The 144,179-nt window shown below is 40.1% G+C and overlaps 1 protein-coding gene across 3 annotated transcripts; it reads right to left on the bottom strand.

Annotated features, from left to right (window-relative positions):
• Positions 1 to 52,594: 52,594 nt before the first annotated feature.
• TMEM161B (transmembrane protein 161B) lies at positions 52,595 to 105,117 on the bottom strand. 3 transcript variants are annotated; one of them, XM_049796521.1, is made up of 12 exons: positions 104,955 to 105,117; positions 93,439 to 93,542; positions 88,110 to 88,190; positions 82,780 to 82,877; positions 80,775 to 80,931; positions 74,087 to 74,238; positions 73,434 to 73,494; positions 71,764 to 71,904; positions 68,314 to 68,427; positions 67,017 to 67,191; positions 65,301 to 65,397; positions 52,595 to 64,415 (listed from the first exon to the last, which is right to left on the bottom strand). In XM_049796521.1, exons 1-12 carry the CDS (start codon positions 104,955 to 104,957, stop codon positions 64,138 to 64,140), a joined length of 1,461 nt encoding a protein of 486 aa, XP_049652478.1. In that variant the 5' UTR covers positions 104,958 to 105,117; the 3' UTR covers positions 52,595 to 64,137. The 3 variants fall into 3 exon arrangements, with proteins under 3 accessions (XP_049652478.1, XP_049652479.1, XP_049652480.1); XM_049796522.1 differs by lacking the exon at positions 68,314 to 68,427; XM_049796523.1 differs by lacking the exon at positions 71,764 to 71,904.
• Positions 105,118 to 144,179: the final 39,062 nt, after the last annotated feature.

Genomic DNA, 144,179 nt, shown 5'->3' with positions numbered 1-144,179 from the left:
GGAGGTGGTTGCCCTTATTAACTTCCCAGAGTGCCTTCTGTAAGGAAGTACAACATGCTCTCTCATGTCTGCACATTGCCACTGATCTCTACAAATGCAAGAAAAAAAATAATCTAAACCATGTAAGAAGGAATCATATGGAAATGTAGTTAAAAATCTCTCTGAACTAATTGCTCAAGAAAGCTTGAGGGGCTCAAGAACTTTACATCCAAGGAGCAACTTTCTTCTCTGCTTTTAGTAAAGACAATATTAGGGATTAGTATAGCCTGGCACCTGTCAGCTAGGTAACAAAACTACTTGCAATGTGGGCTTGCGACTGGAAGCTGCATAGTGAGGAAAAGCATTGAGCTTGCTTGAAAGAAAGAGAGTAAATATTAAGAGCTGTATGGCACAACGCAGAGTGATTAGCCAAAGCCTAAGCTCTGCTCATACCGGGTTAGCTGGAAAGTGTTCATACAGTTTTTGCTTGTGGACAAAGACAAAGTGACTTTGTGGCACAGCGTCATGCTAGGAAACACACTGAGGGAAGCATCAGGTAATGCAGAGCTCTCTAGGGGCTAATTTATGAGGAAAACCCATTCAAAGCTGACGTGGGTATGTCTGCTCTATATGATAGACGTACAACATATATAAATGTGAAGCCTGACAACAACTTAGTATTTTTAGATTACTCTTTTTGAGTAGAGAAGCTTAAGGAGTTGCACAACTAAACTCCACTGAATAATAGTAATGGTTCAGTATTAACTAGTAGATTCATTATCTTCATATTAATAACAGTGGTATTAGCAGTGTCTGTCCAGAACCACTGTCTATATGCATCCCAAAGGGAAGAAGCATCAAACCAGAAGCTGGCACTGGACAGGACTACTCAGCCCAACCCTTGCAAGTAAGCAGCCTCCTCTGCATTTGCAATAGGGCATCTGGGTTACACAGCACCTATCAGGTGCTCCTGCACTAAGTGCATGATGATATTCTACCCGGTCATTGCATCTCATATTATGTTTTAAATGAAGTACATGTCCAGTCCTACAGTCCTCAGTAAACACCAGTTTAGAGTTTCCTAACTGGTTTTCTTACATGCTGGCCATCTTATCATGACACTAGCTCATTATTTTCTGCTAGAGACATTTCTCCATTTATAAAAATTTTAGTTGTAATGGCATTAGCAAGATGTAGTTGTAGTTCAGTGACAGAAACGTATCAAGCCTATAGCAGCAGGACTGTGGATTGCCCATCATTCACAGAAATCTATCAACATTGTACAAATTTTGGTGTTTTGGTAGCCACAGAATTTCTTCTGAACAATAAGTGCTTACTCAGTTCTGATGCAAACAAGTCATTCTGCTCTGAATCTATTTGCACTTTTTCCAGTCCCCAAAAATGGAGATGTTCCCTCAAAAAGTCAGAATCAAACTTCTGGCACTTCTCAAAAATGGATGAACACAGAGTTAGAGTTCACTAAAGCTCATTTCAGAGAAATCCCCTATTGTAAACAAATGAGGAAACAAAAGATTTTGTATTCCCACCACATGTGACATTAGCTTTTCAATCAGTTGCTCCTCCATTGATTAGTTAAACAGACCAATGAATGTCAAGTAACCATCAACACTTGTGATATTTTTTCAGAGTAAATGACATACATGTGCAATCACTTTGCTTTGGCTACAATTTTAAAAATTCCTCATTAAATTTGAGGAATTTAATTTATCTCCCTTGAAAACATGGATACCTCTTTGATAAGAGGTGTCTCGTGTTCTTTACCAGCTCAAGCTTATTTTTCAAGTAGACCCACTTAACTTTATACCTGAGTTGTGGAGTCATTTCAGTTCAGTATTGCACACTCACCCCTGAACTGTGGTTCTTTTCCATCTCACAATACATTTGCCTTAAAAATCCCTCTACTTCCCTCTTTGTGGCTGCTTTTCAAAACCTTTCTACACTAAAACTGTAAAGAACTGTTAGAAACATTTATCCCCATCTTACTGCTTCTGGCCAGGGAAGTATTCAAATTACTTCCAACTCAACATGTAATGATCTTTGAGACTTTTTATCATTAATAAAAGCTGAATTTTTCTTGTCCTTTTTAAATTCTTTTGGTGAAGCAGCAAGTTTTGCTCTGAATAGATCTATAAAGTTTGCTGTCACAGTCTGCTTTTAAAAGGAGCATTCCCATAAGCACCTTGAGTCTGTAAAAGTCCAGCTTTAATTTCTCCTTAGAAATTCACCATACCTTCCTAGTGAGCAAGTCCCTATATAAGCTCTCTACCCCCTCTCAGATCAAAGGTAAGTAAGTACACTTGCAGGTTAATGCAAATGTAATTTTTCACATGCTGTAAGTCTACTTGTTTGTGCAAGCTGGAGAGGGGATTGTCCTCTGAAAATACTCGAACCTTCCTTTTTTTCAAACCAAAATGAGAAATATTACAAAGGCATGCAGTTTTCAACCCTGGCCACATAACTGCTTGGGGTGTATAAGACTTAACTCTTCTTTTTCCAGCTTCTTTTTAAAATACCAATTCCTTCTCATGGCTCTAGGGCCCCTAGATAAGAAGCATTACAGACTGGGGCCAGTGGTGAAACATAGTTTAATTTAAAAAAATTATTTGGTAGAGTACAATAATACTATGTAAAAGCTTCAAATGGATGTTTGTTTTAAATATCACAGAATACTTTTTATATGCTAATGAAAGAGCAAATGTCTGTGAGAGGGAAGAACATGTTTGAGGTTTAAAAAATAAATGAGAAAAATCTTCAGCCTGGGTAATACAAAGATCCACTTCAGTGTAAGCGTATTCATTGTTCATTTCCTAGCAAACCTGTGGCGGGGGAGAGAGGGAGGGCTGATTTCACAGTCTACTCAAATGTGCTGTAATTAGGGCAGAGTCCTGCTCACACTCTTTATATAGAAGGTCCTTTTTTTCCACCCTCGTAAAAGAACAATCACAGTTATTAAGCCACAGGCATGAGGGCAACCTGTTATTTTAACACTAGGACTTTGATTCACTGGCACTCAAGATCTGGAATTTAGGAGTGTGGTTGCTCTGTCACAGAGCTGTCACAGAGTTGTAATGTTTGCACTTTCCTGCTCCAAGAGAGCCGATGTGCAGTGCTGCACCCCTTTGAATTAGCACCACCGCCGGTCTCTTGCCTACTGAAAAGTGCTTGAGCATAAGAATCGCTCATGGACCTCCCCACGGTACACTATTGAGTCTGAAAAGATGTGAAACGTACTCCCTAATTAGGGTCTGATCCAAACCTACTGGTGTGAGACAACGTGTTCTCACACAGGTTTCAAAAGACCCCCAGATCAGGCTGCAAGTTTGTAGGTATTGCATTTTCTCGGAGAATTTAAAAATAGTATAGTTCTGCCTGGCTGTATCCCCGTTTGAGCTTTAAATTGTCTTTATAGAAGCTTCTCGCTTGACCAAGGAAATGGCTTAGGTAATCTACCCCATTAATACCTAAATGCTATATCAGATTGTCTTCCTCGCTACCCGTATCCCAAAGGCTGGACCTTGGAGGTAGGTCATTATGTTATCTAAAAATGATTGCTTGGACAATGAACTAGAAATTCACTACTGATGGGATAGCAGCTCCTTCTGGAAAGTAGATATCTCACCTCTTGAACTGAAAGGCTAGTTATCATCTACATTTTAGATAACGTATGGCAATTTCATCACATAACCTGCTGTTCATTCTTCCCGGGGTTAAGCTTCCTTTTAAATAAATGGTGTCCACTATTTTAGTAGGATATTTTCTCAATTCCAGAAATATAGATATATATATTACAATGTTTTATTTTAAAAAAATCATGTCCAGGGAAGTGGTACAGTCACCATCCCTGGAGGTATTCAAAAAGTGAGTAAACAGGGTACTCCATAACATGGTTTAGTGGGCATGGATGATGGTTGGACTCGATGATCTTGAAGGTCTTTTCCAACCTAAATGATTCTATGATTCTATGATTTGTCTACAATATGGTTACAAATATAAGGATAGAAATATTAAGCATTCCTATCTGAGAAGGAGGTAATTAGAGGTTACAGTGATTGCATCAGGATAGTTCCCACTCTTAAAAAATCATTGTATTAGACTGTTGTGAGGGACTGGACACAGATGTTTTATATAAATGATGATTAATTTGACTTTATATCTGTGGACTGTAAGAAAAAAATGGTTGACTTTTATTTGCCAGGAGGACTCATGGATTGATCCATACTTACTATTAGGATTGTGAAGGCTGTCTCTCCTCATAATATAAATCAAAGAATATCATTCTATGTTTTCTACATCTAGACCAGACATTTACAGCTGAAATGAAAGCTGACAGTTGGAAAGAATTCCAGTTTTCACCTCAAGACCTAAAGATAACTACTCCTCCTTGAGGCATCTCACTTGCTGTTTTCTTTTTAGCATCATTACAGTAGTTTCCTTTCTTATGACATTGAAGTTCTAAAAAAAACCCTGCAACCAGCTTTAGTGTTAAGGCTTGAGAATATGTAAACATAAAATACGTAATCTGTCTTTGATTTGAGCCAGAATATTGCATTGCTATGCTTTGAAATCATGACTGTAATACAAAACTGACAGTTTTAATGGAAAAATGGCTTTTGAAAGCTGCCTTTGAAAACACACTGAATAACTCCCCGAGTTGTGACTGTTTCACTACCTGAATATTCAGGATAGCAGCAAGAAACACCGCTTTACCTTATTCTCCATGGTATTCTCCTTATTCTTTGGAGTGACACTCAATGGTGATAAAATATACCTTGTTTTACAGTAAAACCTGTACAAGCACCTTGTGTTTTTCAAACCACTTCCCATCTGAAATGGCCACTCCAAAACATCTCATTATTTTGGTCCTGAAGAGGGTACTTGAAAGAGTCCTTGGACCTATACATTATTTCCTCCTAAATTATATATACAGAAGACCCTTGAGGCCATTTGATAGAAAGTGCTGCTTGTTTTCCCTTCTTGTCCCTGTCTCTCATCCTCAACTTAAATAAATATGTGAGAAACTCCAGATGCTGTTTCTCTGGTTTCTCCTGGAGGGCTCATTGGAGATTTCAAAGATGTAGTCTGTGAGCATGTCAACATGTAATTCAAAGCGCAGACAGTGATTAATCTTAACAAAGACTATCTTTACACCTAAGTGTTTGTAAGGCACTCACACGAAATAACCATTTTAAAAAAAAAAAGTTTCAAATGGAATAGTAAAGATAATTCTTTCTGTCAAATAATCAGGCACCACTTCTGCTCCTGATATTACAGTGCTATGAATTTTCCAGTCAGCAGAGGAGTCTTCTAACACAAGGATAGCTAAGACACAGATTTTGAATTTATAGCCTAAATAAAACCCCAAACAAACACTTTCTTTTAAAAGTCTTCCCATAGACACTTCTTATATTCCATGATGAAAAAAAAAAAAAAAAAAAAAAAAGAAAAATAAGAGATCAAGTATCTTTCTTTCCCTTTACAAGTCATCCTTAAGACAGACTTCTCTACAGCAGAACCTTACTAACAATCCAGGTTTATGCAGACATACATTTTACACTCAACAGAAAAGTATGGTCATGTCTCTCCAGCTCCTAGGAAGGTTTTAATAGTAGATGCTATGGCATAATACTATGTCAATTATTTTTACTGTATCATCTAAAGTCCTCTTCCAATCCTACTATATACTGGAAGAAAATAAATGTAAAATTCCATTAGAAAAAGTACATTTTGTGATTCTTTGTCTTTTCATTAATTGTATAAGCTCATTTACTGAGGCTTGAATGAGGGCAGTGGCCAAAAGGAGATGGCACCATAGACTATGATTTTGCATGGTGTTATATTCAACTACATATAGCTGGGATTGTCAGGTAAAATTGGATGAAAACAACACATTCTGATCAGCTCGACCAAAGGCTTCTAACTTTGGGGTTATACTGAACAGCACTAATATAAATATATACCAGTCACATACAAACAGGAACACTTTCCCACGGTCTTCATTTGGACATTAACTTCACTTTTCAACTTCAATTTAACATTTTATACTGTCAGAGGTTTGTTTACTTGTATTTCTTTTAATGTGGTTTTCTGGTAGCTGCTTTGTAACTACTAATTTAAACTGAAATAACAAAATCTCATTATTATCTGCATCAAATATACTTGAGTGTGATGGATTATTCTGTTCAGTATGACTACTTATACAATGCAGCACTGCTTTCCCCAGAATATTAGAACAGGTGCAGTAATAACTCATTATAATCCTTTATTTTGAGATTATTTTTATGAAGAAGCTTTTAAAAAACTTTGAAGTGTGGGTTTGTCAACAGTTGAAAGATTACTGATTTAATATTTGTTTATATGATGCAGGAAAAAGGGACCTCGGGCAGAAATAACCACCTCAGCAAACTGTTAATTTATGGCACATCTCTGCAATTCATGTATTTACAGTGTTGAAACTGACTGAAAAGGATTTCTTTGGCCAAGTGAGCAAATAGAAATTTTTTGTGAGTCCAGCCCTGAATTGCCCCATAAGTGAGCGGTAGACTTCTGCAAGTGAATTTGCATGGGTCACTACCACCATGGTGCATACAGTCTCTTAACTGAGACTGAAAATTGGCTCTGATGGGACAGTTTTGCACTTGTAGGACAAGCCCTGTCACTTCTTCTAGGAAGGGCTGGTTTCTTGTTAGGCATATCAAGGCAAAGCTAGAATGGGGAAGGAAGCACCCTGTCCCAACAAAAGCAGCCTGGATGTTTGGATGAAATGAAGAACACAACATTTAAGATATTATCTTTACATTTTCATTTGATTTCTTAATGCTAAGTCTTTGTCAGAATTGAAGCATCTAGGTTTCCTGCATCTTCTGAATCCACTATCTGGGAAAAACTGTGTAGCCTGCTCAAGAGGTCAGACCCCCATTACCACCATAAGTACCTTTTGTCTTCCAGCCTAGGCTCAGCCCAAGTAACTTTAAGCACTTCATGAGAACCCGGTGTCAGAAGCCCTGAACGTTTTCCATCGAAGGTAATAAGCACTTCTAGAGAGCAACTCACCTCACCTAAGAGCTGTTTTCCACTAGGATGTAGGTTATTAACTTAGCTGATTTACGAGGCTAAAAATAGTTGTTATTAAGCTAGGCCTTACAGTAAATGAATTAATGAAATAGGTTTTTCACATTAAAAAATTACTCTGGTAATCTGACTAATCCAATACATTTTCTCAAATTGCACACAGCAGGACAAGGAAAGAAAATCTGCTGTTGGGTGAATTTCTTCCTGTTTGTTAGTTTTGATGAGGAAGTTAAGGTGGACTAGTGAAGAAGCTAAAATGTTAGGCCAAAAAAATGAGGGCCTCCCTGCATCCCACCTCACATTAATGCAGAATATTCAACAGATATCTTAGTGATACACTCCTATATAATATTTAATTCAGTTTTTTACCAAGATATTTCCAAGGTACAAATTTATCCACTGATTCTGAATGGACTGGAATGGCATTTAGAGAATGGTACCTCAGATGTGACTCATCAAATTATACCATTTTAGTAAATGTAACAATTTTAACAATGTTCAGTATCTCTCTGGTTGATATGTTTAGCCACCTAAATAACTAAGGTTTTAAGGAAATGGGTTGACAAAGGTGAGGTAGAGCCAGTTTTGATGTCACTTTAGTGAAGAATGAGCAAAGATTTGCCAAGTCATCACAGATTCAAAATTAAGTTTTGTTTCAGTGATAAAGTCCCTAATTCAAAGCCATTCCTCCCCATGAGTCCAACCCATGCACAGACTTACTTACAGAGCACTCAGCCTTGGAGGATTCATGGCTAAAACCTTACAGAAATCTCGTGAAATATTAACAAGTTCTGCTCTCAAGAGCAGCCCCTTTCCAGGTAACTGTTAACCCTCTATGCTGTCTATCCATGCCAAACCATCATGTTGTATGTGAGGGATTTACCAAAACACTTTAAAAGGCTGTTGGGCTGCGTTTTCATAGGTGGACCAGTGTAGACTTTGACAGTTGTGTGATGCTCCCAGCAGCCCTGACAGAACCAGCAAACATGGTAGTCATGAAGACGTAACCTCATGGTCAGAACTGTAGGATGACCATGTGTCTTAGGCTGTTGGAGGCAACCAGAAACAAAATACTAATATTCCTGCTCCTCTGCTCTGTGCATCCTGATATCCTACTGCTTACCTATGAAGATTAGTCCTCAGAAAGCCAAACCAGTTAATCGCATAATCCTTAGTTTTTCCATAAAGCTTTCTCTGTCCCAATAGTATTGATTCGTAGCACAGCGTGAAAGGGGTTTTTTTCTGAGCAAAGTGGCAGGTGGTAGATTCAGTCTCAACACACCAGCTCCCTTCAGGGAAAGTGGTTCTTACAAACGACAGATGGATGGCACAATGGCTAAAGGCCTGAAACTCAGGTTGCATTATTATCTAAAAGGGATTTTGTTTTAATTTAATAGCAGTATGGTAGGTTAATCAAATCAGCAGGGAAAATCCTGTGGTGGCACTGGTAGAGAAAATACAGTATGTTATTCAATCTGGTAATCATCGTAAATGGCAGCTCTGGGGCAGTGAGGTATATTAATACAGAAAGAGACAGAAAAAAATGTACTCGGGCTTATTCAGCTACTCTCCACATAAGGCATATTTAGCAATAGTTAGACACAGAGATAAATGTATCACGTGAGCCTCCACACCAAGCTGTTGAATGAAAGGGTTCAGGAAAAGCAGAAACCGTTCAAACATACATGTAGACTCCAAACTAGTGGGAACTCATAGGAAGTCAGGCAAAGGTTGGGGTTTGTGATTTTCTTAAGAAACATTGGCCTGGCATTTGTCTGCCTGCATCATCATCTGTAGTTCCTCTTTCTGCTGCCACCCAGATTTCTATTCACTGGTTTGTTTAACCTCAAAATGGGAAGCTGACTAACACAAATGCACTCATTATCCATGGTGTAATAGAATTAGGAACCCCAATACACCTCCTGCATTTTAATGAGGTTTGTTATCCAGTGTTGTGCAGTTGTCCACTTCCCTCCTAGTAGTTCTTAAGACTGGTGAAAGTGCAAGATCAGATTATTTTATGCTCACAAATGCAATGCACACAGTGCTTAAATGCTACAGTTGTAGCACAACTAGAGAGGTGCTGGAAGAGTGACAGTTTAAATTTACACCCCACCCTCACTGATGCTTTTGTCAATAAGAGAAGGAAAGAAGATGTGGTATCACATCTCTAATTCTCCAGTCTATCCATTTGACTGGAGATGCTCAGGGTAGATAGCCAATGTAATATATTTTTTTAAAACACGTATCATCTGTCCTACAGGAAAAAGGAACTAGAGGCACTCCTTTATGTGGGTAGTTTCTTCTGTTTTGTTTTTCATGGATCTTTGTATACTTACCTCAGTTTGTAATAAATGTATTATCAATTTAGTGTGCCTCACAAGCATAAAGATTTGCAGATAGTTTGAATCTGCTTTCTGCCATAGATGGCCAGGATGTACTTCTAGGAAATATGTACGAGGAAGCCACAACACAACAGAGAAAATGCATTCTTCTGCCACCTTTTTCATCAACTTTTAAGTCCTGTTGCTCATGAAAAGGCACATACTGTTCTCCATACAAAGGTTAAAAGCTTAGTTTCACGCAAGTCAATGTATTAGCCTGGGAGATGCAAGACCAGGGGTTTAATTTCTTAAACCTTCACAGAATATCAGTGTCAACCAGCATGAGTCACCTTAGGGGTCCGGGTAAATAACACGAGTTTGGGGGTGATGCAGCACCCATAGCGTGTAGGTCATGCTGCCTGGCCCCATGCTGCCCTGTGCACCCCAGCCCAGAGGTGGGTACCTCAGCTTGGTACTCGTCCTGGGGTGACTTACTTCATTAGTACAGGCAACATTTCGTACCTCATGGACATAATCACAACATCCTGGCACATATTTCCAAATAATTCTCTTGAATATTAATTTTATGCAAGTACTTCAATGTTTACTAAATGTTAGAAATTGATTTAGCCTAAGTTTTTCCCTGGCTCATTGGCATTTCATATATTTGTTATTGCTGGCTGATAAAAATCTTATTTTTCTTGCTTATTCAGTTATGTTTATTTCAAAAGGACTACCCATATGAGCAAAGTAAGCAGTCCATAACATTAAAACAAAATAAAACAAAATTAGGTCTGTAAAACCATAGATGGTCTGAGCTAGAAGTAAACAGGAGCATCCTCCAGCCATTCATAAAATACCTTGAGCTCAATATTTTGATCTGTTACTGCAGTCCAGTCTGTATGTTGTTGTGTGCCGTGCCTGCAAGTTCAAACATTGCAGGAGTCCCTGTAGCTCTTATTCCATGACTCCATCTCTACTGGTTTCTGCAACAGCATCAAAAAAAGCAGAGAAAGGCAATGCAGAACAGACTTCAGGGCTTCCACACATGCTTTGGTAACAGTGAGAATCTAACAATTTTTCTCTCCCGCTGTCTCTCTCCCACGAGCTGGTATAGACACCTGCAGAAACAGGCAGTAATTAGACACAATTCATCACCAGGAACTGCACTTGCAGACTACGTCTGCAATTAACTGTGACTTCATTGTTTTCAAATGCAAAATAATAGAATCTGGAGCTCATTGGTAGACACATTTGTTCCTGAATTCAATATTGTGTATTTGCAACGGATTGTTACTTGCACATTTTTTGATTCAAACTTATATAGGTGCAAGATTCTGTGCTGAGTTTTAGAGTTTGTTTTAAATTTGTCAGGACTGCAACACAAACATGTCCATAAATGCTGCCAGCCTGAAACAATGCCTGGCACACCAGCATTAGCTAATTTGGAGATGCAGAGCCTCTGATACCAGATACTGCTGATCTAAAGCCCTCACAGTGTTTTTCATTCTCAGTGGGTATCAAGGTAATGGTGCTGAAGTCTGGTGCTCTTTTAGTTGGAGTTCAGGTACCTCAGCTGTGGGCAACTAAAAATTACAGGATGAGGATTTTGGTTATGCTCAAATATAATCATAATTTGCTTTCCAAACTCCTGGTTTAAGAAGTTGGCTGTACCTATTTGGGAAATAGCTTTAAACTTAGGCTTGGGCTTAAGTCAGCCTGGTGTGAGGGTTTTGTAAATGTTTGCTGAAACAGCAAAGGGAAGGTGAAACAAACGGCAAGACCATCAACAAAAAGACTGGCCAAAGCTTCTGATGAAGCTTGGTTTCACTGGATTTGTGTCTCATGTGAGAGTCTGGTATTTAGAAATGTATGTAGGATCACATGAAGAACTCTGAATTTATTAATAGTTCTTGTCTGAAAAAGAGAAGGTGACATTACCTTAGCTATAAAAACACTAGCAAAGCTGAGCTCAATAAATTTACTGTAGGTTTATGTATGCACTTGCCATTATCTGGAATTAAAAAATTATGACAACAAACCCAATCGTATGTGAAAGTATGACAATCCCACTTTTAAGTATTTTATTCACTTGCAGTTGGCACCCTGAACACTAACACATCTTCAGCTGTTTGGAGAAGGAAGTTTATGTTTTCTCATGTGGCTTTATGTCCCTTGGGATGGAAGGGTCTTGGCTCCTAGAAAATGTCCCATTTGTTTAGACTTTAGGTTCCTACTGAAGAATAAGATTTGGATCATGCAAGCATCAGCTGATACAAAGCCCTATCAGTAGATTGAGAAGTAGACTGAAATGTCATATTTCCAAGCACAGGAAATAATATTAGCTGCTGACATAAAAACATGTTGGTATATGAGCTGATTTTCTGTAATACTGAGGTCCTAGAGAGGTTGCTAGGAGCTGTATTAAGTTTTTCCTTAAATGGCAATCCATTACAAAACTTTTCCTGACTTTAACAAGACAAAAATCCCTCTCCAGTTCACTCTGTATGTTAGGCATTCATCTTTTGAAACATAATGTGGAAATAGATTATAATCATTTAGAAACATGAAGGTCTGACTTACAACTTTGAACTAAAACAGGGGTAGATCCTTCCAGTGTGTTGGGTAGACATGCCCTTAAGTGAAGGGTCATCTAGTTAACACCTCACATGGTCCTTGCTGAAAGTGTTTAGCTGGGAGAAAAAAATATTAAAATGTGACACTGGTTCATAAGCGTGCAAATTTTGTTAAGGCTTCTGAAATTTTTAATTTTCATGAGATGTTATCCTGCCTGACTTTGTCTTTGGAAGATAATCTTGATTGCTATGAAGTGGGGGAGGGGAGAATAAAATTGATGTGCCTAGGTTTGCTGTTCACCAGCCATACACTGAAGACTTGCTGTGGAAGTTATTAGGTATATAGTACATATATATAGTATAGACATTACATTCCCAAGTTATGACTTCAGGTAGGGTTGGTCTACCTGTTTGATTAGGACTGAACTGGAAAACAGGGCACAGACAACCTTGAATTATGGCCCAGTCCAGTACTAAATGTCCCAGTCCATTCCTAGAAATTTCTTATTTCCAGCATCAGCTCCACAGCAAGGTAGGGAGTCCCCTTAAATCTATGGCATTTAAGAGCCATGCTAGGGTAGAAAATGAACTATATCCTCTCCAGAGTCTGTTATATGTCTGGTTGCAAGTTCCTGAGCATTCCAGTCATTTCCTTTGACTGGGTTAGATCTAAAATTGTTTTAAAAAGGAAAGCTAATTTAAGGTAATCAGCAACTGGGACTGAGAAAAATTAAGATGAAGGCATAAGGGAAGGGCATCTAAAACTATAACTTCCCTTCACTGAGGCAAATGGCATATTTGAATGAGAATCCTGGAAAGTGACTTTTTCAGAGCAAGAAGAGCTACAAGTAAGCAGCTCCCCCACCTCTAAAGGTTTCAGCCATTCCTGAATGGTACAGAGGTTTTAGAGAATCTGAAACAGAAAAGCACTCTATCTGTAGCACAACATTGCACATGACACTAGTGTGAATGGCAAAGTCTGGGATTATTGGCTTTGTCTCTGTTTCTCATGCCTGTTCTATTTGTATAAACTGTATCAATCTAAGGGTCTGGAGCTTGGAGAATGCAAAACCTGTAGCATTAATACATGTATGCTGAGGGGGGAAAGGTCACCTGAAAATGAAGGACATCCCAAAATAAAACAAGTTACTTTCTTAAGTGAGAGAATTTGCCTACGGGGAAAAAAATAACATAAAAAGTAAAAAAAAAAAAAAAAAAATTGAATAGCAGCTGAATATCAGCAACAGAAATGTTTGCGTGCTCATGGAAGGAGGACCACACACTTCTTTGACATACGTCTGAAAACACACTTCAAGCAAGAAGTAGTAGTTATCTTTCTTAAATCCAGTAAACATGGAGATGACCACCTAATCTTGGTCAGGTAGGCCATATATATGTGAAACTGCCTTACTGACATCAGCAACAGTGAGCAATTGGCTTTCAAAGATGGCAAAATTGTGTTGTCTTCCTAAGAACATCGTCAGTGAGTGACATTCAAAAATGTTTCTAACTTGTGAAATATTCCACTAAAAAATCCAAAATTCAAAAATATTAAGACAAAAAGTAATTAAAAGTTTCAAAAGCAACTTTTATAGTCTTTGGGTTTGATACTGCTTTTTTGAAGAGCTGTAGCATCAGTTGACACCTTCCAACTATTGAAACCATTGAGCTTTCTGTTATCTTTTGGATTTTCATATACTATTGGCAATATCTTTTTAAAATCAAGTCTGTTTAGAGGTCAGGTTACTACAGAGGAGGGTAAGCAAGCAGGGGATTCAACTGGCAACCTAACACTAAACCGTGAAGTAAAATTTCAGATAAAGTGGCAACATTTGCAGCACCCCCTCACTGTTCCAGAGATAAGCAGACAGAAAATTTATCACCAGTACCTGGAGCGTGCTCATCCTGTGAACTGACCCAGACAACACTCAGTAAATTACTCTCTGCAAGCAAACAGGAAATGAGGATGTCAAGAGTAATTTTCCTAACTCATTGCTAAAATTTCCACTGCCAGGATCAGTTTTGATGGTGCAATGAATATGTGTAAGGAACTTTAAAATATTTTGTAAATATGAGTTTTTATTTTGACCAGCCCCAATCACTGACCAATACCTGAGCATAAAAGCCCAGATGGCTGCATCCGTTCATGACATTTCTTCTTAAAGACAAATATTTCAGATTCAACATTCGTTACTTCCACATTACACTGTTTCTGATAGTATATTCCAATATTGAAATGACTGGAAAACTATTTTAAAATCTGATAACTACAATATATATTATACTAATACATATTTCTGTGTATATCTGTACCTCTGGAGTAAACTTTTCTTATAATGTAAAAATTGCATATTGTTTGTTTAAGTATGAGAAGTAAAAAGCTTTAAACAAATTGGCAGTTTCTTCAATGGCAAGACTTGGATTAGTGCAATTTACTATTTTATGTCACTGATATTTATGTGAATCCCGTGTGATGGAGAGGCATACGACATTCCCCAATATGAACAATAAACTGGTCAATAAGAACAGAGCTCTGCAGCCACCTGTTTTATCTCCCCAGATCCCGAGTGGATAAAATGACTAGGTGAAGCTGAGCAGTGAAGAGGTTGGGCTTGGACAATAGGAGAGAGGCACAGGATCACAGCATTATTGCCTTGGAAAGCCACCTCTAAGCACACGTAAGTTGGCCCAGGTTGCAAAAGCCTACCTGGGGAACAGAGAGACCTGCACGGCGTGTTTGAGGCTGGGGTCACCTTTCTTTTTAGAAAGAAGAAATGGGATAGGGCTAGGAGGGGAAGGCTTGCTCTTAACTCTTTTCCCCTTCTGTATCACTGAAGACAGAACTGCATAGCAGCGTACCAGGAGTTGGCTCAGACATGAGGACCTGAAGTGTTCCTGTCCCATGCAAAACACAGGAGTAATTGCTCAGTAACACAATAAAATAAAGCAAAAGTACCTTAAATATATGAATACGTTAGTGAGCTATTATTTGGAAGGTGAGCTGTTTAAAGTTAGCCACTGTACCAAGATAAGTTCAGATGTCTAAAGATCACCCTCGAGCAGTGGGGTACAAGGACTTCCATCGGGCAGCAGATTTCACGTATCTTAGGCAGCGGTCCTGGGATATGGGCCTGGAGCGAAGTTACTTCTCTTCATTGGCCAAAAAGGCCCTTACCAGCAGTTTAGTTTTAACCTAGGTTGTATGTAGAGGGAACCTGAGCCTGTGTGCCTGTCTGTACCTGTCTTACTCTGTACGTAAGGAGAACCCATGGGTGAAGTCTCCCTGCCTCACCATCCTACAGAAATACTTATATGTGGATACTGGCATACCATCCCATACACTTGGTAGCTGTAAAAGCAGGTAAGGTTGATGCAAGCTATGTATTCTTCTTTTAGGGTTTTTTTTGCTTTGTTCTGAATTGCAAGAGAGACAGCAGTCTGTTGGCAGTTCAGATGAAACATCATGAAACGGCGCAGAGAGCGATGGATGTTCAGGATGGCTAGGGAAGGACCAGTAGGACTTGAAGCAGAAAAGCAAAGGATCTATTGAAGAGATATATAATACAGGACAGGAGAAAAAATCATGCAGAATAATAATTCTGAGCTGGGTTCTGTTCTCCTTTGCAGCCAAAGCAGCCTTATTGAAGCACAGTGCTGCATTCAATAGGGCTGCACAGCTGTACTCAAAAAAAAATTCTCACTAAGAAGAAGGAAAAAAGTCAGAATCAGGAGAATAATATTGAATGACTGGATAATCCAGTGCTGTATTTATTATATATGTTGGAAGTAAAAAGATAAAAGTTTAATATTTATGCTGGGGGGAAAGAAAAAAAAAAGAGGTACTGCACTAATTCTCCCAGTCCTGCTAAACTTGTTGAGATTACTAGTTTGTACAGCAATACATATGTGAAAACTTGGTTGTCAGTACATAAAAGTCTGCAGAGATGAAACAGCCAATATGAGCAAAGAGGAAAGATGATATTCAAACAACTACCACTTATGGCTACTTACAAAACATAGATCTTTAGTAACCCTGCAGGGGGGGAGGGGAGGAGGAAGACAATTATATGAGAAACTGAGCTTCATTTGTGCGGTGAAAATGGAGATTTTGTACAACACACCTGCAGTTAGTACTGGTTATTAGTGTGAAGAGTACACCGCTATAGATCTCCCTGAGAAACTAGCCTTCACAAAGTTGAATAAAATGTTGTTTGCAGATGTTCTCAGATATCTTCAATTCTCAGCTACAGCTTTGTCTCAATGGGGGGAATGTGTAAGAAGAATGAAAGGAATGTGAAAAACTTAGAAATCAGAAAGTTGTAGAGGTGAGGAAGAAAAAGAAACAGATTTAAAGAGGCATGAAAAAGAGATAGGAGTAAAGTAAAGGGATTGTAGATGAGGAGAAGGAGGAGATGCTTTAAAAAGCAGAAAGAAAAAAAAAATCAAAAAATTGAGAAGGTGGCACAAGTATCCCTCTGAGAGAGTGAAAACCACTGAGAACAAAAAAGTCAGAAAGAACTTGAGATGAACTAGGTGACATAGGAGTAAATACAGGCGCACATGGGAAAATACCAGACCATGAGGAAACATTGAAAGAAAAGGAAACAGAAGGATGAGGTCATTCAGGAAAAAAAAAAAATGTATGAAAGAAAAGAAGATGTGCTTAAAGCAGAAAGGCAGACTAAATTATTTAAATTATGTACATTTTTAGGAATTGAAGAAACACGTAGAGACAGGTGAGTAGGAAGGAAAAGAAATTGAAGAAAGTGAAAAAAAGTTATTTTGGGATTACTTTCTAGAAAATTGGGTGCTAAAGCTTCATATAAAAAGCCCATGTAAATATGCATGATTTTGAAGTGAATCTGTCACATCTCAGCACTTGCAGGCTCGTATCCTGCGTCCTCACTATGAAATCTTAAGTGTATTACTGGGGAAGGCTGCTGTTCTGCAGCATTGTGTATCCTATGTCTTATTTAAGTGTTTCCAAGTAATACACAGGAATCCCATACGGCACTGTTTGGGTTGCACAGAGGTTAACTACATATGAAATAGACGTTGTCCAGAGACATGGGTGACATGATGCTACATTGGTGTTCTACCCACTAAACTTTGCCATGCTCCACTTTAATTTAGGGAACAGGTGGCTTCATTGTTAGTAGGTACCATAGCTGAATAGGAGATGATCTAAAGAGATAAAAAAAGGAAAATACAAAGGGAAGGAATTTTAAATGGTATGAAACAATCCGGAAACTTCAATAAGAAGTTTATATTCATCTTTCTTATCTATTGCAGAGAGATAATTCAGAAGATATATGCTGGCAGGCAAAGAAATGCTTTGTATTTCTTAGGGAAAGGTGTACAGAATAACTATGCATCATGTTCTATAAAGGTTTTACAGATAGTAATATAATTAACAGGAATTGTGTTGCAACTGTGATTGTATAATTCCTCACTAACTGTACAGTTTTTGAGATCTTCATTGCACAAACATTTTCCGTTAGATGTCTTTCTAAAATTACACAGAAAGTATGGGAGGCTTACATGTGTTTTAGAGTGACAGCATTAATCGTTCAGGGATTGATACAAACAGCTATATCACTATTTCTTTTTTTTCTTATGTTTTCTTCTTTAAGAGAAGAATTATTCCATTCTTGTTAAGCCACAGTTTTAAAAATTATGCTTTTTCTTAGTGTTCACTTAGACCTGTATGCCAAGATGAGCTATGACAAATAGCAATATTCTGGTGTGAGCTTGTTGTAAAGTCTGACACCCAGCCAATTCTGCTTCACATTGTGAAATGGCATGAAAGTTAAGAAAAATACAGCTGTGAGTTACGAAATAATAGACTCATTATTTTAATACCCATGATTCAGGTGTCAGAAGCTGATCTAGCACATCCACCTGCAAAACTTCTTAGATATCAAATTCACAGTAAACATGTGGATATTTGTCTTTATAATTTGCCCTAGTTTCAAATGAAGAGAAAAGATATTCATGCAGTTTTGCAGGCATAGTGAAGGGCTTGGGAATTTTTCAAGACATCTGTTTCTGGTGAGCAGAATGTTTTAAATTGCAAAGGGAACTGCATCATATGTTATCTCCCACATAACATACCTCCTAGTGCTTGTGTAGGCAACAAAATATTGGATTTGTTAAAAATCCAAGCATATTCCTTCTTTCCAGGTGAAAGGAGCCAGTGTCTCCCACCTCCCACAACCATTTTATGCGGTCACGTTGGGTATGCATTCAAAAATTGCAAAACATACACATAGAGATTGTATTTACCTCTCCTTTCTTGAAGATGGGGCTTGTGCCTGTGCTGTCCCAGCAGAGCAAAGCTGCAACGGTGGGGTGATGGCAGGGCGGTGGGCACTGCTCAACAAGGGAACAAGGGGAAACCTTGGGTTTGGCCTGGGAATGAGGACGTGGCGATGGGTAATGGGATCACCACTGCTGCTGCTGCTGAGCAGCCTGCTGCTGAGCTGGCCCCGGCTTTCTTAAGGGTAGAGGTTTCATGCCCAGGTGCAGTGAACTACAGTAATTGAGACTGGAGGTTACGTTATCCAAAGCTAGCAGGAGGAAAAGCAGTCCTTTTGGACGAGAAAGTCCTTATATGTCTCCTTGCTTTTTACTGTAAAAATTGTGGTGTGTAGTGTAACCAGCATCAGCCCTGCAATGGCTCATTACCCAGCATCAGGGAGCTCACTCTCCAAATTTGGGGGCACAGAAGCATGGAACAGGTTACCGTCCTCATCTCAAACACTTTAATAGTTTGAAAAAAGGTATGCCTACCTGTCATGCACTCAGCAGCCTTTTCCTACCACAGGTTTTGAAAATAGGTCCTAACCGCTTCTCTCCTTAAGATTGTTTTTATTGTATTTTGCTGAGCAGTCAAAAAAAAAAATGAAAAGAAACATCAGACCCTGCTTTGAAATTTGCTCTTTCAAGGAATGGTTTCCTCTCTTCCTAAAGTAATGTTTGATGAGAAATAAAGTGCTGGAGAGTTACTTACAAAGCCTTTTACAAACCACAGGGAAATAGATACTCAGTGGTAATGAGAGGAAAGAAATTGAATGTTTTGTGCAAGCATTCGAAGTGATTTGTTTCTAACAATGGAAATCCTCTCCCAGATAAGGAGCTTATTCGGAGATGGAGGGCTGTGCAGCAAGGTGTTTGTGGGTCTCCTTGCAGAGGCATCACTGCCCCATCCAACACAGCGGTCAGAATTTTTCCTGCACTCTGGCACATCAGCCAGCAATGCTTAGGCACTGCCAGCTGCCCAGGTGCAAACCCAGTGCGCTGCAGCTAACTTTCTTTAAGTCATAACTCATTCACGTGCCTGCCCTGAATGCCTGCTTTAGCAGTAGCGTTTTTTTCTTAGCTGTCAGAGTTCACTTGCCTTGAAATCCATAGTGCTATTTGCTGCAGTAAAGTTGCTTAATCCACATGCAGCTGTCCTCCACCATATCCCTTCCGCACATCCCTTCTGGGCATCTCTCCACATAATTTTCTGATCTAGAGTAGGATAGAAAAAAGTAAAAAAAACCTAAACCAAAAAAACAAATTAATTGTGGATTCACTGATAAGTGGAACGGCAGATTGCAAATGGCTGTAGCCAGGATGTGACAAAAGAGTACACAAATTCCATAAAAGCATTTAATTTCTATAATTCAAAGATAAAACTTTTCACCCTCCACTTAGAAATGACAATTTTCATTAATGAACTCTCATGAATAGCATAGCACAACACAAAGGGAAACTAGCGTTCACATTGAATTACATACGGGTGCTGCCCAAAGCAGGTTTTCCTGCCTTTGCTGTGTTGCTAAATATCTGAAAAAAATACCTCCTTCTGTTCCAGCTCCACAGTTTTTCACCCTCCCTGACCATATTTCAGTGTGCCAGTGAGCCAAAACCACCACATTTTGCCCCACTCTGCTGCAGACCCCTCTCCATGCATACCAAGGTGCTGGCAGCCCCGTCCCCCCCTGCCAACCCACTGTGCTTCTTTGTAGCTAAAGTTGATTATGAAATCTGTGGTTTCACTGGTTCCTCCTGTGAGCCGTTCCTCAGCTGGGATCCCTTATTCGACGTTGTAGGGTCACTGTGACCTGGACTATCAAGGGGGCTCTGAATGTATTTTGCAGTGTGAAGGGCAAAGGGGAAACAAGGCTGGCTCCAGAAGTCCTACAAACGCGTCTGAAAACCTGGGACTCTTTGTTTCCAAGGAACATAAAGCTGGCAGGCGTTATTGGTCTGAGAGTTTCTCTCTACAGGCTTCCCTGTCTCATCTGGAATTGTGCTTCTAACAAAATGCTCAACTGGGACAGAATGCTTTGTTTTGGATCAAATGGAGCCCGGTGCCTTTTTATCGTTGCTGTTTTCTTTGGCTTGCTTTTATTTCATACAGGTGGGGGTTTTCCCCCTTTCACAAAGATGTCAAGTACATCCATACCCCAGGAGCCACACTGGGGGAGGGAGCCCAGGCTGCAGCCCCCCCCTAAAAAATTTGCATCCCAGTCCTGGGCTTGCCCTGTGCATCCCCTGGTGGCAGGGCAGCAGAGGCACCCGGGGGCATTTCAGCAGCAGAAGGAAGGCCCTCTGAACGCAGGGATCGGGCAAGTCTGATCTTGGGCTGTTTGTTAACTGCCACAAAGCCTTCTGAATAGCCAGCTGGACCAGGGTCAGGCCAGTCTCGGCAGCTACAGGGCTGGTAATGTGCACGGCCTCACCAGGTACTGATGTACCGATGGCAGCACCTAAAGCGCCACCGATTACATGCCACTCGCAGGATGTCTGATTTGCCGCACTTGTGACCATAACCAAAACTGCTGACATTTTGCCTGACTGCCAATTTGCAATCTCAGATAAAGCTTAGTTTTTATGTTTTAGGCACGCTTATCAGATGATTTCATGTTCCTCCAGCAGGTTTTTGCCATTGCTGTCCTCTCAAAGAGATATTGCAACGTTAGGAAATTGAAATAGTAGGCGCTTGATAGAACAACATCTTAAAGTAAGTCTATGCTGGCCAAGCTCTGTATCCAACCTCATTCCCCCTCTGTTGCTTCCTTTGTATCACTGTCAGATCAAATATCATGTCATAAAAAGAATTCGATTAAGTTTTTCCTTTTGTGCTGGTTTTGGCTGGGATAGGGTTAATTTCCTTCCCAGTAGCCAGTATGGGGCTATGTTTTAGATTTGTGCTAGAAACACAGGGATGTTTTCCTTATTGCTGAGCAGTGCTTGCACAGAGCGAAGGTCTCTTCTGCTGCTCCCCCCACCCCACCAGGGAGCAGGCTGGGGGGAGCACAAGGAGCCGGGAGGGGACCCAGCCGGGACAGCTGACCCCAACTGACCCAAGGGATGTCCCAAGCCATAGGACGTCATGCTCAGCATAGAAAGCTGGGGAAGAAGAAGAAGAAGGAAGGGGGGACATGCGGAGTGATGGAGTTTGTCTTCCCAAGTCACGGTTCGGCGTGCTGGAGCCCTGCTGTCCTGGAGATGGCTGAACTCCTGCCTGCCCGTGGGGAGTGCTGCGTGAATTCCTTGGTTTGTCTTGCTTGTGCATGCACAGCTTTTGCTTTCCCTATTAAATTGTCTTTCTCTCAACCCACGAGATTTCTCACTTTTACTCTCCTGATTCTCTCCCCGCTCCCGCCAGAGGGGAGTGAGTGAGGAGCTGCATGGGGCTGAGCTGCCGGCTGGGGTTAAACCACAACAGCTTTCCAGAAGAGATGCGAAAGCAAGAAAGCAAGCGAGAAAGTAAAAGGAAAGAAAAAGAAATTCATGTTTTATGAACTCGTACCCTGAAGGGTTCTTGAGAACAGGGAACATGGTTGCCCAGCTCAGCCCTCATCCCATCGCCTCAGCAACAGCCAGCCTCTGGTGTACAGGTCAGTTGGCAGCCGCTCTAACGAGGACCTTCTCCCCATGGGTGGTCTCAGCTTTACTCCCATTTGTACTTCTGTGGTACTTTGATACAGAAACACAAATGCTTCTTTTCTTATTATGTGCTACTTTAGATTTCAAACTTGTCTGAAAGGATCGGCATGGGGACCCCCGCCTCCTAAAATACCCAGGATCTTGCAAAGCCAAACGTATTCTTCTTTTTCTTTCCTTCTTTTTTTTCAAATGCAGTTGATTTCAGGAGTAAGATTACCCCTTGGCCATTTACAAGACAGACTGTACATTGTATTCATGCTTTTCAGTAGTGTTCCCCTCCTAGTATCACCATGGTATGCTGCATTAACAATAATATTTACCATCTTGTCAGTCGGTCACTGCCAACAGGCTTAATGAAATGGGCTATTTGTTATTCAGCACAAATCACAGTCATGGAGAAATCAAGCTGGGACATGCTTATTTACTGAATTTTTATTATCAAAATGCGCATGGGCTTTTAGAAAAAAAATGTGTAAAACTTGTGATTTTGAATAGGGAGCATGGGATGGGGAAAAAAGAGCTATTTATACTGTTTCTTTCAAATGAAGTCTTGCCCAATTTTGCCTGCATAAAAAGGATGCAAATGTAATTTGTTTATTCACAATTTAAGGTCCTTTTCATGCTGTTAGAACAAAGTAAACAAGGAATCTGGGTCAGCTGTGTTTTACCTCCACAGTAGTAAACTTAGATTAATTCTGAATGGCTAAGACAGTGAATATAATATCACAATACTCCTGTGAACCTGAAAAGAGAGATTTGTGGCAATGGCATTGGCAACAAATGCTGCCACAGAGGAAAAGGTTTTCTTTTCTTGTAGAATACTAACATCTAGAAAGACATATCAGCAATGAAATACTCTTTTCTCAAACCACATCCACTTTCTTTTTTTAGTACAAATAAACACAGCATGGGTATTCAAAGGATTGTTTCCAGCTCTGAAAGTGCTGGAGGAATTCACTGAAACTTCTGATGTTTCACCAAACAACGACCTGAGTGTGGTGGCCTTTTTATTTGGGATTTTTTTTTTTCTGTGGTTTGTTTTTCTCTCTCTTCCCTGTGGGGGTAGGGTAAAGCAAAGCAATGTTAAAAAAACTTGGGGAAAACATATATTTTTACTTTCCAATTAATGAAATTAGTCCAAATGCAGTTAAAACAACAACAACAACAAAAACGTTCAATGTCACTGAATTAAAAAAAGTAAGAAAGAAAAAGGCACATGTATCACTTGCTAAATACAAAAACAGAATAAAATCTTTTAGCCATCCCTTCTGACAGGATCACTTTACTATGCTTGATAAATTTGTTTTGGCTGATACCCCTCTGTAAGACTCCTCAGATAACATGGATCTACCAGATCTTCCCCAGTACTCCGGGCTTCAGCTAACATAACCTCGCCAGTAACATTCACAGCATCACAATGCCAAGGTTTGTCAGCTCTTCTAATTTAAAGCATCTGTGAGGCTTCTTTCAGCCCTGCTTGGACAGCCAGAGAGTTAGAGAAATGCCACAACATCTTGTGCCGCTGGAAGAGCCCTAGGACGTACATGGCAAAGCGCTCCTTGCCCCCTTCCCAGAGATTTATGCTCACACCAGCCCTCCCAGGGTTCAAGCCACCAAAATGACACACGTACAGTATTGGGCAAGGCAGGGGACTTTTGGGACATCTCGCACCCCGGGAGAAAGGAAGGCTCTCAGAAATGGAAGACTGAAAAACACCCTGATTCATGATGAGTCATGGAAGACGAATGGTAGAGCTGATCCCTGGTGGGGTTTCACGTCTCGCCTCCAGCCCCCTTCCCCCCAGTCCTCACCGGGCTCACCCCTGCCCTCCCCAAGCTGCTGCTGGTCCCCCCCTGCCCCTGGCATTACGTGCCCTGCACACCTGCAGCAGGCGGGGGGTGACCTGGTGTATTGGGTTTGTCTGGCAAGGTTTTGGTAGCGGGGGGGTTACAGGGGTGGCTTCTGTGAGAAGCTGCTGGAAGCTTCCCCTGTGCTCGAGAGAGCCCATACCAGCCGGCTCTGAGATGGACCCACCGCCAGCCAAGGCCAAACCCATCAGTGATGGTGGTAACGCCTCTGGGAGAACATTTGTAAGAAGGGAAAAAAAGTTGAGACGGGGAGAAACAGCCGCCAGAGAGAGGAGTGAGAACACATGAGAGCCCCAGCCCTGCAGCCCCCCAGGTCAGTGCAGCAGGAGGGGAGGAGATGCTCCAGGCACCGGAGCAGAGATTCCCCTGCAGCCCGTGGGGATGAAGACCCTGGTGAGGCAGGCTGTCCCCCTGCAGCCCAGGGAGCTCCACGGGGGAGCAGATCTCCACCTGCAGTCCAGGGAGGACCCCATGCTGGAGTAGGGGGATGCCTGAAGGAGGCTGTGGCTTCATGAGAACGCCGTGCTGGAGCAGGCTCCTGGCAGGACCTGCAGCCCACAGAGCAGGTTTTCTGGCAGGACTTGTGACCCCGTGGGGGACCCATGCTGGAGCAGTGTGCTCCTGAAGGACTGCACACCGTGGAATGGACCCATGCTGGAGCAGTTCGTGAAGAACTGCAGCCCGTGGGAATGGCCCATGTTGGAGAAGTTCATGGAGAACTGTCTCCCGTGGGTGGGACCCCACACTGGAGCAGGGGAGGAGTGTGATGAGCCCTCGCCCTGAGGAGGTGAAGCGGCAGAAAATAACGTGTGATGACCGTAAACCCCATCATTGTCCCCCTTGTGCCGCTGGAGGGGCTTGGTGAAGGAATCCGGGAGTGAAGTTGTGCCCAGGAAGAAGGGAGGGGTGGAGGGAAGGTGTTCTGAGATTTGGTTTTATTTCTCATTACCTTCCTCTGGCTGATTTGTAATAAACTGAGCTAATTTTCCGCAAGCTGAGTCTGTTTTGCCCGTGACAGTAATTAGTGAATGATCTCTCCTGTCCTTATCTCGACCCACAAGCTTTTTGTTATATTTTTTCTCTCCCCTGTCCAGCTGAGGATGGGGGAGTGATAGAACGGCTTTGGTGGGCACCTGGCGTCCAGCCAGGGTCAACCCATCACACCTGGGCTTGCACCGCTGTGATTCTACCACCCAACCCTTGAGAGCAATCCCTGTATTAAAGGCTTTTTCCAAAAGGCTGTTTCCACAGGTACATTCTGAACTGGCAAATTTTGCATGACGTGAAAATGTGCTTCTGCATATATTCTCATGTTTCCAGTGATTATCAGTTTGCAGGGTGCTGTAGGCTACAAATCCCATACAAATAGCTTCAGCTATTCGGCACCGGTGAGCACTGAGAGCCCTTGGACAATTAGGGCTGCCCAAAAGAAAGAGAATAAAACCAGTAGCGACCACATTTCTTTTTTCTTTTTCTCGTGGTTATGTTGAAGATGGGGATATGGCATGGGTGTGGGGAGCGGCGGGGAGCTTTACCATTGCCGAAGTGGAAGGGAGACGAGAAACATGAGTTTAGCTAAATCATCTGCAAGTGAAATGCTGCACCACTCTCTTGTTCGGATGAACGTGCAGCAGGCTAGCACACTGCTGTATGCTGCACAGCACCGGGAGTTGCTAGGTTACCCCCAGCATCAGGAATTCAGGGAACAGTGTACTTATATCTTTTTCAATTTTGAAAAATAAAATAGGTATTGACATAAAATACAGTGTGGCACTGAAGTAATTTCGTAGTGGAGAGATCAGAGGAAAGGAGCCTTTCATCTCGGTGACAGCAGTTTACTTCTGGTTGTGACTTAGAGAGGGCAGCGGCGGGGCGGCTCGCCGGGGCACCCGTCCGCAGGAGGATGCTCCATCCCCAGCAACTCCTTCCCCAGCCCTGCATCCCAAAGCCACCGGGCAGCTGCTGCTCTCAGCCACATCAGCTGGTCCTACAGAAACTCCTGACAGCCCCAGTGATGTATGGGCCTCGGACTGGGCAGGAAATAAACCACCCTTTCAGGATGGAGACAAATCTGACAGGTCTAGCAGAGGCTCTCCGCTTACCGGTGTTGTGCCTTGAGCTTTGTTATCGTTGTTGTTATTATCATCGTTCTCCTCTTCATAGATAATGTCATAATTTACAGTCGGGCATTGTGCACACTGCATGATTGATGTTGCTTGGGCATGAATAACCCTTTCTATAGGATTAATAATGGATCTTCAGTGAGAAACAGGGGTGGGGAGGGGGAAGAGTGGGGGAACTCCCTCATAAAGGCAGCCTTTCCTCGGATGCTCTGCTCAAGACGATAAGATGAACTTCCTCGAGCCTGTGCACCGTGCTCCTGTTGTCCTAAAACAAACACTTGGTGCAGGAGAAAATATGATGTCTGCACAGTGGCAGGACAGAGGTACCTGCCAGCCTTTCCCCCTCAGACAGCGAAAGGGCTTTGGGCTGGCTGTGAAGGAGAGCTGTCTTGCACCAACAGGTCAGGTTGTGGCATAGGCTCCACCACCGTGCAAAACGGACTGCGCTTTTCATGTTCCAGATGCACCACTTCTCAGAAAAAAATACGGACAGTGCCACTGGATGCTCACTTGGCTGTCATTCTTTAAGGGTCAGAGAGGGGGACACACCATGTCCCCCTTCCCCAACCTTACTTAAAAAAAGCCTCAACCATGTTTCTATGATAGGAGCACGTTTGTTTCAGTCAACTGCAAAGTCTCCCAGAATAAACGCTACCATAGAAAGCACATGTTCTTTTCAAGTTTCTGTCTCAAGCTGCGCGCATGTCCCCCAGCAGCCCCACCAGCACTTTTGTGCTGGGCAATGAGGGAGGAAAAAGCAGTCCACTTGCAGTAATGCTATGCTACAGTTAACCACAGCCCCAACACCTTATTATCAATTTAACAGGGCAGCTCAGACCACAATGGCTGAGCTACAGGAAGGGCTCATTTTCTTGTTGGTGCTTTTCAACATCTACTTTTTCTAATTGTCAGCAGATTTTATATTCTGTAAAAATGAATATGAATAAAGGTTGCATTTTTGTGGGTGGACTCTGATGACACCATAAATTACAAGGGTAAGCCCTGAAAGGTTTGCAAAACCCCACCATGATCCAAGGGTAAAATTACATTTTATAATTTCTAAAGGATTAATTTCAAAGTGATCGGGATGTTAGCTTCATTTACTGAATCAGTATATCTTCACTTTCTGTAAAACTACACGTATATTACCTGAACTGTCAAAAGCTTGTTGGATTCCTAAAACAGACCTGAATTTACTTACAGAAGGGATTCTTTGTAGGTATAAGCTTTAAAAATGAGTCCTACAAGGATACCCCCTGATCCATAGTGCTGGCTAAAGGCAGAGCTGACTCATCTATATCTTTCCTGATACCAGTTTTCCTACCTTGCTCTTAGAAATGACTCATGGTGGTATTTCAGCACTTCCCAAGACAAAACTCAGATTCTAGTGCTTAACTTTCCCCAGTCTCCATTAGGTTTTTCTGATGTTTAACCTCAGTTGTGCTTTTTGTAATGAAAACTTATAACTTCCTTCTAATTTAGAGCAGACAAAAAAAGAAAGTTTATTCCTGTCTTTTTTCGAAGCTTTTTTGCATATTTAAAAATATTATCAGCTTCCTTTTAGGCACCTTTTCATTAAAATAAGCTAATTCTTGTTTCCTTCTGCCTTCACTCCTAGCTTTTGTTTTGCAGAGCTGATCAGTCTCACTACTATCCTCTGTATTTACATCCCCTCCCATCATCTCTCTTTTTCTCCCATGAAACTTTGCAAATTATGGTTTCCAGCCAACCTTTAAATAACTAATGGCAGGTCTTCAGCTGAAGAAAACCGATGTTGCTACACAAACGGAATCAAGCGGACTTGAGCCAACAGTCACAACTCTTTACTATTATCATCTGTAAAGAGGGTGCAAAAATATATACGTGCTCGACAAGTTCTCTGAATTATATAGATAAGAAAGCACTGCAAAGTAGGCATTACTGGGTTTTTTTCTGCTGTCACTAATCATCACTACATACTCCACCTCTGGAAGAATTAACCCAAATAGGCGTCATTAGACAATGGTGAAAATAGATTGAAAAACAAAACCAAAAATAAATCCTCATACATGGACTTCATTTGGGTTAAGTTTACTTTGCATTTTATTTCTCAGCTCACACGATGCCGTGTTTTGCAATATTGGCTGTACCCATTCAGACAACACCTCATGCCCCTTTTGTCTTGTTCATGTCGGGTGCCCACCAACTGTAGTACTGAGAGAGAAAAGCCTGCTTAGATAATTAGGTATGGGCAGTAAGACTTGAAGAATCAGCTCCAAATCTCACCTCAAAGTAGTGGTGATACTGATGCAGGGTCCTTAAACCACTGCTTGCTCACTGGGGCCAGAAGGCAGCCAGGTATGGGACTGTGACTCCCCTGCAGTGGAGGGAGTTCTCCTCTTCTTAATCACCCCAAGACAAAACAGAAATGCACTGGTTTTTTTATAGTAAAGATGAAGTAGAGTTGCATTCCTCTGCCAGATCTTTCCTTGGAATAGCACTGTTATAAACCTTCCCTAACCTCAAGGAAGAATACACTGGTATTGGCAGTTAAGGTGGTCATTTTATGTCACATAATTCTGGGACACCACCCAAAAACAGACAGACAATGAAAACATCTGTTTTCAATCCCTTGATGTATGACTTTTTACTGTATTTTCTCTAGCATTGGCTTTATCTTTCTATTCATCAGATAAAAGGTAATTTGAAAACATTTTCAAACATGGAACACCAAATTATAGCCTGGAGTACAGAAAATCAAATTATTTTTTAATTTTAAAATACTTTTATTAAGAACTCAAATTACCTTGCAACATTAAATTTTTAATAAGATAGTAGAATTACAACCCCAAGTTTTAAGAGAAAATGGAATTTGTGTTGCTTGATTTCTGGGAATTTTTTTTTAATGGTTTAAAAGTGCCTTTCTAGTTTGAGAAAAGGATTTGTAAAAATGGTACTATGGGATGCACATTTTTCAACTTTCTACGACTTCCAGATCCAATGATAACTTTAAAAGTAAAAGGATTTCTTTTTAACTCCTGTTTTACTCATCTGTTATGTTCCTTGTCTGCAAAGTGCTTGACTTGTACTTTGCACGAAAGATGTTATTCAAAGCAGCTGAAGTAAAGGGATTTAACTTTCCTGCAGTACGTTGACTATTCATTTTTTTGCCTTTTATTTCCTTAAATATCCATAGTCTGTGAAGCAACTGTATGAGTCAGTTTAATCTTTGGCATCTGCAAAGCATTTACCATGTTTGTAATCAAGCTGCAGTACTTCATGTTCTTCTCAAAGAAGTCTTAGGTGTAAGGTGAAGGAATTTTATGATCTGAAAATTAATCAAAGCCTGTGTGGTACTTGGGGAAAAGTTTCTGACGTGCACTCCACAGGACAGATCCTCGACGCTTTTGTTTTGCTGTTGTCAGAGGCCATGGATCACGATTTTCTTCTGGTACAACCAAGAACAAAACACTTACACTAACTACACCAGGAAGTCATCCCCTTCGTGCTATACACTTAATTCACCTGCCCTCTCATCCTCCTTTACATCACAAATAAACATGCTGGTGGCATTTTACCACTGGTAGTTTATGGGGGAAGTGCTTTTCTCTTGTGATTGCAGGAACATGCAAGAGCGAGCCAACAACCTGCCCCATGCCTCTCCTCACTCACACCCATGACCTGTGCTCGCCTTCCTTGTACAAAAGTCCAAGCAAGGACATGCCCGAATGCAGTGTTTAATGGGGGGGGGGGGGAGTGGGGTACCAAATGAAGTCCAGCTACCTTATCACAGTAGTGAATGACTCATTAACTCCAAAGCCAATTAACACTAAGCTCAAATTCGGACATGTCACACTATGGATGTGCAGCAAAAGAATTGTAGGACAACTTTTTCTTCTCCTGCCTTAATCTGCAGGTGGTCCTATCATAATTGTGAATGTGACATTAACACAGCTAGCCCCAGAGCCGATCATACCAAGCTAAGAAAGCTAAGCTTTCCTTTCCAGACAACTCTCCATCACACTCTTAGGAGAAGTTGCACAAGACCTGATCCCTGCCTGGTGTGCTGTGCAAACATATGTGCCGCAGACAAAATGGACCTACGGCAACACCACTGCTGAAGGGGCCTCTGAGCACCATCGGAGAGCAGAGGCTAGAGGGAACAGACGGATCTGTGTACCAAGAGATGCTCCATCCTCCCCTCCCACCTTATCCAGTCACATCCCACCTGCTGCCCACCTCCATGTGACACCAGTGGTCCCCTTCCAGCCAAAGCAGAACCGCACTTGTCCTCCTGCCAGAAGATAACGATCGCCACGAGAGCAGTGACCAGGTAAGGCTTTTCAACGTGGAAATCTACAACAGTGGCCAGTAGTGCATGAACAAGAATGTGCTTCGTCTTTTGGCTGCAGGTCCACAGGTAAACAAAAACAGCGTCTCACTCAGACCACAAGGAGGTTTAAAATGGAGATTTCCAGTTTAGAAATGTGATCAAGTTTGCCTTGCAGTTCTAAACTCCCAGCTTTCTGCCTGCAAAAGTCAACTATGAGTTTACCTAGCAACAACATACAAGCTGTGCCTGCTCATAAACCACCCAAATGCAGCCTTTCTGGAGCAAACAATTATAGCATTTCAATGATTGGAATGTGTCACACTCACTCAGCATGAGTGCCCTACAGAGAAGAGCCTAAATACTTGTCCGCATCCATCTGACTACACAAAGTGTGCATGCAAAATGTGCTCTTTCCTTTCAGCTGGAAAGATGGTTTCATAACACTATTCATCAGATCCTGAAGATTTCCAATCCCTTTACTGTCGGGATTGTGCACATTGTTCCTCCACTTAAGAGGCATATGTTAGCATCACAACTGTGCCAGCATTGCAGTAATACCAGATCCTGTGAAACAGGCTTAAAAAAAACCCCAAAACCTAGAAAATGTAGGGGGAAATATACATAAAGATACACAGTGTGGCTCCCCTGTGGTGAGTTTATTAAGTTTTTCAAAAGCAATAGAAGATACTGGATAATAGATGGCCCAACAGTGACTACAAAGCAGTAGTCTATGTGAAGGGCTCCACTCATGTCATGAGCAGTGAAAACACATCTCCAGCAGTTTAAGCTGAGAATAAATTCAGCTGTACTGGTCAAAACCAAGGATTAGGTTCCTATTCTAATTATACATAGTGAGGCCTCCCCCTGCCCAGGAAAAAATAATTGAGAAAATATAAACACAGCATCACAACATAAAAAAGCCACAAGCAGGAAAGAGGCTGTTCTGCCATCCTCTCCAGTTTTATTATTTTCAAGTCTTAGCTCTGGACCTCTTTTTAGTTACTGTGGGTAAAGGAAAACATCTTCAGGATATGTTGGAGCGAGACAGAAAGCCTGAGTCACTCGACTGACCTCATGGTGGTCTTCAGCTTCAGAGTTGGATCTGCAGTAGGAATAGCAGTTAGCATATAGTAACAGTAGCGGGCTGAAGGGTCTCCAGGTTGGCTTATCTACCCAAATCCTCTGTTCAGTCTTGCGGCTTGTGGTGCTGAAGCTCGACAGGTAACAGCACCCAAAGCAGCTGGCAAAAATCCAGGTCTCCACATCCGTAAGCACTCTCTTTGCTGCTAGGCATTGCAGGGCTTGATATAAGACAGTATGATTTACTAATGTGGAATGATGTATTTAAAAGTGGGGGGGGGGGGGGGAAGCTGCTGTAACACTGCCCCATCACAAAACAGAGGAAGGGCAGTGATTGACTGCTGGTGGAGAAGACTCTCAGGCTGACTGAGGACTTGTTGGAGGAGCAGGCCAGAGCTCTTTCAGAGGTGTACTACATCCCAGGCAGAATTCACGGCAACCTGAATCTCTGTAGGACAATAATGGTCACATTTTTCTTAAAAATGAGGCATGGATTGTACCCTCAAAAGTATGTATCTTATTGAGACCCAGGGTTCATGCACATAGGTAGGGATACAACCATGCTCTCCTTAGAACGGAACAAGGTTCACATAACACACCCTTCAGATATATGCATCCAGCTTTCATAAAGATTAAACATGAAAACTGAAATAAAACAGACAACGATTTCCCAAAAGCCCATCATTTTGGTGTAACAGGCTGGTTGTATTTTGGCTTTGAACTCTAGAAGTCACTTTTTCTGAGCTAGCAACCTACTCTGAGGTGCAAGAGTGGCAAAAGCAGAATTATAAACCAGCATTACCCTTTGGCTTCTAAACTCTCCTGCCCCACTTCTGCAACAGAAAATCTCAGAGGTTCAGAGTTTTGAAAGTACTTTAAACAAATTTCATTCAAAGCAGGAGAAAACATGTACCGGCCACAAAGACTGTGTTTAAAACCTCAACCTAGTGCCATACCTTTGTGTGCACTTGAACAAAACTGGAAGGTGATTATGAGTTACCTGTGAAGAGCACTTTCAAATGCAGAAAAGCAGGGTTTGTAGGAAAAGCTAAAATCTCTTACTTGACCAACAAATACTGTGGGGAAAGACAGAGAAATGTTGGGCTTAGAGTACTTTCCTTAGTTACAATAAAAAGCAAACTACCCACTCTTATACAACTTTCTGCAGGCAAGTTCAAGGTAGAAATGATGAGAGAAAGTCAAATTATAGTGGTGGAAATCTCCTGAAAAGTTGCATTAACAAAGACAGGTTTAGTGGGCAGAAATACAACCTACAGTGGCCAAGTCAGTGCCACCTTCCCACACTTCACATTTTGCTTCAAACCTACAAAACTAAACAAAATAGAATCCATTCTTCATAAGAGCAAAAAAACCACCCAAACAACATAAGACAGTATTCGTAGGGAGGAAATATTTAAAATTCAGACCAGCAGGTACTAAAGAAGTGGTCAGGAGAGAAGGAAGAATTTGGGGTGTTGAGATTAAGCAATGGGATCAAGGATGCTGGAGACACAACAAGGGAGGGTGACAGTGTGAGGGGGGGAGAAATGAGCTCTGTTCATCGGTTAGGAGAGGTAGGACAGCAGCCTGCCTGAATGCCAAGGGCAGGGCAGAGAGGGATCAATAGGGACCCCAGAAGAGGGATCAGTATGAGATGGAGGAGGTTTTAAGAGGAAACAGGGGAAGATGAAACACGACAGGAGTGAGTGGGCCACGTGGATGAGTCAAGGAACTTGAACAACAGAGGACTTTGGAAATCTCCAAGTACAGCAGGGGTTGAATCAGAAAGAGAAAGGGCAGTAAAACAAATAGAAAGAGATGAGAGGCAGAGAGCTCCTTTCAGATGGTGCCAATCCTTCTTCCAGGGAGTTAATAAGACCCCAAGCAAAATAAGAGACACAGGGGTGGAGATGAGATTTTAAGCAAGAAGTCAGACGTGGCAAAGAGCTTTTACGGATTAGAAATCTCTGAGCAGATAAGAGAGGAGGAATAGAAGGGCCTGGCCAGGGAGAAGATAGGGCTGGAAGGAGAAAAGGTCAGCCTCACAGTAGAAAGAGAGCAATGTCAGAAAGGAAGACATCTCCCTGATGTCCTTTGCACAGCAAGAGCAAGGGCCAGGAGTACTCAAAGCTGAGAAAAAACACCACAGTTGTTGGCACCACGGTAGCACTGGTCCCTGCTCTTCTTCCTCACCATTTTGATATTCCTCAGGGCCTCATAAGGGTTTGTCTTAATCGATTTTTCTTTCCAGCCCTAATCCCTTCTCCTCTCAATCTGGCAGTGGCAGCAGTGACAAAGGCATATTGAGTATTGCCCCCCACCAGCTATGCAGTGGGTGGCTCGAAAAGAGAAAGAGCCAACGGAGCTCACACGGCGGGGGCAAAACACTTCTGACTGTGAGGATATATCTCTCTGCCTCTTCTGAGCCACCCAGGGATGGCAAATATCACTGCCCACTAATCTGAAGCAATTGGCACCATCCGCACTGCAGGGGCAGAGATCTTGGCAAGCATCCCTCATGGGAGAGAGCACACAAAGGAGAAGAAAGTGGGCAATCATGGGGACATGGAGCCAGGGCTGCTGCAGGAAGGGGGGATTTTCGGAAAGACTCCCGTTGAGGCGAGGGATGGGGTTCTGCTTCTGAAGGTGGGGATGGCAAGCAAACTGCAGCTGTTTCCCGTAGGCACTCACTTCAATCGTAACAGAATAAAGATGACTGCAGAAAGTAGCCACATGCATGCAAAAATCCCTCTGTGAATCTCGCCGTTGTTTGTTCTGTACTTGGAGAAATACTCTGTTTAGATATTGGAACTGGAACAGCCTGCAAAATAACAGGACCTGAGTATCACTTCCACATTGATCCTGTTGGATCGGTACGCAATAAAGATGTTGTGCATTTAGAAGATAACATAAAGTGACATATTTTTAATAACTGATTAAATTGTTTTAATGCTAGAAAGATGAACGTGTAGGCATTGATATCCTCATTCTTGAGTTGGTATCAGAGTAAATAGAGGAATTTTATTGTTTTTAAATGTTATTCACTTGGGATGCCTGTTCACATTTAACAAAGCAAACCAGAGATGTACTTAAACAGATGAGTAAAACATTAAAATTAAAAACCAGCCTGCTTTTTCTCCAAGTACCTTTTCAAATGGCACAGAGAACTTTACACAGGCTAAAGGAGCCTCTACATTTAATTCCTGAAGGCATTGATATTTCCGCAGCTCATCCAGCAGTCTGGTCAGGTACTGCTGAGTCAACCTAGTTCTGGGACTTTCCTTGCTTGTTAAGGCTGCGCACAGGCCTTGAGATGTCATTATTTTACCGCTGTTGCACTGCAAAAAAAAAATCATCTTGCTGGTTTACTACGGCTTAGAAGTAAAGGTTTAAAATTCCTTAGCATTCATGTTTACTGTCTTTAAATCCAAACCTGAAATCCCAATTTATTTGCAGAAGTGGGTTCTTTTTCATGCTGTGATATTATTTCTCTCTGGTTCAGGTACCCTCACAGTTATCTGAGGACTGTAAGACACTGAATTTCATAAAACATTGAAATCTAATTCTATTTTCTGCAGAGCCAACATGGAGTGTCAAGCCTGTCATACTGAGGCTTATACCACCCCAGAATTTAAAAACTGCGACTTCGAGAAGATCTGCTATGCATGTATTATACAGAAATGCTTTACGTGTTTCACAGTTCCTGCTGGTTTATCTTACATATCTCACATTCTGCTTCCAGGGCAGATGAGTGTATTAACATCCTAAAGGAATATCTTCAAAGGGACCTTTTGGCCCACCAAAGCCATCGCTCTGGACCATACGATTACCCTCTGGATATACGTGGGCAAGGTGGGGAAGAAAGCGTGAGGCAAGCCGCATGAGAGAAAGAAAACGTTCTGCACAAAAGACAGTGAATACAAATCAAGCATGAATAAACTTAGACCAGAAATTTGAACATTATACCAGAAATCATCTTCTGGAAGGGCTGTATCATAGGAATCATGGAAGAAACAAAAAAAAAAAAAAGCCCAACTGACCTGAGGCTTGATAGATGTATTCATGGAAGTACATCAACATAAACGTGGTTCAGTATCCAGGTGATGGCCTTAATAATTCCTGTCTCGTAAAAGGATCCACTCCCATCCTTCTACGTTTCCTTGAGGATAATTGTGCGCTGCTGAAAATGTGAAAATATAATGTCTACTGTCAAATATTGCCAAATCCTTGTCATAAAACTGCTAGAATCAGTGGGATGATTGCGATGATCGTATACCAAAAATGTGTTCCCATCTACCCAAGTAAGTGACTTCATTCATGTGATGACTTCCATGTGAGACTAAGGCAATGTATCCCTGAGCATCATCCAAGTAATAAAGCATACATTGGTAAGGGGTGCTTTGAGACATCTAATCCATCTCAGTGTTTTTTTGTAGAGCCAAATTCTGACAGGTGTTGATCTCATTATTTTTTTTAAAAGAGCCAGTGACAGCAAGTTCACAACTCAAACAGTAACTCTGCATTATGTCAATACTGCATTATAGTTAAAAAGCCCTCCTAACCCATAGCATGGCCATTTAAAAGTAGTAATTCATTGTGGAGATGGAAGATAATTTCCTTCCTCACTCACAATTTTTCTTCCCTTGATTTCTCTTAATTTTGCATCTCTCCTTGAGTAAAAGTTTATGGGTCTCTGAAGAATATGCTGAAAAAGCCTCAGGGTAAGCACACTCATCAAAAGCACTAAAAGCTAGCTCGAGTCTTACTTTGTCCTTCCAGGAGCTCAAGATATATTTTCAAACAAAGCTCAATACAATTTCAGTAAGATATGGGCATCTCTGTACATACATGTGGCCTCTGAAAATGGATCCTAACTCAAACAGGCATTTTTCAACAGTTTGTCTTACCACTATAAAATAAGCTTGAATTTTCTAACCTGTGAAATCATATTCATGAAGACGAAGGATGACCAAGTTTCATGAAATCATGGTGGAGGAACGCTATCATTGTTCTCTGCATGCTTTAGGAATAAAACTTGACAATAAAACTATCAGACAAAGCAAATCCTCATTTAACTCCAGTAAGAGAAAGCAGAATTTGTTTGGGTGTGACCTGCTACATCACTGAAACTTAGGCTCATTTTTTAAGAATTTCAGAGATGTGGGGAGAAGTCTAGTGAAAGACCCCTTTCTGCTCTTCCCGTTTGATAACGAGATCTGGCTCACGTACACTTCAGTGCAGGAATCATAGGGTTGACAGGGACACGTGTCTCCCTCAGTACGATCGCACCTCACCAAATCTGACCCTTCCTAGGCAAGGAGGTAAGTTCAAGTGGGCCTCACCAGAGAGGGGACACTAGGTCCTTCAGACCCTCCATCTGATGTAATGCACCATTCTGACCATGATTCCCTCCCGGGAGGGAGGTTAAGTGGGGGAAAAAGGAGGGCACACAAATCTGTGCATCTGTCAGTGGCCGCCTGTTGAGGCTTTTTTTGCTAACATTGGGTAAGAAAAGGCTGGCTGTCTTTTAGAAGATTCACAGAGCGAGTGAGTGAATGGAAAGCCAGGATGGGGGATACCAAACTGGGAGGAGGACAAGCTGAAAAGAAGACAAGTTATCAGATGCCTTGAGGAGTTTGGTCCAAGTTTGTTGCCTGCTCCTAGAGCCCTTTACCCTGCACTGCAGCACTGTGGACCCCAGGTGTCCCCAGCACCACTGGTGGTGAGGGCACATGGGCAGGACACACGTGGGGGACCTTCTCTGGGCCGTATTGCAAAAAAAAAGAATAATTAAAAGCACCACACTTTTATGGCTTTCCTGCATCTTTGCCATTCTGCTCAAATATTTGAACCTTGAAATCACTAAACATATTTGAGGATGAAGGGATGTGGAGCAGAGCCTGAGGATTTCGTGGAGCAGGTGGAGAGAAGAGTGATGCCTCAGTTACCTGTTCTTTCTTCTTTTGAGTAAGGTTTCATTTCTTTTGCCACAGTTAATGTAAAATATCATTACTATTTATTATCACTATGACTAGATCTTACAACCGTATGGAGGAAAATCTTTTACGGTCAGTTTTATATTTACTACTCAAAAAAAAAAAAAATCCAAATGCCAGGAGATATCATTATTTTGATATCTCCCGTTTCTTTTATTTTTTTCTGAACACTCATTATTCATATTTTGTATTAAACTCGTTTTCTTCCATTATTTCATCAGCTGTGTCTGTAGATGAAATTTAGAGTACTAGTAAAACATCAGTTACATTTGCCATTAAAAGATGTTAATATGAGTATTATTTAATTGCAAAAATATCCTAGAATGGAAATGAATACTTTTATTGAAGAGACCATTTTGAAAAATTTTTATTCAAAAAAAAAAAAAAGCTCCACATCACATGTGTGTTAGAGTGCAAAGTGCTTTTACAGCCCAACATAAAATGCATTTTGTAGAAAAGCATTTGTAACGTAGAAGAATTATTTTCAGGCTGTGATCATTATTACAAAAAATAAGTAAGCAATTGTCAGGATGATGTGTGAAAAAGCCAGGTGATGACAAACAGCTTAGTAATTATTGCCAGATTGGTCCTGCAACACTTCCCAAATAAAAAGCGCAAAATGCCGCAACTTCTACCACGCCACGGGGAAAAAGTGTCGGGGGGGGGGGGGGGGTTAACCATTCCTTTCAGCTAATCCTGCGACCCGCTCCCAAGACAGGTCCGCACGCTGACCCACAGTCTGAAAATAGGAAAAAAAAAAAAAAAAAAAAAAATCAAGGCTGCTTACGGCCAGGATCTTCCCAGTCCTTCCTCCTCAGGGCACCGGGATGTCTCCTTTCCTCTTCCCACCCCCGACCATTTTTCGGGACGACCGGGGGGTCCCAGGGCACCCACTCCCCTTGCCCGCTTGTTTCTTCTGTCCGGCGGCTCCCTCCGGGGAAAAATAAAGGGGAAGGAGCGTTCCAGCCTAGAAACCTTCCTCTTTTTCTTTTTTTTTTTTTCTTTTTTTTTTTCTTTTTCTTTTTTTTTTTTTTTTTTAACGCTCAAAGGGATGAGAACTGCGCGTCCGCGCGTTGCAGCCCCTGCGCCCACAGACTTACCCCCCCACACACACACACACACTTCAAGCTTCGCTGATCCCCAAAATTCAGGGAAGGGCCCAAAAATTCTGCGGACGGGAGAGGCATTTTGGGATGCCCTCGGGAGGGGACAGTGTCCCCACCGCGGCTGCGTTCCGAGGGTCTCCGCCGGGGGTCTGTCCCGGACGCTTATTCAGCCGCCAAGAGAGGTCTTTGAAAACAAAATAAAAATTAAAAAACCACACACACCAAAAAAAAAACCAAACCAAAACCCAAAAAAAAACCACAAAAAAAACCCCATAAAAAAAAAAAAATTAAAAAAAAAAAACAAACAAACAAAAAAAAACCAAAAACAAACAAAAAAAAAAACCACAAAAACAAGCAAACAACAACCCCAAAACAAAAACAAACAAAACCCTAACACATAAACAAAACAACAACAACAAAACGAGGGAAAGCAGGAGGCGAGGAGGAGGGAGGATACGGTGAAGGCACTGACGCGTTTTCCTACAACATCCCAAGGTTCAGGAGCATCCTTCCCCGCCCGACCCCCCCTGCCCCGGGGAGGGGAGGGCCGGGGGGGCCGTGTCGGTGTCGACCTGACAGCGAGAGCACAGAAACGCTGGTTTTATTCATTTTAAAGCAGATGTTGTCGCTCACCTCGCTTCAATTCACTTGGAGCTGAAGAAGCTGCAAACGAAAGTTATTTTAATGTGAGGTATCACATTAATGGTTGTAAATATGATAAAAATTGTTGCTGTTTTGCTTTACAGAAGGCTTTTTTACACAAGAGGGTTAAAACAGTTTGGAGTATAAAAAGCCACACCACACTGCCTGAATAATTTAATAGTAATAACTACGACCCTTACCCAGCACAGAGCTCTGCTTTGTTGCCTGTATTGCACGTCCATACTAAATGACATTTGAGTTACTTACTTGTTTTTCATAACTCTTGCTGTTTAATAATCCAGAATGGTTTATAGATCACAGCTATTCCACTATTTGCTCTGTTGTTGTTAAAAAGGGGACTTGCGACTAAATGGATGCCTTATAAAAATATGTTACTTCAATGAGAAAAATAATGACATAAACATAAAACCCTGTATTATTTTCCTACAACTGTAGATTTTGTATTAAATTCAATATGAAATACAGCTGTAAAACACAGCTTATCTTTTTTCTTCCCCCCCCCCCCCCCTAAAGAATAAGCTCTCACATAAACTGATCTGTTCCTTTCTTTCCATAATCCCCTTCAATTCTGGGAGATAAATACAATTAAAATAATATTTTTTCACAGATTTTTCTTATTTGCTTTCACTTTAAATCCAAGTGCAACATTTTGCAGTATTTTGGAACGGAGAGCTCTGAAGCTGTTTTGCAAAGATGCCAGAAAGATGCTTAACTTTTTTAAACACAGAATTAACACGATTTTTTTGCAATATACTTTGTGTTAGTATAACAAATACAGTTACCTATATGTTTAGATTCATAGCAGAAGTGCAGATTTTTTTTAATCAGTCTCCTAAAAATAAATAGCACAGACTATAGGATTACAAAGGTATCTGCAAAAATTAGAACACTGCTTAAAAAAATCACCAACTTTGCTGTTTCAGTCACAAAGTACCAATAACCTTAATACAGTTTTCAGAAAACTACCACTATGGTTACTGATTAAATTAATAAGGGGGGTGGGGTGTATAAGTTTTTCCTACCCCCCTCCCCCCAAGAGATGTGTTTGCAAAATAACCCAGAGTACTGCGTCATTTGATTTTATGAAAATTGTAATTGTTAATCCAAAATACACTGAATTTAAATTAATACATTTCTGCAGGGATTTTTCAACTGTTGCTTTATTCTTGTGCATCAGTCCAAGTACCTGGGGCTTCCAAATCAGCCCTCATCTGCTGCGTTTGTCAAGACGATATAACAAGCTTGCATGGGAAAAACCCTGCACTTTTGCAGGTATGGCAACTCCTTTCCAGAGAGAGGAGAGAGTTCATGGAAAGCTGCGTTGCAGAGCACCAAAGGCTGCGTGAGCTAAAAGGAGCTGTGCTGGCATCTCCAGGCCATAGGAGACTTTTTGTTTCAGTAAAAGTGCAGCTTGGGGAAGTTCGCGGGAAAGGTCTGTCATGTCAGAATCACCCGCTCCTGGCAATGGCTTGAAAGTATTCAGTCAGGGGATAGGTAGCTGCTGGAGTCAAGTGCATTAATACCTTCCATTATTTTGTAATTTCCTCTAGAGAACGAAGCCTTCATTTCATCAATTAGGCAATCAAGGACTGTGTGAGATGCATCCTTGTGGGCATAAGATGTCTGCACAACGGTTAGAAACTTTCCTTCCTTCGGCTGGAGCAATACTTTTAGGAAGCAATTGTTTAAAAAGAAAAATAAAAAAAGTTTCATTGCAGCCTGACTGTGCTAAAATACACAGTAGTTTATGTTAGTTGCTGTAACTATAATCCTTTAAGATTTGAGAGGAAAAGTTTGCAGTGTGAAAGCCTTCCCCCCCCCCCCCCCCCCCAAAAAAAAAAAAAATTCAAATAGAGCCAGGGAAGATTTTAATTTTTCTTCAGTTCTGAACAAATCACACATATTCTTACAAAATGTCTGTTCACAATGTTTTAATTAAAATAAATAAATAAATAAAGACCCAAAAACATTAATACAAAGGAGGACCCCTTCTTCAGTAATATTCTGATGTGGGTCAGTAGGATCTTCTTTAATCTGAAATAGCATGGGCAGCAAGGGTAGCCAACACACAGATGAAACACCAAAATGACTGCTGAAACTGCTATAGCAATTCTGTATGATTTCAGGAAAACTCTGCAGCAAGAAGAGGTTCATTCAACCCATGACCCGCCTTCCACATCAGCTAGTGGAGCCTGGGGTACTGTGGCTCACATGATGTCCTCAGCAGCCCGTGGGATGGACCCACTTCAGTGGCAGGGGAGTGGCGATCGCCCTCTTCCTCCCAAAAAATAATTTGCTAAGAAATTGGTTTTATTAGAACGAAAAGCTTCGTAGAAATATTGAAGACCAGATCCATTTTATTTTCTTTCCAGATGCTTTGCCCTCCTTATAAATAACCTAACAGCTGTAAAATTTACCTGCAGAAGTTCTACGCTGGGAACATCTCTGTGTGGTGATGGTCCAGAAAGGCTGCTGTGGATGGTCCCTCTGCATACCCTTCCTTCAGCAATAAAACAACTTCACATCCACCACTGGGAAACAGCAATTATGGTCTGCGGACCAAAATGAATAAAGCCTGGCAGGGTTTGGGTTGAGGGGGCTTGCACGGATGAATTTACACCCTCGAGCCTTACCCACCATGTCCTCTTCTGAGCTGGTGCGAGCACTGTGCTTCAAAACGTCTTCCCTGCCTGCGAGCAGTTTGCAAAGCCAAGTTTTCACTGCAGCCTTCTAAGAAACACTGATGCCACAAGCAAGAGCCTATGAGCCAAAAAGAGAAAGGACGAGAGGAACCCTCCACGTCTCTGCTTCAGTTAATGGCCACAGCCCCACGCGATGTGCAACTGACAGCCTAGAAAAGAATCAAAGCCACTTATTTATCAATAATGCCAAACATTCAAGTCAGCTAAGGAATGCCACAGCCTGCTGCTGGGGTTAGCCGTGCGGCCAGCAGTTAAAGTACACCTACAGCCAGAGGAAACACAAGGCTCACTTCCTCCTCTTCTCTTTTCATTTATCTTTCTAACGGTTGCTATTTAGTTCACTCATTGCAGACCTCACTTGGAGTCTATAGGAAGTGTTTCTTAAACTTGTAAAATTTGTGCAATGGTTCTGAAATGATGCAATTCAAAATATCCAAAAAACCTTTTTGATTTGATAAGTCAGACCTTGTTCAAAACTATTTGTTTAAACCAGCTGATTAAAACTACAGAAATAGAAGGATCTTAATTATTTGATTCTCCCAAAATACCTTTGATTACTCTGATGAAAAGGCATTTTCAGTTTATTAATTAAGCTTACTTAATTATGCTTAATTAAACATATTTCAATTAAGCATACTTAATGTAAAGCATACAAGTAATCCTGTTGCCTTCATCAACGCATACATTTAAGTCACTCGCAGGGAAACAGGGAGACGTTGCCATTGCATTTCCCAGCAAACTCCAAAAGAAACTGGCAGCACAAACGGACTGCCTTCAGCTGGAGGCCTCGTGGTATATACTTACCCTGGTGGCCAAAGGCCCTCCTTCTTTCAAAATAAAAACTTGAATGTGGAGCAGTTGGCAGTGTAAAGCATATATAATATAGTGGATAAAAAAGATCTCGGCAACTTTAGCTAGTTGAGAATTTGATTCCAGACACTGGCATTTTCAGTTCCTTCTTGGGGTGACAGAGCAATAATTTAAGAAAGAAACAACAACAACAACAACAACAAAAACCCAACAAACAAGAACACTATTCAGAGCCAGCTAATTATTCTACATTTCAGTGATCAACAAAAGCCCCCTGCTTTGGACCACCTAAGTTTGCTGTGTAGGTCTGCTCACCCAGAGGTCTCACGTTTAATTCACACATCATTACGCAATAGTCTTTAAAATCAGGCTGTAGGTAGAAGTTATTCTTGCTTACACCTCTGAGACTCTTTGTCCTAAAAAGGATGTTGCCTACACTGAAAGTGTCTTATCAAAGTCTTTTCCCTGAGCAGTAGACCCCACACCCACTCACAAGAAACTGGCTGTTAAAATCAATGCAATTTTTTGTTCTAGGTTTCCAGAAGACTTTCCTGTTAGCACTGACACATAGCAACAAATACCCCAAAGCTACAGTTCTCACCTTATTTCCCTGTTATCTGTATTTACTTCTCTTCGTTCTTTGTTAACAAAACAACTTAGAGCCCCATGGCAATAGACCCAAGCCAGAGCTCAAGCTGCAAAGACAACCTAAAATGAGAAGTGAGGTAGCAGTCTGCTACATCACCATCCCCAGCTGTGCATTTAGGATCTCTGAAAACGAGGTGCAGGGAGTTAAATTATCTCATCTCAGAAGGTGATGGCTTGATCCTCATGCAGGGAGGCACGTATACATCATCTGAGCATCACCACCACCAAGTGCGTAAGCATTGCCAGATAACTCAGTGGCGGAATGAACCAGCTATCAATCAAATCCTGCTGCTGAGGCTACAGCTCGGCAAATTCCAGAAGAGATTTCTTTTGCGGAGAGAAATCTGGCAGCAAACTTGCTTGGACAACGTTGTAAGGAGATACGTGAGGTGGCAGCAGGTCTCACGACATCAAGAGGTGAGTCATTTTTCTGACTGTGCTTTCCTCCCTGAAGTTCTTTCTCCTTTTTATACACAACCCTACACCTATATATATAGGAAGGGATCAAGATCCAAGAGCAGGTGCAATCGTAAGTGATAACCTGCAGAAGAGCGACTTGCTGTAGTGCCAGAAGACACTAGCAGCTGCAGCAAAGGGAGGAACAAGGTTCGATGGAAGCATCACTGGAGCCGCCAGATGTATCCCAAATGACAACAATGCTGCTAAATTCTGAAAAAGGAGTATATGATGAAAAGTTACAGCTATGAAAGGGTAAGGGATACCCTTTGTGATGTGGAGCGACCCAGACAACCTACAGAAGACAAACAGTGGAAAATCATTTTGACAGAAGAGTGGAAAAGCGATGGAAGAAGGTGCTGCGAGGTTGTAATTTGTACAAGCTGTAAAATCGTGTTGTTGGAGGCTCTGAAGTGGCTCTAAAGAAAAGGAATTGGTCTCACTTGTTGGAGGAAGGATGAAGCTGTGAGACAGAGCCTGACACAGCCGGAGCAGGACATTGCATCTTCCCACCATCCTCCACAGAGACATGGCATGGATTTGGGGGAAAAAAAAACCCTGCAGTGCGCTTGATACTGTAGTATTTTGCTCTGCCACCACTTCTAACGCAGCCCTATTCCTTTCTTCTTGTTGCCATACTGCATGAATTCTCACCGGGCCTCACATCGCTTCTTTCTTTTCTCACCAGGACTTGTACCCTTGTTACGGCATGTGGCACTTCGTGGGTGGGAAAGCAAATTCCCAGCGCTAAGGGTGCAGGCAGAGTGCAGGGTGGGCACCTGTGGACTGAATGGCTGGTATACTTTGCAAACTAAAATAAAGGAAACCAAGCCTTTGTTCCCTTCCAGCTGCCAAACCTCTCACCCCTTCCCGTGGGCGTCTGAGTGCGCTTTGAGCGGGGCTTTTAGCAGGCACTCTGCTTTCACCAAGCTGATAGTTAATCAGCTGCAATGTCTCAAACCTCTCGGGATTTGCAACTTCATGACTGAGACTTTTTTTTTTTTTTTTTTTTTCTTTTTTTTTTTTTTGCATAAGACTGTGTATAACTGTGTTTGGCTTACTGCCACATTTATCTTTGAACACTGCTGTCCTAGTTAGCCCTAAAAAGGTCAGATGTCTCAGAGGCTACAAATAAAAAACAGACTGCTAGTGCCTTACTGCCAGTATTTCAAAATTATAACTGTACAGAGAATGGTGTATCTGTAATCATATGTTAATTCATAAATGTGTTCTTAATAAAGGTGCTCCAAAGAGGAAACTCTTTAGACTCATTTTTATGGGTAGAGATGGGTGAATACTGCTACAAATTTTATGTGAATACTGGTGATTTCCCCCCTCCCCCCTTGGGTGAAAGGTCCCGTCAACTTTGAGGGAAGCAAATTGCTGACACTTGCTTCCAGCCACTCCCCAAGAAAACAAGCAGGCATCTCCAAACAGACAAACGTAAATCTTGCTCACCATGAGGATTCAGACCAGGAGGTTTACCATCTTGGGTTTATATTCGTTCAGAAGACAAAATGCAATGTGTATCACAGCTAAGATGATGTTGGATTTCAGAAGTCAAAAGCAACCCACGAAAGGGAAGACACAGGTCATTCCAAATGTGTAATGCTGGAAAAAAAATCAAGTTTTTGCAGAAAACTTAGTGTAAATTAGTTAGGGAATTTTACTTTGCTTTGTGTAATATTGAGTAGGAAATGCACTATTGATAGGATATGTGAATGTTCCTCATTGTTTCAAGGCAGAACATTTGTATTATAAAATCAGAACTTTCAGGCGTACCTGCCTGACTAGGATGGCCAATTGAGATTGCTAGGCAAATTGAACTATTCTCACGCTGCTTTGCAGAATGAGGAGAAAAATTGAGGGAAAGCATGCACAAAAGCTGTGATTTACACCCAAAATAACCAAATCATGTCATCACATAAGATGACAGTTTCCCTGCAATACCTAAGACCCCTCTGAATAAGAAAGTAATTCCATGTCCATAAGAGTTAGAAAGAAGTGACAACTTAGTACTTCTTTTTTAAAGTGAGCTAGGATATATATATATATATATATATATATATTTTAAACAGAAAGCCTTTTCTGATCTCAGTGTCTCAAAGTGTCTAGTCTTTAAAAATAAGAGTGAAATGCATCCTCTTTTTCCACAGCAAGCGTGTGATGCGCCTTTAACATGGCTAACGTCACCACCACCATCAGGATATTTTTACTATGGTAGCGTTGCAACGATCCCTCTCCCTTTCACCTGGGCCAGGCTGAGACTGTGTGCAGGATGCTGCTGCTGAACAGAAATGCTGATATTAGCAGAGGGAGCCTTATGAGCAACAGCACCAATATACAGAGAGGGGGAAAAAAAGCTAGGGAAGATTACAAGAACATTTATAGGTTATGCATATGACCATACTAAAAGCCCTACAAAACTCACTACAATGCCACTTGAGTCACTAACAAATTGAAGCACTTCACAAAATTTGTAGCTTTTCAATAATTTTGAATCACTCTAAAATGCTCATCCTCCAAACCATAAAGTCTTTTTTAACCACTGCAGACATATAAAAGGTACATCATCAAAATGACAGTAATCAAATCCTTCAATCTCAGGTGTGAAATTGTTCTGTATTTTTCCCTTGTCATTTTTGTTATTTGCCAAGTGCAAAAAAAAAAAAGAGGTCATAAGGAAGCAAGAAAAAAAATCCCTTTCCTGTATAGAATCAAATTCAAAAAACTTTGGGGATGAAAAAAATTCACAGTTATCTTATGCAACATTGGCTAAGCTATCATAAACTTTTCTTTTTTTTTAACATCCACTCCGTGAACAAAAAAAATAAACCATGGAGGGGCTGAACAATCTCCAGAGATTTTCCTTCAGTAGTGAAAATGTTTTATAATTGGGAGAAGATGCACACTTGAAGTATGTTGTGCTGGGTACTGAAAATATGTTAACAAATATGTTAAGCTTAAAATTTTTTTTCCTATAACTCACACCACACAGCAGAGAGCAGTATTGAATTGTCTAGGTCAGACGTTCTTAACTAGGAAGTTGTATGAATAGTGGATACCTCCATTTAGCCACTAAACTAAAATAATATTGATGCGTGGGAGGGGAAATTTCAGAATAAGTCAGAAGAACATGAAAATATATTCAACCTCAATTAAAAAAATCAACTACAAAAATCGGAAACTCTTACTTAAAGAAGGATGGGAACAGGATAGTTCGATTTCTGCTCTGAGAAAAGAAAATCAAAGTAAGAAAACATGGGGTTTGCCACAGTTACTCATTTGATTCACAAACATTTTAGTCCCTTAAATAGAATGGTCTTTTGGCTTTTGGTTTTTTATTCAAACACCACTTGCTCTCATGCTGCTCACTGCCGAAGTATAAATGTATGTTGCCAAGTATATGCGTTTCTGCATACACTGTTATTGCAAAAATCCTCCTCTGTCTCTGACCCGGACAACAGGCCTGAAGAGAGACATCCTGTTGAAGCTTATTATAATGCAGCTACACAGTGTGGTGTATAAGCAATCTCACACTTAAAAGATGTGAAACAACAGAGGTGCCTGCAGGGGAGAAAAATGAGTGCCTCGCCAGAACTGGAAGCAGCAACTTTTTTTTTTTTTTTTTTTTTTTTTTGTTGCCCCCCCCTTCCTCTTTCCTTCTTCACCATGGCCAACTAAAGTAATCAGATAAACTAGGTCAGCACAAATGAACAAGGTGAGCCAGCTGCAAAATAGCAGGGCAAAATAGCAATGACTAAGATAGCTGGGAGGGCATATGTACCAGAGTTCAAATCTCTAGGGAACAGCTTCATGCAGCTCTAATCAATTTTTAAATGTGCTTACTCTTGGTTTTTACAAGTGAGTTTAAAACCAGTATTTCACACTAATTTTGGAATTATGTTTTGCATCAAAAGACACAATAAACTAGTCACTAAATTGCAAAAACTTCAATTAAAGTTTCTTCCCTTTTTCAAGTTAATCAAAATCCATCCCTTTTGATTCAGCGGGGACTAAGTAAGGATCAGTGCCCAGATTCCCTTACTAACCTTCCACATACACAGTGCGTAAAACGTATACGTACATTTATCAGTGAAATACAGGTTAAAAGGAAACTGCAGTCGGAACATGCTAATTCACTCAAAGTACAAGAAAAAGCACGGGAAGAAGCAGGACGAAAACGGGAATCCTGCAGAAGACTGCATAAAAAAGAAAACAGAGGCAGAAGTAAGCAAATAACACAGGTATCTCAAGAGTTTAAAAGGGAACCACACGTGCTGCAGGAATTAAGAGAACTGAAATAACTCTCGCAAGAATGTGGTGGATCTTGTGCCATCACCCCATCTTTGCCTGGGATATAGGAGGGGACCCTGCTGTATCCCGGATTGTTCCTCATCCTCGGGACAACGTCCAGCCTTCACCTAAGGGGTGACTTTTTATGGGGAAAAATAAAGGAGAATTCAGTTTTAAGTTGCACTGGGCCCAACGCTGCTACATCTGAATCCAGTATCAATTTGCTTCTGCTTAGCCAGTTAGATATATGCCCAAGTTTAAAAGTCACCAGTTAGCAAACAAGACCAGGGCCTCCGTACAGATTTAAGAGCTCAGTTTGAGGTAGACAGGCTTGAACACTTTGCCCTGTAAAACTCCCTCTCCATGTTTCTAACCACACAGTGGTCTAATATTTACTCACTAAACAACTATTTACCTTACTAATTCAGATTCATTGCAATTTTGTTTGTTCAGCAGCGGAAACTTAATTTTAAGACCCTTTTAATTGAATGACCTGCTACAAGTATATTAAAGTGATTTCATTATTTTAAAATTTCCTAAAGGAAAGGTCATTTGCATAGTGATCATTTTTCAATGCACCAGCTGTAGCCATTTTTCAGCATTCAGCTTCTACCCCTGCCTTCCTCACTTCCATTTAATTTTACACCAGGTAGCAGACAGGCTAAAGAGACACTGCAACCACGAAATCTAGTCAAGTAACTTCAAAATAGAGTTTAAAACAGAGTTTAAAAGTTAAGACTAGATAACTCCACAGTTTTGCCTTATTTTTTCCTGCCTTCACTGCATGAAACCATGTAAAACCATGTAAGGCCCTCAAAACCGAGTATGCCACAGAAAGACAGGGCTAACTTTTGGGGAGAAAGCCTATGAAAAGCCTCATGGAGGATGGGGTCAAGTGTCTGGGCAAGATTTGCTCGTATCCTAAGGACTTTTCTGGTGCCAAAATCCAGGACACTAAGTTTATGGACACAGACACTTCAGCAGGTGAGTTTAAGCCCACCCTCCTCATCCTCTTCACTTCACCAGTAACTTACCCTCAATGCACTTGTATTCTTCAGTCTCTGATTTTCTTATAACCAAAATAGGTCTCGTCAATGGTGCTTCTAAAGTCCAGTATTTTCACACTGATGCTCACACCTGGCATTTTTATTTGAGTATGGAACAATGGAACCATCAGTAAATAAATATGTTCAGTCTCTACCAGTGGCACTTTCATCTGCAACAGAACATGCTTTGAAACACATAAGCACCGGCAGACAAAATTTCTTTCAATGTTTTGACAATTTTATTTTTTATTAAGTATATGAAACATTTGTACGTGAAACTCTTAGCATAGCGTTTTTCTCAGATATCATATCCCTCTCCCAGGAAAGAGCTTGCAAAAAATAAACCCCTTACACTTTTATGCAGTTGAATCAAATGAAACAGAAGACAGAAGTGAAAACAGGATTGTAGAGACTAAATAAAATTTGAAGAAAGATATTTTACACAAGCAGCACATGCCCTGACCACTTCAAAATTTACTTCTCGGTATTTCAGAGTGATGTTAACATAACCTAATTTGTTTGTTAAAAAGCAGAAATACTACTAAATCCACTTAAGCAAATAAGCCAACTTTCAGGGCACTTCTTCCTGCCCTGCTGAAGAGCTGCTCTGTTTAACATAGGTCTGCATCAGAGACATCAACAGCTGACTTTGGGCATATTTATTCCTATTTAATGCCTTCCACAGAAGGCTACTTCCTTCTTTGCTACTGCTCTGCAATGGAGAGATAATACCTACAAGTTTTTTGCATTGATTGGGAAATTAAGAGAACACAGATGGAAAGCATCGTATTAATCAAAATCTAGTAAAAAAGAAAAGATCTTCCCACTGAAAGCAATTATTAATTCTGTAATAAAAATCCTTTTTTTTGTGAGTTTAGAGTAACTTTGTTTTGTATAGATGCAAACCTCAGAACTTGTGGAGCTAACAGAGATCGGAGGTTTTTACGAAAAGCAGCAAAAGTTGGACTTGACACCCTTTCTTGAAAGGATAAATTTATGCTGCGGGTGACTTCAGTATGTTTCAACTCTTGCAACAGCTTGTTCTCTAAATGTATAAGAAAAGTGACTTCTCTAGTGGGAGTAAAGAGAGATGATAAATAATGGTACCATGGAAGGAGAAAAGAAACCAGAGCAAGAAGAAAGCTGGATTTCTTTCATAAGCAAACTCAGAACAAAAACAGCTGAACAACACCACAAATAAAAGGAAGCATAAAAAAATCTCCAACAGGCAGACAGGGACAAAATGAAGAAAGCTAATAATATCTAAGGGACAACGGAAATAAGAAGGAAAATTAATAGCTGTCTATAACTTAATAGGGAAATTAAGAAAATAAGCTGCTGGAATGCTCCTTAACTTTTTTATTTATTTTTCACAATGGCAGGCCAGGGTACAGAAATGAAAGACTACAGAATATTACGAAAAGTTAGATGCATTTAATCAGAAGTGCTTGAGGAAGGTCACTGGAGTACTTACTGCACTGGCCAAAAGCATCACCATACAATTATTGACCAGCCTGTAAAGCTCACAGAAGACAAAAAGTTTCATGGGGATGAAGACAGGGAAATATGACATCCACCTATAGAAAGTGTGGGGTAATTGGGGTTATTAAACCACCCAAACTTAACTTAAATTCCCAGACAAAAACCCCAAACAGATTCCTAATCAATCTGTAAACTCCAAGAGGGTGATGCAATAATGAAAGCCAACACAGATCTGCCAAGGATGGATCACGTCAAACTAATCGAATTTCCTTCTCTTGCACAAATGGCCTGATGGGGCAGGGGAAAGTAAAAGATGATGCCTTGCCTTTATTAAGGTCTTTGAGGCAATCCAGCAGGAAATTTTCATTAAAAGACTAGAACATATGTAGTAAGAGTATGAAGCATGTACATGCCAGTTAGGACACGACACAGAAGAACTAGTATGAGCATTTCACTGTTAGGCAGGGATTATTTAATGGGGGTGGTGGTTATATATCAAAACACATACATGTGAACATATATATAATGCATGTGTCTCCGCACTCCTATGAGGACAATACCCTTCAGTATTTTCCTTAGCATCTTGGCGGTTGGACTAGATGACTAATGGTCCCTTCCAATCCAAGCTACTCTATGATTCTATGATTGCATTATCTTAGTATGTCTGCATAGAAACACATATAAGTCTAATGGACACAAGTTACAATTACTTGGAATTTAAAGTAACTTTGATACATTGGAGAAATTGTCTAAAATTAATATTTTTGGGAAAAAAGTAACAAAGTGCTGAGTACTACAATTAATAAAGAAGAAAAAAGCATATATACAAAAATAGGAAATATTTTTCTCTTGCACCAGTACGGCATAAAAGGATCAGGGAATTATCAAATATCCAAATAAGAACCAGTGTCACAAAGCTGTTGCAAAGCAAGAGGCAGAGTTAATTGTGAGATACATTAATAGGGCTGTCTTATTAACACTTGGGAGGTGATCGCCTTGGAGGTTTGAAAGAACTGGGCTTGCAGTCAAGGGCAGGAGGAAAAAAGACCAGGAACAGAGTAGTAGTCTGAACAAGCATATAAAGTGTGAGTAAATGGCTAAATCTGAGACTACAGATACGTGGGGGAGCGCATGGAGGAGACACAAGCACGGGGCAGGGAGATGGTAAGCGTGTGCCTGGGCTGGCCAAGGGTGAAACCCCCAGGTGGGGAGGCTGCTCCACTGAAAACAACACCCTCAGCTAAAAACTGTGCTCTGGGGAGCAGACCCCACCATGAAAACTAACATGTGAAAGAAAAACAATATACACAATTAAAAAAAAATTAACAGAATATAGATGCTACTAAGGGAGGAAGTCTCCAATTCAGCTGAGAGATTTTGATAACAGACAAGGAACCTCTGAATTCCTACTGAAATGTCCTAAACCAACCGCAACAGGTTGCTTGAACTACCATCATTGCCCATCTGTTTCTCAAGCAAGGTTCTGATGAAAAGATAAGAGTTGCAGGGGGAGAAGGGAGGATATGTCTCCAAAATAGAGTTTCTTGACAGTAGCACAAGTCTCAATATAGCCACCAAAAGGTTAATAATAGTAATAATCCATAGAGGAAAAGAACAAAATTATTTTTACCTCCAGGCATTTAAGAGAAGTGGAACTTTAAATTGCCAGCTCAGACACGAAGCCAGTGAGTGCAACAGCAAGTCTCGTCCTGCTAACAATTTCTGCTGCTTGGAAAGCCCAAACTTGAACTAAAATCTAAATGCCAGTTCTTGATCTCTCATCTAGCTGCTTACCTAAGGAACTCATCTCCTCTATTTTTAGCTGAGAAGTAAGAATCATAAAATTGTAGCTTCACAACTAAAAGTTCAAGTGCTGAAGACTTACACTTCTAACTTTGTAAGACTAATGTTCTGACTCTACTCTCAACACACGAGTTCAATTCCGCATCTTTCAGAAAAAGAATTCCAAGAAAAAGTTTTCTTTTCTAAGATATCATTATGCCTCTAGACAGACAGAATGTAACATTTATATTTCCTTACTTTACATTTCTTTATTTTCAAATTTACATTACCTTTTTGCCAGATATCAGCAAAACTGTATTTTAAAATCTTTCACCACTTAGAACTTTTTAAAGGCATTAAAACCTATGCCATATAAAAAATGGCTACATATAGTCTGGGTTAAAGAAATTAAGGTTGTGTGTTTCCTCCTAGTCATGTGGCAATCCAGCCGCAGCAGTGCCAATCCAAAAGTTCCAAAATTCCAATCTTTAGAATAAAAATGAATTAAACAGTAGTTTATTTGTTTGTCCCCTGGCTCCTTTGCTATTTGTTGATTATCCTTTTATAGAGAGCAGTAACTTGTTCACCCACAGCAGCTTACAGAGAGAATGTCTGAAGACAACCCAGTGGACAATTCACCACTTCAGGCTGCAATGCAATTAGTGACGCTCTCTGTTAAAACTGCATTTTCTACTATTGTGATTTATCTAGTGTCAGGTTCCAGTCTCTGGTTCCTGTTCTGTCTTCCTGTAAGCTCAGAGTCCTTCTCTATGCAGTTTTTATTCCACATAAAGGTACTTTAACCTCTGAATCTTCCCTTGATGCTCTGCAGAGTTCTTTTCACATTTCTCACTAGAAGTCATTTTTCTAGTCCTTAAATCCTCCACTGCTTTCCCAGGTTTTCACCTGAAAAACAACAATGCACAACACCTCGCCCTGCAGTTTTATGGCATTGGTCCTGCTTATCCTGCGCTACACAAGATAATCTCCTGCTCACCCCTTTTGTTTTTCAGTCTGCATCACATTCACTCCCCACCTCCCAGGTGGTTTTTAGCAGCGTGTTATCAAACTGCCAAAATCACCATGTTGTGCTTTCCTGTGGTCAGCAAATCCCTGTCCAGATCAATTGCTTTCTGTATCTTTCATTCTGTAAATTGCAGCCCAAATTCCTTGATATATGACTCTGCTGTGCCCACCCTTTTCCCCCACTTCTGTGAGTTCATGCTCCTTGGGAGATGATACGAACAGCTTGATCCGACTCCATGAACAAGAAGACAGGGGAATTGGCAATCTGGACAAGGTACAGATGTTTGGCCTGAAGATTTTGATATTTTACTCTTCTGATGATGATGATACCAAAACCAGAGTAGGAGTGGATTAGCATGTGCTCACGCAAAGAAGAAAACTGGATTTCAGGACTAAGCCTTGCGGGCATGTCCTATTCCCAATATAACCCAAATGAACGGGAAGCAACTGGACATCTGTGATCTTAAAAGATCAGATCTATCTAACTCCAACTAAGAGCCTATACTCTTTTAGTTTCTGACATATGCACAACTGCTTCACACTATAGTCCATACAACTACAAAAATGAGCATTTCAGGAAATCACAAACATTCCACACTCATTGAAAAACTGCTTTCCAATGTGACAGGTGGAAAGAATACGGCCATGGGTTGGTTACTCAGAATCACTGAAAGTAGGCTGTGAATCTCATAACTCAGAGAGAAGGTTCCTTTATTTTCCTTTCAGCTTTCAAGAGAGACATAATTATGAAGCGGCTCCACATTTCATGCACTGAGAAAGCTGCATTTCCCCCAGACCCATTAGGGCTGCACCCCTGGGAAAGCAAAATGCTAACAACCCTCAAAAAAGTGTTTCAGGGAGGTCTTTTAAAGAGATATTATGAGAAGCAGAAAACATTGCAGGATCCACTCCAGAACAAGTATAACAAATTACGTCCTATTTTCTTAATGTAGATTTAGAGGGAAACTGAATATTCCTCCAAAAGAGCGATCTCCCAGTCTCTGCTGCATGCCTTTTGCAGTCTACCAGTTAATAGCCTGCCTATTCAGCAGGCAAGCAATAATAATTGTGTAATATCTTCTTTGAAAATTCTTCATAAAATCTGAATCAAAACAGCAACGTCTTCACTATTTTCTCAGCCCCGTCTGGACCAGTACCAGATGCTTGCCCTCTTGGCTGCAGTACACTCCCACGCCTTCCTCTACCACAGAACATACTCTGCTAAAATTAACATTTCAAAAAGTTGGATAGTCCCTAGGCTATTACACTGAATCCTGTGTGCTTGCACTTGACAGCAGAGGCCAGCTTTCCTAGTTTTCCTCACTGAAGACCTTTTAAATCAGTGGGGCTTTAGAGTGTGAACCTGATGGGTTCAAAAGCAAGACTTCATATAACCCTTGAAATCTAAGGCTCACTTTCATTCCAGGAGCACGCTGTCAAGGCTCTCACAGCAGCAGAGCAGATGAATGTGAAGAGCTGGAAGAGCAGAGCACACACCTTCGTGGCAACCAGAGCTGTGGCTAGCAGAGGGATGGATGGTTTTTCAGGCAACTGCTTGATTGTCCAAGCTCTCCAGCACTTGGAACACTTCACAGGTAGAAAAGATGCTGTAGCCAACAGCCCAAGTAACCTGATTGTGTTCCGTATGGTTCCAGCCGAAGTCCTTTTGAAGGTTAAACACAACAAACTGTAGGGCACAGACACCTAGCCTAGAAAAAAAAATCTTGAGAAGCACCTACACTGTGTCATCATCCACTGATTAACTGGAAGTATTGAACTAGCATCAACACATTATGGAAAGTAGAAGCATGGACTATAAAAACTATTGAGAAGAACATGCCGGGCTAAACACCTATTCTACTGCAAAGCCTTGGGGATTGTACAGTCTCAAGGCAGTCTCACGCTTCAGGTTGCATGGAGAAAGCAGAAGGCTGAGATAGCTTCTGAGAGACAAACAAATCTCCCACCGTAGCTCATTACCTTCCTCCTAACCATGATTTTAAACTCACTCTATTATCTGAGACAGGTTGATCACTTTCAGGAGGGGGTCCCACAGCCCAGATGCCTTCTGCACTTTCAAATCCCCACCCCAGAAATCAAGACTGGCTCTTCCTAGGGACTATGGGGCATTTTTCCTCTCTGCAACAGGACTGTCCTTTGTAATTGAAGGTGTCTTTGGCACCCCTTTGGTTGTAGGTTAAGAGAGGCTGTTTTCTCAAGGATTTTTTTACTGCTGTAGAACTACCTGAGCAGTTTTGGCATCTTCATCTGTTCATGTTGCACACATGGAAAGAAAACCCATGCATAGCTAAATATATCCCAAAAATCAAATTAAAAAACCCAAAGGTTACAAGACATAATTACTTTAAGTATATTCCTTGTCAGTGCTGCTAGGATGAAACAAATAGAAGACACCATGTAATGTGTTTTTAAACACATTACTTGTCTTTTTTTAAGACAGCAAATACAACCCCTTTTTAAGTGGTTTCCTATCATGAAGGGCAACAGTCAAGAAGACAGGTGATAAATCCTGTGAGTGTACACAGAAACTCAGAATTTCCTCCACTCACCATGGTGTGCAGCCAATCTTTTCCCCTTAAATTGTTCCCAAATTTTAATTCTGAAACACTCAGAAATGAAAACATTTATATTAAACCTGTACGTCTTTGTGGGTAAACTGCTATTCATGTGAATAAGACATTATCTACATTTATACTAAAAAATTGTTTATTCTGCTGCACCCCAAACTAGGAGGGGATAAATACTCAATTATTTTTAAGAAAGATAAACATTTTAGGCTAGCACAGAAACTGAGAAAAAGTCTGGTTACCACACATTCTTTGGCAAACCTGGAGATTTTGCACAAGCTGATAACAAGTGGGATGTACATTATAGAATAGGGGGGAAAAAAAAAAATCACACTGATAGACAATAAACATTTATTGATCTTTGGCTTTAGAAATTGTCCTATTTTAGATATGGGAAATACTATATAAAATAATGGATTTATTTTTTTTTTTTTAAACCTAGAGTAAATACTGTAAAACAGTCTATCCTTTTACAGTGCAGAAATGCAAGGCATGCAGAGTACATGTAGGGATACTAAAATACTGTATGAGCATTACTGCAGTAGACCTTAAATGTCTAACATGGATCAACGCTTTACAAAGGCAGGCAAGTTGATGGGGCAGTTAATATACAGCAGATATCACAGTTTCTCTTAGATTTGCTGTGGTATTACCATTAGTAACTAATAGATATAAATTTAATTTTAATAATGTGTGCATTACAAAAACAAAGTTAAATTATAACATTTCAACAGAATGAATGGGGAATAAGAAAGTATAATCTTGCTTCACTTTGGAAAATTCACTGATATTGAAGTAATTTAAGCGTTTAGATGACAAACCAATTCTCACTATTTTCACATAAATAAAATGCTGCCTGATACATGGTAACATTAAGCAGGACAAAACCAGCTACTTAAATGCTCTACAGTAAAAAAAAGTAATATAATTTCTTACACATAGTGTAAGAAAATGTTTAGTAAGCTTACTGGAGCAAGTTTTCCGAAACAGCGTACTATATACAGTACAGATTGCTACAGCCACTTCTTAGAGCTAAAAGCTCAAAATGCTTTTATAAGCCTTCCTCAGAGGAAGGCTTCCTTTGGTAGATTTGAATCAACACCATCTCAGCTTACAAGCACTTCACATTTAGAATGCATAATTAACTCAAGAGTAGGCACCTGCTGTTTCCTCACTGTTTTAATTTCCCTGCCGAACCAGACCAGGCAGGTTTCACCTTCAGCTCTTGCCATTCTCAGAGGCAGGGGAAGCAGCTGAAAGATAAGGGTGGTTTTGCTATTCAATACCCTAACAGCATTCTACAGAATCGGTACAAGGCGTAACTTGTGCCCTTTCTTTTGGAGCCGCTTTGCTCGGTGCCAGCCAGCGTGTTACAAGCCGGCTCTTTTGTACTCTTTCTGCCCCAAATCTAAATGTAGGTGGTCAGCTTCAGCCTTTCTTAGCTCAAGCAGAACTAGTTACCTGGCTGAAGTCACCCATGTGCCTGCACAACTGGGGCATAAGTAACACCCAGGGTGTCACTACAAAACTTTATTAAAAGTCAACACTTTCAGGATTGTGTAAGTCCTTTCCCTCAGTCATCAAAAAAGAAAACCGAATGCATAGGTGGCAGTGGGGTGTTATATTACCAGTCAGGTAGTGGGTGAAGCTGTAGATTATCATTAAAGTAACAGGAAGGGAAAAGATTTCTTCAAAATCTTATTTGCCTCCAATGTGTAGTAACCCATAAACACACATGGACATTCTATATGCCAAAAACTGTAAGGAAACAATGGTTTTATAGAAAATTCCATTTTAAGGGCTAGCAGTTCTTGCATTTTCTTTCCAAAAGTTAACCATCTATTATGTAGCAAAATAACTACAAAGGTACATGCAAGAAATTTAAAGCATGTCTTCTAGAGACCGCCCACATTTAGGCACTTGTCTACAGTTTACATAAAGAATGCAATGTTACTGTAGGTTGTTTATTATTTGTAGTAACTGTACCTAAGTATTATCCACAACAACTAAAAAAAAACACCACAGCAACAAATGCCCACAAACCCCCAACCCAAAATAAAGCAACTCCCCCACTTTTCCAACACGTGCTGCACTCTCCTGTTCACAGATCCCAATAAACCTCTAAAGCATAAAGCAAACGAGACAATTTGTTTTGAAACAGCAAGTAATACAACACCAGTCAGGACAGGTCAATATAACACAACAACCATTTGCCACCATCTTCACTGTGAAACATAACGGTCTTAATACTTGTAAAGCTGCAACTATAAAAATTGTATTTTAACAGTAATTTAGCAGTAAGAGGAAGCTAGAATTTACATAAATAACATCAGAGTCTTTCCCATTTAGCAAATACTGAAATGAAGGGAGAGGAGTCTTCTGTTCTTAGGTTTGTTTTAGAATAGGAAGTATTATGTGCTTTTCACTTAAAAAGAAAAAAAACCCTCAACTATTAACAGAATAACAACACTGAATTTATGTGTGTTCCCAGCAACAAAGAGATGTATTTAAAGTAAAATATTTACAAGATGTTCCCTGCACAATTTGTAACAAGTCTACCTTATGAGAAATTTTAGACTTAAATTATTTAATAGCATGTTTACATTAATATTTGCTCACATAAATGGGAAGACTGAAACATTTGACAAAGTTTCCTGTGACTGCTATTACAGAGTATTTCTCCACATGTATTCTTCCTAGAAAACCTTACGTAACTGAAAACATGCAAGAATGTTAACAACAGGACAAAGGAATGATTGAAGACAGGAAAAATAAAAACTGTTTGTTGGCACATCATGACATGGGTATGAACTGTACTTACAAAATAAAATTTTTGGTGCATTTTTCTTTGTCCTAAGTTTTTATCAAAAATACTATAAATATGCATTCTTGAAGCTTAGAACATATATGGAAAGCAGAATTACAATGAACAGAGGAAAAAAGAACAAGGTTGACTTTAAGCACAAGGTATTTTAAGCCAGGTTTAAAAAAATATTTAGCAGCATCATGAAATAAATACAAATGGCCTACAACTAAGGTGTTTGTAAAAAGCTACTCCCAAAACTCTACTGAGGTGATTGTTTGTTTTATAAATAGCAGAGTCACACAGATAGCATGTTGTTGAGAGAAATGCTGCATATCTGAATAAGGATTCTTGACTGATGTGTGATCACATGGAAAAAGTTTGGTATTTACAGGTGGATTTCACATTTCAATATAAAACTGCATACTTGTTAATACTTCAATCTGGACATCAAGTTTAAAAAAAATTAGTGTAGAAGTATTTGACTTCTAGTTGCAGGCACTGATATTAATTCAAAAAATGAAAAGATGATCCATGGTACCAGGATTAAAAATAATTTCCATTAAAAATGCCATTGAAATCAAAGTTATAAAAATACATATACACTGGCATGCAAAACAATGTCCAGTGCAGCATTACTCTCTTGGCAGTCCACAGTGAGAGACTTGAAAAAGTTAAGTGCAGCATATACATATGTCAGTAAAAGCAGCCTTGAAATAACATCTTGGCCTCACGATCTCTCCCACAGAGGAGTACCACCATTCAGTCTAGCATTAGGAGATTAGACCTGCCACCCATTTCAGTGCATGCACTGCCAGAGCCACAAAGCATGGCAGACCTTCCTAAAGAAGTTGCAAAAAAAAAAATCACTCTGAAGAACAAACTGACTACTCCACATCAGCTTGCTTAACTAGATCAGACATTTGGCTTCAATACTTGTTGCCCAGATGCTCTTTAGAGTAAGTATCAGTGAGGTCAAAATATTGCTCTTCATTTACCATTTGGGATTTAGGACTTAGGCTGCAGATGCTGAAATTAACAGTCTTATTTACTCGTAATGGTAAACATTCATATTTAATATTTGATTTAGGATACAAGTGACCTGCTGTTGCCTTCCTCTATTAAGATTTTGCTCAGCCACAATAGAAAGGTTCCTCCAAGAGAACACACAATTTTCTTTGGCCTCATTTTCATTCAGTACTTCCATTTTCACCGTGCACTTAATTCTTCAGTCTTAACTAAAACATTCTAGTAACTTTCTAGTGACAAAATGAACTGTGGGGTTAAGTCTAGAACCTTTGTAGCTGACAAATAAATGCACAACTAGTGTCATATGACACAACATGAAGCATAGCATTTAAAAACTGTTTTAAGTCTCTGCAGAAACAAGCTAACATTCTAAAGGAAAACAGGGGCCTTTGAAAATAAGGAGGCATAACGCCTTTTACCTTGTAGAGCCTTCCAACAGCTTTAAGATTAGATACTATAAATTTTCTACGTGGTAAATCCAAGACCTCTATTACCATTTAGCTGTAGTTACTGTGAAAAAATGCAAAACTTTTAATTGTTCCTTTGATGTTAGTTGAAATTTCTGTACTTACTAACCATTTTATACACTTGAGTTATGCTACCTAATTGCATGTCCATGCATCTTGGTGGCATTTTTGTTCGTAGGCGAGTTTGACTTTAAAACCCAGGTAAGCATGCATCTTTATTCACACATCCTCCAGTACCTATAACTCAAAGAAGGTGAAGAACAACTGCCATAGAAATTAATTTTCTAAAGCATGTCCTTCTGTACAAGGATGTTCTCTTATACAGCTACTACCTGGTTTTCCCCCCATTACTTTATCTGTTGATTCTTATGCAAGAGAAGTCTGGAAGAGGGAAAACATGCAGCTAAAAATACCTCAAAACCTGGCAAATCCTATAGCTTGAGAAGGTATCAAAGAGGACAAGTGCTGTTGCAGAACATCACCTGAAAAGTGGAAGAATAGACTTGTTGTAATCTATTCTCCTTTTCCTAATCAACTTCTCTAAGCTCAGAAATAGCCCAAGTGTCATGTTTGGACTTCCCTGAACGTGCTGGAAGACTTGGATTTATCACTACCTTAATACTTTGCCTAAAGGGACCTCCATGATAAAAGTGCAGTGCTTAAATAATCGTTAACAAGTTTGTTTATATGTCAGGTGGAATTCAAAGTTATTTAAACTACTTAAAGGAATTAGTCCTTCAAAAATAGATTAATTTATACCAAAACAATACAAATCAAAATACAGTCCTGAACTCGTTTAGACCAGTCAGTCCTGTGCAGGGAATATAGGGAAAAAGCTGTGGATAGGAAAACGGACTCAAGCTAACAAGTCACATTACTGGAGTGAGAGAGGAAGATCTGAAATGAGGAAGGAAGAAAGAAAGAAAGAAACATTCTTTGTCAAAGGCACCTTTCCTTCCAAAATCTCTCAGAAATTAAGTAGGTAGGAGACAAAAAGCAAGACAAAATGTTTAAGAATCCTGAATAACAACTAACCTTTCAGTCATGCTTTACCTGCTTTTCCACTTCTGCAAGATGCTTTCCTCCCCCCTCGCCCCCCAGGTGCTGATAAAGGTGTCCATGAAAAAAGAGTATTTGCCAGCTCCTGTTTTAAAGAAACTTACTAAAGAAGTGAGCAGATACTCCTTTGAAGTTTACATAATCTACATGGAAGTCAGGACTATCAGGGTTGCTATTTTACTTTAAAAGTCACTTTTGAGCATATCGAGTAGCTGTAGGAAGCATTGCTCACAACCATAGCAATATGCTCCCCCTAGTTTCACTGTCACCTCACATTTCAAAGGCATTTATTGCTATATTTTAGTTTTTAATAAGCCTTCTAGACTCATGTAAGGATTAAATGGATCCAAAGAAAGACCATCCCCACTCAGATCAGATTGCTGACCAGAAGGTCAACCATTCAGTTCTGTGGAACAATGAAACAGCAATGGCCAGAAGCGTTGATCTTAATGTTAGCAATATCCAGGTGCCTATTTTTCACTGTGATCAGTGTGATGTCTGAAGAAAAGACAGCATGAGCTCTTACCAAAAGCTCTGTGAAGCTCAGCTACACACACGATCAATTACCTTTCCTGAATGCAAAATTATATAACTACAGTTCACTTATGAGCTTTCAGAATAAATACCTACACCAACAGAAACTATCACTTAACATTATTTTGAAGTCTTCTCCAGCATCCAAAGTTTATTCCTATGCTTCAGATTGCAGCAATAGGTTATATCTCCTATATAGTGAGCTTCCTGAGCCAAGTTCACTATCAAACTGCACTATATTGTTTTATTTTCCTGAATTAAACATTAACATTGGATACCTAACTGTAACTTCAAAACTGGTCTTATTAATTTTATTAGTAGTGATACATCTTGATCTAATAGAAAGTGGGTCCAGTATTGTTGGACCTGACATATTTTGTAAGATACTTCCTATGAATATTTTGAGATCTGTATATTTTTCTTTAGGCCAATTCGCACAGTTAAGTCTTTGTCCCCATTAGTTACGAAAACTTAGCATGAAAAAACAAAGCTTGCAGAACCAGTAGCACTGAAATACTATACTGCAATGAAACCTGTAGAATCATGCAAGGCGTTCTCAGACATCCCAACCACATGCGGTAGGTACTAGCTGGTGTACACAAATGTTTCCCTAGTATCAGTAAACGCTATTTAATAAACAAATAAATAATTTAAAAGGCATTCAACTTAGTAAGACTGTTTATCACCAGCTTAAATTCTTGATTTTCTGCATTGTTGACAGTTTGTTTCCCCATATGGTAGGTTTGCTACATGTTAAATATTTAGTTAAGCTTTTCCATTTATAAATGCTTATTATATGCCAAAGCTGTACACAAATTCAAGAGAAAAAGAACAGTAACATAAAACCAGCTAGTATTAGTTAAAAAACCCACTGACCTCTGTAAAGTGTAGTATTAACTTTTTAAAAAAGCTGCTGCATATAAATTCCCATTCTTATTTTGCAATTACACAAAACATCTGAAAAATTGTCATTCTACTTTGTTTTGCAATAGTTTTATACTTGGAATCTATCCCTCCATTTAAGCAAAACTTGTAAAGTTAATGCTTTGCTACTCCTTACTATAGCTGTTTTATTATACAGAAAATCTATTTCTGAAGCTAAGAGATATTAGTTATAACTATATGGCCAGGTTAACACAGATTAGAGTGGCAAAAGATGACAATCTGACAGAGCAGAAATTTCAAGATTAACAGTTTAAGTAGATCTTTTCTTCCAAAAGAGCCTAAGTTCTTTAGTATAGCTAAGTACCTTTGAAGAGGCACCAAAAACAAATAGCCCTTTCAACTGAACTTTTAAAAAAAAAATTAATTTTCATTTCAAAAGGGATCTTAAAATGACTAGATTCACATACATCCCTCTTCCATGGCCCTGTAAGATACATTCAGTAATTTAAAATAAAGATTCCATATTTTATAACTTCATATATATTATATATTTAATATATAATATATATTTATATGTACATTACACAGATACATACACTCTCAGTCAGCAGGATTAAACTGTTTTGTTTTGAAATGTTTGATTGGTGTCACTAATCTTCTTTTATTATTCCATGAATTCAATGGAACTTATCTATTACCTGAAAAGAAGAAATTTAAAAGATCCAAATGGAATCTGTGGATCAATATTAGCACCAATACAGATGGCCATTACTTCAAAATGACTGCAGGGACTGAAATAATATATTTGTAATTTTCCTCTTACTGCACAAGCATTCCTGCAAAATATTTAGGCAGCAATACCTGTCAGGTCCATATATCTATTCCTGTTAAATTTAAATTTTATACAACTTTCCTTACTGTAATATACAGTATCTCTTTTGTCCTGTTGGATTATTTCATTTTTCATAAAGAAAAGTGATCGATAGCTATCCAACAGAATTTTTTTTAAATCCCCTCTCTCCTTCCATTGTATGGCTCAGTTTCAAGATTTAATTGATAGGCAGCCACTATCACTATAACCAGTACCCTTCTCACACAGTTCAGTCACTGACTGTTGATGCTTAAAACACAAAGTTTTGAGGTTGGCTTGCTGTTTATGGAACCAAGATATTCAGAGATTGTATCTTTTCAGCACACTCACCACCACCTACCACACAATAATATCAGTCAGACCCGATACTATAATTCAATTAGTTACCTACCATTTGGGTAACAAAAATAGCAAACCCAGTCACGATTCTAAACATTATAAGAATATTCACCCTGAGAACACAGAGGAAGTGTTTAAAAAAAATTGATATGTTTTCTCTTCATATATAGTTTTCTTCTCTTCTCTTCATCTCCTCTTGGGTAGCTGGGTTTGTATCTAGTATTTGACCTCACACTTGCTTTGTCAGTTGACCTGTTCATGCCACAGTCAGGTACTGGTGATAGAAAAGCCCAAAAAGGCTTGTAGAAAAGAGGCAAGCAGCAATCCACCAGGTGAGGAAAGACAGGAGTCCCCGGAACAGGAGAGGAGTGAAAATATTCTTTAGGCTTCCCAAAGCCATTGTTATTTGTACTACAGTTACTTTCATCTTTCCATCAGCAGGTGGAGACTCAGAATAAACTGAACTGGGAAGCAGACTGTTTTCTACTGGAGTGTCAGAATTCAATTCCGGGTAGATGCCCCAAGAGTAATTACCTGTTAAAAAGAAATGAGCAACAGATTTTTGTATAATTAAATTCAATTTTTGTTATTTCTATCACTCTATAGATCATCCTATATATATTTTTCACACACACACACACACAAAAAAAAATTGAAGTTCTTATAACTTAGGAAACACTAACTGTATTCATCTGCATGGCTTCCTGATCATACTATTAAGCTATTAGGGTAGGATTCCTCTTACCTTTTGACACCCTAACATCTATGGGTGATACAGTTGCCTTGGGACCCCTGTCAGTGCTGGGTACGATTCATCTCACCAGATGTAGATGTCTACTCCAGAACGGGATGAATCACAGCCTAATAAAGCCTATCTCTTTCCGCTGACATTTTGCAAAAAGAATGCCATGACTGCATGGCAGGCTATGAAAGACAGCCCTCACACGAAAGAAAGAAAAAAAAAACCCAAAACCAAAACCAGAGTGACAGCAGATCTCCCAGTAATGAAATGAACCCCATACCTCACAATTTCCATTCAAAAATCCTACTTAAGATTTAAAAGCTGAAAAAAATTCCTTTAACAGATGCTCATAAGGTTAAATCAACAATGCTTTACATGGATCACTTAAAGTACTGTTAAAAAGACAAATATTTCAATAGAAGTAAATAGCTTAATTGGTTGTATTACACAATTTCTCAGAAATAAATAAAAAAATTAGCATATCATTGAAAGATGTCAAAAGTAGCAACACAAGAGGACTGCTTAAAAGCAGCACATCAGTATGTTTTAAGTTGCAGGAAACTACAATGTATTTTTGTATTGCAAGTACCTGTACGTTCTAATTCTCTTTAGTAAGCTGAAAATATAAAAGCTCTGTGTAGAACAGAACACATTTTTGTTGATCCAATTTTGCCTACCTAGTGTTTTCAAGAGCAGAGTTGTGTGAAGGAGCATTACCAATGGTGCAACATACTGCAGTGCAATTACACAAAGATAATAGAATACCCGGGCCACCTGGGAAAACAGAAGAGAGTAATTCATTGAGTTATGGCTGATCAAAGAAAACCTTTATGAACATGTCTAGGAAAAACAAGCAATTTATTAAAAAAGCAGTACTTATGCATTAACGCTGTTTTAAAAGTTTTCTAGCACATCTTGGCATGTGACATATTATCTTCAAAAGACCTAATGAAGAAATCCCTATAATGAACTCTACTTTCAGGACATTTACAAATCTGAGAGGAAGTGCTGAAAGGAAATAACTAAAAGCATCAGTTCTGTTAAAACAAACAGAATCAATTTGCTTCTGCAAACTACATGTCATCATTCAAAGATTCCTATTTCAATACACCAGAATCAAAGCTAAATATATATTTAATTTTTAAAGTCCACAGTGATTTACAAACTAAATCCCACTTCAAAAATGAAGTAGTAGTCACAGTCCAAAGCCTCATAAAAAGTAAATGCAGGTTTGGTTAATATTGCAGTCCTTTTTCAAAGGCAAGATATTTTTAAGATTTCCAACTATGAAACACCAGTATTTTAAAAACAGTGACAAGATGATTTTTCATTAACAGTTGATCTACAACAGCATTTAAATGGTCTTTATTTCAGGTATACATTATGGTTCAGTGAAATCCACTCAGATTTATCCCTCCCCCTGCTCCCAATCTGTTCCATCTTTCTCAAGATTGTCACATTATGTGTTTTATATAAGCTATTGACCTAAAAGACTAGACCAAATAAAGAAGGAAAAAAGTCATAAAATCAATAGCAAGCAAGCAAGCAATGAAATAAAACTAACTGGATTTTAGAAAAAAAACCAACAGAATACAGAGTGGCAAAAAAGATCAAGGCAGACAAGACATTTTTGGAAATACCTCTAAAACCTCAAAGGGCTTCGTGATGACCAAGCATCAAAAAACTAACACAAGAAGAAAAAGTAATAAGACACTGACAGAAGAAAAAGCATGAGACAAAAAAATATTGTAAGGTAATTGATGGAATATGATAAAAAGAACAAATTAAGAAGTAATGATCACTGTAGGATGATGACAGATAGGGAAGACTTTACTGGCAGAAGTTCCAGAAGAAGATAAAGCAGACATGGCTAGTAAAACCAGACAGGACTTCATTTAATGGCTATGGCCTTCTCAAAGAGAAGATACGGAGATACTGGATAAATGGATTTAGGAAACACCACATGAAATGTTATTGTTGTTTTATAGATAAGATGAATGCTCCCGGAACTAAAATTATGTGTTCACAGCAACCAGCACAGTTCTATACTAACCAGTTGCTTCTACCTGTATTTCCTAATCTTTTTTCTGAAGCAAACCGCTAGCCACTTTGTTTAGAAATAACTATCTGTAAAGAACAATTCATGAAGGGAACTTTTATAATGACTTCTGAATAACTTAAGACAAGCCATCTGCATAATATAGATGATACATCTCTGCATATTTTGGTTTGCAGAATTTCTCTGCAATGGTGCTACTTTTATAGGAGAGAGAGTTTAGGAAGCTTCATTCAGATTTCAGGTCTAGTGGCACAGAAGACATAACAAACTGGAAAAAAAACATTTGTACAGACAGAGCGCTCCAAATATGTAACCTCAGTGCTACCGTACTTACCATTTTCTGTAAATCAACCATACTTATTCTGCCAGCTTCTTTTTTCATCTGATCCACACTTTTCTGGGCTAAATTCAGATAGGCCTGTAAATGATGACGCATCATAGCCAACCGTAAAGCACACAACAGGATTATAATCCACAACCTCACGGTGTCAAATGTATCTTCTGATATTCTGTGGATTAAGAAGAAAAAAAAAAAGGGTAATGCTGTTTTCCAAAGGTCACTCTACTGCTACAGAGTTGTTTGTATCATCTGTAAAGAAATACTGAAGCATATTTTCAAAAATACTTAACGCACAATCTACAGTTAGGAAGTTCACATGCAAGTAATATTCACTTTTGCCCTCTGCTTCTCTCTCTACTGCTACTTCTTAGTAGCCCTATTACAGCATTAGATCCAAATTAGTATTCATTTGTCTGTAAAAAAGAACAGCTCTTAAATGCTGAGTAATGAAGAGAGGACACTGAAAAACAAGCTTGCTCAGATAATTACAGGTTTTGAGACACCCAGTTCTAGATAACAAATGTGTACTTCAGTTACCTTACTCTGCTAGAGCACTACCCTCACTTTAAGATAAAGTGAGAAACAAAATGGAAGTACAACATATGTATATTTGCAATGTTTTATGTAATAGTTCAGTGGTCATAGAATTACCTTAGAAGTATAACTTTGACCTAGAAAGCAATAAAAGTCTCAGCCAATTCTATCTGTTTCAAGTCTATTTGAGTACTACTATTTTGAATTATCTAGACTAATAGTGACATTGACAATCACCTATGCTACTTACACAATATTTATTTCAGATACCACTCTTCCTGAAAATTTTTTCCCTTTTTATGTTTTAAACATTTTAGCTATCAATTCCACACACAATTCATCCACACATGGATCTTAAGACAAATTGCTGAGGTCAGTTCTCATACTAATGAATCTCAACTGTCCTCAGTGAAACCATTCCTCTCCTACACCAATATGTAAGATACAGGATTCCAGAAGGTAGCAGTGTGGTGGTATTCCACCCCTAGGAAGAACAACCCATCACTGCCAAGGAGATGCCAGAAGATAGCAGCTTTTTGGGAACGACCACCTTAACATTCAACACTCTGCAACTAATTCTCATTCTTCTGAAATAACAGAAGCTCTTTACAGCTCAGCTGCAACTTCCACAATACCTTTGACAGCAGATGCTATTAAATTTTAAGTCTTTCACGTTTCTGCAACTTTCACAGGGCACTGCTTAGACTTATGGTTTTGTTCTCCATACCCCAGAAAGAATTTTTAAAGGGAATCTTACAAAGGGACGCTCTCTTTGCCCAAAGGTGGGTTCATAATGTAGTCCTTAGTGATTGGTTTTACCCACAGTAGAACCATAAATAAAGGTGCCAAGAAGTTTATATGTAGCAATGTTCTGAAAGAAGAAAAAAAAAGGGGGGGGGGGGGGGGAGTTATTAAATACAAAGAATTACCATACTGTTGAAACAGGGGGTACAGATTCAAAAGGAGAAATCCAGATTTTAAAATAGTCAGGAGAAAGGTAAATAGGAAAATTACTTCCCTGTTTTATAGGCATGACTTATGTTTCAACAAAACAGTAAAATTACATATTGTGAAATCATACAGGTTGTGGCTTAAAAAAAAGTGCTCTCAGAATACCTGAAAACTTGATTTAATCCAAAAAATCTAACCAAAGGAGCTACCTGCATTATGTCACACTATAGTAAAAGACAGTTGTTGAAAATTTCCATATGACAGCCTAATACCAAACTGCACTAGCTATTACAGTTTTACTCCAGAGAGTCAGCACCTCAAATAATTATGGGAAATAGGCTGCTATATTACTATTTCTTGGTCTATTAAAAATGTACCCAGATCATTTCCATTATCTATACAGACCAGGGAAAACAGTTTTGAGAGGTCAGATTTCCCAGTTTAATGAAGATTTTTACTTAGGAACCTTGACTAAATGAAACTTGGTACTTACATTCAATTAAAGATACTCAGACAATAAAAAAAAATATTTTAAAAGCCAGCACAGATACTCCACTTTAAAAGCATTGTATGAAACTGCACAGTTAATGTAAAAGTAGTACTCTTTTGTAATCTTTGGGTACAAAACAGACAACAGAATTTAAAAAGAGGAGATAGTTTTCTGGAGTTTTTCCTGAAATTAATATCCTTCTTCATTTCTAAACCCCATATTCCAATCATTTTTCATTACTAAAATGAAATGAAAACAGTTGAAGACTTCAGTGCTGCACAACTGGTGGTTTTGCTAGTGCAATGCATCCTCACTAACAGAATCAGCTTGCCTGTACTTCCATCTCCAACCGGAGTGCTTCTACACTACAGAAAAAATGAGGTAATCTAAAGTCATTCTGAAGAACACAAGACCTTACTTATTTCAAACTACCAAGCTTCCTAAAACCATTAAAATGTTTGCACATTTCAAATGTCATCACACACACATTTAAATCATTGGTTTCTGATGAAGAAATAAGCATTGCTAGTTATTCAGTGTTGCTAGGGAACATGACAGCATCAAAGAACAGTCCATAGCATTCCAGTAACTTGTGAAAGCATTTTACCTGAGCTTCTACTTATTTAAGATATCCTACTGAGTTAATGGACTTGAGTATGCCAAAGGGTGGCAAGAATCCCTTTCTGTTTATTTGAGTAGAGGGAGAAAGACTGAAAGACGCTTAAAGCAGGCTCTGGAAAATGAGGGAACGTATATGAAAATGGTACAAATTGATTAAGAAGAGTCCAAAATATATGCAGGGAAGGATATTGCTGCTAAAGAAAAAAAATCAAACCAGGTATCAAAACCAAAAGAGACACCAGATTATTTTTATTCTGTTTACCAAAAAAAAAACCAAAAAACAAACCCCAAAAAACTTACTCCCTATATACATAAAAGAACCACATTAATAATTTTGAACATATTAATGAAGTGGTAGTTAATAATTAACTTTTCTTTTTTTTTTTGTTTCTGTCAGCATTCCCTGCTATGGAATGAGAAAGGGAGCTGTTCCCTCTGTTTTCTTCTTCTGTGAGTTTTGGGGCTTTTTTTATTTTTCTTTTGTTGGATTTTTTTGAGGGAGCTTGGGGGCTGATGGGTTTTTTGGGCAGCTTTGGGGATTCAGGGGATTTTGGGTTAGTTTGGGATTTTTTTTGTTTATTTGGTTGGTTTTGCTTTTTGGTTTTATTTCCCAAAAGTAGACAATGTATCTTGCTGCAGAGAAAGGCATTGTTTTCCTGCAGCCAAATTAGAGAGCTTTGTATCAGTGACACATCATCCTCATTTACTACTCTCCCTTAGTCACTGTCAAACAACTGCAAACAGTCAATAATGATCTACTCATCGATAAACACACATCACTAAGGGCAAATACTGATGTCTTCAATTAGAACCTATCATTTGACAATGATTCTTTGTCTATAATGGCATTACCTAATTACAGTGATATCTGACGAAGTTGTAATCCATTTAACATAATATTGTTCCAGCTGAATAGTCAAAGTATCAGTAGACTTTTGAAAATAATTCTTGGTGTTGGTGTTGAGTTATCCTCAACAACCAGTTCCAACATCCTCTAAACTTTATAACTCCATTCTAGTGGATATTAATTACCCTTTTAGTTCTTAATTAACGTTTCAGAGATGTTAAGTTTCTGCCTAGGATCTCATGTCCACAGATCAGAAAAGGTGTTGGAAAATTAGAGGATATTTACAGAAAAGGCACAAGAAATTTTAAAATATTGAGAACCATAAAAATGAAAAACTAAGCAGTTTACTTAGCCTGAAAAGAACAGATTAGGAAGTGACCCAGTCACAGTCTACATAGACAGAAACTTAACAGCAGATACAGCAAGCCAACAGCTTGCAGCTGTACCTGGATGCGTTCAACTACAAAGAGTGCAAGTATAACACAAAGTACTTGGTTATAAATTTATCAAGAGTGAAGGACCCACTTTAAACACAGATTAATTTTTAAGATGGGCATTTTTGGGGGAAGAGAAAAAAAGAACGCAGTTTGAACATAAATAATTTTTGTATCAGAAAATATAACTGTTCTCTCAGGAAAGTGACCAGACTAAATGTTAACAATGGCTGGTGCTGCAGAATCTGTCATTAACATGTATTAAACATCAAAGGTCAAGATCTATGAAAGACATTTGGAGTTTCCCCCTCAATCAGAGAATGCTGAAGAGAAATAGTTAAATCAGAGAAAACATTTTACTACCAAACTCAAGGATGGCTGAAAAAGAAAATATTCCTTTAAATTGGTATAAACATCTGACCCTTATTAAATATTCTGGGTCATTTTTTCTTTGTATCTTACCCTGAACTTATTAAAGGCATGATGCCCACCTGGAGATGCAGGTGGAAAAAAAAGCCTGCAGCTGCACCTCTACTTCCTGAAAGTTTTCTTAACTTCCAAAAAGATATGATGGGAGAAAGGAAGCAGTAAGCAGAAACATCCATGGTGAAGCTCTTGAAGGAGGAAAGGAAAGCTCCTTTAATTGGGACTCTAATTACAAGGCAAACAGTCTAACAGACTGGCAGAGCACAGGTTGAGCAGAAACAGGCAGGTGGCAAGTCTGCTCAAGATACAAAAAGCTGGTAGCAACAGAAGTCTTAGTCACTACTACCCTCTTGTTGGAATAGTTTGCTTTGTTTATTTTCAGACATTAAAGATTTAAGACTGAGTAGCATATACCTATGTGCATATATTTTCTCTTACTGTGTTATTTTTTCTGTTGCTAAATTCAGAGCATCCAGATGCATTTGAGCCAGTCGCAAGCCAGGGAATGTCAAAAAAGCACCAATAAGTGAACACAGAACAGCCAGGAACAATTTGAAGGTTAGTTTAGACACAGGACCCCTAAAAGAAAAGAAAGGAAATAAGCATTTTCTTGGGGAGGAAGTTGGGGGTGGGGGGGTGGGGGTGGTATCAGAGAATACTTTCAACTCAACGGTATCTAACATTTAATACAAAAACCAAACAGTATTCTATAGTCTTCCTCTGGAATCCCAGCGTTATTACAAACCCATCAGGAGTTAAAAATTAAAAAAAAGTCACCTATTTATTTCCTAGAAAAACAGAAAACCTAAGCTACTGCCTATAAGATGTTAAGTTTGTTAGTAGAGAAGAACAAAAAAAAGAATAATTTTATATTGCAATTAACAACAGATTATATAACAGAAATAGCTAGTAGAATTAATTTAATGATTATGTTTTTAAGAGAGGAACAGATGCATCATAAGTTTAACTGGTCAAAGACAAAGTGGATATTTAAGTTATACTACTTACATTCTATCTTTATCCATTAAAAAGCTCTATCAAACTGTTATTACTGCAGTTTTTCACAGATTTATCTAAAACATACATGTGGCCAATTAATGTGTCTCTTCCGAGTGATGAATATAGTTGGTTTTAATGAACTATGGAGTATATAAAAACATTACCAAAAAAATATCCAGTAGAAACTAAATTACGGAATTAACGAACACTGGATTACACAAAAAAACAAGTGACATGTAACTAACACAGATTAGAGAGGAACAAAAACAAATCTAGTGATCCATATGATTTTTAGATTCTTTCTTAATCTACGTTGTATAAACTACCAAGAGACACCATCATCAACTCAATTGCTGCTATAAACAGCCAAAGCACTGCAAAAGTTCAAAAATAAATACATACTTAACAGGAAAATTAATACAGTAGTAAACTTGCAATAGCTTAGGAAAAACAGGGTGAAGAAAGGCTAAAAACCACATGGGATTCATGTGTATAAGCCTGTGTATAAGGAAAGAATTGCAACAGAAATCCATTTTACAATATACAAAGGCTGTCTACGACAGCAATTGTGTATTTATGTAACATCACAAGCTATGGCATGTTCCTTTGACAGCCTATACAAAAGTTGGGTGTCCTGTAGCAAGCAGATGTTATTGCATAATAGGAAAATACTATCACAACCTGAAAACAGGATTTACTCCTAATGCCAACTTTATCACAAGCTCCACCTGTAGCTTTTGCACACTCATCCTCTTGCATACCACAGGAATGGCAAAAAATACCTATCACCTGTTTTAAGCAATCCTTGCAAAACTGAAGGGAATTACCATGAAAAAAGTGTTTATAGTTTTGAGCTCTACTTTATACACTACAACCAAAATGTCAGGGTAGAAACTATCTCCAAATTAAAAAGAGAAAACACAAATGCAACTTAAGCTACTTGTGAGTACTGATGAATTATTTTCATTAATCCACCTCTTCACATTATTATAGAGATTTTAAGCACGTACAAGAGCAAAACATGCAAGACAAATGCTTGCTAAGAAAATCCAAGTGGTTCAGTTATAAATACACACATAAAACAGACAAATATATTTCCAGAAACTTACTGGGATTCCAAACCCTGCTTTTCAAGAAACTGCATAGCACTTTCTGAGAAATTCGAGAATCCTGCAGAGACACATATATTGTATGTATTTTATTGCAGTACGAATGCAGAATCCTATTTTTCAAATAAAATGCTAGGTAACAGGTCATCTTTTACACAAATTTTCATAGGTCTAGCATAGCTCTTTCATGTGCTAATTAGTAAGCCATAAGGCAATAAAACTTGATTATTAACATCTCTGTTATTTGTACACTTCAGGAACATGAATAAAATTAACAGTATTTTTTACAAACATAGGTATTTCCCTTCCCCCCTCCCCCCCCCCACTAAAGGAGCTTCACTTTACTATGAAAGGCAAAATAGGTTAAATGTAAAACTGGAAGGCAAATATAATTAACATAACAAACAACATAGGCAAAGATTACACTATTTAAGAGAAAACAGGGAAATACACAGGATATCCCTCAGAATCTGCATTCCAAAGCAAAATTTCTTACGACATATATGACATATAGAATTTACTTTAACACAGATATTTAAAAAAAAACCAAACAAAAACAAACAAACAAAAAAAACAAAACTAAAAGACTGGAAATACATTTTTCAGGTCTTGCAATCAGGAGAGCTGTTGCAAACACTAAAGAAAGGAGTTACCTGATTCCAGTCCAAACTCTAGATAGTTTTCTGTCACAATGAGAATTGCCATTGCTTTCACAAAGAAGAAAAAACCAAAGGTGACACAGACTGATCTTTCACCTCCATCCTCTACTTTGAAATAATGGGTAGTCAACGAAAATAGTACCTTACTACACAAGAAAAAGGTCAAGGAAAATTAAGTCTGTAAAATAACTATATTTAAGAATTATGAAGCTGTATTTTGGTCACCTATACTAGGGCTGTTCTGTAATGTGCAGGTTTTTTAAAGAAGTAATATGTGTTCAACCAATTTCAGGTTAAAATTACAGAATACTGTAAAGCATAGTAATCACATAATGGGTACCCAGGAATACACTACTTTGGAGTATAGTTTTGATTTAGGCTTACTAATAGTCAACTGCAGCAACATTTACCATCAATCTAGGAGTTTAAACCACAGTTTAAATGTAAATGACTACATAATCATAAGTTACATCAAATAAAAAATAAGACAATTGTATCTGCAATGCAAAATATCGAGCTAAATGAAAAAATATTTCATCAAACTACACTAGTCAAGATTTAATATATCTTAATTTCAAAATCCAAAACACTACTTTTGAATGGAACAACTGTGATGGCAGGGAAGTGAATAAACACTTTTTTAACCACAGAGGAGCTAGCTATATGTGTTCCTCCTAGACGCACAACCCTAAGGTATAAATACCAACAGCAAGAACACAATGCTCCAACAAGCACTTCTATCAATAATAGGACAAAATTTCTCAACTATGAAAACTTCAGCTCTCAGGGAGCGTAGACCCGCCCTACAAGAAACTTGACAAATGGCATGGGATTGTTGCTTATTGTTGCTTATATTTCTCTACTTTCATGTGCATGTGTTTGAGATTTCTCATCTATCAAAGACAGTAAAACAACAGCACATTTGGTACTATCTCGGAAAGAAAATCTACCCAATGCTCATCTTGGGGGGAAAAACAACAACAACAACACCACCCTTAAAAAACCCTATACAGTCTGGTATAATATATTAAGTCTCTTCATGTAACCCCAGTACCACAAATACGAACATCTAAGACATCGCCTGCTCTGTTATCAAGCTGTTTTTAAAATGTTTATGGAGTATTTTCCTTTTTAACACATTTCTAAACATAATTAGCTCCAAAGTTAAACAGTAGATTCAGGTAAGTTTTTCATAATACATTGTCAACTTTTATTACGATGAACTACAGCCCATTATAATTGATATTATTTTTTTCCAAATGGCAGGCAATATCCAGTCCATATTTAAAAAAAGTACTTGGAGATCACTCCAGACATTACCTGTTTGGAAAAACAAAAGAGAAAAAGAAAAAAGATTTTTAGTGTAAACTGTACTCTTTTTCCACTATGCACAAACCAGGACGCATACTCATTCATATTTGCACTTCTTCTAATAGTGGAAGTATTTTCATATGTAGATTACATGAAAACATGTTTTAGAGTATCTATTCAGTAAAAGATTTGAACAGTCATCAGTTAATCTCTCAAGAAACTATATGATTATGCAATATCTCACTTCATTAAGCAGCACATATTTAACATACACATTGCTGTATTTCATGTATATGCAGAGGTACTCATAAGGACACAGTAATGTGGCCTAAGCACAGCATCTAATGACTCTTAAGTTCACAGTAATCAACTTAAGCTCCCTTCAGACTTCATGGAAAGAACTGATTTATCTAAAGGAAGACTTAAATAATCCTAAAAAGAAGTACCTAATGGATCATATAGAACATGTTCCAGAAAGCTCTGTTTCTCTAATAATACATTCTTAAACCAAGTGTCTTCTTACAGCTAGGGGCATCGATCACAAATTGAAAACACATTAATTTCAAATCTCAAAGTTATACAAAGGACTTCATAACAGTTTGTGATCAATAGTCCTAACCTATAAATAGATTTATAATCCCCTAGTCACTTCACGTTTTCAACTATTGATTGTGCCTAAAGGAAGTGGAAAACGCAGCCAGGAAAAAGAAAGCATACTGACAGTAAACTCCAATTACAGTGCAGATTCAGAACCTTATCTATAAATTAATGATTATGCAAACTATATGTGACTGAAACCCTGTTACTTGAATAATCACCACTGCTACCTATTTTAGGGATGGAGAAAATCGAAGCATTATGGCTTGCTTCATCAATTCCTTTCACTGCTTGACCTACGTTTTAGGACCTACTGAAGAAATAATTCAGGAATATACAGTGCTAAGTTAATAGATTCCTCACCCTCCCCACCCCACTTTTTGTAATCTTTTTTTTGGTCATAAAAGGTGATATGCCTGTAGAATTCACGGTATACACTTTTACAAAAATAATTTTATGTTTTAAAATGCTGCAATTATGGAAATTTTTTATGATACAGTCCACTGATATTTATGCACATGGTTGAAGAGAAAAACATCCATCTTCTGTATCTATTAAAATACACAAAACTTTTGGATTCACAATTGAAAACCAGATAAACTCCTCTATATTATTTCTAATTGCATGTATGTAGAAAATATTACAGTTCAAGGCTTAGAGGTTATTTTAAGGTATTTCATGACTGATTTTCCCTAGATGAACCTTCAGTCAAGTTAAGACTGTAGTTTTCCTTTGCTATGCCATCAATATGTTTTCCAAAAGTAGCCAGTGACATTTACTAATCTACCAATGAAATCAGGCTACTTAAATCTTTTCAGATAAAACAGCTTCCCAGCTGAGAAATACCTTACTTTTGCTATACCACATTAATTTGCCTAAATACCTTGCCTTTGCAACAGAAATGATTGCATACAACACTGTTTAAAAGTTTACACACAAAAAGTTAAGTAACCTGACTTACTCAGCTGTTCTCAGTGATGAATTTTAAACAGCTGTATAAGTACAGTAATTTAAATTAGGTAGACGCTACTATTAAGATGGATCATCTCTGTATTGTCCATCTTACTCTATCCTCATGCACATTCTTCCTCCTGCCAATTAAGTATTTTGTTATTTTACAATCCTTTGCAAGTAAGCTGGTTGCAACTGCTATATTTAAAATTGTGATAATTCAGTTTGCTAATTTTGAATATTTTTTCTGACAGAAGGCACCTTTCCAAGTTTCCAAATAATAGAAATCATCAATCTGTGACTAGTTACTATTGTGAATAGTTACTAGTTGAACTTCTGGAATTTTTCTGAATATCTACACTATGAACATTAAAAAATGCTAATAGTGGGTTACTGCACTGAATCAAAACATCCATTTCTGGAAGACACAGCTGAAAAAAATTCCAATCATCACTTCCAACTTCTCTAAGCTTTTCTTGGTCATTCTGTCAGCCAAATCCTTAGTACAACCTATCACCTCTTAACACGCAGACATGAGACAGAAAAAACACCTGCCATCAAAACACAAAATTGTTCTAGAATTAGTTCTTGATGTATCACGTTGATGGCTTTCAACTGAAAATATGGAAGCAACCAAATTTTCCTAGCACTTAAATTACAGTGAATCATTTCTGGTCTTGACACACTGAATTAGTAAATAGTTGTATAAGTTTTGAAGTATTCTCAGCATCCCAGAGGCCTAATGTCACAACACATGAATGAACCAGCTTTCTTCTGAAATGTCTTTTCACCAGCCTAGTTTCCAGTGATCACAAGGACAGTTATCAATACTCTGTGTATCACTCTTTGCACCATCCCCCTTCACCCAAAACCCCATAATGCCCAGAATAACTTATGTTAACATATTTATGGAAATGTTAACTCTAATATAAAGTTTAGAGTGTGCTTCCTGGTACTGCAGCCTTCTGCATTGCCACTAACCCCTCAGACTGTACAGGATCACACTACTTCATCCCCTCGGTCCAGGAACCATACAGGCAATTAAGGAAAGTCCTAGTCAATATTAGGAAGCAGTGACTTCACAAGGATTTCTACAAAACCGCTTACTCTGTGCAGAAGCCTCAAATAAAAACAAGGTCTCTTTAATGCCACAGAAGAAAAAAAAAAGTAAATAAAAGCTGTACGAAGTGGCAGAAAACTAGTTCTGACTATTTGTTTCCTTTGTATAATCAATGACTGTTAACTACCTAGCACTGGATAAGTAATTATACAAGGTGACACTTGTATACAGGTTTCTTATTTCCCAGAATTAATTTATTTCTGAAGGCTTGGTCCTACATATCAGGTCATTCTGCTCTAGGCTTTCCCACACCTGCATGTTTTTAGAAGTGTCACATGAATTTTAAACTTTAACTTCTCTAACCTTTCTTGCACCCCAAAAAACTGATAGAAGTCCTTAAGAATTTTCTCTCTGAAGTATACTGCCTTTTACCAAAAACTCAAAACAATATAAGTTCCTTAGACAATAGATGCCTAGGTACAAAAATGCTAAAGCATGCAACAGACTGTTTACAGCTTGTTAAATAAAATCTAGGTTTTAACACATAATCTTTTGCTTTTAATACTATTCTATCTGATCTTACTTCTCTTTCAGTCATGTAGGAAGGCTAGCGAGAAAATATAGCTAATGTGCTTCTAACATGCAGGGAATACTAGATCTGTTTCAATCTCCTCCAGGGCCAAATGTGCAATTAGATCTCAAGTGCTTCAGCCAGATTAGGATAAAACTGGAAATGCTGGTTTAGGCTCAATTCATATAAAAATGGAAGGTGAGAAAGAAACAATCAAAAAAAAGACCCCAATAGCTACTTGCATGCTCACAAAAGAGACAAAAAGCTTGCACTGCCAGGCAACTTAATCTTTTTTAATTTCTGCATTTGGTTTTGCCCTGAATTTATAACCAAATGAAAGCAGTGGTTAGGATTGTATTCAAATACTACTGTAAGAAAGTTATTGCAGAGGATTTTCCTACAATATATAATTCACAACTCTACTTCACCTGGAGTTGCAATCACTGTAGTATTATTTAAGTTGGCTACACCCGAGATTTGAAAGATGAAGCAAATGGGGTGTTGCCACCAATAAATTTAAGAGCACACTGTGGCTTTACTATTTGAAGCTTGTTTTTCCATTAGTTCTATTAACCTCCCCCTCATCCTCAAAATGGGAGTCAAAGGTGTTGCCTTTCATTTCTGATTTCTTAAGCAGGAGTTGCCTCTCTCCTTCCCTCTGCCAAGATTAAACTAGAATTCCTGACTTCACCCAAACAAATATAATAAAGGCTGTGCAATATCAGCTCTATATTAGCTATAATATAGCTCTAATATAATTATAAGGTGCACAAAAGCCAGACCCCGAATTTCCTGTCACTACCTAGTAGACTAGAAAAACCACCTTTTGGACTGTGGATCTGTCCACTGACAACTCAAAGGAGAAATGCCTGGTCCGGAAGCAAGCTAGTGACAGTCTTTTTCATAATGTGAAACAACTCCCTCTTCGAGTAAGTTTTTACTCTTTATAAGGAAAATTCTGGATATCATTTATACTTCAGGTGACTTAGGAAAAGAATTCCCATCCTTATCGTAAAGGTAGCACACATTTTAATAATTAGCAAGAACAGACAAGCATTAAGCATATCCAGAACTGTTAGCCAAATATAACCAAACATTAGAGTTCAAGGGTTTTACATAACACCATCAGCTATTGCTAACACAAAAAAAACCCAAAAAAAACCACACAACCCACAACACAGTAAGAATCTCTACTGAAGAACAGGCATTTATACAGAAGAATCAATTTTGAATATTCAAGTGCTATATCGACCCTAACTTAGCACTTGATCTGGTTGTCAGCTGTTGAGGGAGCAGAGGAGTTGCAGAAATTCCTTTTCTAACTCACCTTTCCACAACCTGCACTCTTGCAGGCCCTTATTCAATTCCACTGCTTTATCACCTATCACATCTTTAAAAGACAACTTTCCTCCCTAAAGTGTACATCCGGATTGGTATGTGGAAAGCAGTTAATTACAGTGCAAGCATCCATGTCTGATACTGCCTTCTCTAGTAAAAACAAACATAACAGCTGCTTCTTTTTATGGTTTGATATTGCCTGTTTCCTAAATACCTCGGGGGGGGGGGGGGGGGGGGGGTGGGGTTTCCCTCAGTTTCAGAGGGGAGTTCAGCTTTTCACAGAGCTTTGAAAATGTACCTCCTCAGCTCCTACAACTGTCCACACATTTTTTCTTCTGCGGACTTTTTAAGTGTCTTGAATGTATTTTAAAATCATGAATCCATACATGTATCTTTGCAATAAATTAGTATACACATTACTGTCCCATTTTGTTCAGGAACTATCAGATTAAACATACTGAAAACTTAAAGTGTGGAGTAAATTGCACACTTCTCCAAAAGCTGTAAATACTTTCTGTAGAAAAATTTATTTCTGACTGCCAAACTGGGCAAAACCAAATTAGTTTAGAACCACTACATACAATAGATGAGCACTGACTCTATGTTCACATACATGTATTTTTTTCCATAAATGGTTTGGTATTAATGTTAACAAGCTAGTGATATCAGCATGTACAAAGAGCACCTACAGCATATACATTCCCCAACAGTGGCACTAGCTTACACGATCCTTTTTCCAAATGCTAAATATGTACGTGTCTTGCCAATCAACAATGCAGAGCTTTATATGAATTGCAGAAAGATGTAAACTATTTGGAACAGATAGCGCCATTTAAGAAAACAGAAAAGGATACACTGCAAAAGCCAAGACAAGCAGACACCACACTACGCTTATATTCATTTCTTGTGAGGGCTTCACAATACTGTAATAGGCTTCCGTCACCACATACACAACTGTAGCTGCAACAGTGAAATCCACCAACCACTGATATTCTGGAAAATAATGCAATGCTGAAAAATACAAGATTGCAAATGTTAAAGGTGTGGTATTTTAAGGCAGTTACTGGTATATATAGAATGGAGTGACAATTTTAAAATGTCTTCAATTAACTGAGGTCTAGGTAGGCCCAGATCACCCAAGTAAAGACCAACAACAGCGAAAAAGCCACATTTTTTCCACTCAGCAACCTGAACCTCACTCTTCACTTCTGTTAATCGATACTTGATGACTACTCAAATTTATAAGGCTACAAGATTTTACTATTTTGTCATCTCAGCTTTTATACATTAACATCCTAAATTCAAAATGCATACATAATTTAGATCTCAACATCATGACAGAAAATGGTTCTCCAGTTAAGCCTAGCTGCAATTCTAGGTAAGAGGTTTTCTGACTCTCTGTTAAAGATTAAAAGCTCATTGGCAATCATTTAAAATACTACATATAATCACTTCCTCTTTTTCTTTACAAAAAACAGTAAAATACTTATGGTTTGTCCTTCTAGGTTTTGTTAGTATCTCCTGTACAGCAATAAATCATTGTGTAAATTCCACTCTAAAAATTCTGGGGATCATACTGTGTTGCATGCAGGCTGGGTGACTTACAAAGAGAGAACATGCATATAAAAACGTAGATAGGAAGAAAATATGTATCACACATACATATCCATATATGAGTTTTCTGTAACAGAATGACTGGATATGATTAAGGAATCAAAAATGACCGTGTAAAAAAACTGCAACTTCCAAAACACTTAATGCTGCTTATTTCTGTACTATCACTTTGAGTTTCTAGGCATTTTACCTCTATGTTTCAGATGTGTATTTGGAAAGGTCTAGGTTTCAACGCTACAGCACATTTCCTATTTCAGATGAGCAAAAAGTATGTTTCAACATCTGCCAATTGTCATTTTCTTGTACAAAGCTATGATCTCTATTTCAAATTGACTATGATGTGATCCTTTCAGTGTTGTCTCATATTGCTATGGATGCCAGATACAACAATAGATGTGCTATATGCTGGATTTCACCTACTCATCCTTTTCCATAACACTGCTATTAAGATGTCACCCATGGAACTAGCAAGGAGAATGTGCTGGTGTTGGCTGGGGTAGAGTTAATTTTCTTCATAGTAGCTGGTATGGGACTATGTTTTGGATTTGCACTGGAAACAGCATTGATAACACAGGGATGTGTTAGTTATTGCTGAGCAGTGCTTGCACAGAGCCAAGGGCTTTTCTGTTTCTCATCCTACCAGGGAGCAGGCTGGGGGGCACAAGGAGCCGGGAGGGGACCCAGCAGGGACAGCTGACCCCGACTGACCCAAGGGATGTCCCAGGCCATAGGACGTCATGCTCAGCATAGAAAGCTGGGGAAGAAGGAGGAAGAAGGGGGGACATGCGGAGTGATGGAGTTTGTCTTCCCACATCACGGTTAGGCGTGATGGAGCCCTGCTGTCCTGGAGATGGCTGAACTCCTGCCTGCCCGTGGGGAGTGCTGCGTGAATTCCTTGGTTTGCCTTGCTTGTGCATGCATGGCTTTTGTTTCACCTATTAAACTGTCTTATCTGAACCCAGGAGTTTTCTCGCTTTTACCCTTCCGATTGTCTCCCCCTCCCACCAGGGAGGAGTGAGCAAGCAGCTGTGTGGGGATTACCTGCCAGCTGGGGTTATACCACAACAGAGACTTAGCCCTAATTCTTGCCTTCTCATTTAACATTATTATCAGTTGTTCTTCTATTTATTCATTGCCTATTAAAAAAAAAAGATATTCCAACATTCACTGCAAACAAGCATTTGATAGGAAGAATCAGGATATATTTGAAATAAAGTATTATCATCTTCATCCGCTTGTTCTTACCAATAGTGTCCCTTTCAGTAACAGATTTTGTTTCCAGATGAAGATCGATGTCTTTCGGAATGGTTAATGGTTTGTTTTCAATATGACCATTATATTTTCTGTAAAAATAAATAAATAGATAATACACACATGGATACAACAAAATAAATTTTTTCAATATATAACAGCATTCCAAATTTAAGAAAAGTGCAGACCACTTTTTTGCCAAATGCAAACACTTTAATCTATCTACCTAAAAGCATTAGCTCCAGTTCAAATTTTGAGAAACAACCAGGTATGTCGATGATTCCTAGCTTTATCTCGCAAGGCTCTGACATACTACTGTGGTATGGGTTTAAATAGCTTCTATATGCTGCATCCTGAGCATGTATTAGGGCAAGATCCAGTGGCCAGTATTTACTTCAGCCCACTGATTTTCTCTGTTCAGGGAGCTACAGGGTGTTCTAGTGAGTTCTCACAGTCTCAAAAGGTTAGTGATACAAGCACAGCTACAGAACAGAATATATCCACCCCACCATACAGATACTCTAAAGAAACTCAAACTAAACTCAGACTTTTTAATAGAAGTTTATACCAGAATGCTGAAAGACAGGAGTATTAAAGTCTTTGGATTGAAAGTAAGGAAGGAACAAGACAGACTTGGCAGCGTTAATTGCTTGAACGTTCACTGGAAATAACAAGCAGTAATCTATCTTGGAAAATAGCTGATAAGAAACAAAAGATAAAAAACTTATTTCCCAAAAAAAGCATTAGGCTTTTTTGTCACAACAGGGTGCTCAGCAAGTACATCATGTGAGCTAGACTAACCTAGATCCGTGAAAAATCCATCCTGCTAGCCATCAATCAAAGACAATTTTAAGACAGTTTTCTAATCTAAAAGGGTATGTGTAGAAATACTATAGACTTGTTTCAATTCATACCCTGCTTATGAAAATAAGCAAAAAAAAAACATTACCGCAGTATTACTAGCAATGCCAGTAATCCAGTAAATCCATCGTGCTCTCTTTGGGGAGACAGACAAGGCTAAGTACATCACGATACATACAGCACCAGGGATCAAAGCTATGTTCCAGGTCCATAAGAGTAACACACAGATACATTTGTTCCTATCATAGAGGTGGCTACCTGCTTACACAAACGGAAAGAATAAGGCAACTGGTGGCTGATCCTCACACTGCTAAACCCTTCCTGGCTTCCAGTATTAAGCAACTTGAGGATAATCTGAGCCAGGGATTGCATCATCTTCCGAAACCATCACTTTTCAAAACTTACATGAATTTGCCTAATCCCTTTCTGAACCAGTGTCCTGGTTTCAGCTGGGATAGAGTTAATTGTCTTCCTAGTAGTTGGTACAGTGCTGGTTTTGAGTTCAGTATGAGAAGAATGTTGGTAACACACTGATGTTTTCAGTTGTTGCTAAGTAACATTTAGTCTAAAATCAAGGATTATTCAGCTTCTCATGCCCAGCCAGAGAGAGCGCTGGAGGAGCACAAGTTGGAATGGGACACAGCCAGCGCAGCCGACCCAAACTGGCCAACAGGGTATTCCATACTGCGTGACGTTACGTCTAATATATAAACTGGGGGGAGGAGGGGGCAGAGGAAATCACCACTCAGGGACTAACAGGGCATCGATCGATGGGTGGTGAGCAACTGCCCTGTGCATCATTTGTATATTCCAATCCTTTTATTATTACTGCTGTCATTTTATTAATGTTATCATTATCATTATTAGTTTCTTCTTTTCTGTTCTATTAAACCATTCTTATCTCAACCCACGAGTTTTACTTCTTTTGCCGATTTTCTCCCCCATCCCACTGGGGGGGAGGGGGGGGGGGGCATGAGTGAGCAGCTATGTGGTGCTTAGTTGCTGGCTGGGGTTAAACCACGACAACCAGTATGAAACTTGCTGAGCTGCGCAGTGTCTTGTGACACCAAGTTCCACAATGTGTGTCCAAAATTGATAAATCCTTAAATCTACTCTACTAACATCATTCAGTGTCTCCTTCTACAACACAGTAGTAGAGCAAAAGGCTCATTTTTGTCTGGAGCTCTGAAACTACACCAATATCATGATATTCACTTTCCTGAAAATAAGCCACTCTACTAGACTTTAAATTGAAGAAAACCAAATGCTCTTAAAAGAACCTGAATAAAGTCAAAGATATGTGAAATTGGGCTGAGAGATTGCCATCACTAACTAAGGTAAAACTTACCTCATCACTATTAAAAAAAAAAGTCATTAAAGCAGATCAGAAAATGTTTTATTAGGTTTAAAAAAAAAAATTCAAACCCAAAACTTAAAAACTCTAAATGGCTAGAAGGAAACAGTAAACTCTACCACATTTTAGAATAGCACCTCATGAAATTAGAAAAGGAAAGGCGGTTTTCCATAGAAAGATGAGTTACTGAGACATAAGCATTAAAAAGAAATTTGGTCACTCAATTGTGAGCTTATTTGTAAGGAATGATGTCGTCTCAGCTAATAAGTGAGATGAGAATACAAGCAGAAAGCACTAATAATTTTTTTCCAGTTGATATTAATTCCTAGTATGACCCGAAGCACAAGAATTTTAATGGACAAACTAAAACTGAGGATAGGAATCTAAAGCATTACTCAGAAAATTCAGGGCCTCAAGTCTAAACAAGAAGTCCCAAACGCTGCCCAGCCACTTGAGTACAAGTTTCTGTGTGCTTCCCTGCCCCTAGCTGTACTCTGATGTTTTCCTACTACATGTACCCAGCAGTATCATCACCTTGAGTGAGATGAGCATTTTGATAACTGAAGCTCATTTTGATTTCAGCTCAACAAAATTTGGTGTTCCTACACTTTAATTATCCCAGGGGACAAATAATCCAAGAGACACAGTCAGAACATACCCAGGATCATTGACAGCTTTAATTCAAGTAATTCATAGTAGCTATGGACCTTTTCATTAGCCTAACAATTTAATGTAACACAAATTATTCTGAAATAGAAAATCTGCCTAATACTCAAGTGCTATTACAACCTACAGCATAATATACTGAAGTGTAACATGCACTGAATAAAATGGAGTAGAATTTCACACTACAGCTATTTCTAAGGCTAATGTTCAAGCAAGTTCCTTGGACCTCCTTTTGTTATTTCTCTTTTAATTAGTTCATATTGGGAAAGTATTTAGGTAAGGAGCAGGTACTACATTTTGCAAGACTATGGGTTTGACAAAGGAAATTCTTTATCTTGGAAAGACACGGGGAAAATCACGTAGATGCATCCTTATTTGTCCTACACCATCTGTTTCACATCTCCTTGGCTCAAGGGCGCACTGCATTCCATTTTGTGCAACCTAAAACAGTACACCAAACCAATTCAACAGAAACAATTCCTACTTTAAACTACAGTTCTCCTCCAACACCAGCCACTTCTTTAGAGGACACAGAGGTATATTTATTGACTAAGAAGTAAGTGCATTATTCATTCTGTAGTTTAAACAGCAAAGCAAAGAAAGCATCATTTAAGCCTCCACACTACCATCTTGATTCTTTGAAGTTTCACAACCCTCTCTGATTAACAGTTACCCTCATACAAACAACTACCTACAACTATAACAACTGTATTCTCTTGGTTACATGTTAATATAGTAAGATAATTGTATCAATCTTACAATAACGAAATCACACCAACAAAACTTTAACTGCACATGAAAACATAGCATTGCATCTGAAACATTAAATGTGGAAGTTAGTAACTGAAAAAGGACTTAATGCATATATAGGTGACTTGTGATACAGATCCCACTAAATTTCACAGTAAGTTTTCCAAAGATTACACAATTAAACTTCTATGTCAGCACACATTAACATGCCATGCTTCCACTCAGCTGAGAGCATGTAATTGCTCTGGTGAAAGTGAGAACACACATGTTTTGGATGGCAGAAGACTGGCAAGGCTGAGGAAAGGCAGTAAGAGCAATGTACAATTATTATTCAGCAGTGCAATTGCATTTTTCTGTTTAAGGCTCCTATGGGAGGACTTACAAGTTATAGTTATGTAATTAAAGTTACTTTACATATAAGTATCACTGGTTAAATGGACAGTTAAAAATTCTAAAGCTATTCACAATTATTTTGCCTCACCTTGTTACAGAAAACTGTTAAATAAAATAAGTTTCTGAATTTGAAAGACTATTGCAACAAACATGTAAAATTAGTTATTTGATATTAAAGGAACAACTTAATTCTTTACTCCAAAGTGTGACAAATAAGGTTGCTAACCATATAGCTTAAGAACTATGAAACAGAAAAGGAAAAAAAAAAAAAATCACATTACAATGAACAGATTATATATGCAGTTTGTGGATTAACACAAGTGTAAAAAATTATAAAAGAGTTCATGCTGGAATAAAAGAAAAAGGACTAAACGAAACCTCTTATGTCACAAAAAAAAAAAAAAAGTGCAGGCAGAGGGGTTGGTTGGTTTGTTTTAAACATAGCCAATTCAGAAATCTTGCATCAACATAGGCAGCTTCACCATTTCAAGATGTCTTGGTTCTTGCTGCAGTTGTACTTCTGGTAAGGCTGTTCCAGAACTTCATGCCTGAATGTCAGAAATCTATTTCCAGCTTAAGCTGATAGACAGCTATCCCATCCCTCTCAGTCATCTTTTTGCTAGGTTAAACAAGCCAAGCTTTTTTAGCCTTCTCTTACAAGATGGACTTTCTGTTTCTTGGATGATCTTAGCCCTCTGTTCACCTGTTCATGTACAAATTCATTTTTCTTGAACACAAGTGATCATAACTGTACACAGTAATCCAGATAAAGTTCTACACTGGTGCCTTGTCCAAAAGGATTAATATTTCCCTATTTCTTCTACTAGAAATACCTCACCTAATACATCCTAGAAGCACATTTACCTTTTTCACAGCTGTGTAAGAGGGGTGGCTCACAGTAATCCTATGTTGAACTAATATACTCAAATCTTTCTTCTCTTGCTTCAAGATGAAGAGCTTCAATCCTACAGAAGATTTGCTTTCCTCAGTTTTCATCCAAATGAATACATTCACTAAAAAAAAAATCCTTTCCACCAAATTCACAATTTCACAGACCAATTTTGTGGACTGGAAATCATCCCATTCTGCACAATTTGGGCATGTTCAACCCTCTTAAACTGAAAGAACACAGTTTGGTGCAGAGCTGTGACAATTAATGCAAGCAGGACAGTCATATGCAACTAGCAGTTTTTAACTCACACAAAGACAAATGTTGGCCAGCAGAGTTGTTATATGGATCATGCCGAGAAAAAAGAGGAGAAAAAAAAAAGAAAGAAAAAAGCTTAAAACAAGTATTTACCTATCTTTTTTGTTCTTCCCTCTTTGTTTCCCTGCAAGAATCCGTAGTTCTTCTTCAGTGGGATGCTGATACCACCGTAAACTAAAGAAAAAGAAAATCTCAAGTAAAACAACATTAGTATTACCAATTTAGAGTGGTTTTCTAAAAAACCTATATAACAGAGCTCTATATGCATATTAAAGACAATGGTCATTTGCAACACCTAAGCAAAACACCCTTATGTGCAAGTACCAACTCTGCCTGAACAGAACAACCACAGATAAACTTCAGTTCTCTTCAGCGTATGAGATGCTTATTGATAATAGAAAGCTTTGCCACTTTACCATTCACTTCTCAAGACACCAAATTTTCAAGTTATCAGCAAATACAGCAAACAAGGTTGTACCAATATTGGAAAAAGTTCACTAGAATAATTATACCATTATAATTACCCATCAGAACCATATTCTAAATGATTTTATGAATATAATTATGCCTCACAAAAACCCAGCAATTTTCCAGAATCCAAAATAGCTATTATCAAATAACCATTACCAGCCTTTTTTCTGAGGCAGAGCACATCATATCATCAATATTCCTTTCCTAAACACCTCCTCAGTGATATCTTCAACTCCTACTTGAAAAAGTGCTATTAAAAAAAAAAAAATCACTAATTTACACATAGCTGAATGGCAAGTTTTTCCACTTTTACAAGTCAATGCACCATCCATTGCTCATTTACTTAAAAGCCAAGTAGTGGCAAGGAAATTGTGAAGAGGAAAAACAGAGATGGTTAAGTGTCTAACATTTTACCTTAATCTCTAAGCACGTCAAGAACTCTAGTAGCTGAAACAAGGCCTTTTCCACATTCAGAAAGGGAGGGTTGCTGTCCAGATGCAGGAAGGGTGTCACTCTGACCTCCATTCTGAAATGCTGAGGCACAGAGCCCAAGTATTAACAGGAACACACTTGGGAAATTTATCTGTATTTATGTGGAAGTACTTTTCTGGAGCAGGAGGCCACTAATTGGTGACAGGGATTAACATGGCATAATAGTTAGAGATGATAATGGAATCCACAACCGTCAGTACTTCTCACGTTGAGAAAATCTCATCAGGTAGGACCATTCAAATCTACACTGGCAAATTAGAGATTATGTTACATCCAATTTCAAAAAGGCAAAGCAAATCTGGAAAATAAACATCAAACCTAAACAATCTCAAGCCACTTGATAACACTTGATTCCCATCTCTGTTCTGGAAAGGCCTCCTGTCCCAAGTGGAAGTCTGGTCCATCTTTGTATTTGCAGAATATGTCCTTTCATGTAAATATAAAAAATTTTGTCATTCTTCAGGGAACATCATCTACACAACAAATACTGAAGGAGGTCCTCATGCTAAAAGCAGAAACAGTCCTAAATGCAAACAGCCACAACAAGCAATATTATACATCTTCTACCTTCCTTACGACAGCATAGACACTTCCATGTGTGCACACGTGCCACAAGAGACATTGGATAAGACTATGAGAAAGAATAGGTACAATTTTAAAGAGATGTACGTATCACTGAGCATATGCCTGCCTGGTAGGTCTTAAACAGGAGACATGGCCCATCTGTCCTGATGCTGTCCTCGACACTACACTGAACTTGGCTGAGGACAGGGAAATGGGAATAAAGAAAAATGGTGTGACAAAAATACAACACATTTTACAAGGAGCTTCCAGTTTCAGCAGTTTAATTGCTGGTATAACGAAGCATTAAACAGGCAGTTGCAAAATGCTCATGGACACCATCTTAAAACAACTTAAAAACTGGCGTAACGGATAAGTACCAGTTCAAGCCAGCAATATTACAAGGAATACAGTCTGGTTAATAGGGGATTCCATGAGCCTGTGTCAGTAGGTACTGCTGTGGTACAGAATCAGCTAAAGCTGGGATTTCTTCAACAGAAAACAACTTCAGTACCAGTCAATAATACATCACAGAGATCCAAACCATCACTGCAAGTTTCCCTTGAAGGAGTGTGAACACTGCCTGTTCAAAAACTGAAAATGCCAAATACTACAGACTTTGCATTAACAAGGAGTTGGGGGGGTGCGGGGAAATAAGAATTTTGTTGGGGGGGGGGGGGGGGGGCCATCAGTAGGAGTGAAAGTTATTTCATTCATTTATTTTTATCATGTGTGGTCCCAGCTGAAAAATTTGCTGTTTGCAAACTCTACTGCAAAAGAGACTTTGTTACGACTGAGAATCACACAGAAACCTGAGCATCTACGTTTTCATCCGAGAAGATAAAACTACACTGAAGATAAGAACTTCTTCCTATTTTTCACATGACCTAGAGAAAGTGGGGGAAAGGAGAGGGATTGTCTTCTGCTCTGTCATTCATCATCTCCCAGATCTGAACTTGGCATGCTGAGAGTACCGCAAGTAGTTCTGTAACGATGAAAATCACTGCTGGAAAGCTAATTTTTCAAAATCTTACCTGCACAGATATAGAAATAGTATATAATACAGCAGAACAGACAAAATTCTTGTTCTGTGTAACATCCTAACGCAAATCAAACACTTAAACCACAATTTGCTCTTAATTACACTACAGAATTATACTGCAAGTGATTCATAATTACAACTAATATGATATAAGAGTTTGGGGATTTTTTTAGTTAATAAACCCTACATACTTTGCATTTAAAATCTCAAAACCAAGAGATCTGAACATTCTCATAAAGGTAGAGCTAAAAAAAGTAGTTTGTATCTGTTTTAGCTTATATATGCTTAAAACTGACATGCCACAACTAATTACTCTGTAGCTTTGACATATCCAAGTTAGTCTGAGTAACAACAGCAGCACAGATATGCCCTAGTTAATTTGAATGAAGGTCATTAACGAATGTACAACAAAACATCCATTTTCCCCTATCTTCTTGAAGTGGCCTGAAAATAGAACATAGCTGAGCAACTTAAAAGCAACATTTTGGTAGAGAATGCTTTATTAGTTAAAAATGCAAAGGCCTATGCAGATACTTAGGCTGCCACTTCACTGACTTCAATAAGTAAGAATATTCAAATTCTGTTAAAGCTCTAAAAATAGCACTGATTGAAAAAGTTTGCGTTTCTTTACAAATCTAAGTAAATAGTTTTTTAACAGTCAATGACAGTTGTTCATTCTGTAAACAAATAATTATCTTATGTCTATCTTTCAAATTTTGAAATGTCTGTTTCCTTTTAATGGACTTTGAATGTAGACATACAGGCATCTTGAAACCAACTGGCCACTTAGGAGTCTCTGGCTTGTCTGGTAACATGTTTATCCTCCCTCCCATTCGGCAAGGGTTATGTGTAGAGATTTCAGACTATCTTGCTTAGAAAAGCCTCCCAACCCTTTGGAGGAAAGACACTTAAGCCCAATAACTTAAAAAACAGGTTTGGGAACCAAAGATTATTTGAAGTATATTGACAAAGGAAAGGAGGAGCAGGTGGTAACTTTTCCTAGGAAAGCTGGACTGCTTAATAGTGTGTCTGTCTGTCTCTGTATACTTACCTGTGTACAAAACCCTCCACCACCCCAACCACACAAGTCTGTCAAAGAAAACACTGTTGCAAAAAGACAGCACTAAGGAAAATGGATTAACGTAAAAGACAGTTTATCAGCTAAACTAAGAAGATAACTGGTTTTCTTTCTGCCACTAAAAGTCAGATTCTTGTTGCAGTGAAGCTCTGACTTGTTTTTATTTCTGGAAGACAGAATTATTTTGTCTCTTTACATAATTCTTGTATTCAGGAGGTTATTCACAATGACTGAAATTACAATGCACTAAAATAGTTACCAAATAGAAAAACACTGTAAAGCAACAATGAGATTTTCAAGGCTACTAACTTGAAAGGCAATAATAAGGGTCCCATTGACTTCAGTGGGAGCAGAATTCCATAAGCACAAGTGCAGAAATCCTGCTTTATGTATTTATCAATCTGTAAGTGTGCAAAGATAAAAGGAGAAAGGAATTATGAAAAATATTTGAACAGCAAACCTCTCCCTACCATTGGTACAAGGCATGCCTTAGAACAAGGATATAGTAAGTGAAAACTTCACAAGAATTAAGAACATGGGCATAATATTGAGCAATTCTTTTAAAAGAGCAATTAAATATTTAAATTTTGAAATAAAAATTTAAATAAATCTTTTAAACAGGACATAAAAAGTAGAAAATGTCATTTGAATAATTGCTGATAAAATTGCTATGGTAGTAACACACCTTAAAAATAAATGGTATGCAATTTCATATTCCTTAATATAAAGTTCTTTTTAGAGCACAAAAAAGGTGATTAACATCCTGCAGATGTGGTCAACAATGAACTTCACACAACTAAGAGTATGACTCCTGTTCATATTCACCTGACAATTACTGTTTTCCATTACACCTAACCAGTGATACCTAACACGCATCTAAACAACAATTACAGTAACCTTTCATTAGCAACTATTTGGGTGATGAAATGGGAAAAAGAAAAAAGTTGGTAATTCTGAGATGCAGAGGAAAAAAAGGCAATGGAAAATTATACAAGACTGGTTAAGACTCCTATGGAGCACATTATTATTCAAGGATACTCCTTCAGAAATCAGGGAGTAGAGATTTGGTATTCTCAAAATCTTAACAATTACAAAAGACAGTGCACTACCCTCTAATCATAAAAAGTGTTTTTCTTTCCAAATGAAAAAAACACAGTGCCTATGATTCTTTTAATATTTAAGATACTGATTTATATTCAAAACAGCTGCTGGGTTTCATTTTTATTATGGATACAGCCACACAGGGAATGCTCCCCTTGCAACTCATTATGTCTGTTTGATCTATTGTTATGAGGAAGTAGTGTACTGAAATTTATACTAATCCTGTCCTATGAAGTATTAAAAAAAATTGAATTTTTAATAAATACCTAAGCACTCTTTATATGCAAGGCTAATCAGCAGGTGGATTATCAAGAACACTGAGGCAGTGTAGAGAAAAAAAATCCATCCATTCTTCAGTGTCTAGTATTCAGTTTAGCTTTTTAATATTAAAGTATGTAGCTTGCACCTTTAATAATATAAGAGCTGGACAACAGCTAACTTTATGACTGATACAATTAATAACAACAAACAAGTCTGTTCTTTTACAGCAACACTGTCTTTATACCTTGAGCCTGTAAGTCAGGTGTCACAATGCTATGGTAATGAATTTAAGAACAGCAGATTAATTATTTTTCAAGAAAACAACCTAAATTAGCATGGTTTACTGTTATTACGCTAATGTATAATTGCATTACCATACTCACACACCATATAGCAACTGTTTCTTATCTTCTTACCTGCCACTACAGAGAAGCCAACGAGCAAGAGAATAGTGAGGTATGATCTTCTGTATGACACTAGCCATTACCATGGTAACCACCAACTGTACACCTATCACACCCTGTAGAGGAATAAGTTAATAACAAGTCAATATGCATTTTAGAAAAGTGCTAAGTACCTTTAAAAACAGATAAAAAAATTAAAAATACCTTGTATGGTAGAGATAACATTTTTTGGTTCTTTTTAAACTAGAGGGGGAAAAAAACATACTGTGTCAGTTTTCAAGAAATCCCCTGGAATTGGCTATAATCAGTTACATACTTCATCAAAGGGAAAAAGCATTCCCAGGTCACAAGGCTAGTAGCATATGTCCCTCTTTCACAGACTGTAAGGCCACATGTGGATGTGGCATTTCACAAGACATTATGCCTTAAAATTACATCACTGATTACAATCTTGGGGTTTGTGGTCTCTTCAGTTCTGACAGGATTTAACAGCTGACACTGCACAAAAACCCTGGAATTAACAGTAATTCACAACATCTGCATCATGAAATTTCAGCCTTTGAGAGGGGAGGGCACACAGGCATCAGCATAGCTTCACTTCAACATCCAACCCTTGATCAAGATTTGGCACTTCAGCAGAGCCAGCAGCAATCTCATTCCCAGTCACTCAGCAAACTTTATTTCTGATTATTGGTTGTTGCTGGGTTTTGGGTTTTTGGTTTGTTTGGTGGTTTTTTTTAAATAAAGCAACTTTAAACTTCCAAAGCTAAAAAACAATGAGTGAAATGTTGTATCGGATTACTTTTATCCTGCACATAAAATTCTGTAAAGTAATACTAAAACCATGTTAAAAACCAGCATGAAGCATGTACACAATATTTCTTCTATCTACAAGCAAGATTTTCATGCTTAAAACATCACAAGCAATAGTAAAAAGAAAAAAGTATCAAACACAGATAGGCAAGGGAAATTTACAGAAACATACAAGTAAAAAGACACTAAGAATCAATGAAATAAGCTATTTCCACTCTTTTAAACTGTTTTCCAGAATGTTTTCTCATGGAAAGGAATACAAGCACTTTTTCAATGAGCACACAAAACACCACATTTAAGTGGTGGCATATAAAAGTTCATATTCACTTTCACTCTTAGATATCAAGTTTCTGATATTGCTAGTTACTAATAATATTTTGAAGAAATATTTCCTTCTATAGTTGTAGAAGTTGGGAATTACACTTCACTAGCTTTACACTAATGCAATGTGCTATAGAAGGTCAGGAGGCAAAAGTATTTCCACCTATGGAAGCAGTACGCAATTAAACATTGGCAAATAAAACACAGATTAGGTCACACACTTGTGAAGCATTTTTTCCACTATTCCCCAAAGCAAGGAGGATTTGTCCCTTGAGAACATCCCACTAGTTGTAGTATGCAGTGGCATGCAGTACTGCCATTGTTCAAACACATCCTCTCCCACCTAGCACACCTGTTCTCTTGGAGGAAATTTAACCACACATTATTTTTCCCAGAAGTTTCTCTCAATATAAAGATAATCTGGAAAAAGAAAGAGCAATTCTTACAGAATGGTGGAACAGCTGAGGTTGGAAGGGACCTCTGGAGATAAACTAGTCAAACCTTCCCCAATAAGAGAGGGTCAACTAGAAGAGGTTGCTCAGAGCCATGTGTTCAGTCAGGTTTTGAATGTCTCCAAGGATGGAGACTCTACAACCTCTCTGGGCAACCTCTACCAGTGTTTGACCATCCTCGCCTTAAATAGTTTTTTTTCTTTCTTATGTTTAAAGAGAATATTCTGTGTTGTGCCCATTGCCTTTTGTTCCTTCACTGGGCACCACTAAGAGTCTTGTTTCACCTTCTTTATCCCTCCCCATCAGGTATTCATACACATGGATAAGATGCCTACTGAACCTTCTCTAGGCTCAATGGTCCCAGCTCTCTCAAACTCTCCTTGTATGACAGATGGTCCAGTCTCTTCACCATTTTTGTGGCCATGCGCCAGACCCTCTCCAGTAAGTCCATTTCTGTCTTGTACTGGGCAACCGAAAACCAGACACAGCACTCCAGTGTCTCACCAGTACTGAGCAGAGGTGAGCACCTTTGCCAGCCTGGTGATTCTCAGCATACTGCAGCCCACGGCACTGTTGGCCGCCTTTGCCACAAAGGCTCACTGCTGGCTTATGGTCAACTTTGTGATCTCCAGGATCCCCAGGTCCTTTTCTGCTAAACTGTTTTCCAGGTGAACAGCCCCCAGCATGTACTGGTGCCTGGGCTTACTCCTCCTCAGGAATATTGGCACTTCCCTTTGCTGTGCTGCCTGACATTCCCATTGACCCTTTTCTCCAGCCTCTGAACAGCAACACAACTACTTGACATAGCAGCCACTCCCAAGTTTTGTATCATCTGCAAACTTGCCAAGGGTGTACACTCTTCCACCTTCCAGGTCATTAACGAAGGCGCTAAACAACACTGGCACCAGTACAAACTCCTGGGGCACATCATTAGTGACCAGCCTCCAGCTGGACTTTGTGCCACTAATCACAACACTTCGAGCACAGCACCTCAGTCAGTTTTTAGTCTACCTCACTGCTCACTCACCTAGTCCATACTTCCAAAACTCATCAGTCTACCTATGAGGATGTTACGGCAGACACTGCTGAAAGCCTTGTTAAAGCAAAGATAAACAATATCCACTTTGCCACTTATCCACCAAGCTAGTCGTTTCATTGTAGAATGCTATCACGTTGGTCAAGCATGACTCACCCTTCATAAATCCAACCTGACCACTCCCCAAACCATTTTATCTTTAATACATTTGAATTTAATTTCCAGAGTTATTTGCTTTATTACCTCCTTTAAGGGTATTAAAAGGGGATTTAAGGGGATTAAGGGGAGGCTGACCAGCCTGCAGTTCCCATATTCTCACTTGAAGGCAGAAGATACACCTGACTTCCGAAGTCCTCAGCAACTTCCCTTGATTGCCATGACCTTTCAAAGACAGAGTGAGGGTGGCCAAAGAGAGTGAGTGACCTCACAACAACATTGGCCACTCCCTCAGCACTGGTGGGTGCATCCCATCAGAACCTATGGACTTGTGTATTTACAATTTGTTTAAATGTTCCCTAACATGAGAGTCTTCCATGAAAAGTAAGCCTTCATTGCTCCAGACTCTCCTACTGGTTCTCAGGAGCCTGGGATTTCTGAAAACAAACTTTAACAGTGAAGACCAAGGCAAAGGCAGCATTAGCATCTTGGTCTTCATCACGTCCTTTGCCATCAGGTCTCCTGCTCCAGTCAGCAGCAGGCCCATGTTTTTCTGTCACAATACATTTGCTGTTGATATACTTGTAAAAGGTCTCCTTATTGTCATTCATGTTCTGCGTCACACTCAATTCCAGGTGGACTTTGGCTTTCCTAACCCCACCCCTACATGCTTAGTTTCTCCATATTCCTCCTGGGTGACCTGACCCTGCTCCCACCTCTTGCATACTTCCTTTCTATGTTTTGAGCTTTGTCATGAGCTCTGTGTTCATCCATGTACATCAGGATGGACTGTTCTTGAGCCTGGCAGAGGGGATCCTTGAAAGTCAACCAGCTTTCCCAGACACCTCTTCTCTCCAGGACCATGTCCCACAGGATTCTTCCAAGCTGAGGCGTGATCAGGACAAAGTCTGCTCTTCTGAGGTGTAGGACTGTGAACCTGGTATTTGCCTCATTTCCTTCTCTCAGGTTCCTGGACTCTACCATCTGACGGTCACCGTGGCAAAGGCTACGTGACGTTCACATCACCGATCAGTTCTTCCTTGTTTGCAAGTCTGAGGTCCAGCAGAGCACCTCTCCTCATCAGGTCCTCAACTACCTGTGTGAGGAAACTGCCATCAAAGCACATAAAAAATCTCCTGGATTGCTTGTGCCCAGCTCTGTTGCCTTTCCAGAAGATCTGGGGTAGTTAAGTATCGTATAGGACCAGTGCCTGGAAACCTGAGGATTCTTCCCAGTGTCTGAAGAAGGCCGCCTGTTTCACTTCTTCACGATTAAGACTATCTACAGCAGACACCTACAACATCACGCATGTTGCTCTGCCCTCTAGTCTTAACCCATAAGCTCTCAGACGGTTCATTATTCATCCCATGACAGACTTCCATGCATCCCCGCTGCTCTCTCACTAAAGAGCAAGTCCCCCTCGTCATTATCCCAGCCAGTCAGTCCTCCTAAAGGGCCTGCACCCACCCATGGCAGCACTCCGATTGTATGAGCTATCCCATCACGTCTTTGTTATCCCAATGAAATCATAGCTCTGCAGCTTCACGCAGCCCCCTGCTTTCCATTTTTTCACCATCCTGCATGCATCAGTGTACAGGCAGGTCAGAGGACCACCAAAGTGTGCCAATTTCCTAGAAAAGGTACAAGAGCTTCTACCCCATAACGCTGGCCTTATTATCTGTGTACAGGTATTTCCTTGTTCATGTTTATATACTCATGTGGTCCTCTTTTGCCCTGTTTAGTTGCTTTCAAGGACTCCTTTCCACATCACCCTGCATCCTTTGCTTACCAACCCAACTCTCAATCTGTGAGTCGTTACTCTCTCAGTCCTAGTCTAAAGCTTCCCATACCAGTTTGGCCAGCCTGTTGGCAAAGATGCTTTTGCCCCACTTGGTCAGGCGGATGCTGTCCATTCCTGGCGGTCCTCGAACCTCAGAGAGGGTCCTATGGTTACAGGAGCCAAGTCCCTGCTGTCAACACCTACTACGTAACCAGCTGTTAACCTACAGCATCCACCACTCTGTCAACTTTCCCCCTCCTTACCAGCAATACCTTCCTTGGTCTTAAATATTGTACTAAGGAAAGTTCTTCTCTTTTCTCCCTTGAAGACTTTTCTTTCATTTAAATAAATCAGAAATTGTGTCAATACTGCTTTTATGAAAAATTATAGGCAGATGAAATGTTATATGTGATGTCCAGTATCATCCTTAACATAACACGATTGAGGGAGATTAAGATAGCATAAATTACGTTTCAGCATTTGTAAACACTTTCAATATGTTACTACGCATCTCATAACAAAGTGTAGTACTCGTTACTTTTTTACCATGTGAAATAACACCTTTGGGGTTTCTTTTCAGACATCATTAGGTTTCTTTAGTACTCAAGCCTCTCTTTGCCTCCTCCCTCCTTGACATTTCTACTGCTCCTTGACACTGGTGCCATCAATTCTTTGAGGTACCTCAAAAAGTAAGACCTCACTTTTGCTTATGCTTCATGTCACCAAGACCAGGGATCAAGATTGGGATTGAAAGCTGTATGCATCATTTTAAACACTCTACCTTTATTAGGGTTTCTTCACATCTTGGAGTCCTGTGCATAAGATTACTCAAACCAATTCCCAAGCTAAGAGGAACTGTACTTAAAATGAAATGACATTTATTAAAACAAGCTGCCTGCATAATATATTTGATACATTTAAATTACTAAATTGCTCAGGAAGTATATACGCTTTAATCTGTTTACAAAACAAACCATGCATTTTAAAATAACATGTTTATTCTGACCACCTTACGATAAGCCTAACTGCTTCGACCCAATGTGAGAAACAACTGTCCCTCCATCTAGTCTACCTACTAAACCATGATCCTCAAAATTGACTATCTCAGCGTAAAGTTACATTAATATTTCTCTAGAATAATGTTTTTATTAGGAGGACTGCCTAACCAGGTGCCAGAGTATCTCTCCAATTACTCCTAGGGCTTCCTATTTGTAAGGGAAAGAAAATGCCTTTTCAACTCAAGGTAACAGAAGGGAAAATTATGCAAATCAAGGCAGTTATTTTTTATACAGGGTAGCGGGTCCACCAGCTGAGCTAAAATACTTAAAATTCAACTGACTATTTAGAAGTGCACATGCAGAAACCCAGTTCCTTACTCAAGTGAAGGCTGCAAGTTGTAACTGAACTTGCCTTAAAGCCACTGAAAGTCTCTCTACATCCTCCCTGTGCCCCTTCAGCAGAAATTCACCACTCACTCCCATAAATGTTACTGTTGCATTTCTTAAAAATAAATACCTACAAAAATATTTCAGCTTACAACTCAAAACAACCTAGCAAATTTTAAGCCATTTAAAAAAAAATTTGAAAAAAACAATGATAACTGTAATCTTATAAATCTGACTTTGTGGTGGAAATACCCTTCTAGTATTTTTCTGTACTTCAAGCAATTAAAAAATGGATATATCAACTCACTTGATCAGGGCATTTTTCTCTTGATTCCTGAAGGTTAGTAATCAACCACGAGCCATAGGTTAACAGAGTAAAGCTGTCACATGAAATTAAAAAATTCCACTGCATTAATCTTCTTGCAATCAGCCAAGAACACATGGCACTGGAATACAGTAAGTGATACATCCACTCACAATAACATGCTGTGTGCAAAGCATATTTTCTCAACTCTACTCTTGTGCCTGTACATGGTTACACACTACTTATATGTTTATAACTACACTCTGGAAAAATCTACAACTATCTCCTATTGCATCACTAGAACACATGGGAGGTTCCCTCCCCCTCCCCCAAAACCCCAAAATACAGCATTCATTCCAATTCAGGCTCTGTCTAGATCAACTCTCCCACATACTTTTAAGTCTTCCCATTACCACTAACACCAGTTTAAATTCAAAACTACTCATTTCAGGAACATGAAGATTAGGTGTTGGTTCCCACCAGTACTGTATATCCTCTACTTGCCATACTCTAAATTAGAGGGGACAGAATTTAGAATTTGGCCAGAAATCCACGACTTAAAAAATCTAGCCCTGCTTCATAGGGTGTATGTGTTTGAGTGAGAAGATGCTCAAGGGCAAAGTCCACAATCACATGGGGGTTTTGAAGGCCTCTGGTGAACAAAACCTGGAACCCATCAACCCATGTGATCTGTGATAAAGTAATTGAGTACACAATCATTAACAGGCCTGACTCAAAAGTAATAGAAGCACTATTCACCTCTTAGAGATAAGGAACTGCTGCACAGATTAAGTAAAGGGTCTGCAGCTACAGAACAGTCTGTGGAAAATTACATTATCTGAATACATTTCATAAGACCTTCAGCACTCTGTTTCCACATACATCCATGTCCATATCATGCTTCAGCTTCCCAGCTTGGAATCTGAAATCCAAATTCAAGACACTGGAGAGAGAAGTCAGTATTTCACTGGTCAGAGACATTTCTGTCAAACTGTATAACGCCAAGAACCACTCAGCCCAAAGAAAAGACAACTATGTAAGACAGTTAAGTCAGTTTCTCTGCAAAATAGAGGCTGGCAAGCAACTTCTTGGTCAAAGATGAGACTGAAATAGTACAACCACATAGGGGCTACACTGTCTAATAAACTGCGGTCTGGCTGTCTTTCAGTGACAGAGGATAGTCTTTGGTTAGAGGTGTCTCAAAAGTCTTGAGGACTGTGCTCAGTTCCAGGACCTGAAGTAGGTACGGCATTCTTACTTTTGCTTGTGCAATACAGCACATGTCATACAAGAAAGCTTGTAATAAAACATAGCACAGAATGCATAAGTGGTCTACAAGAGAAGTGTTAGCAGCTACATTAAAGGGAAGGTTGCCAAATTTTTAAAATCATGAAAAAAAAAGATGACAGGTCCAAAAGGCAACAGTATAAGATTGAAAAAACTATAATTTAGACTTTGGGTTTCACAGTCTATGCCTTTTATACTACATACCCGGAGACACAGCTGCTGATAATTAGGAGAACAAAAAGTAAGAATAAGCATTTAAGATAAAGTTACAATACTCTTATCTACCAGTTAAGTATACTTATAACACAGCGACAGCTATGTCGGAATAGTAACAAAAAAAAAACCAAACAAATTTTTAAAAGTGTTTCTGCCTAAAGGACATTTTTCTTTTCATCATGAATTGATTTACGGAAGATGCAAAGCAAAGATAACCAAGGTTAATAGTTTTATGCCAAGACATCACTCCAGTTTCCTCATTCTGACCTTGCCCAAGGTTATTCTCTTACACTGGTAGTAACGGGTCAGGCTTTTCCCTCTTTTTTCCCTTACCACATACCTATATATTACAAATAATTCAAACACCTAGCTTTATACAGGACTTTGAAACTACTTGTTCTCTAACAATAACCATCTCCTCCAATACAAGGGCCTTGAGCTGAAGCCAACTGCCACATGCATCAGGATTGCAGTAGCAATACAAGTGCATGGCTGAAAAAGCAGCTAGTAGAATCCAATTTACAGCTTCACATTCAGAAATGCAATGCCAGCTACTTAATTTCTGAAGTGGCAAGTCTTGTAAAAACAAGATTTTCACACAAGTGCACTGGAGTATTCTATAGACGTTAATTCAGGGCCTACCAATCTCTTTCAGTGGTAGCACACAAACATACTAACAAGGCTGTGAATCATCAAGTAAGAAATGGAAAAGCTTTTATATTAGTAGCAACCAGTAAGACCTCTACGAGAATATAACAAATACTCTTATCTACTGCAATTCCAAAAGTGCAATGGTGTTTGTGAAGCCTAGCAGCTAAATCTATACAACCTATTTGACATGCCATTTAATCGATGACACATTATTGCTCTTGCTATTAGCTGAGACTTTTCCATATGCAAAATTCTTCCATTTGTATACATCCATGCTCAAGCTGCAGTTTACAAAAGCAAGTCAGTGCTCTCCTGAAACATAAATGCAATTCAAAATTGTTTGCTGAACAGTAGAAAACATTATATGGGATGGCCAAAAAAAGTGAGCTTACTGTGCAAAGTCTTAAAATAAATGCCTCCTGTGAAAAAAAGCTACTTTCACAAAATACCTATAGTCAGAATGATATGTTGGATAGTTGGCAATCTGAGGCAGTTCAAATCTTACTATTTGTAAAAATCAGACATTCAAAAAGCTTATTTTGGGAAAGAAATCTATGCCAAGAGACCTCTTCAAAATTCACTTTTTTTTTTTTCTTTTTTCATGGCTAAGTTTTCCCTGCATTTGTATTTTCCTACACCTACCACTGTTTACAACATAGCAGAGATAAACAAAAGATGCCTAAGGTGGCATGAAGAATATACAAGGAATTCAGGACTACCAAACTGCTCACCTTTGTGGCTCTTTCCCACCCAAACTTCACTTCCCTCCTGATCAGTGTCTTTACATGTATTCAAAGGAGAGTCATAAACTGCTAGATGGAAGCAGTCTACAGCAGCATGAATCCCTTTGAAAAAGGTGATTTGTTTCAAACTAAAACTATATTCTAGTCAGTCAATTGTGTTTTAACTGGCAGTCTTGCTTCTTTTTCCACTGAGGCTCTCTAAGCACAAGGATTACAGAACTAGTGATCATTAGGCAAATCAAGTTATTGCTATAGAAGTCTCCTGACTGGAACAAGAGCATTTATAAAATCACAGAATTATCATTATTACTGAAGAAGCCAATACAGAATGTCTGTTGTGCAGAACACCAACACATATCCAATGTATTATTAAATTACAAGTAAAACTAGTTCAGAGAACTGATCTAGTACAAAGGAAAAAACAAGGCTATATTCTATTATCACTATTCAAAGGTTTTAAAAATCCAGTTTACCTATACTTCTCTAATTAACACAAGTAGGAACTCTGGAAGCTCTCACTCTCCAGAACATTTGCTTTTTAAATAGCAGGCCTTGCCATTGCAGGAATCCTTCCAAGGCTAAAAAGCAAAAATTGTTTCATGCCTCTGCTGAACAGTCTAAACCACCATGGCCTTATACAGTATTAAGATACTTGTGCAGAGTTTAAAGCTGTGAGCATAACTGGCATTGCAACTACACAGATGAGTCCTGGCAGTCCCAACTTGGCAGAGCACTGCCAGTAAATTGTTTTGATGACTTGATTTATAAGCCTCTTGATGCAGAAGAAACTGATGAGCATTTCATTCTCCAGTTGCTTTGGAACTGGAGAATACAGCTTCCAAACTGCCTAAAAGTAGACTATCATCTTTTCACTTTGCTTACGTCATGGAATCACACACAAAGATTATTTGTCCACACTGCCAGCAACCAGCAAAGAAAAGTGACCTGATTTTTCAACCTCATCAGGCAATGGAAGCAAGCACTCAGTTTATTTAAATAAGGACATAAACTCAGAGGAAAAGTTGTATTTGCTTGCAACTTTGCAAAAGCAGCTTCAAATACAGAGCTAGACGACAGCACCCATGCACTCTTACAAATGACAGGAGTCTCTCAAGACCTTTTGATTAACCTCTACAGAAAAGAATAGGGGAAAAAAATGGAGGAAAAGACATAGTGAGAAAAAAACCTGCACAGTTCGCTTCAGATTTCAAAATGTACATAAATAAAAAATACCTTAGTAGAATCAGATGATCAAATATGTAAGTATTAAAACAGCTAAAAGTCAGATTTTACTCACAGTATAACTCTAAAGTGTATTCCCTAAGCAAGACTTCCATCATTTGAACAAACACTATGTCATCAACGTTAACATGACATATTGACATTTATATCCATATGGAAGAAAAATATACGCACTGATGGCACATACAAAATGCATTTTTACACCTGCACTCGTGTACCCCTATGGTGCTGCGTATATCTCATACCTGTAAAATAAGTAGTTCAAAAGCAGAACCAGTCAACTTTGGTGTTTTAAATGGGCAAAATTCAGCACATCTTTCTAGCCAAGGAGGTCCACTCATTTAAATACTCGGCCTCCACTATTCAAGCTATATATGTCCAACAAGCTCAGTAGCAGCCGTTACACCAAACTCTGCTCTTCTGCTACTACCTATATTACAAGTTCGTTTACTGCGCGTTATGCCGAATGCAGTAACTAGTGTCTGTGCTAAAACACCCGTCGACAAAAGTAATCTGAGGCAGGATTTTTCATAAACCCAACGTATTCGCATGTATTCGCCACAGCATATGCTACAGCTGCGACGTAACCCAGGGCACTGAAAATGAACTAGCAGTAATGAAAAGGAAAGCGTTCGGCAAAGTTTTGTAGGCACATTCAAGACCACAGCTAATTAAATGATCTATTTGCAGGGGCTCTACAGGAGATGCGAACAGGCCGTTCTATATACCAATAAAAACACGTTTTAAAGCTGGCACAGGCCATCGAGTGCAGCGGGTCGCTCTCCTCCTCGGTGAAAACCAGAGAGGAAGGAAATAACCACTGGGAAGCAAAAGCGCCTCTCGGCGTACAGTCGCGGGGAGGAAGCAGACGGCAGGCCGTTTCTTAATGAGTACTAATAACCGGGAGGAAGGGTCTCCTCCCCCCGCTCCAGCCGTCCCCAAACCCACGACCTGTTGCTGCAGCCACGGCGGGCCCGGGGACTGCAGGACCTCAACCCCCAGCCACGGGACATTAGCGGAACGGAACGCAGCGAGTCCCCGCCGCCGGGCTCAGCACCCCACACAGACCCCGATCACCACCGCCGCCGCCGCCGCCCCGTCCCACCTCCCGAACCCCACACAGACCCCCTTCCCCCGCTCACCATGATGCTCGAATCGGCCCCGCCCGCCTCCACCGCTTCAGCCGCCCGGCCCGGCCCCTCTCCCAGCACATAAATCCGCCGGCCGGCCGACCGACCGACCGACCGACCGTCCGTCCGTCCGTCCGCCGCTCCCGCCAGGCCCCGCCGCGCCGGCTCCCGCCCGGCGCACGCCTCGCAGCAGAGGTCACGCTAGGACCCCTCCGCCGGCAGCCGGAAGCCCGCCTGTGTTGACGACGCAACTGCCTGAGCGGAAAAGCGAGCCGGGTCGGCTGAGCGCCGAGGCCGCGTTTTGACGGCCAAACTCCTCCACCTACCGTTCCGGGCCCCCTCCGCCACCCTGTCACGGGTGGAAGGAAAAGCGGCGGCGGCGGTGGGGAAGCGGTCACCGGGGGACATTTTTTGCGCGAGCCCCGTCAGGCACCGCGCGGGCAGCCGGTGCCGGGCAGGGCACTGGCGCGACCCCGGCCACGTGACACGGGAGGTCTTTCCTCACCACCGCCACCACCACTCCCCCTCCTCCCCATCCGACAGCCGGCTTCCCTACTCCACCCCGCGGAAGGGCGGCGGAATCGGTGTCCACCGGGAGAGAAACCGGGGGCGGCGGCGGCGTCATTAATTTCCCCTGTGAAACGAGGGGAGGGGGGCGGGGAGGCTGTACGGCGGAGGGCACCCCGCGCATGCGCCGTGGTCGGTTCCCCCCCCCGCGCCGTCCCTTTCGGCGGGGGGGGGGGCGGGCAGCGCTGAGGCGCATGCGCAGAACGGGTGGATGAAGGCGGGGGGGGGCGGGGCCGGAGACCGCGCGCCGCCAACGGCCGTTGGCGGCGCGCGGTCTCCGGCCCCGCCCCCCCCCCCCCTCCTCCGCCTTCTCTCTGTCATGGCGGTGCCGCCGGCTGTAAACGCTGATCCCCGAGGGGTGCGAGGGTGTAACGAGGCCTTCCGAAAAGCCACACACACACACACATACACCCCGGAGGGACGCGGGGGCGTTTCTTGAGGAGAAATAGGGCCCACCGCCGCCTCACGGGTCCGCCGATGGGCTTGCGGAGGCGGGGAAGGGCGCGGAGCCGTTTGACCTGAGGAGAATGTACCCCCTCACCGCCTGCCCGCAACCCTTCCAGGCAAAAAACCGATATGGGCCTGTTGAGTTTTGGTCCGTTTCCCGCGTTATTTCCTGTCAGGACGCCTGCCCCAAAAGAGCGGTGGCACGTTGGCGCATTTGTAACCGAAATAACGGCTTTCTTGTAAATCCTGCTGCTTTAAATGTAGCGCCGCGGTCTGTCATGCGTGAAGTGGGAACTGAAGCGCAAGCATTCTGCTTGAATGGATGGATAGTGTTTTTATAGAAAATATTTACCTACGTCTATTGGTATTTTAACAAGCTTTACCTGCTTTTCCAAGAATCCCAAGGGGGGGATTCACAGGGAATCCAAATCTCGCTCCACACACAAATACTTAGGAAAAGATAATTAACATCTTAACAACTGTTACGGAGACTTACAAACTCTGATGTTCTGACATTTTGAATTGTTCCTTTGAAATACGTGGCGGCTAAAGGAAAAGCCGGACAAAACTCACTCAACATCACAATAATAAAACAATAGAGCAAACAGACAGCAAAGGACATCCTCTCAGATACCAGAGATTATAGTACCAGGGACAAAGACGAGACAGTTTTGACCTGTTCAAACCATTTCATTTTAGTCAACAAGTCTCGGGCCTCCCAATTTATCAATGCTAATTTGGTGGCGTTTGTGGCAAATGTGGCATGGTAGAGAAGAGCACTGTGAAGTTAAGGAAATAACGAAATCTAAAGGCATGCTGTTTACACCGTTAATCGTGCGTTCCTGGCTTACAGAGAATACTAAAGAAAATTAGGAAGTCCTTAAAAATGCAAAGTTATAACTGAAAAGCATTTGTCCTGTCCTAGTGTAGGAATGGTAAGAGATCAGATGCACTTGGACAGCGACCGATTTGAGAGACATTTAACACTTCTGAATGTAAAAGTCTCGAAAGTGTGTGTCTTTTAATGGAAACTCGTAGCTTGCCTGTGGAGCTCTTTGGCATGAGATTTCATCGCTGATAAGGATTTGGTAGCATTTTAAGAAAAATAAGCAAATTGACAACAAACAGAGCTATTTCATTAACTGAAACAAGAATTATGCATTGGTTGGCTTGAACTCTATAACAAACATGAGTTTAGAGCCCTAGTATTTTAGTTGTAGTGTTACTGAAGGGGTGTTTAACAAAAACAAACAATATTCACACAAAAATGAGGCCAAAGTCATTGTAATCACTATGCAAAAATGGATTTTTTGAAAGGTTTTATATGGGCTGAGTAGGACCTTTGCTGCAAGCAAGCCGAAGAAGATTGTCCCATGCATTATTAAGTGCCGCTGATACAAACACCGTCTCACCTGTGCTGGTGCTCTTCTAGACCCACTCATCTCGCACAGTGGGCAAGTTTTAAGAAGCCCATTACAGCAGACACAGCCTTGCTGCCCCTGCTGCCTGGATGCAAGGCTGGATGAAGCGGAACACGTATGCCTCATTCTTCAGGAAACGGGCGAGGCTCCCCCAAAACACCTAGCCATTTCTAGGCTGTCAAATGTGGTCTTGGCAGCCTCTCCATTCTCTTTATTCCACATCGCTGAACTCTCTTTTCCTCTGGGTTACCGTTTTGTCCCCCCCACCATGAATTATTTAACCTCCACGGAAAAAAAACTGATTTTTTTTCTGTAACATGCAACATGTTATATGGCAACTAGTGTAACTTAAACTCTACTTTAGGTCTAAACAGATGTAAGCTTACCAGTTTTGCTGAATGTATGCTGAGATCACATCATTAGGAGTTCAGAAAAATTTTCCACCTGTAGGCAGGAGCAGGACTCGCCACGCTGACAAGCTCTGAGAACGTTTTCATTACAATCTCTATGGGGTCCTTCCTTAAGCTTGGTATTAAAGCCAGTCACTATCCCACTGTCTTTATGAAGAGCATTTCTACTGTTGTGGTTTGAGACAAGCTGTTTCATGAGTGGTTTAAGTGCGTGTGACCATTGCGAGGCTGTGCCATGGGTCTCATTCTGCTGCCGTGGCCACATGGGTAATGACTTCCAACAAAGAGAGTGAGGGAGGCAACATCATCTTAATCAGATTTAGTGAGAAAATATCTAAACAGGGTCCTCAGGCTTTGAAGTTCTTCATGAAGTCACAGCTAACGTGTTGTCAAGGATCGTCCGCGCTTTTGTATGCAGCAGACCTCTACATCGTTGTGGCTATAAAGGAAGCTTAACAGGGCTGTGACACAATTGTTTCTGATCTCCAACACAACTACGTTATGAAATAACTTTGCACTCTCTGATAGGGCAGCAGTCTTGCTTCAGACAAAGGCAAAGGGAGAGGAGGAAGACTTCTATCAAGGAGATTCTCTTTTTTCAAGTGAAGTGCTAAGGAGATCTAATCTCATTGTTATCTTTGGAACAGTACTTTGCTGTCAGGAGTTGGGGGGTTTCAGTGGCTTCCAGCTGATGCTTATCATTTGAAAGTGATAAAATGTTATAAATGTTTTTGAAGATGCATTTTATCTCACAGCTTCCCACACAGCAAAAAGCCCAAGAAATCCTTCTCTGGAAAATGAGCCTGGAAGGAGTTGAAACACTTACAGACACTTGAGAAGTCTGCAATGTAATGCGAAAGCAAGGCAACCAAGCTGCTGAAAGAACATTTAAAAGAGAATATTTATTTTATTATAATACCATCTACAGTCCCTAGATGACAGGATGGTAAGCAGAAGGTAAGTTTAGATCAACAAAGTTCAAGTTACCTAATTAAAAAAAAACAAAAAAAAAAAAAAAAAACAATGCAGTTACTTAGCAACATTTTAGAGCAAGTTGCAGGAAAGAACAAGAGCTCCACTTCCTACGATATGCTGGGATTTGAGTTGTCTAGCATAAGCAAAAACATAAAACATACTAGAAATTTCCTGTGTTCTTCTGAATCAAACATGGAGACATATTTAAGGAACCTCTTCTTCCATTGTTATGCCACAAGGGTGAACAAGAGCTACTTAAATAAATGAATGTTCCTGTCTGTTTTCCTAGACTTGTGGAAGTTCTGCCTCTCATTGGATCTATGAGAAAAATTAAAGAGCATCTTTGCTTGCTCTGAAGGATTTGTTCCACATAGTGAAGCAGAGCCAACTGTAAGACTTCTAAAAGTTGATATGAAATGTAACACCGGGTTTATCACTTACAGTATATCCATAAATCTTATGACTCACATTTGGATGGCCTAAATACCTCCTGACTCTCTCTGGCTAATTATGAAGAGGTTTAACTGTCTCTGGCACTCATTCAGAGATCTGAATCGGATACTGGAACAGTCTACCCCCTACTTACCCACCAAAACTTGGGTGCAGTTTTGGCCACCTGAAAATTTTCCCTTATTTTCCCTGGTCCTGTCAAGGTCCTGAATGCAACAATAGGTGTTACTCTCCCTTGCCAGTACTGTAGCATGGGGATCTCTCATGGATCTGGCATTAGAGTTTACCCACCAGGTAAGGGAAGTTGCAATTTTTTGTAAACAGGAATCTCAAATAAAGCCAAAGCTGACCTTTATGTTAAGTTCTTTTAAAATCACTGGGTTTCTCTGCAGATGAACAAATCCCTGTAAATATGTGAAAATTTACAGTCCTATATCAGTATGAAGTTATTTATGAAGGGAACAACAAGAACACATGTCATTGCACTGTGTTCTCTTTACTTTTAACTTTCCATTTCTGGCGATACTTTCCGTTTTTGTAAGGTGAAGATTATTAAGAGACTCACTTAAAGCCTAAATTGACACAAAAGGATATTGAAGGAAAATGGTGGCAAGGCCATCAAATTGTGTTCCAGAGAGGGCTCGTTAGTTTCTGTTTTCGAAGACAGAGTGTCAGACTGGAAAGTTTCCATTTAGATGAATAGTTCTGAACCTTCTGAGTAAAATAAGAATATTTCCCAGCATTTTAAAATAAAACAGAGGCATTTAGCATACAAAATGGAAGGTGGGTTACTTGGTCATTCTTTTGATTTAGGTAGGTGGCTGCTCAGCTTATTTAAACTAGTTCTGTGAATAGTGGGGCTAATGAAGCTTGGTTTCCTGTGAATTTCTATCTCATGATTGATAGATTAGAAATCCAAGTTTCTGCTTTTTAAGAGTGTTGGGGTTTGGGGCATTTACGATGTCTCTCGCCTACACACAGGCAGTGTAGTAATAATTGAGAATTTTACTTTACAAATGTGTTTTATACAGGCCAGTGGGTTCCAAACTGAATGAAAAATCACTTACCAGCATACAAGCAGACAGATTCGCACATCCATATGGGTTTACTTATAGCCACGCTGCAGGACCATATATGCCTTATTTCCTTAGGAAATCAGACCAAAAAGAAAACACTTGTGTTTGTGCCAGCAGTGTGTTCATTTCACCTGTTTTACCATACCGTAAGACAGGAAGTGATGACTACAAAGGCAGTGGGTTCGTTTGTGTGTGTGTGAAGGTGTGTGTACTATGTCACCTCACAGGACCTAGGTCTGGCCTGAGTTTTCTAGATGTTAATCGCCACCCCCAACATCTCTTATCATACTTTGAAATTATGACCAAATTATTTTGTGTATGAAAAGACATCTTTTTATATATTGGTTCCCACAGCTATGCCATGCACACACACATTTCACGCATATATATATATATATATTTATATGCATAGAAAACTTGTGTTACCTAAAACACATGCTCTTCCAAATGGGAACACAACAGACAACACACTAATCGAAATGTAGGCTCTGAATTTGCCACGTAAAACAAGGTGCTCCTCGTTCTATCTACTGTGCGACACTTCTGAAGTGGTTACCGTTCTGTTCAATTAAGCTAACTTGAAATGTACTTTCTGCTGGTGAACACACATTTCCTTTTTTTCCTGAAAAATCAAGTTACCAAGCAGCAAGTGCCTTCTTGCTGAGCAGTGCAGTAGAGCTAGAAAGGCATGTGGTGTGTTGTGACTTCACTTAACCACTACATGTTAAAAGAATTTAAAATGCCTCTGACAGTAGTATTACCTTTTAAAAAGCACTGAGTGGTTTTGATGTTTTCTTCTTTGTACTGTACCTTAAGGCTTCATCTACATTGTTTTAATAGACACTAAAGTGTTTGAAAGATAAAGTCATAACAGCAGCAACCAGAACGTAATTATATCAGCTATGGGCCAGTACATGCTGCAGTTTCCCAGAGTAGCATTCATGTGTAAAAAAATCTTACTGCGGGTGAGCGGACTACAAATTGGTGAAGTGTTCCAGATGTGTATTGCAAAAAAAAGGTGAAGGTCTTTGGTATTTTGGTATTGGAGCTAGCAGCAGATGATGAACAGCGCATTCCAATCTGCAGTGCACGTGGGGAAAAGAGCTTGTGCTGGCTTGCAGGAACTGGACCACAGAGGGTCTTGCAGGTCAGAAAGAAAATTTTAAAATCAATCCTCTGCTTCACAGGGAAGCAGTGTAATGAACAAAGCAACTCTGGTATGTTTGGAGGCTTGGGAGCAAGGTAACAACCTGACAGGAGCATTCTTCAAACGCTAGGCGAAAGTGTCATAGACCTCTACTCAGTGTCTCAGTTCCTTGGGCATGCAGAAATGTATTCCAAGCACTTGCAAAGTATTGTTACGAGCCTTCAGGTGATTCTGTTTGTAAAATTAAAAAAAAAAAAAAGGTAAACGAAAACTTGGCACCCCAAGGTGCCATTCCTTCTATGAATCAGACTAAATAAGCAGTGTTTGTAAGGCCCAGGACAAGGAGTCCTCCACCACCTATTGATACTCCGAGCACATGCCTCTGCACAAGAATGATGATTTGTAGAGCTCTAAACCATGACAGGGGCCCCAGGATGGATGACCACGAGTGGGTGGAGATCAGGCAGTGACTTGTTCTTGTTCTAGTCCCATGCTGTCAAAGGGGAGACAAGGGTCAGGAGACAGGTTTTCCCCTGTCCCAGTCCCTCTGCTAGAAGAGGAGATCAAGGTCAGTGATGAATTTTCTACTTCCCCATGCTGCCTGGGAAGGAGACAGGGCTGGCTCAGTCAGCTGTGTACAGAGGGCTGCATGCACAGAAAACCAAGCAGCCCTTCGTTTTTATTTGTCATCTCTGGCTACCTTTCCAACAACACCCAAGCAAATCATGTGTGCGATCCGCTCTTCAGAAAAAAACCCAAAAGGCCAGCAGCAGGAAACCTGTCATGCAGTGGGCCCTAAAGAAGTTGGCTGTCATCGTAGCTGAAAGCACCGCTGCCATCTAATGAGTGAGAGTTAATAAAATGAAGTGGTAAACCAATATGTGAGTTATGAAGATCTTTCCTCACTAACGGGAGTTATCCGGTGTCCCATAGATGCTCATTATGTGTTGTTTATACCCAATAGTGAAGTCTTGCATTGCTTCAGTAGCATTAGCTGGAAATGATGCCCTGTGATCACAGAATAAAAGCTCTCAAGGAGTTTTGTTGCCTGTACTTATTTATCTCTGTGTTTTTTCTCTCTCTCCTCCCTCTCCCCCTGTCATAGTGTTATTTATAGGAACAATTCTTCACTCAGTTTAAAATAAAGGAAACCTTGAAAACATCTCGATACAGGCTGATCATGAAGAAATAGGGATGTTAGTGTAACGGGCCAAATTAATCCCCAATGTAAATCCATTTATTTCACCACAGCCACACTAAGGATGAATCTGGGTCAAAAATGTCTAAAATAAATGTAGTCGAGATGTAAGGCTCAAATTAAGAAGTGAAACAGAACAACACATCTGTTGAGTGCTTTCAACTGTGCCCTCATGTGCCTTACTATGATTCCAACATAGCCCTGAGGTAAAAACCTGAAGAACTCCGCCATCCTTCTGTAACCTGCAGTGTCACAGAGGCAGAGTTAGCTTTAGTTCTGCAGTATGCAAAGGAGAGATCAATGAGTTTTATAAAGTGGCTTCGGCTAAATGATGCTGAAACAGTCAGTGTTTCGGTGTTAACTGGGAATACGCAGTTCTGAATGCCAGGACCCTTGAGTTTTGGCATATGTTTGAAAAAGCTGAATGTCTTCAATCATGCCCTTTTAGTTCTCTGAGATTAAAAGGGAATAATAAAATAAAAATCGAAAAAGATTTACAAAAAATAAAAACAGTTCTGCTGGCAAACTCTCTGCTGTAGAGGTACCTCCTCTGAAATGATTCTCTAACAGCCTGTAATACTATGGAGCACAGGAAAATTCAAACATACTGGAAGTAAGCATGTTTTTTCATTCTTAAACATTTGAGCCTGTTTTCCTGAGGAATTAAACCATTTGTAATCACTCTGTGTTTGTGTGTGAGTGCACGCATGATAGTTTCATAGTCTTTTCACCTGGATACTTCAGAGCTTGTTGTCCAGTTCCTTCCAAACCTGCCTGAAGGATGCCGAGTTCTTCCAAGTCTCCTAAAAATGTGAAGCCAGTGTCAAGAGAAAACCCTAATTATTGACACTGCAGTGTGAACTTACCCCTTATTAAAATCTACATGGAAGAGCACGCTAAACACAGGCAAAGCATCAGCTGGCCCTCATATCTTATTCAGACATTAGCAAATCCAAGCAGAAGACACAAATACAGAGGAGAGCAGGCATCATTAGCTCTGCTGCTAATGTGATACTTGTACTCAGGCAAATATGAGTCTGTCCTTTAATAGCACCCTGGAAAAGAAAGTTGCCTGTTTTAAAGGCTTTTTTAGAATTTATGCACTGTCTTATATGCAATAATATGTGAAGTGTTCTTCACAAATGTTCCAAGGCGGGTCTGCACCTGGCCTTGCAGATACTCCAAAGTACAGAGAGAGAGAGAGAGAGAGAGAAATACTATATATGTGTGTGTGTGTGTATATATGTGTGTATGTATGAAAAGCCCTGAAACATATATCTCTCTCTCTACGTGTGTGTTTATGTACACATGTGTGTCTATATACTATATATGTTTATATTTACAGAAAGCTAGACAAAATGCTGTCACCACATTCTTAGTTAAAATTTTGAGAGTAGTTGTGCTGAATCTTTGAAAAGTGAGGCACTTAGGTGACCAAAAAATTGATCTATCAAAATAAGTTTATGTACCTCTTGTGCAAATACTGGTCTTCAGGCAGAAGGACTGTATCAGGCAAGTGCTCCCCTTCCCTCCCCTCCCCTTCCACCTCCTCTATTCCAGGTAAGTAGAGGAGTGAACCTCTATGTAAGGTGGGACAGATGAGTCCAGCATGCCTATGGCATGAGAGCACTTGCAAAAGAAATTGTGTTTTCTCAATTACAGCCCAAAGACTAGGACCATCTGTGTCAAATGAGAAATAAGTCTGAGACTAAAAATCATTAAACTGCTGACGGCAAAAGTGCCCCAAGAAAAATTACTTTTGCATCATGTGTCTTGATTTCCTGGCATGAAAGTGCTTCTGTGTCCTCCGTTGATGTAAGATGGTTGGAAAACAATAGTTTAATGACAATTCTCTAACCAAAACTGCATATGGCAGCTTAGCAATGAAGGATTCTGATATGTTTTTATTGCAGAAAGGCTTTGCTGACTATGAGGGGGAAAAGAAAAGCTAAGAAATGCTTAAGTAGCCCTTTGGCTTTCAAAGTGCTTCTCTATTCACTGCAACCAGGTGAGGCTTTTTCCCCCTTTGTGAGTGTTTTATAAATATTTCAAAGAACTTTGGTTGTCTATGGGGAAAAAAAAAAAAGAAACCCACATGACACACACACCCCCCCAAGAACTAAGTTCTCTGCAAAAATATTTGAACTCAGCCTGGCCACTGAGCAAGGAAGCATTCACAATGAGATACTAGTTCAGAAGTGCTTTGCAAATAGTAGCATTGGTTATATGCAAGTGTGAACAAGCCCAAAAAACAAACAAAAAGCATGTTAGTTATGAACGTAAACAAACATAATTGTGAATATATTTGCTTTTGGACATGCTGAATACCATCTACCCATATAAATTCTTACAGATTGTAGAGGACACAAGGAATGTGAGCCCACCCCCAGTAACCCTCGAGTAGCAGACAGAATTACATCAATATTAAATTAAGAGAAAATTTGATGGCACTATCTCTTCCCTTTTCAAATCTCTGTTCACATCACACAAGCAGTATTTTGAATCCAGTAGACCCATCCTACATTTCAGACTCCTGCATGTAGCATCTTTAGGAGTGTAAGTGTTGTGGAGACATTTACACCAAGATCTTTTGGGTGTGGGAGAATTTTTTTAGCTTAAAAAGAATGTGAACAGTATCAGCTCTCTTGGTAAGTAATGCCATATTTTGAAACCATATTGTAAAAGGCAGGAGGGAATCAGAGCATTTTGCCTTTAGACATGATGGGAAACATGTAGCTGAGACGTTCTCTCACACCACTTTTAGTACTGTTTTCTTCTTTCTGTCCCTGTCTCAGGAGTGTTTTTGATCTTTGCCATATCTGCGTGAATGCTTATGAAACACTTATTTGTCGTGCATCACTTGGAAAAAAGTGATGGAAGGTTTTTTTTAGTAACAGCACTTTCCTGATGCTTCCCTTGTGCTGAAAAATTACAATAGCTTTAGACCTCGCTCTTCCATGTGTCTTTCATTCTAATGTCCTGAAAAAGAGGCTTAATAGCTGAGTACTAATTATTGGTACAAATCAAACAGTAGTCCTGGGAATTTGGTCATAATCTCTTTCTTCTTCTGTCATACTCAATCATCATTTTAGTTTAATTTTTAAAAATTAATTTTCTGTAAGAAAATGGATACAAGCAGAGCAAACAGCTGCCTGAATGGTAGACAACATAGAAGTGAAGATGACATGCTGCCCTTTTGATATGTCTATTCAATATTTACTGTCAACTTCAACTAACATTTATATAATATGAATATTTTAAAACAAACTCATTACTACGCCCAAGTACTTACTTGAGTAAATACGTTACAACCAGCTCAACCCTCCCATGTTCCTTTAAATACTAACTTTAAATATTGTCTGTGCAATGAGAGAGCAGAAAATCAGGAAATAATGGAAAATGAAATTTATTTGATATCTTTGATTTGGCACATTGCGCCTTCACAGCAAGTATTGTTCCTCTTTGTTTGCCAGCAGAATATCTTGGGTATTGCCTTAATGGTCAGAGCTGGCCTTTTAAAAATTATATGATCATTTTCCAGTTTTTGTTGGAACTTTGGCTAAGGCATGTTGGCATACGAATAGGGTAAATTCATGAGTCCAGAGAACCTGTCCTAGAACAGTGCGATAATTATATGAATGTGTAGGTGTCATAGCTGTGCTTTCAAACCGAGGTTGATACCCAAAATAAGGATGAAATTATAAATGCTGAACATTACAGCAGGTACCTAAAACGACCTTATGTTCTGACATCTCTTTTTTCCCCTCTTGTCTTGTACAAGGCTGAACTTTTTGTGACTAGCTGAGAGATGGTGTCGTGTACGTGGGCTCTTAAGGAGTCAAAGTCAAACTTCACATCCCCTCCTGCATGCCTATCCACACCAGCTTTGCCGGGAGGTTCCTCACCTCTTTGCTAGCCCGGGTCATTCTGTCTTCTCCCTATTGTCTTGCAACCTGCATCTTGCTGAGCTTTTCTTGTGTGTACCCTGGTATATATCCACCTCTGCACTTGACCCGCAAGGAAAACTGAGTTTGGTACAGTTCCTGTGCATGGCAGCTGACTTCTTAGATTTAGCTTTAGGACTAACGTTTCATTCTGGGTACTGTCATTTCAACAGCCTGTGTTGACCAAAACTGTGACTCTTAGCATGGAATATGCTATTGTTACCTAGAAATTGTGTGGCTAGTATGTATCACTGAGCCATTTCAATATTAGATGATATTCATGTACTCATTATTAGCTTTTTTTGAGGTACATTGCTTTTTTTATTCGCCTACCTGGTTTGTTTGTTCAGCCTGTACTGAATGGACATCCTGACTCATAAAACATAATGGCTGTGATAACTCATGGAGTATAAGAACACAGTAATACATAGTAAGTATTTGCTACAAACTCATCTACACAGGGTGGCTCGAAGGAGTGTGAGCAAAGGCTGAGCCGTATTAAAATAGATCAGTTAACAGTAGGTACTTAAATAAACTTTTCAAGGACAGTCACTGATCAGGAGCAGGCTTCTGAAGTATTTTTGTGTGTTCATAATGGGCATGAACCTCTGTCATAATTTCTCCCTCACTGACTAAGAAGTATTTGGCCCTTACTGTGGGACAAGTCAGAAATCCTTAGCTGACATTATAAGAAAAGCAGGGAGAGTTTAGTGTCTCTGTTTCTGCTTTGGTCAGGAAGAAGGCAGGAGGCTAGCTCAATCTGCAACGAGTTTACCAAGCCCACCAAGAGGCTTGTAGAAATGAGTGTGAGGTAGTTTTTAGTCTTTCTAAGAGGGGAAGAATTTATCCAATGTGCAATCTAGTTGACTAGTCCTGGAAAGCTGTTAGTCAGACAGCTCTCGGGTTACCTTGGGAAGAGTTGCCTTTGTATCTGGTCAAATGGATTGAGGAGGTTGCTGCTGGCTGGGGAGTCCCTTGCTGTAAAGATTATTTATTTGCATATGCAGTGTCGTTTCCTCAGTTTGCCACAGTTAAAGCCTTTGTGTCATGTTCTTTATCACTGCTAACTGTGGAGCTACTGCTCCATTGTCTCCCTCAGAATTACTCAGGATATGTGGCTCACTCTATATTTTTTAAGTTTCACAAGTTAGCGTATCATTTTGGTAATGTGTACCTCTCCCTCACTCTTCAAAGATCATTGGTTGCAAATAAAGGAAATCCTTTAAAAAGCAGGAGGGAGAATGACATTAGAATAGATTATGACTTGTGGAAAACTTGAAGTAATTACCTTTTTAAACAATTTTTACTGTTATTTTCACCAGGTTCTAGTTAGTTTATAAGAAGGTAACTGCAAAGTCAAGTAACCTTTGATTCAAATCTGATGTCCTCACCTGTAAAGAGCAGAGAAAACAGCACATATTTATCGAGATACGGATGTATAGTTACTGGAAGTTAAATAATCGCAGAGTCCTCATTCTGTCCTCACAATGTGCAGCAAAATCAGAGCTCAGATCAACCTAGGAAACTTTATTTGTAATGTTAACTACGGTAAGAGAGTTTGTATGGTCTCCTGTGTAAAAGAGATATCTCTGGGGGTTCTCTGCTGCAAAGAAGAAAAATTTTTTTTTTTTAAAAAAAGGAAGAAATAAACCCAAAACCTCTAAAGGGAATTCCGGAGAGGAACAGGTTTTTTCTTTGTTGAGACCCCCTGCAAGAGGATGGAGATGTAGCTGCAGCACCTGGAGGGAACAGAGCATCTCCCCCCAGCCCTCCGGGCTCCAGCAGTGCCCGTGGCAAGCCGAGCAGCCCAGCCGCTAGCCCAAGGCCGGGGACGGGGGGGCCGAGCACGACCCGAAAGCCGGACTCCAGGTGTATTAATTTGCAGGATTCGATCCTGTTCTGGATGGGCAGAGCGTGTGCGAGTCGCAGCGATGCCTGAAGACTAGTGCAGCGGGGAAGGGTTGGAGGGTCTTGGGGAGGGAATGGGCATGGGGCCGCCCCAGGGACACACAGCCCCCCCCACCACCCCACGCTGGCATGGCTCCGGGAGCCCAAAAAAGGATTATTGAACCTGGGACAGAGCAGAAAGCAGATGACACACAAAAAAAAAAAAAAAAAAAAAAAAAAAAAAATTCACGGCACTAATCCTGTGCACGGATTGCATCTCCAGGATCCCAGGATCCCTCAGGCGCCGGGACCTCCCCACCCCCACCCCCTGCTCGGGGGTGCTTGAAGGAGAGGTGAAGAATTCGGGAGGGTGTAGGTGCTTTGCCAAAGCAAACGGTTGCCTGAAAGATGTCAGCCAGGATTAAACTGTCCTAGGACGGTGCTGTCCCCGTAGCGGAAGAAAGTGGATATTGTGAGCAAATCGACTGTCACACACGATTTGGCAAATTCTGATTTGCTTTTAGGAAAACGTCTGTTAATCCTATTAGGGGAAGGGAGGGAGAGAGGGACGAGGGGGCGCGGACCGGGAGTGTGGCTGCAGCCGCTGTGAAAATCCGGGATTTTGGGGTTGGGTTTACTCGTCGCACCTTTTGGCGCTGCCCCCCGCCCCAAACCTTCTGAACGGGTGGCGGCAGGAGTGGGGAGGCGCGGAGAGAAGGGGAAAGGGAAATCTGGTGTTTCCTTTCCGTTAACTTTGCAGGGGACGTTTGATTTCCCCGTTTCCCCTCCGGGGGTCGGCTTGGAGCCCTGTCTCCGGCCCGGGCTGCCTGCATCCCCGCATCCCTCCATCCCCGCATCCCCACATCCCTGCATCCCTCCATCCCCGCATCCCCGCATCTCTGCATCCCTGTATCCCCGCATCCCTGCATCCCCGCATCCCTCCATCCCCGCATCCCTGCATCTCTGCATCCCCGTATCCCCGCATCCCTGCATCCCCGCATCTCCACATCCCTCCATCCCCGCATCCCCACATCCCCGCATCCCTCCATCCCCGCATCCCCGCATCCCTCCATCCCCGCATCCCCACATCCCTGCATCCCCGCATCTCCACATCCCTCCATCCCTGCATCCCCGCATCCCTCCATCCCCGCATCCCCGCATCCCTCCATCCCCGCATCCCCACATCCCCGCATCCCTCCATCCCCGCATCCCTGCATCCCTCCATCCCCGCATCCCCGCATCCCTGCATCCCTCCATCCCCGCATCCCTGCATCCCTCCATCCCCGCATCCCCGTATCTCTGCATCCCTGTATCCCCGCATCCCCGCATCCTTGCATCCCTCCATCCCCGCATCCCCGCATCTCTGCATCCCCGTATCCCCGCATCCCCGCATCCCTGCATCCCCGCATCCCCGCATCCCTCCATCCCCGCATCCCCGCATCCTTGCATCCCTCCATCCCCGCATCCCCGCATCCCTGCATCCCTCCATCCCCGCATCCCCGCATCTCTGCATCCCCGTATCCCCGCATCCCTGCATCCCCGCATCCCTGTATCCCCGCGTCCCCGCATCCCTGCATCCCTCCATCCCCGCATCCCCGCATCTCTGCATCCCTGTATCCCCGCATCCCCGTATCCCCGCATCCCCGCATCCCTGCATCCCCGTATCCCCGCATCCCTGCATCCCTGCATCCCCGCATCCCCCCGCCCGACGCCAGTCTGCGGGCAGGCGGGAGGGATGCGGCGCGGCTCCCGCTGCCTGGGGGGTGGGAGGGTGCTTTCCAGCACCAAATATCGCCTGCTCCGGATTTTCAGGCCCCCCCCGGGCGGTGCTGCTGGGGCTGCAGGTCTCTACTTTCCCCTGTCCGTGAGGGTTGGTAACCTCCTGCTGCAAAGGCTAATTTTTCCTTGTTTTGCATTTATATTATTGTATGTGTTACATTTATAGAATACGCACGTATTCCGTACGTTGATTCGGATCCACTGGGGTGGCCTTTGGTTTTTTACAGTCCCGCTGGCGCCCTTAATCGTTTTCAGGCAACGTTTTGCTCACGTTTGGGGGCTTTCTGGAAAGGCAGCCAGGACAACACCCCAAGTTTAGGGGCAGGCAGAGAGGAGATTTCGGTAGGGGTGTCTCCTTAGGGTTTTCCCGAGAACCGGGAGGAAAAGGTGAGTGGGTGGGCGAGGGACACCCCAAACCCGGTTCCTCTTTGGGGTCGTTGGTGGGGCAGAGCCTGGGGGGGGCAAGGCGCCCACCTTTCGCCCGGGCTTCCCCGCTGCGCCCCTGGAAAGGGACGGGGGCTTTGGAAGAGCCCTGAGGAAATGTCCTTGAGATAAGAGGCGGCCCGCCCTTCGCATGTAATCACTGGCTGCCCGTCTTCCTCATACGTATTCAAATATTACATTAATTATCGCCACTGCAGACTTTCATTTAAGTTCAGAGGGCGTATAAATATATATATATATATATATATATATATGTTTTATTTCACCCACCTACCACGGAAGACCTGACTATAGTTGGTACACCCCCAAACTGATGCATGTCCCTATATATATTTTTTTTTAACTGTTGGTTTGTTTTGTTTAGCAAAAGGCTGGTTTTGAACCGGAGGGACATTACAGTTGTCAGTTAGTGTGATTTGAAAGTGAGCCTGTGCAGCGCTTTAGCCTGCCCTCAGCAATCAGGCTTTAGACTCACGAGGCTTTGATTGTAGGAGTTGCCTTATTTGCATTGATGAGGATGAACCAGCTGCTGGAGCATACAGAACTGCACCTGACACAATCACCGAGTTCAGGATTAGCACAGGGAATCAGGAATCCACTGCGCTCTATGGCAATCTCAGCCCTACATTAGAGTCACTCATGCAAAATGACCCAAATTTGCAATGAGCACAATTAGCAATCCAAAGATGCATGTTAATTTAGGGGCTGACATTTTCTTGCGTTTTACTTATTAAACATAATGATTATGTGCAGCTTAGTATGCAAGGCTGAGAAAGATGAGCTTTTTACTCCCCCCATGAGCACCCCAAAGCATCCTAACTACAGTCCCTGGTATTTAGGACGAGCAAGAAGTTTTGTACTCCGTAACCCAAAGGGTGGTTTGGGTCGTGTCCCCCCCCCCCTTTTGTTCATTGTTTACACGAATAAAATAGAAGGAGCTTGGGGTTTCTTACAGTTTTTTCTTTCCTTTTTCGTTAAACCATCACATCCAACTAAGGGGACAAAATGTTGCCTGTTATATTCCCCGCCCCCCGGACTTGTTCAAAGCATACCCACACCTAAATCACCCACCATTCCCCTCCGTGGAAGAAGGGTGTTTCACCAAAGTTAAACTGCTTGAGTGAGAATCTGGCAAAGTAGTTTCCCTCTGCACTCCCCGACACGCAAGGATCTTAAATTTACAACAGAAATCAAAATCTGAGATCTATTTTCCCATGGCTTTCGTGTATCTAGGCATTGAAATTCTCACCTATGCGTTGGAAAAAAAAAAATGCAAAAAAAAAAATTGAATAACTGATAATTCGGAGCAAAAGCATGCAGTTCAAAAGCTAAAGCTCCCATTGGAGAACAGAAAATTTAATGAGCTTTTAATGGAATGCAATGCTCAGAGTAGTAAATTATTTGTTAGTTGACGATGCAATCAGCATGCTGATTAAGGTTGCTTGGTTTTTTACTAAACATTAACTGAATGAAAACGGTTAGTCCTTGTTCTGCTTGGGGGGCTTTCATGAAGCAAATGGACTTTCAGAACAGAGATTGTCAATAAAGGTGAGTGCACTCCAGGTGTCATTTGAATATGGTGATAAAATACTTCTGATAAATATTTAAAAGCGTTTTAAATCCACAATGTTCGCCTAGTGTATTGTGAACTCTGTTTAAAGAAACAGTGGGCCTAGAAAGGCCTTCCATCAGTCCCCGTGTCTCTCTTGGACGATGGATATTGTATTTTATTCGGTAATTTTTTAGCATTACCTTCAAAATGCACGTTTGGACATAAATGTAGGCAAGTTACAGAATTTGGAGACTCAATCTGCAAGAGGAAATAAAAACTACTTAAAGGAGAAATTACTGTTCCCAGCTAGGTTAGAAGTGTAATTAAAGCTCTTCTAAATCCACCCGCAATATTTATGCACTTAAAATGAGGTAATTTTTAAATATCAGATACTGTTTTTTTCATTAAGGGAAACCCCTTCATTTTTACTGTGGAACGAGATTTCTTTTTACTTTGGTGGACTCGAAGAAAAGCAACAAAACAAAACTCCAGTGGCATTAACACCACAATAGGGAGGGTGGTTATTGTTCTTTTATGTATGTTGACTGTAAATATTTAGCCTATTGAATCCTCAGACAAGCCTTGCAGCTCACAGATCAATCCACGTATTGACTGAATATGCGCCTGTTTTAAGACAATGTTTATCGTTTTGGTCGCCTGTCTGCTTTGGTCTTACAGATTTACGAGAGACAGAAAGGCGAATTTTTTTATTTATTTATTTATTTTTTTTAAAGGAAAGGAAAAAAAAAAGAATTACAGGCTAGAGGCTTTGCTTTCTTTGTTAACGACGACAAAGTTCCTCTTCTATAAATCCCAATTAGTTAAATCATCGCGTTATTCACTCACAATGATCAGATACCTTTAAAATCCGATAAATAACTATCTATGTGTTTTAACTATTCCTGTTTATGACCCAAGAGGTTAAAAGCCTTTGACTGGCATTTGACTTCTGACCTCATATAAATGTTATCTTATCAGTTCCTGCTTGTTAACTTGTATTGAGTGCTTGTCCCTGATGGCTTTTAGATAAAGGGGTTTTTATTATATTTCCTATTGAAACTGAACCATTTGCTTTGTTCTTCGTCTGTAGTCTCAGCCCACATAGTAACCTTGTAACCTACCAATTTTTGCTGAATAGGCTAAAATCCAAACTATTTACAGTTTGTATGAAGCCTTATTTTTGTGTAAACTCGCTGGATTGAATCTAATGTTTTGTAATGTAGATTGGTCTTTTTTCTTATTAAGCTTCTGCTCCAGCGGTGAACGTTCTCTTTATTTTATTGCCATCATTTTTAATAAATGTAGATTTCGGCCAAGAGGAGAGGAGTTAATACGATCATACAAAGATATATTTTTTACCCGAATTTGAGAAACCTCCCTAAAGAAAGCCTAAGGATGTTTTAAATAATCAGATATATTTTTCACGTTGTAATTTCTCATCTGCTAAAACGATGTAGTTGTTGCATACGCTTATTCTAATTCTGCCTTTCATATCGCAGGGATCCCTTTTATCTAACGTATTCGCCTGTACCTTACAGTCCTTCTCACTCACCCAAACTTGTCGATATTAGTATGACGACTAACATGTGCAGGAGGCGTTGCTCCAGACAAACCTATATCATGTTCTGCTGTATTTATACGGGCTTAACTGTGTTTAATCCGTTTTATTACTGTTTGCACATGCTTTCGGAGAACGCGACTGTAGTTCCTCAGGCTAATGTGCTACAGAACATTTTTCATTAATTTTCCTATAGAAATTGGACCATAATCATAGAGAAAGAATGCAAAGGCAGCCATCTTGTGGGTGTCATATTGCACTTTTTCTCCTTGGTTCTTTTCCACCACCCAGTCTTTCTTTTTACTGTCTTATTGCCTTTCACCCTAATTAGCCTGGAAGATAGTACTTGATATGCAAAAAGACATTTTCATCATTCCATATACTCTAGAAAAGTTGCATTCCCCTTTGGCACTTAAGGCAATCGCTGCCTCGTGGTTACAAGGAAACTACATCTGCCTTTATATTTACTCATGCATATGAATGAAACTTAATTTTTGCATTCTATGGCTGTTTGTGGAAATGTATTTACAGAAAGCAAATACGTAGGCAAAATATTATTCTTCCGAACGAGATTAATTTGTCTGCAAACTAACGTGCAGGTAGGTATACCATTCAGGAATGATAAAATAGGAAATCTCCTGGACGCTTCCTCTCCGAAATTAACTTCGTTCTCGCTAATACTGCTGATATTTATTGACAGACCGATTTACTGTTTTAATCGTACACATTGACTCTGTGGAAAGCTGAAGAGCTTTAACGCCTTGTTAACGTCGATTCCATTTCAATGTGTCGATCTTATTTCAACAAAAGAAATATTTAATGCAATTCTTAACTTGGTACTTAAAGTATTGTATAGTTTAAAGATATCGGCTAAAAAAAAAAAAATGCCCCCCCTCCCCCAAACCAAACCTGCTTATTGTAACTTAATAATTGCACCAACGAGCATTATGCAATTCCTACATTGTTATAGCTTTTTAAAAGGAAATCTAAAATCTGCAATTCAAAACTCAAACACCAATAGGTGAGAATAAGGGTGTGAAGCTATTTGTCAGTGAAATAAATGCTGTCAGCCACACCGTCATTAACATGCAGACTATTCGGTTCAGGATTAGCTGTTACAGACGTTATTGATTATGCCACTATTGGCACTTTATTATCAAACTTTCAATAGTAGCTTGAACGTAGCGGGTTTTAATTTGTTTGCAAACTTGTGGGGGAAATGGAAAACTTTTCGCCCTTAAAAAAAAAAAAAAAAAGTCTGGAAATGCAAAATAAAATAGCAACGCTAATTAGTGTGTGTTTCGTCAGCTCTTTGTAAATGCAAAGCGCGTTGGAAGTACTAAGTGTTGTTAATAACTCTGAGGACACTGATAATTCGTGACTCTGGTGTTTCAGAATAATAACGCCCATACACATGCATCCGCTCACACGCGCGGACGCATCAAAAAAAAAAAAAAAAAAAAAAAAAAAAAGGAAGGACCCCCCCGTTATTTCTCCTCTTGCAAACAGCATAAACCAAACTTTTGTTTCTCATGTTTTCAGAGAATTTTTCTAAAAGCTTTATACACAACAATTACCGAGATCCATTTCCAAAAGGCAAAAGAAATGCTGATTAGGAGGAAAACAATTATCACCTCTCCCTCCCCGCCCCCGAAATAAAGCACCGTCCAGTCCGTATCAATACAGGAACCGGGCAAAACGCATCATCTCTCCTCGCCGCCTTTATCAGAGAAGCCTGAACCTGCCTGTGGCACACGCAACTCCTCCTTTAACCAAACTTAAACCCGAAAAAACTCCCGTGTGCGTCTGTGTCCTCCTCGGCTGAGGGAGGGGGTGCCGGGACGGGGGGAGGGGAGGGGGGGGGGGGCGGGGGCGACAATATTTTTATTTCCAGTGCAAGCAAACTAAGTACGTGCCAATTTTATTCGACTTATTATCACTGTTATCTCGATGAGGAGAAGTTTCTTGCGCACCCCCGGCCACCGCGGGGGCTCACGGAGGGGGGGGGGGGGGGGTGTGTGTCTCCTCTCCTCCCTGGATAAGAGCAGATCACATCCTCTAACAGATTGATTTCCTCGCGTATAAAGATAATTAACTCATTCTTCTCCTCTTAATGGCATTATGCCGGTGTCCTGCAGAAGGGTGTGAGTATTTCATTTTGTGCCCCCACCGCAGATCGACACCCCCCCCTTGCCCCGGGAGGAGATGTCCCCCAGGTAACTCGCCCCCCTGTCCCTATCCTTTGCCTCGGCGCTCCCTAAATCACACATAAAAGGGGAGGCGGGGGGGGGGGGGTGTGGGGGGTGGGGGGGGGTAGCTTTGGAGCTGTAAATCTTGCCCTGGGCTTTGTTCGCGGGGGTGGGGGGCTGAGTTTTGGGCTCTCGGCAGCCCCTCGCTGGTGATGCACACCCATACACACGCACCGTGTTCCCCCTACCCCGCCCCGGGTGCTGGCTTGGGGTATTTGGGAGCATCTCTCCCACCCATCCCAAACAGCTCCGGGCACAGGGAAAGTCAAGTTCGGAGAAATCCCGCTTTTCGTTTCGTAGCCAAAACACAAGAGGCAGCAGGGCAGCTTCCTTAAAAAAAAAAAAAAAAAAAAAAAAAAAAATTATTTGAACTACAAAGGCATTCATTTATGGCTCGCGATGCCGCAAGAAAAGGGCCCTGCTAGAAATTAGCAGCCTGTCCTGGTATTTGGAGAACAAGAGTGACAACTTATTGGAAGTTCTCAAGGAATCATTTATATTTCACACTCCAGCAGGCAGCTGATTTGAGATTGTCTGTTAGCATAACAAAGGCTCTGAGCCTGTGAACTTCAGAAACCTTTCGACCTCTTAGCTGCTGGCATGAATAGCCCCCAGCCCTGCCTATAGAGATCTCCCAAAGCTCCCCTGTTCGTGGCTAAATTGTTAATCAGGGTAATTTAATATAGTTTTCAATATGCCCCATCTCTTCTTGGGTAAGGTATTCACGGACCTCGCCCCCTCCCGAAAGAAAAGTTCTCCTTTATTCAAGTGCGAGAGGGGCAGCTGCAGAATCCCGGCGACCCTCCCCCACCCCCCCCCCTCCTTTACACCCCCCCCCCCCCCCCCAACCTCCGCATCCCCCGGGAGGCGACCCCGGAGTCGTGTGTGTTTGTGTGTGTGTCCCCCCAAGAGCATCCACAGCACCCCCAAACCCGACCCCCTCCCTCCACAGCACCTCGTTATCGCACTCCCTCCTCCAGCGGGGCCGGTGACCCCAACATTAAATCTACACTTGATTAATTTAATGTTTTTGTCGTCATATTTATATATTTGCTCCTAGTCCTCGTGTTTCTCGGTGGGCAGCACCTGTTCCCCCCCCCCCCCCCCCCATTTCCCCCCGTTGTGAGCTGCAGCTCAGCCGGCTCCTTCAAGGCGTTTCTGGGCAGAGATGGGGGGGATTTATTTCTCCTCCTGTTACTTGGGGTTTCCTCTCGCTCCTTTCCATCACTCATCCTGCAAAAAGTTGCTGGGGCCAAAGTTTCTGCAGAGAAAATTTGGGGAATGAGAGGCATCAGTGTTGGGGCAGGGAGGGGAGATTTTTTTTATTGCTTTACAGCACAACCTGGTATCTGGGTTATTGTCATACTTCAGACTTCGGGCCGCAGTTTGTCAGGTTAGGTAAATGATGGGGAAGAAAACTGTGTTATCTGTTTGCATTGTGAGCAACGTGGTCATGCAAGGATACGGTCCAGGCACTGCCCGGCGTGAGGCTGCCACGTAAATAAATAGCTACTGGTGCACATTGAGAGCAACAGCCTCTAAACTAAAGTTAGTCGTGTTTCTTTAAAATTTCTAAAGTCGTGCCCGAGTTCTGTTTATGTCTAGAGGTCTTGGAATAATTTGTTCTTGAAACAAAAGGACAAAACAACATGAAAGATAACACACAGCTGTGAAGACGGACAAATCAGAAACACAATTTTCTGTATTTTAATTTCCTAAAGGAGAGATTTTACGTCTTTGCATTTTATTTGCATGTTTTGACTTCTGCCATTGTGTCTGTGGGCATCAGTGACAGCCAATGTTCTTAATTCCTTTTTTTTTTGTCTTTTTGAAGCTCCATATTTGTGTTTGATTTCCTTGATAAAATTTCCACAGATATCAGATTTTTCACAGTTTTTTTCCAAAATATATAGAACAAGTCTTAATCAGGATAAGTTTGTGCTTCTAATATTTGTCAAACATCTTTTGAGCAATCAAAAATTACAAATAAATAAGATAGTCCACAGATATTCAAGAAGTAACCGCTGGTTTCTTTTAATTGTGAGAAGGTAAATTGACAGCATCTTTTCCATACTTTTTGCTTGATAATCCTTTTTTTTTTCTTTTTTTTTTCATTAGACTTTTCCTTCATTACAATCTATGATCCATACCTAGCATTTCACTTTCACATCTCTCAAGTTCTGTTAAATTTTCTTTGAGAGATTAATAAACCTATAGGAGAAAATACCTTTGCTTTGCACCCATACAAAAGTCATTTTCACATTTTGCCCCCAAAATATATTTAGATTCTTAATTAAAATAATTATGTTTTGACTGAAAGCTTATTTTGACTAAAAAAATGTGTGGGTTTTGTGTTTGGGTTGGTTTTTTTTCCTTCCAGCAATTAAAGAACAGGTTTTCTGCATATTAGGAGGTACTTGATTAGTACTTGGTTGTTTCAAAGCTGCTTCCATCTAATGGTACAGTTTGGGCCTATTGTATTGAAAAAAGGATGTCTATTTGGGATGGTGTTTGACAGGGGGAATGAACGCAGACACCAGAACAATTATATTACAATCCCATTGGGAATGCCAGCACCAAGTTTAGCCAGACTGATGGGGCACTGTCTAGACGGTCCCTTTTGTGTATCAGCTGTTTTTTCCCTGCTTTATTGTCCAGCTTGAATATATGGCTGGAACCTGCATATGGAGCCCAAACATAACCATTCCTGCAGCCATACTTTGCTGTAAACAACAAACAAAACCCCCGCAAACCAAATGCATCCTGCAATCGTGTCCGCGTCAGAACGGTTATAAAACAGAAAAGCGAACAAATTCCTCGTTTGCACCAGATATGTAGCTGTGTGCCCATGTAGGCACACATATGCTTGCAGATAACTGTTCTGTAATTAAAAATGCAATTCAGTAGAATGATCACTTGAGATCACAGGTGGATGCGTAGGAAATCCTGACCGGGGCTCTGCAGCTTTCTGTGGGGAGGGAGCTGGGGGTGCTTTTGGGGGAGCGTTGTTTCACAGAAGACGTGTAGAAGAGGGTAGAAATGTTGCACTCTTTTAATGTGCTCCACCTCTTCCCAAAAGAAGATAGAAAATAAATAAAACAAGCAGGTATTCTGAAAAGGCAATTAGGAGCCACTGTACATGTAAATTACAACCTTTCATTTTTGAAAAGGGCAAAGGATAAAAAGAAGGAATATTTATGAAATGTTTACACTGTAATTAGTGCAGACTGCTCAGCTTTTGACTTACTGAAGCTGATACTGGAGCTGGAATTAGGCCTTTGCCAAAGACTTGTAGGCCCATTTAATTTTTTTTTAAAGGAGGAAGCATCAGAAACCTGTGAGAAAGAAATTGCTACAGAACTTAGCTTTGTCAATTAATATGCATCTTGCCACTATGTCACAAGGGGATTTTTTGCCAGTAATGCATAAAAGTCACCTTAGCCAGCAACAGCCACTGATAACTAAAAAAAAAAATAAAAAATAAAAGACCCTGCCAAGATACTATGCTGAAGAAGTTTTGGGAACTGCATCACACACAGTCTGGTAAAAATCTGTGGACTTTCTATGCCTGCATCTTAATCATCTGAAAATGGCACTCTGTGGGTAGGTACTCCTGGAGAAGATTTTGTTTGGCCTTCGTAAGTCACCTGCTGCCTATCAGGCTGAGTAATAATGGCTCATTTTTCATTCACTTTATCTGTTTTTTCTTCTTTTTTTTTTTTTTTTTTTTTAATTGGAAACTCATTGCGGAAATCTTCAGGTTATTTTTTTATGTTTTTTTCATTCTAATCAGCATTAGACTGAGGCATTGATAAAAATGGACTTCTTGATAACATGCTTAATTGCAAACTTCCCTCGCTTTCTGCCAAGGATAGCTTTGCCATGGTCCTTCTGCACTGGTTTAGACCACTTGCTTTTGGAGCGTACCCATCCCTTGCAGATTTGCTATGTGGAAACACTGTACTTAAATCGATAGTGCTACTTCTAAAGCATCCCAGGAAGTCAGGTGTGATGGTTTTACAATCAGGAATAGTGTGCTCTTCTGATCGTGGATCGTGCTCTTCTTTCCAGGGTGGAAGTCCTGGTAATCAGTACTGCATGCAGACAAGGTCACCCTGTGGAATCGCTCTGTCCTTTCTTGGCCTGGCATGAGGAGCAGAAAGGAGCAAAAATCTTCACAACGTCGTCTATTGTCCCTGGAGCGAAGGGCACTCACCACGCAGTGTTTCTCACTCTATGTGTCTGCAGATGTCTCTTCATACGGCATTTTTGACCTGTGCAGGTCTCAGGCGCCTGCTGCATCAGATGGCTGGGAAGCAGGCGTACAGAAAGGGTGACTTCTCACCAAATATATGTCTGTGGAGGCAAGTGGAGGGCTGAATACAGTTATGAGTTGACTTTTGCAAATGGAGCACGATCGGATTAAAATAATCATGTTAATTGAAATCAACCCATGACACTGGTTAGAGCCTAAAACCCACCAATCTATGATCTCCTCTCACCATCAACAGAGAGCAGTTACGCTGTTCCTATAAAGCACATAAACCCATCTCTCTGCTTGCTTTCTCGTTTTGTCTCCTTCTTCTCTTACCACTCTGCCTGCCTGCCTGTAAAGATGATGTCTTCGAGGTTGAAAATAAAAGTATAAGAAAGCACCTACATCTTATCTGTGTGCACTGTTCTTGGCCTGTGGATAAACATATGCTTCTCTGTTTTTCCAAGCCTTGATGCCCCAGCTCTCCCTGCTCCCTCAGGGTCTATCACAAAGTCTCCTGCTGTGGGCAAATTAGGTTGTGATCTTAAAAAAAAAAAAAAAAAAAAGAAGTTTGTTTCCAGGTTTTGATGGACACAGAAGGTTGCACAAACCTGCAGAGTGATTTACTGCATATTCTTGGTGTGTCAGGCAAGTTAAACGGTTGTGGAATTACGATTGCAATTACAGGACTCGGTGGCTGGAATCAAAAAAACGCCAGTTCAGGGTGACCGATAGCCACCACCGCAGGTGCCAGGATGGGTACTGCTGTAAACGCTACCAGTGCAGAGCCAGAGCTGTCCTGCTAAAGGGTTCACGAAGGAAAATCCACTTTGGGGCAGAGTAAAGCAGCTGCTGGTGGCGAGGAGGACTTTGGGAGCCTGGACAGTTGGCACGTGTAATTAGCGATCAGCTTTGTCTAGGGACAGGGTAATTTCACCTGACTCCCCAGCACAAAATACCTGTGGCTTGATACCACTGCCCCAGTCACAGCCGGAGATGCAGTTAAGCTGTTTAGGGCTGTAATATGAGGAAAAGTGGGAAAACTCATGCGGAGCATTGCCCCGTGAGTTGCACATCTTTTATACGCGAATGCCAACCGAGAGCGCTACGCACACGCGCCACTCCTGTTAAATTTGTTCACTGAATCATACGCTATTTTACACCAAGAGGCACCTGTGGAGGCCACATTGTCCAGCCCTGCTCTCGGAGCGATCCAGGTGGGTCAAGCTGTGCGGGGAAACGTCCAGCTCCAAGGACGGAGAGGCTGCAGACGACCTGGGCCGCTGCTGCCTCCATGGTAATAAGCAAATAAACACATAAAATAAAGTGAAGTTAAGGGCTTTGCCCGATCCGGTGGCTTGCCGCCCCATGCATCTTAGCACGTCTGCTACAAGCATCATGGCTGTTTGCAGGTGAGGATCCCCATCATCATACAATCAAGTGCCCAACTGAGGCTGTAATTAAGAAACTGTAACGCAGACTCCAAGTGCTCAGATATCATAGCAATGAGCGTAATATAAATGCCCAGAAAACCTACACTAGCGAGCATCGCTTTTAGAAAAGGCTCAGAAGCCTTCCGAAGCATTAATCTGGGTTGAGGAGCACGTGTATAATGTGCCCCTTTCCATATGGTGATGCTTTAATGTGACAAGGCTGAAGCTATGAGAGTAGGCATAATGCACAGCCATCCTCTCCACCTTTGCTTCCCCATCGCCTGGCAGCAGTTGTCTCTTCTTTCTTCCTCTCTTCCTTTCCTCTTTCTCATTCCTAAAATAATCCTTTCACATCAGCACAGCTAATAGAGTTTTTATCAAGCCGGACCCCTAGTCTGTCGTAATTCTGTTTTTCCAGTCAACCTGTTTGTTCAAGTTAGAATAAAATTATTTAAATCAGTTTCTTGTAATCTTCAGTTATTTATAGATAAAATGATTTACATGTTTGTGAGCTATCTGCTGTGGGCACAGTATTACTGAAGGCTTTTCTTTGGGGATTACACCACCATTTAAGTTTATTTTCTTGTTTTCCACATCATGTTTTGATCTCCTAAAGGAAATAACTTATTCTCTCTATCTCTTTCCTTCTCCTGAAGATAAAATGCCCACTTTTGGCTACATTTATTTAAGAGAGTAATGTAGTTTATCAGTTTGCTTGTTTGGAACTAGAATTGAATTTGTGTTTGGAGACCATATGGCAAAATCGCTCCTTTTTTTCCTCTGTGGTAAAAGAAATTCAGGAGAATTTTATCTATAAATCCTACATCTAACACTGATTATTTGGTCCCAAGTCTGATCCTCATTGCACTAATGTTAAAGTTGGCTTATTTCTGTTAAAGCTGGTAGAGTGTCATAATGGTAAATATGGTGCTAGTAAATTAAAATTAGCTGTGTGCATTTACAGTAGAGTGAAACAGTTGCAATCCAAAATAACCGCACTTGGTAAATCAAATCTGAATTTGCCCTGTCTTGTTTACTCCCTGTGCTGAGTTGAGCTCAGTTGCTTCTTTTATGCAAATGTTTGGCATATCTAATATAGTGGAAGACTATGAATAAATATCACGTCAGCTGACATGGGTTACGAATGAGTTGACAGTCATTTCCCAATCATTACCAAAGATTACCGATCATTTTTCACAAAAAGGAAAATAAATGCTTTTTGTGTTGGGTTGGTTTAGACTTTATCAGAAGAATTTTTAATGTAGGTATGATGGGAACTTCTCCAGCCTACAGACTGCGGACCATTCTGGTTTAGGCGGACATTAAAGATTTCATTAGGATTTTCTTGTTTAAAAAAACATTGGTCACTGCACCAAAAATGCAGTGCGCCACCCTCTTGTAGACTTTCAGCTGTGCAAAGAGATATTTCCCCTTTGTACCTGTGATTCTATTTAATGCTGGCTATTTTTTATATAAAATCAATATAGTAATATTAATTAATATTAGTAATGGATATTTAAATATGCATACATCTAAAATAACAAAGAAAATTCAGTGGCAATGAATTTGTCACAAAGGAGTTCAACTTTTAATTTCCTAGTTATGATGAATGCAAATGGTAGTACCATTCTAACTTTATAGTAACCAAAGATGTAGAAAATTTAGAAAATGGGGTTTAGCCCCTTTTGTGTGTGTGTGTGTGTGTGTGTGTGTGTGTGAATTTTGTTTTGCTGTTATCTTGGAAACCATTAAAAAAAAAAGATATTTTCTCAGTTATGCACTCTGCACTGTTGAGTTTACTCCACTTCAAAAGCGCGGTACAAAAGCCCAAATACTTATGCCCTTTTAAAAAGCAACTAACCAGGAGAAAAAACTAGACCACCAGAAAGTACACAATAACCCTGAATTAGCAGAGAGATGAACATGTTATTTAAGTCCCTCCTACAGCTCACCAATTTTTCTGCATATGACAGCTACTGTGGGAGCATACATGGGACTCTGAAGGAGGAATGTGGGTGGAAGGGAGCTGAGACTGATTCAGTTCTTGCTCCTGCCTTGGTTGGTACCTTCAGGCAAAACATTGACTCCTTATGAGAAGAAGCTTTTACACTTCTTTTTTTTTTTTTTTTGTTTTGGAAACTTTGCCTCCTCATTTTATTTTGCCCATCCTGCAGTACAAGGAACATATAAATCCTCAGAGCTGTTTTGTTGGGTTTTTTTGTTGTTTTTTTTTTTTTTTTTAATAAGAAATAATCAATATTCAAACAATTGAGTTACTAATCCATTAGACTGCAGTTTGGTCTCCCTTCTTCAGATAATCTGTGAAAAAGAAGCGACCAATGAGTATGTTAAGCCTGGGGAAGCAGAAGCTAATTTAAAATACATAATGCACATCTTCCCATAAACACATTTTTGCAATACTGTCAAGGTCTGCTTTAAATAGGTTAAGACTGCAACTCAGGAAAGCTTTTCCTGTTTCAGGAAGGGTATTTGAGGACTTGCTTAACTTTTAGAAAGTGCTCACACACCTGTGGAGTGAGTGGGGCTAAGCAGATGCCTCAGATAAAGCCCATGGGCAGGACGTTTACGTCCTGGCTCTGCACTGCTTGTCCATCGCCGTGATGAGGTTTGCCATTCCTGACCCCAAAACAGTTAGCCACGCTGCCCTGCTTTTTGCAGACAGTGTGGGCATTTCAGAACTGGATTCACAGCAGCCAGCACGTACCTGGGGTACGTGTTTAACTGTTAGTTACGAATAGTCCTCATTGAGGTGCAAGTCCCTTTCTTGCAATCTTCACAGTTTAATATGAGATAGAGGAGTTAACAGATAAACTGGTAAAATATCTTAAAAAACCCAAAACCTTAAACAATAATTTAATGTGTCCTCTTGATCACCTAACCTTCCTGCTAACTATAGATCCATCTCCTCCAGGACTTGTTAAAAAAAATTCAAAACTCCACCACTTCAAAATGAGAAAATTCCCCCTTTCTCCCAGGTGTCAGTGATGTCTGCGCATGCCCAAAAAACAGGGAAGGAATTTCTTCTGTGCAAATTTTCCACATATCCAAAGATATAATGATTTTAAAATCTGTCACCTTAACTGAGGATGAAAGCAGGAGTTTTATGTCTGTATAAAAGGGTTTTTCCTAAAGGGATTCATCATGTGCTTCTAGCCTCTAAAAAGCCCACAGTAATCCTCTCCAGGCAGCATATATCTGTAACCAGAAAAGTTATGTTTGGTACTTTTTGAGGGTTTCATTGCTTTTTTTTAGGCTTCTGTATTTTGACTGATAATTATTTAGAGAACTTGGCTTTACAGGCAGAGGCAGACAAAAAAATAGTCTCCATGAAATATTTTAACACTGTCTTAAACACTACTAAAATAGTTTTTTTGTAAGCACATATTGCCTATCCAGAATGCAGGTTGCAGAGGTACAGTGTAAACATTTTACTGATGCTCATCTGCAGGGAACTGCCTTATCACAGTGGAGTCAGTTATGTGAAACCTGACCAGCCACTTTTACACGGATAAAATCTGTATTTGAGGCTGCATCATATATCCTGTGTATTTCAGAAAGTATCTAGGGTCCTTCTGTCACTTATTCTATCCAACTTTTTCTGCTAGTAAATGTTAAAGAGATATTCCTTCCCGTCCTCCAGCTTGCTTCAGCCAGTTTTCATCTGCCTCTTGTGAGATCCTCTCCATTTCTCCTTTCAGATCTGTTTGCTTTTTTGCACCCAGTTTCTTTTATTTCTTTTTCCTTCCTCTTCAGAGCAGAGGTGGTTAAAGGCTGATATCACAGCCCTCAGCATATGACCACCAGGTCCAGCCCGAAGGGCAACGGGGCTCTGGTGACTCGCATCTCCGTATGGCTTTCCAAAGCCATCAGATCACACCCTAAAGAAAAATTCAGTTCAGAGCATAAATTAAAAATTCAAGTCTCTGCGAGAACGGCAAAATTATGTGAGAGAAAATAAGTACATATATTGAGTCTGACTGCAAAAAAACCATGCATGAAGTTTGATGCAAAAGCAGTTGACTGAGGTGAGAGTGAACTTTGTCTTTTCTTTTTTGGAGGGGTATTTGTCTTTTGTGAGGAAATACAATCCTTTCTTACATGTGCCTCAGCATTTCGGGGATCATAGAGACACTGAAATACTTTGGTTAGGAAATTACTGTTTGAGCTCAACAGATGTTCAGGCCACAAGAAACCACTGTGATTTTCCAGCCTTGCTGGGTTATATTGCATACGTTAAACCAGAAATGTTTTCACCCTGATTCGGGGAGTGGAAGGCATCCTTCGATTCAGACAATTTGCGCCCAGCTGGAGTGTCTTCCCAGGGAGCTGTATCGCAGCCAAACCTTTTTTGTGATTTTCATTTTTAGGTTTCTCTGTGTACTTAGACAAGCTGTAATTTCAAGAGTATGTTTATATGAATCCTGCACATTGTAATCCACCTTTTTCCAAAAAACGTGTAATTTGCTTACCAACAAACAGTCCATTGCACTGGAGTCATAATTCAGCAACTATTCAAGCAGATGGCCGGTTGAAAATGGACTTGATGGTAACAAAGAGAAAATATGCTGAAAAGATATGCTTAATGACTGGCACTGCCAGCTACTATTCTTCCTCTTTTTCTGCAAGCCTTTTGATGTTCCAGTGGAACAGTTAGTGTACAACATCTTCCCCTAGCATCCTCTTCCCTCCACTTGCTGTTTCACAGTCCTGGGCATCAGTTCAGCCCTCGCTCCTGCTCCACCATCTCTTCTCTGACAGCCAAGCCAGCTCACAAAGTTTCATCTCACAGACCATTATCCTCCTGTTTGCTCTGACACAGTTGTTCTTAGGGTTGAACAGGGCACCAGGTCAGTGAAACAACTAAAATAAAGAGATACATAAACAAATGCTTATTTTTTAAAAAGTTATTTTAAAGTGGATTGTTTCAATCAAATTCTGCTAAAATGAAAAGCAAACCCCCCAAATATTTTTTTTTATCCCCAAGCTGCTCCTCCTCTCTCAGTCCCTCCCCTTTCAGCCTCCAGAGGGGCCAGAAGGGGAGGGGGGGGATTTATAGCTAAAATGCAGCTTCATTTACTTCTCCTTCCTCAAATTTCCTTGTTGCATTTCTTCACTACATTAACAAATGGGCCAATTAAAAAAAAAATAAATAAAATAACCTTTGTGTGTGAAGTACAAAACATCAGCCACATCAATTCTGTTTTGTTTATTCTTACTGGGAGGGCTGTTGCCAAAGGTACTTTCCCTAAGCACATGCATGCTGGTACAGCATGCTGGGCATCACGCCACGCGTGGATGTGGACCTGGCCCCCATGGTTGGGATGCCTCCCATGAGACCCCCCCCCTTCAAAAAGGAGTGCCTGTGGGCTGCTCTCCCTGATAGACCTGAAATGCACTGTCCTCTCTGGGAGGGATTTGCACTGGATGGGGAAGTGAGGATGACAGTCCCTGCCAGTGCTGCAGTTCTTGTAAATGAAAATTAGTATAATGTTTTTTGTGATACTGTGCGTAGATGTGCGTTTCCTATTGTGAATAAGTGTGTTTCAGTATAGACATGTAATGGAAGTCTAGCTGTCTATAACTCTGTCTCTTGGTATCTCTCTTTCCCTGCTGGAGTGTAATTTCACCTCTCTATTTATACTATTACAGTCTCAATTTTATGTCTGTTTTCTAAAAGTGCTTGATTTAGGCCATTTGACATTTCCTTGCGCTAACGTGCTCTCATCCAGAGAGAATCCTGGTTTGGAGGGAATATTAATATTTCTGTGAGGTAGGAGAACAGAACAGGGGTGAGAGGCAAATGCAGTAAATAGCAAACAGCTTTCTGCAAGGGAAGATTTCATCTGGTGATGACACTAGTCATCCATGATGTCTGAATAAATGGGGTTATCATGATTAATGGTAATTAATTGTAGTATTGTTATTGCTTGGTTTTTTTATGTTGCTGCAGACTCCATGGAAGATGCCACATGAAGATGTTGCACCCACCCAAGGCACTTGCAGGCTACAGTGGGCTTGCTTGGGGTTTACAGCATTGGGCCAAATGCAGATCCAAATTTCAGCCATCTCTCCTTAGAAATAAAATAAGACCTTTGAGATAACTCCAGAGTGGTCCTGGAGGGAAACGCTCTGCAGTGACACTGTATGCATGGCAGGAAAAAAAAAGGATGGTGTGAAATTGGCAAATGACATTGCAGGATTTTGCGAGTGTTACCTGTGCTCCTTCCTCCCCCTTTTATGGCTGATATCGTGTCTTGTGTCACATAGTGCTTTAAGTCAGCCCGTAAAGCCTGCAGAGGCAGGGACCCCCCCACTTTCTGCCACCAGGACCCCCCCCCCTCCTCCCAGACCCCCTCCAAGCACAAAGCCTGGTATAGCAAGACCTTCCTGCGTGCAGGGTTTTGTCCAGCTCTGCACGGTTTCTTTATTCACAAATTTAGAATTCCCAGACAGGGGCTTTTACTGATTTAAAAAATTTAATTCTGAGGATGGATCACAATTAGGAGTTGCACTGGACACGCAGAAGTCAGAACTGCTGTCATATAGGAAACAGGGATGGTATGCTCTCGTATGATTTTAATTGACGACAGTATTATTTTGGAAATATTTATAGCTGGGCTAATTTTTTTTGAGCTCTTTCTTACGTTCCTGGAACACAATAGAAAACTGACTAAATGAAACCTTTGAGCAGTGTTTTACCATGTGAGATCTAGGTTAAGTTAAAAAAAAAAATGGAAACGAGTTGACTTACAGTAGTTTTCGATTTATTTTATAGCAGGTCTAGAATTAGTGTGAACTTGTCGTTGCTTTGGCAGGGAAAATAAACATTAAATAGAAGCAAAGTCAATCACATTTCAACATTTGCATTTTTACCATTGAGTGTGTTTACCTGAATTATCATCTTGTAGCAGACATCTCTGCTTTGCTTTGATCTTGCACTACCAAAGGTATTTTACAAGAAGCAGTCATTAAAAACCCCACACACAATTATGACAATTTCTGTAAAGCTCGTGAAGTAATATAAGGTGCAAGGCTTCTCATTTTAATTTTAATGTGCAGTGTAGAATTAAAAAATAATGAAATGTTTTAAAGAATCCTTAGATTTTACTCCCCCCCAAGTACAGCAGCAGGAGATGTGTGCCTAATGTGAAGGATGATGGCAAAATGCACTAGATTTTCTATCTAGCAGGAAGATTTATAGTTTGGGTAAGATACCAGGTGACAAACCAATTGTGCAATTGAGCTAATAGGAATAGAACATTCTGTGAAGCTTGTGAGCTGTTATTACAAACACTTGTGTAAATATGGTTTAGTTCATTGTTACCTCTTCAAATTATGCTTATGTACAGCTCCAAAGTGCAGCCTCTGCTTTCTTGTTTGAAATGCCATTGACTGAACCAGCTTTTTTTCATTTGTATAAATATATTTCCTGTGTTGTCAGAGAGTACAGGAAAATAAGTCTCTCATGTGAAACATAAATAGGCCAGAGAAAGGAGTCCCACTAGCAAAAGAAAAGTTTTCAAACATCAAGAAAACAAAGTTTGCAGTTAATTAATCACCCAGTTTTGAATACTTAACTGTTTTTAAGAGTTATTGTAACACTGATGAGCAGTGTGTGAGTACTTAAGAATTAACAGGTAATCCCCACACTTCTTCCTCTCCCGTTATGAAATATTATAGGTTAGCACAAAAGCAAAATAGGTACAAGAAATTGTCCATCATGAACTCATAGTAACAAGTCTAAATGCAATTTTTAATATGCATTAGTAACAAAGATAGTCCTATTCTCCATCATAAATGCCACAAGAGCATTTGACTGACACTATTGTGCACTTTGCTATCTCTAGCTGCTTTAAGGGCATTCAAGCACTGAATCACTTTAGGGGAGGAGAGCTGGGTTTTTGATGCAAGAGCTCCACTGGAACCTGCAGCTAAATTGCCAAGATCAGAGCTTGAACCACAACCAGTATGCAATTCACAATCCTTAAAGAGTAAAACATTTAATCATATTGGAAAATGCGGGACTTTATAGATGGCTTTTAAATTTGCAACCCATCAGATGTCACCTTGGCCAAAGGGAAACTAGGAGTGGGGATCATTTGGCCAAACACAGGCATAATTCTTGGCAATAATTCTTCTCATGCAAAGGTAGGCACCTAAAATAGGCTGTATGAATCACGCTCTGAAAGTGCTCGTTAATGACGAGGGCAGTCTGGGGTGACCAGCTCCTCCCTCGCTGCAGATGCCTGGCCCTGCCGAGGAGCCTGTCTTGGGTGACCCACTGTACCTGACTCTCTAGCATGGGTGCAGACAGGTCCAAAGTGGGATTCATCTCCCTGTGCTCCAGCTTAAATCCAGAAGGGAGACAGTCACAGTCAGCAGGAGAAAAGAAAGGTCTCCAGACTGCGGTTGGCCATCTCCAAAATTAAGTGTCTCCTCTGCCACTGTGCCTGGGCAAGTCACCCTGGGGAGACATCCCTCCTCAAATCCTTCCTTAGATCCACGTAAAAATGATTTTGTTATATTATGGAAGTGGATTTTTCTAGTCCACTCCAACTAAAAAGATGATCTTTCTCGTTTGGATTGTTGGGTTTTTTTTCTTTTCTTCTTGAATGGCTGCATTGTGTGTGATTACAATAACACATCTGCTCATAAAATGGGCATGCAAGACTCTGCTGTGAAGAATCGAGGGTGTGGGCATTTGTTCAAAGCTACTGGTAATATATTGCTTGAAACCATCTGACAGATTGCTAATAGGGCACAGCTGTTTTACGTGTTCATGGGTCCTTCGGCCACTCTCCACAATGGAGTGGGAGATACAGCATGTACAGCTAAAACGTTTCCCATTTGTCTGTTTCCAGCAGGGGAGAAAAAAAAGAAAAAAAGCCTCAAATGATGCTTTTCAAGATAAACCCTACAAATGACAATGAATATTCTCATAAAGAATGAAGATAGTTATATACGCAGCTCTGTGTGAAATGAGCATTTTTATTTCCTACTGTCTTTTATGTTATATTTTTGCAAAGTCCATGGAACATGTCTTCAGTTATATGGACACGTGCCGCATCACTCAGGCAATAATTTCTAGAGATGAACAGAGCTGTAATTCTGCTGTTTTGCGCAAATCAGATTTGCACGTTGTTTCGCGCCTTAACTTTCAGAAATTACTGTGAACAAACCAGACAAAATTCCACTCTTCCCTAAGGAAGGGAAGTCATTAAGGGCAATCCCACACTGATGATCACAGTCTATATACCTAGATAAAGAAGAAATCTTTTGTTAATTTCTATGTAGCAATATAAAAGATTGTAAATACAGAATTCTCTTCCATGGGTGAGATACTTCAAATTATCTGTCTTTTAAAAGATCATTGATGATTGAGGTAATGGCCTAGCTATTTTTGTTTTGTGTTTTATACTGAGTGTTTATAAAAAGAGCTGGATCAAGAGCTTTGGAATTGAAGCTTTCTTGATGAATATAACAATGGGTGATGTTGACGTGCAGGACTAGTTTTTCTCACAGCAGGTTAACATTTGTTTTCCCACCATTTGGAAAGGAAGACTTGGGACTTTCTCTTGATTCAGTTGTCTGAAAGACTGTCAAAGCATTAGATAAAAGATTGTGTATTTTTGGACATCATTAAAATTTAATTAACAGAGTGTTGAGAGAGGGGTGTTTGTTTCTTTGAATTGCACATTTTAATTATTTCTCTATCTGATTTGTGTTTTTAATATATTGACGAGTATTAGCAACACTGTTTGTTTAAAATAAGAATATTCAAATATTTTCTTAATAAAGTAGTTCTTGGTGAAGGAAAATATCCTACAAGATTTTAACAAACAGCTCTACACTTTTCCTAGTTCCTTCATAAACACTGGCAGCCTGAAGATGCCAAACAGCAATGGGTACATTTTAACAATTCCAGCCATTTGTGCTGGATCATGTTTGGGCGTTTATGCCTATTAAAACCAACAGTGGCATTTTTACCTGCAAACCTCTTCGCTTTTGCTTAAATATGGGTGTGGCAACAGATGCACATAAAGGAAAGCTGGTATTGTGTACAGATTTTGAAAACATATATTGTGTACAATTTTGCAACACATGCATGTTACAGGAGGCCAGAAATCCAGCTCTGCCTGGACTCTGCAGTTCTCTAATAAGTTTTTACCAGAGCACAAGTGATATTACCCTGCTTTCTCATTTTTTTCTGTCCAGTTATTTGCATACTCAGATGATTTTCCTGAGCTGTCTAACAGCAATCAAGTAGCTGGCAGAAAGATTTGTTTCCTCCAACTTTAACTGTCTTGAAGTGAGACATCCAATTTAAGCAAGCTGTTAAGGTGCTTGTATAGCATCCATATGATAAATGATCCCACCTCTTTGAACTCTGATTTCTGGAGGTGCCTCTCTCTAACTGATAATGCCTAACTGTTAGGTAACCCAAATTAGTAGAGATTAATCCCAGTAAAGGTCTAAACTGCATCAACTATGTCTACAAAACTGCATGTGCAAATGAGGGGACACTGCACTGATGTTACAATTAAAAAAAGGTGCATAGCTTCTTCATTTCCAGGTCTGACAAATTGACTTTATATAACATAAGCACATATGTAAATATACACACATGCTTTTGCTGGCATGCATGCACTTGTTTATAAACTTATCATTTATTAATACCTACATATGCACACACACAGAGATGCCTGGGGACATAATGCAAAACCAAGCAGATAACTATCCTCCTTAAAATGATAACCGTAGGAGCACAACCTCTACCTGTAAACTATTCCTGGAATTTCCTTCATTTTCCCTTACAAAGTATGTGGTTTGTAGCTAAGTAAGTGGCTTTTATCGACTTGAAGACATTTATGTGGCCAGGTAAGCAGTCCACTCAGCTGGAATGAATAACAAAAAAGAAACTGTTATTTATGTGGAGAATACATGTTTTGGATCAATGAAGAAAAGACATGTTGGTTTGGGATTTGCTTGCTTATTTCTGGTGAGGATATAGAATCACTTATAGGAAAATACTGACCTTTTTTTTTTTTTTTTTTCCTTATTGGGTGTTCAAGGAAATCCAGGGACTGGGAAACATCTGTGTCTATCTATAAACATCCCCTATGAAAGCCCTGTGCTCAGGCTGATGGCTACAGCTGGCTCTGATTCCCCAAACACGCCTTCACTTCAGCCCTGCTCGGTGAGCTGGCATTACACTACTGGCTTGTTGCTCATAGCTGTCTTCTTGTGGCATCATGGAGCTAAATATGGAAAAATTTCTTTCTTCATTGGGTAAATTAGTCTGTGTCGAGCTCATCGGTGTCAAACCCTGCGCTGACATCTCTAAGTTTATTCAAGGTATCTCTCTTCTGAACCCACTGCCCTCACTTGGATGAGGTATTGTTCTCTTATCTTGTGGCTTCATCAGCGATTTACAAAATGCAAGCTGATTGCAAAAACCTCTCATTCTGATTGCAAAACAGGTGACATCTACTCCATATGGAGATAATTGTCAAAGGGAAATTAAGGTTCTTGTTTCAACACCGAGTTACAATTAAAAATGCTCTTAATTTTTGCAACTTTCCTTTTTCACTCAGAGTTTTGGGAAAAGAAGAAGGAGAGTTGGAAGATGCTGCCTCATCTAAGATGCTGCCTCATCAAACCCAAACCTCTTCACAAGACAGCACATGAAGTCTAGTGGTGTCAACATCCCAAACGGAGCTTCAGTTGGGTTAACTCTGCTACACAGAAGCATAAAGAAGGCATAAGAGCTGGCACATCCTAGAGAAGTGCAAATTGACAAAACATGGGAGAATCAAGGACCAGAAAGAGAAAAACTGGTAAATAGTAAGAATACATTGGATAGGTTCTTGTGTGGTAGGTTCAGCATAGACTGATGGAGGTTATTTCTGACAGTGTGTGGTTTTGCTAATTTACTGACGAGTATTGTGTATGCTAAAAATGCCTTTAAATTATGGGGAAAATTCATTGGGCATGAGGGGAGAAGGTGGGAAAATCCACCCAGAACTATTACATGCAAGGATGCAACCTCTTGGTCAGGATGTTCCTCAACCCCAAGATGCTGACAAAAATTAATACACAGCTGCCTGGTTCTTGTGCTGTTTTCTAAACACCTGCTATTGACCTTGGTTGGAGACAGGATAAAAGGCCAGATGGATATGACTCACTAGAAGCTGTTGTCATGTCCTTAAGGCACAAGGTGAGTTCAGGTGTCACCAAGGACATAAAAGGTAGCTGCAATGTGTTCTGTAAGAACAGTAGTAGTGAGACAGAAGAGAAAGGGAAGGGTTGATTCACTGCTCAGGGGAAAGAAAGATACACTAATGACACTCCAGCAACAAAAGAGTTTCGTTTGTTTTTGGTTTTCAGTCATTACTTGGCTGAAATCAGTTGTCATGGCCAGCAG

The sequence above is a fragment of the Accipiter gentilis genome, chromosome Z (assembly GCF_929443795.1).
Source record: "Accipiter gentilis chromosome Z, bAccGen1.1, whole genome shotgun sequence".
NCBI lineage: Eukaryota > Metazoa > Chordata > Aves > Accipitriformes > Accipitridae > Astur > Astur gentilis.
This window is presented reverse-complemented; position numbering and strand designations above follow the sequence as displayed.

Coding starts and splice junctions, on each gene's coding strand:
- TMEM161B (XM_049796521.1), bottom strand. Junction 74,239..80,774: donor CTTGTCTTGGCTTTTGCAGT/GTATCCTTTTCT, acceptor TTTCTTGTGTAG/TAAGGTACTATTTTCGTTGA. Junction 73,495..74,086: donor AGAGTTTGGACTGGAATCAG/GTAACTCCTTTC, acceptor GTGTCTCTGCAG/GATTCTCGAATTTCTCAGAA.